A 142737-nucleotide genomic window follows, 5' to 3' on the forward strand; every position below is an offset into this window, starting at 1 on the left:
TTTAAACAAATCTCCCTGTTAATCCTTTTCAATTTTTGTGACTGGATGAACTTTGATCTTCTTTCTCATTCATTGGTATTTGACTTCTGAGACTGTAACTCAGAATTTGTAGACCATCATTTTGCAGAGTTTAAGAACCTCAATCTCCTTGATCATTTAAATTGCCCTTCCTGGGAACTTTCTAGCACTTTTAGACTGTTAGTTACTGTTCTTTTTAACTCTGTCAAAGCCAAGTGATTCCTGCCATTTGAGATCTAAGATTACTAGCATGCCAACATTTAAATATTTATACATTTTCTAGCAGATGCAGATACCAATAGAAAATCAAACCAGTGCTTGGAAAATGTAAATTCATAGCAACCCAAGGCTCATCCCAGGGTGTCAGAACACCTGTCTACCTAAAAAGCCTTTTCTGCTTGCCATATACTGGGTTGGAAATTTCCAGTGTTATAACCACTCCTGAGCCCTGAGAGATTGGTGTACCAGGGAGGTAGAATTTGATGGGATATGTGTATGAAGAAATGTCTAAGTTTAAAGAAACATATGCCCAGGTAGGATTTCTCAGGAAATAATATGTAATAAGGTGCAAGCACCCAGCAAAAAGGGCTTCAAAGATGGGTACCTAAAAAGTGGGGGAAAAGGTGGTAGTAGCAGACACAGATTTAAAATTAGTCCCAAATAAAAATCTGCAGTTATCTTAACTCAAATGGCATAGTTTTATGAGACAAATTACAATCTATAAGACATTAAGTACAAATAGCTGCATAAATATAAATGATAATTTTATTTAATATCGATATTAACTCTTACAAACTGATAACACATTAAAAATATTGACAAGTTATAACTTTATTAATTAAGGTATCATTGATACACAATCTTATTAAGGTTTCATATGAGCAACATTGTGGTTTCAATGTTCACCCATATTATGTAGTCCCCCCTACGCACACCCCACTGCAATCACTATCCATCAGCATAGCAAGATGCTACAGTCACTACTTGTCTTCTCAGTGCTATAGTGTCTTCCCCATGACCTACCTATATTATGTGTGCTAATTTGATGCCCCTTAATCCCCTTCTCCCTCCCTCCACACCCACCCTCGCACACCCCTGCCCTTTGGTAACTGCTAGTCACTTCTTGGAGTATGGCACTCCTCTGCAGTTTTGTTCCATCAGTTTTGCTTTGTTGTTATACTCCACAAATGAAATTTGGCACTTCTCTTTCTCTGCCTGGCTTATCTCCCTGAGCATAATACCCTCTAGCTCCATCCATGTTGTTGTAAATGGTAGGATTTGTTTTCTTCTTACGGCTGAATACTATTTCATTGTGTATATGTACCACATCTTCTTTATCCATTCATCTACTGATGGACACAGGTTGCTTCCATATCTTGACTATTGCAAATAGTGCTGTGATAAACATAGGGGTGCATATGTCTTTTTGAATGAGGGGTCTTGTTTTCTTTGGGTAAATTCCTAGGAGGAATTAGTGAGTCAAATGGTATTTCTATTTTTAGTTTCTTGAGGGACCTCCATACTGCTTTCCACAATGACTGAACAAATATACGTTCCCACCAACAATGTAGAAGGGTTCCCCTTTCTCCACATCCTCGCCAGTATTTGTTATTCCTTGACAAGGTAAAGCTTTAATTAAAAAGCATATAAATGGATTCATAAGAAAGAAAACTTGTGAAAAAATCAGACTTATTATTAAACAAAGAAATGCAAATTAAAATAAGAATAGATGACATTTTTACCTATCAAAATAGCAAAAATTTTAAAATGTTTTACTAAATGCAGGAGCAATATAGCTGGTGGGAATATAAATTGTCACAAACTTCCTGGGAAATACTTTGGTGATATTTGTCAAGGTCCTGAGTAACATCATACCTTCAGAGGAGATTCTGCTTTCAGAAATCTCTCCTTGGGAAATAAAAAGAGATGTGACCAGCATTATTTTTAGCAAGAAAAACTAGGAAATATATACATCCAGTTATATAGGTATATAGGTATATCTAAATGTCTAGATAGATTAAGTTTGATATATAAGAGAATATTATAAGGCCATTAGAAATCTTTTTTTAAATTTATTTTTTATTTTTTATTTTTTTTGAAAGGGCATCTCTCATATTTATTGATCAAATGGTTGTTAACAACAATAAAATTCTGTATAGGGGAGTCAATGCTCAATGCACAATCACTGATCCACCCCCAGCCTAATATTCATCAGTCTCCAATCTTATGAAGCATAACGAACAAGTTCTTACATGGTGAACAAACTCTTACATAGTGAATAAGTTCTTACATGTTGAACAGTACAAGGGCAGTCATCACAGAAACTTTCGGTTTTGATCACTCATTATGAACTATAAACAATCAGGTCAAATATGAATATTCGTTTGATTTTTATACTTGATTTATATGTGAATCCCACATTTCTCCCTTTATTATTATTGTTATTTTTTTAAAATAAAATGCTGAAGTGGTAGGTAGATGCAAGATAAAGGTAGAAAACATAGTTTAGTGTTGTAAGAGAGCAAATGTAGATGATCAGGTGTGTGCCTGTAGACTATGTGTTAATCTAAGCTAGACAAGGGCAATAATACATCCACGTATGCAGAAGATTTCTCTCAAAACAGGGGGGGTGAGGTTCTAAGCCTCACCTCTGTTGATCCCCAATTTCTCACCTGATGGCCCCCCTGCGACTGTGCCTGTCTTAGGTTGTTCCTCCCTTGAGGAATCTTACCCGTCTCTGGCTAACCAGTCATCTTCCGGGGCCATACAGGGAAATGTAAAGTTGGTAAGTGAGAGAGAAGCAATATTGTTTGAGAAGGTTAGCTTTTTACTTCTTTGCAGATTTATGCCCTGTGGCTTCTATGTCCAGCATTTGTCTTGAGGTATCTTTACCACTTGGAAGAATTACGATACTCGGTAATTTTTTATATCAGGCACTAATTCTACTAAAGGGTTGTAATTAGGAAGGAAGAAGAAAAGCTATAGAAGTAGCAGATGGAAGAAAACATGGGAAGACTGATTATTTCTTTGACATGTCTTCTTGTAGAGTAACATAAGCATGTATAGGTTTTAAACTACTAATTAAATTGTGCACATATATTAACATATTAGGAATACAGCTACATAACAAAAGCAGACCTACAATTACCAGCCACATCCAGTGAAACCAAGAAAACCAGTTAGGTACCCTAGGCATTTGTGAAAACTTATCAATGATATGATGGATATTGTCTAACTGAATTTGAATAGTTTGAGAAAAATCAGACAAATTAAAACAACCCATTCCTGGGAACTGTTCACATCCCATGTGTTCTTTTAACAGCAGATAGTCTATAGTCGCATGATTTTGGAGCACTGCAACTTGCACTTCTTCTAATTCTTGGTTGAGTTCTGACAGTATAGATCCAGTCAAACTTGTTGTTTTACTGTATGCACAGGCCAGCTTAGATATCTCCTTCTTCATTCCAATGGCAAGTCCAGAACCGGTGGGATGAATGCAGCTACAACTGCAGCAGCGCCAGGATCTTTGTTGAACTTTTTGATGTTCATATTCTGGAATGACTCTTCCAGAGGATGTTGATGCTGGAAGTTCTTCTTCATATCGTATCTTAATTCATTTTCTGTGTAGCCAAATTAGGCTTTGATCCTCTGTATAAACACAAACAAACCCTTAGCCCACAGTTTGATATGAACTTAATACCATTGTGAAGAACCTATTGGAGATCACCACAGAGGAACTGCTTTTTTTTTTTTAAGACAAAGGAATATTCTCAGAAAAATGTACTTCCATAGCTGATCATCTGACACCCTTTGAAAGATCAAAATTAATGATATGTAAAGCATGCATTAATCATTGATTTGAAGTTAGTTTTATCCTATCAGGAAGTAATCCCCCTTTTCTTTCTCTTTTTTTTGTTATCATTAATCTACAATTACATGAAGAATATTATGTTTACTAGACTCTCCCCTATACCAAGTAACCCCCACAAACTCCATTACAGTCACTGTCCATAAGCATAGGAAAATGTTGTACAATCACTACTTGTCCTCTCTGTGTTGCCCACCCCTCCCCTTTCTCCCACCCCCCACATTACGCATGCTAATCATAATACCCCCTTTCTTCTTCCCCCCCCTTATCCCTCCCTACCCACCCATCCTCCCAAGTCCCTTTCCCTTTGGTACCTGTTAGTCCATTCTTGGGTTCTGTGATTCTGCTGCTGTTTTGTTCCTTCAGTTTTTTCTTTGTTCTTATACTACACAGATGAGTGAAATCATTTGGTATTTCTCTTTCTCCACTTGGCTTATTTCACTGAGCATAATACCCTCTAGCTCCACCCATGTTGTTGCAAATGGTAGGATTTGTTTTCTTCTTATGGCTGAATAATATTCCATTGTGTATATGTACCACATCTTCTTTATCCATTCATCTACTAATGGACACTTAAGTTGCTTCCAATTCTTGGCTATTGTAAATAGTGCTATGATAAACATAGGGGTGCATCTGTCTTTTTCAAACTGGAGTGCTGCATTCTTAGGGTAAATTCGTAGGAGTGGAATTCCTGAGTCAAATGGTAAGTCTATTTTGAGCATTTTTGAGGAACCTCCATACTACTTTCCACAATGGTTGAACTAATTTACATTCCCACCAGCAGTGCAGGAGGGTTCCTCTTCCACCACAACCTCGCCAAGATTTGTTGTTGTTTGTCTTTTGGATGGTAGCCATCCTTACTGGTGTGATGTGATATCTCATTGTGGTTTTAATTTGCATTTCTGCGATATTTAGCGATGTGGAGCATCTTTTCATGTGTCTGTTGGCCATCTGAATTTCTTTTTTGGAGAACTGTCTGTTCAGTTCCTCTGCCCATTTTTTAATTGGATTGTTTGTTTTTTGTTGGTTGAGGTGGGTGAGCTCTTTATATATTTTGAGTGTCAACCTTTATTGGATTTGTCATTTTCAAATATATTCTCCCATACTGTAGGGTACCTTTTTGTTCTATTGATGGTGTCTTTTACTGTACAGAAGCTTTTCAGCTTAATATAGTCCCACTTGTTCATTTTTGCTTTTGTTTTCCTTGCACAGGGAGATATGTTCAAGAAGAGGTAACTCATGTTTATGTCTAAGAGAACTTTGCCTATGTTTTTTCCTTAAGAGTTTTATGGTTTCATAGCTTATATTCAGGACTTTGATCCATATCAAATTTACTTTTGTGTATGGGGTTAGACAATGGTCCAGTTTCATTCTCCTACATGTAGCTGTCCAGTTTTGCCAGCACCATCTGTTGAAGAGACTGTCATTTTGCCATTGTATGTCCATGGCTCCTTTATCAAATATTAATTGACCATATATGTCTGGGTTAATGACTGGAGTCTCTAGTCTGTTCCACTGATCTGTGGCTCTGTTCTTGTGCCAGTACCAAATTGTCTTGATTACTATGGCTTTATAGTAGAGCTTGAAGTTGGAGAGTGAGATCCCCCTACTTTATTCTTCTTTCTCAGGATTGCTTTGGCTATTCGGGGTCTTTGGGGGTTCCATATGAATTTTTCAACTATTTGTCCCAGTTCATTGAAGAATGTTGCTGGTAATTTGATAGGGATTGCATCAAATCTGTATATTGCTTTCAGCAGGATGGCCATTTTGATGATATTAATTCTTCCTAGCCACGAGGTTGGGATGAGTTTCCATTTGTTAGTGTCCCCTTTAATTTCTCTTAAAAGTGACTTGTAGTTTTCAGGGTATAGGTCTTTCACTTCTTTGATTAGGTTTATTCCTAGGTATTATATTCTTTTTGATGCAATTGTGAATGGAGCTGTTTTCCTGATTTCTCTTTCTATTGGTTCATTGTTAGTGTATAGGAAAGCTACAGATTTCTGTGTGTTAATTTTGTATCCTGCAACTTTGCTGTGTTCCGATATCAGTTCTAGTAGTTTTGGAGTGGTGTCTTTAGGGTTTTTATGTACAATATCATGTCTTCTGCAAATAGTGACAGTTTAACTTCTTCTTTACCAATCTGGATTCCTTGTATTTCTTTGTTTTGTCTGATTGCCATGGCTAAACCTCCAGTACTATATTAAATAACAGTGGTGAGAGTGGGCATCCCTGTCTTGTTCCCAATCTCAGAGGAAAAGCTTTCACCTTCTCACTGTTCAGTATGATGTTCGCTGTGGGTTTATGATATATGGCCTTTATTATATTGAGGTACTTGCCCTCTATTCCCATTTTGCTGAGAGTTTTTATCATGAATGGATGTTGAATTTTGTTGAATGCTTTTTCAGCATCTATGGAGATGATCATGTGGATTTTGTCCTTCTTTTTGTTGATGTGGTGGATGATACTGATGGATTTTCGACTGTTGTACCATCCATGCATCCCTGGAATGAATCCCACTTGGTCATGGTGTATGATCCTTTTGATATATTTTTTAATTCAGTTTGTTAATATTTTACTGAGTATTTTTGCATCTACATTCATCAGGGATATTGGTCTGTAATTTTCTTTTTTGGTGGGGTCTTTGCCTGGTTTTGGTATTTGGGTGATGTTGGCTTCACAGAATGAGTTTGGGAGTATTCCCTCCTCTTCTATTTTTTGGAACACTTTAAGGAGAATGGGTATTATGTCTTCTCTGTGTGTCTGATAAAATTCTCAGGTAAATCCGTCCGGCCCCGGGGTTTTGTTCTTAGGTAGTTTTTTGATTACTGATTCGATTTCTTTGCTCGTAATTGGTTTGTTTAACCTTTGTGTTTCTTCCTTGGTCAGTCTTGGAAGGTTGTATTTTTCTAGGAAGTTGTCCATTTCTTCTAGGTTTTCCAGTTTGTTAGCATATAGGTTTTCATAGTAGTCTTTAATAATTCTTTGAATTTCTGTGGAGTCTGTCGTGATTTTTCCATTCTCATTTCTGATTCTGTTGATGTGTGTTGATTCTCTTTCTCTTAATAAGTTTGGCTAGAGGCTTATCTATTTTATTTTCTCAAAGAACCAGCTCTTGGTTTCATTGATTTTTTTCTATTGTTTTATTCTTCTCAATTTTGTTTATTTCTTCTCTGATCTTTATTATGTCCCTCCTTCTGCTGACTTTAGGCCTCATTTGTTCTTCTTTTTCCAGTTACAATAATTGTGATTTTAGACTATTCATTTGGGGTTCTTCCTTCTTCAAGTGTGCCTGGATCGCTATATAGTTTCCTCTTAAGACTGCTTTTGCTGTGTCCCACAGAAGTTGGGGCTTTGTGTTGTTGTTGTCATTTGTTTCCATATATTCCTTGATCTCTATTTTAATTTGTTCATTGATCCATTGATTATTTAGGAGCATGTTATTAAGCCTCCATGTGTTTGTGAGCCTTTTTGTTTTCTTTGTAGAATTTATTTCTAGTTTTATACCTTTGTGGTCTGAAAAGTTGGTTGGTAGAATTTCAATCTTTTGGAATTTACTGAGGCGCTTTTTGTGGCCTAGTATGTGGTCTATTCTGGAGAATGTTCCATGTGCAGTTGAGAAGAATGTATATCCTGTTGCTTTTGGATGTAGAGTTCTATAGATGTCTATTAGGTCCATCTGTTCTACTGTGTTATTCAGTGCCTCCATGTCCTTGCTTATTTTCTGCCAGTGGATCTATCCTTTGGGGTTAGTGGCGTGTTGAAGTCTCCTAAAATGAATACGTTGCATTCTATTTCCTTTAGTTCTGTTAGTATTTGTTTCACATATGCTGGTGCTCCTGTGTTGGGTGCATATATATTTAGAATGATTATATCCTCTTGTTGGACTGAGCCCTTTATCATTATGTAATATCCTTCTTTATTTCTTGTTACTTTCTTTGTTTTGAAGTCTATTTTGTCTGATACTGCAACCCCTGCTTTCTTCTCACTGTTGTTTGCCTGATATATGTTTTTCCATCTCTTGACTTTTAGTCTGTGCATGTCTTTGGGTTTGAGGTGAGTTTCTTGTAAGCAGCATATACATGGGTCTTGCTTTTTTATCCATTCTATTACTCTGTGTCTTTTGATTGGTGCACTCAGTCCATTTACATTTAGGGTGACTATTGAAAGATATGTACTTATTGCCATTGCAGGCTTTAGATTCATGGTTACCAAAGGTTCAAGGTTAGCTTCTTTAGTATCTTACTGCCTAACTTAGCTCGCTTATTGAGCTATTATATACACTGTCTGGAGATTCTTTTCTTCTCTCTCTTCTTATTCCTCCTCCTCCATTCTTTATATGTTGGTTGTTTTATTCTGTGCTCTTTCATGTTTCCTTTAACTGCTTTTAGTGGGTAGCTGATTTTATTTTTTGCCTTTAGTTAGTATTTGGTTCGTCTGCTTTCTTTGCTGTGATTTTATTTTTTCTGGTGACATCTGTTTAGTCTTAGGAGTGCTCCCGTCTAGAACAGTCCTTCTAAACTACCCTGTAGAGGTGGTTTGTGGGAGGCAAATTTCCTCAACTTTTGCTTGTCCGGGAATTGTTTAATCCCTCCTTCATATTTAAATGATAGTCGTGCTGGATACAGTATTCTTGGTTCAAGGCCCTTCTGTTTCATTGCATTAAGTATATCATGCCATTCTCTTCTGGCCTGTAGGGTTTCTGTCGAGAAGTCTGATGTTAGCCTGATGGGTTTTCCTTTATAGGTGACCTTTTTCTCTCTAGCTGCCTTTAAAACTCTTTCCTTGTCCTTGATTCTTGCCATTTTAATTATTATGTGTCTTGGTGTTGTCCTCCTTGGGTCCTTTCTGTTGGGAGTTCTGTGTATTTCCGTGGTCTGTTCGATTATTTCCTCCCCCAGTTTGGGGAAGTTTTCAGCAATTATTTCTTCAAAGACAATTTCTATCCCTTTTTCTCTCTCTTCTTCTTCTGGTACCCCTATAATATGGATATTGTTCCTTTTGGATTGGTCACACAGTTCTCTTAATATTGTTTCATTCCTGGAGATCCTTTTATCTCTCTCTGTGTCATTTTCTATGCGTTCCTGTTCTCTGGTTTCTATTCCATCCATGGCCTCTTGCATCTTATCCATTCTGCTTATAAATCCTTCTAGAGTTTGTTTCATTTCTGTAATCTCCTTCTTGGCATCTGTAATCTTCCTCTGGACTTCATCCCTTAGCTCTTGTATATTTCTCTGCATCTCCGTCCGCATGTTTATGATGTTTATTTTGAATTCTTTTTCAGGAAGACTGGTTAGGTCTGTCTCCTTCTCTGGTGTTGTCTCTGTGATCTTGGTCTGCCTGTAATTTTGTCTTTTCATGGTGATAGAGATAGTTTGCAGAGCTGGCATGAGTGACAGCTGGAAGAACTTCCCTTCTTGTTGGTTTGTGGCCTTCCTCTCCTGGGAGAACAGCAACCTCTAGTGGCTTGTGCTGGGAAGCTGAATGCATAAAGGGCTTCTGATTCTTGCCCAGCTGCTATGTAGTTTATCTCCCCTGTTGCTGTGAGTGTGGCTTGCCTCTGGCCTCTGCTCTGATATGGTGGAGCCGCATTGGAGGGGGAACGACCGGGAGGCTATTTATCTCCATGAGGGGCCTCCGTGCTCCCTGCTGCCCAGAGGGTTAGAGTGCCCAGAGATCCCCAGATTCGCTGTTGCTGGACTAAGTGTCCCAGGACGCTTCCGTCTGGCTTTGGAGTCCCTGTCCCTTTAAGACTTCCAGAAAGCACTCGCTTTTCTTTGTCCCAGATGCAACATCTGCAGGGACCCACTCACAGGTTTTACTGTCCTGTTTCCCTAGTTTCCAGCACCTCACACATGCACTGTGTCTCCGCTCTGGTGCAGATGGCTGGGGCTGGGTATTTAGCAGTCCTGGGCTCCCTCTCCCTCCCTGCTCCGACTCCTCTCCTCCTGCCGGGAGTTGTGTGGGGTGCTCGGGTCCTCCCGGGCCGGGGCTTGTATCTTACCCACTTCGTGAGGTGCTGGGTTCTCGCAGGTGTAGATGTGCTCTGGCCGTTGTCCTGTGTCTTCTGGTCTCCCTTTTAGGAAAAGTTTTCTTTGTTGTATTTTCAAAAATATATGTGGTTTTGGGAGGAGATTTCCGCTGCTCTACTCATGCTGCCATCTTGGCTCCATCTCTAGAAATCTTTTTATAAACATATAATGATGTGGGGAAAATAGCTATGAATCTTAAGAAAACTATGGAAGTAACTAATAAATTTTATATGAGATTTTCTCTGGGTGATGGAATTATCCTTGATTTTTACTTTCCCTTTTATACTTTCTGTATTTTCTACAAAGTGATGTTTTCTTTATCTATTCTGATGCAAGTGGGAGACACATTTCTAAAATGAAACTCTAAAGGAAAACTTCTTAGGCCTTACAGGTCATTATACTATGTTTATAAAAAAGTAAAACCCAGATAGGAAACTGAAGTCTGGGCACAGGAGTGCCAGGGTTCAACTTTTCTCCATAGTGTCTAACTCACCAGAAACATAATTGCCTAAATTAATGTGTTATGATTTTTTATCTTGAAGCTATGGATTCTGAAAGACAGTGTTGTTCTTAAAAAAGAGAAGGACAAATAAAAAGGTAAAAGAGTATTAACCAGTATTAAATACTAACTGCATGAACTTCTTAATCTATCCTCACAACTCCATTTTTTGTAGATGAGGAAACTGAAAGTCCAAGAAACTAAATAGCACACAGTTGCCAATAAATAAAAAGTAACACAGTTGTCAAGTAATAGAGTTGAATTTGGAACCCAGTGAGTTAGACATCAGAGAATGTACTCCTAACCGTTAAACTATTCCATATCTCTGACAGCATCATGCCACTTAAAGTTTTAACTCATTAGTCCTTAATTTTGACTGAATCCATTAGTTGCAATGGGCAGTGACTTATTTTTGACCTACTTATTTCTCTGTGACCATATCATCAGAGCTACAGATTATCTGGTCCTTGGGACAATCATTTTAGCCCATATGATTTCCACCAGAAGTTTCCAAGTAATGGAGTAGAAAGAGATATTAGAAGAGGAACACACACACACGAAATGATATTTTATTTCATGAAATAGTTTTTGGTGACTGTAACAGTCAGTTCTTTCCATGAGTTTTGCAGAGAGATAGGCTTTTTCAGAGGTCTGTGTACAGAGCCAAGATAGAAGATTGCTTTCCCATAATCACCTGAGCTACAGGCAAGAGTCTAGAATTCAAGATGTAGCTAAAATTTTAATGAAACACGTATTCTCAGTGTAGTTTCAATGTTATGGATGGTTTAAAATTATTGATTTCTTAAACTGTCTGTTTTACTTTGTCTTCCAACTGGACAAAAGATCATCCTATAACCAAGAATCTGCTGTTTTATGGCTTTATAAAAATTCAGTTGTCAACAAATTCTCCATCAAAAGCTTTTTTCAACTACCCTACTGCATTTTTAAATAAATCAGAAAAGCATTCTACTTCAAATGAAAAGCAGATTGAATATGCAATAAATTCCTTCTTTTATGGCAGTCTTCCTGGAGCCATGTTTATCAATACCACTGAGATACTGCAAACTTTTGTTTTAAGATAAAAAAATAGAAGAGTAGATACAGTGACCATACACAGCTTTGTTCTCCTTTGTTTGAACTTAAAGGACAGAATGTTGTGATATTTAAAAAGTAAAATAAAAGAGATAGAACAACTGGATAGTCAATTATTTAAGAAAAAAATAATAAGCCAAGTCCTTTCCTCAGGCCTTCCAAAAAGGAAGATGAAAGGAAAAACAATCAAATAAAATTCTAGCTGGATTAAAGATATAAACTGAAAAAATAAAACTACAGATAACAGAAAAAAACATGGGCACATTATTTTATAATCTTGAGGTATGAAAGGCCTAAAATAGGATATCAATACAGAAACTATAAAGGAAAATATTGGTATGTTTTAATACAAACAAATAAAAATTTGAATATTACAACAAAGTGAAAAGACAAAGAACAAAGTCGGTAAAATATCTTCAACACCTTGTGAAATACTTAAAATTATGTCAATTTTTAAATAATTAAAATTATTTAAATGAAGAGAAGCAGGATAGAGGAAGTAGACCTTCACATTTTACTAAATATCCTTCTAAAATATGTAGAATTTTTAACACAAACATGTATTTTTTTTTTATAATTCAGAAAAAAGGAGAGAGAACAGTGGAAGGGGTAAAAGGAGTATAGAAAAAGAAACTTTGAGTAAACTGTAGTTTCTGTACACATTAAGACTGTCATCATCTAATATCCTCAGCCATCTAATAACTAAGAGGCCACAATGATTTCCAGGTGAAACCACCTATGAATTCAATCAATCTGCACTAAGATTTGGTACTTTTGATATTCAAAAGTCAGCAGAAGCATGTTGCATTTTAGAATCTTAAATGAGTATCAACCATTTTGAAGCCTCCTGCTGGTCAAAGTTTATGTTATAAATATGCACTGGGATAAATTACTACAAGTAGGAATTACATAGGGTAAATGAGCTACCTTCAGAATGTAAACTATACATTCTCCACTTTTTTTTTCACCTTGCTAGAAATTAATCTCAGCTCACATTTCTCAGAAAAACAACTGGATTCTAAATTTCAAAATTCACACTGAAGAGAGCAACAAATATCTGACAAGATCAAATGTCAAAAATGACCTACAGAATTTGTTATCTCAGATCAAAATCCAAGTTTTGTAAACAAAGCATATCAATTACAAAGTCTGTCATGAGGAAGTACAAACAGATCAACTAGCGTAGCAAGAATCAATTGTTTTTAAATTTGCTTTCCTTCTCTACCTACTTTTCCTACTTGTCTTACAAATACACAGTATCATGTTTTAAAACAAATAACAAAAGAGGAACACAGGACTTAAGAAATTTTTCTAGCTTGTGAATTTATATTAACTCTTATAAAAAGTATAAAAATCAATTGGCATATTGATGTATATGTAACACATTATATTTATTTTCAAAGTGTAACTATATGAAACCAATAGTGTTTCAGATAATCCAGGGTCAAATATGAAGCAACATTTATTTCTTCTAAGTATATACTCTACTTTTCAACTTTACCAAAGTACATTTCTTGAACAAAATAGACATAAGATGTTTTGAGGACTGGTTTAGCTATGACATGAGCCAGTCTTAAATGGCAAATTTTATATCACTGCTGCTGCATCATATTTCAGCTACATAGAAACAAAATTCCAAACTAACATGATTTTAATATTCTAAAATGTATCCTAATGATGAGTATCCAGGATCTGGAATTTTTTTCTCCAATGAATGTTAAAAATTGTCTTTCAGAAAGACGCCTTATCACATTTATTTAGAAACTTCTGGATTCAGTTTATATCTCAAAAGTAGATTTACATATTCAGTAGATCATATTATCAAAATAAATTTTCACCATTGAGCAATTTAGATCTATTATTTCCACTAATACCCAAATGGCAGCTAAAATTCTTTCAAACAAGTACATTTAGATCAAAAGCTAAAATAGACCATCCCTTGATGTGACAACTAAGCAAATATTTTTTTTCCAATCTGTTGGACAGTGCCTAACATTTTAACAGATATTTCTTTTGAATTCTTGCCCAGAATTGGATTGTTAAAAAAAAACTGATTTTGAAGCACCACTGATTTTGAATATTTTTATCCTGGAGACCATACATGTTGAGAGCTTTTTTTATAAGGGAATTTCCTTACTTATACCAGGATGTGTTGGTCATCTTACTTATAAAAGTGTTGACACCATGCCAAATCTACCAAATGATGCAAATTCTCAGACAGTGGTGAAAGCAATCAGCCAAATCACATGTTCCAACTGACTAGTTAAATTTGTCAAGGCTCTTTTGTCTGCTTATGCTGTGAGCTACAAATTTAGATGAACAAATAAATTACCCAAATTTCATCATTCATCAATGATTTATTAATTACAAATAACACCAGGAACTTTCCTAGGAAATGAATAGTCAATTCTTCTACTTTTGGACAGTCTGCCCACAGTTTCACTCTCCTTTGCTGTTTTGATGTGGATCCAAGAAAGGATAGGGAAAAAGCTACTTGCTCATATTTATGCCCAAACTTGATGTTTCTCTAGATTAACTCAGTTCAGTTTTCAAAGTTAATGTATTTCATTCTGATAATAGACATTCATCTCCCTTTCAAGTTGGCTCTATTAGCCCCTTCAACTGAATAAGGGTTCACTGTACATACAGGACACCCCCTTTGAAATATAAAACATTTGTATTTCATGTTGAGGTTAGTGTGCTACAGGTACACGCAGATTTGCTCTGAGAAGTTAATGGAAGTGGTTCTTCAAAATACAGTTCCAGCAATGTGATGGGAAAAAACATGTTTGTTGAGTGGTGGAGGAAACTCTCAAACTACATGTTCTTATATTTTAGGGGAGAAGAGAACCACAATTTATGTTGATTATCAGATATTTTATATGGATGATTTCACATAATCCTCAAAGTAGTATTACATGATAGAATTTTTATTCCAATTTTGCAGAAGAAAAGACAAAATTAAAGAGGTAAGCAGCTTGCCTGTGGAATTCAGAAATTCAAACTAAGATGTGCATTCCTAAAAAACCTTTCAAAAGCTGTTATACCACATGGCCTGAAAATTAAACAGCAGGTATAAATGTATGTATCTTGGAACCATTCCCCCATGAGATGACAAAGCTCAGATAATGAAGTCTTCCCTGATCTAGAATACAAACTCTGAGTTTATTTACTTGCTGGGTGAGGAAATACAGTAGTAAAGAAATTCTTTAAGTTGTTCATTAAGGAAAAAAATGTGATGGTGGGTGCATATGCCAAAGATAGAGGGATTCATGGGCTCAGTGTTAATTAAGGAACCTAAGTTTGCACCCTGGATAAGATGGAATGAGTCCATAAATCTGTGCACTGTTGGCTAAAAAAACTCCACTATACATGGGTCAGGAAAGAGTCTTCAGTAAGAATGAAAGTTTCTACAAGTGGGGAACTCAAAATTCATAGTCATTTAACAGCTTCAGGGGACTAGAACCTTACAGTGTCATGCAGTTTAGTTTTTTTGTTTGGTTGATTTTTAAGCACTTGTTAAAGATTTAACAGATCAATGAGGGGATTAGCAAGGTAACAAATTCTGCTCAAGGGAAAGACACATGTATTTTAAGCTATTATAAGAAAGAAGACTGGGGTAAAATTACTAAATTATATATGAAAATGATTAATGCCTGTAGAGCAATAATAAACTCTTTTCCATAAAATAAAAGCATTTGCATTTCAACCAGACAAAATTCATCTGTATTATTTATTATTTATTGGACAAATCATTTGCATCGTTATGTTTTCTATGAGGTAAGCTAACCATACAGAGGTGTAAAACACTTAATCAACAGAAAATCACCAAGCAAACCTACATAATCCTGAAGAATTAGAAAATTCTTAGGTGGACCTATTACATAATCCTCCAGTAGAACATTGACAATATATGCACATATCTTTTTGTCTATTTCCAAAATTAGGATTTTTTTCCTTACCAGTCCACCTTGGTGATTAAAAAAAATCACCAATGATTAGTTTTGATCACAAAAATGCTGGAATATTCTGTGAATATATTTGTATGTTGTTAATTTGTTTGTTTTGTTTTGTTTTGCTTTGTTAGATTCCACATATGAATGAAATCATACAGTATTTGTCTTTTTCTGCTTGGCTTATTTCTGATGACCAATAGATGAATGGATAAAAAAGAAGTACATATATATAATGGAATATTATTCAGCCATAAAAAAGAGAGATCTTACCATTTATAAAAACATGATGGACCTAGAGAGTATTATGCTAAGTGAAATAAGCCAAGGAGAAAAAGACAAATACTGTATGATTTCACATATATGTGGAATCTAAAACAACAAAACTAAATGAACAAATGAACAAAACAGAAATACATTCACAGACATAGATTCATAGAAGTGACTGGTGTTTACCATGGGGGAGGGTTGGGAAGGGTGAGTAAAGTAGGTGAAAGGGATAAAGAGGCACAAAATCTCAATAATATAAATTAGTCATAGGGATGAAAGTACAGCATAGAAAAAATAGTCAATACTTCTGTAACATCATTCCATGTTGACAGGTAGTAACTACAATAGTTGGGGTGAACATTTAATAATGTAGATAACTGCCAAATCACTGTATTGTATACTTTAAATCAATATAATATGGTATGTCAACTATACTTCAGTAAAAAAATTAAAAAAATAAATTTAGAAAAGAAGATATAGAAAAACTAGTATTTAAAATATTAATAAAATTGGTAAACTCCTAATTAAATTGCCAAGAAAAGATATTGAAAAAGGTAATATAAATTATTAGTACTAGGAATGAAAAAGAAGCTATCACTACAGATTTGATAGACATTAGAATAATATTAAGATAATGCTATGAACAACTTTACATCAATAAGCTTAACAAAATAAATAAATGGAAAAAATTCCTTTTCCCAGGAAGTAGCTGATCAGAATATTAACAGAATATGAAGTACAAAATATGAGTATTCTTAATTCTATTAACAAAAGTGAATACATAATTTAAAATATTGACACAAATGGACTAACTGAAGAATTCTCTTAAATATCTAGAATTAAATAACTCTAATCAAACAGAAAAATTCCAGAGGAGGAGAACACTATCCACTAAGTTTATGAAATCAGCATGACCCTGATTTTTTAAAAACCAGACAAGGACGTTACAAGGAAAGAAAACTGTAGATCAATATCCCTCATAAACATAGCTGCAAATATCCTTCACAAAATAAATGTACCTCAAACTAGCAATATATAAAAAAGATGAAGCATTATGAGCATTTAGGGTTTATTCCAGGAATGGAAGATTTTTTTTAACATATTATAATCAAGGAATATAATTTACAATATTAACAAATAAAGTAGAAAAAAACAGATGATCACCATATTGTATGCATAAAGAAATTTTATAATATTCAATAGTTATTCTAAAGTTTTAGGAACTATGAATAGATGGAAATATTCAAGCCTAATAAAAAAGACTATGAAAAACATACAGTTAACAATACTTAATGTAAAGCTTTCCCCCCAAGATTAGTAATGACAACATTTTCTACTCTTAACTACCTTTATTCTACTCTGTACTAAGGATCCTAGTAGTACAAGAAAGAGAGAGAGGGAAGGAGGGTAGAAGAGAGGGAGGAAAAGGAGAGAGGAAGGAAAGAAAGGAAGGAATGGAGTTCAGAATGAAAAACAAAAAGTAAAATTTTATATTCTTCAGTGAACATGATTTTGTTCATAAAATTCCTAAAGAATCTACAAACGAGCTACTAGAACTAATAATTTAACATAGCAAGGTCACAGGCTAAAAGGGCAATATTCAAAAAAATTAATGGTACTTTTACCTACAAGGAATAAATAATTAGAATTTTCAAAATAGTATTTATAATAGCATCAAAACCATCAGATACTGAAGGGGTAAACTGAATAACTATAGATTCTACAAAATAGTACCTAAGGAAATTCTGTAAGATAAATGGAGACGTACACTATACTCATCAACTAAAAGACTCAAAATTGGTAAGACGTTAATTATCCACAAAAGGAACTACAGATTTGAAGTAATCTCAATATCTAAAAAATTAACAAGCTAATTCTAAATTTCCTGGAACTGCAACAGAACTAAAATAGCCAAAACAATTTTGAAGAAAAATAAAAAAGACAAAGTTAAATGTATGCTACCTCATTTCAGGCGTTACTACAGGAATTAAGTCTGTGTTGTATTGGCACATGGGTGGGCATAAAGATCAGTGAAACAGAACCGAGTTCAGAAAGAGGCCCACATATACATAGTTCAGTTGGTTTTTGGCAATGAGTTCCGAGGAAATTCAATGGGAAAGCATTTGTTTTTCATTTTTATGCTTACCATTTTTGTTGTGACCATTTTTTCATGTTTTATAATAGTAGGAGCAGAGGTGGCAGAGAAGAAGGAAGGAAAGAGAAAGAAGGGTGGAGGGAGGGACAGAGGAAGAAAGGAAGAGAAAAAGAAAGAGGGAAGTATTTTAAACAAATGGCACTAAAACAAGTGGATATCCTTGTGGGGAAAACAAAAAACCGTATCTTGATCTCTACCACCCACCATACACAAAAATTCACTCAAAATGGCTCATAAACCTAGACATAAAAAACTATCAAACTCGTGGAAAAAAATCAAAGGAGAAAATATTAATGACCTTGGGATAGGCAAAGATTTTTTGGGACACATACACAAAAAAAACCTTAATAAAAATTATTGATAAATTGAAGGCAAAATTAGTATATTCTTTACTTTAAAAGATACTATGAAAATGAAAAGGCTATATATAATCATATATACAGAGAATGACAGAAAAGGTTAACATACATATATCTGACAAAAGACTATCTAGAATATATGAGAACTAATAAAGATTAGAGCAGAAAGAAATGATAGCAGTAAAACAATAGAAAATATTAACAACACTAAGATTTGGTTCTTTGAAAATACAGACAAAAGTGACAAACATTTAGTTAAGACTAACCACAAATTAGAGGACTCAAATAAAATTATAAATGAAAGTGAACACACAATGATAAGAAAGTGAAACAGCCTTATTGCTGGTATGGAGAAAGGTTTTAGTAGTCTGGATAGATGAAACCAGCCACAATATTCCCTTAGGCCAAAGCCTAATCCAGAAAAAGGCCCTAACCTGTGAATGCTAAGAGAGGTGAGGAAGCTACGGAAGAAAACTTTGAAGCTAACAGACATTAGATTGTGAGGTTTAAAGAAAAAAGCCATCTCCAAAACTTAAAAGCACAAGTAAAGCAGCAAGTGTTGATGTAGAAGCTACAGAAAATTATCCAGAAGATGTACCTACACTGCCTGTGCTCTATAAATGGAACAACAATGCCTGGATGACAGCACATCTGTGTATAGCATGGTTTACTAAATATTGTAAGCTCAATAAGTTGAGACCTATTGCTCAGAAAAAAAGATTCCTTTCAAAATATGATTGCTAAGAATATACCTGGTAACCCAAGAACTCTGATGAAGATCTACAATGAGATTAACACAATTTTCATGCCTGTTAACACAACCTCCATTCTGTAGCCCAAGGATCAAGGAGTTATTTCAACTTTCAAGTCTTATTTAAAAAATACATATCATAAAACTATATTAGCCATAGACAGTGATTCTTCTGATGGATCTGGGCAGAGTAAATGGAAAACCTTCTGGAAAAAAATTCACCATTCTAGATGCTATTAAGTACATTTGTGATTCATGATAAGAGGTCAAAATATCAACATTAACAGGAGTTTAGAAGAAGCTGATTCCAACTCTCATGGAAGACCTCAGTGAAGGAAGTAACTGCAGAAATGGTGGAAATAGCAAAAGAATGAGAATTTGAAGTGGAGTCTGAAGATGTGACTGAACCACTATAATCTTGTAATAAGACTTGAATAAAAATGAAGTTGTTTCTTATGGATGAGCAAAGAAAGTAGTTTCTTGGATGGAACGTACTCCAGAGGAAGATGCTGTGAAGTTTGTTGAAATGAGAACAAAGGATTTAGACTATAACATAAATTTAGTTGAGAAAGCAGTGGCAGGGTTTGAGAGGATTGACTTCAATTTTGAAAGAAGTTCTACTGTGGGTAAAATGCTATCAAACAGCATTGCATGCTACAGAGAAATAGTTCATGAAAGGAAAAGTCAATCAGTGCAGCAAACTTCAGTTATTTTATCTTAAGAAATTGCCACAGCCACTCCAACTTTCAGCATCTACCACCCAGATCAGTTTGCAGCCATCTGAGGCAACACTCACTATCAACAAAAAGTTTATGAGTTGTTGAAAGCTCAGATGATAGCATTTTTAGCAATAAAGTATTTTTATTAAGGTATGTTTGTACATATTTTTAGACATAATGCACATGTAATATACTACAGTATAGTGTAAACAGTACTTTTATATGCACTGGGAAATGAAAAAATTCATTTGACTCACTTTGTGGGGATATTCACTTTATTGAGGTGGTCTGCAACCAAACCCACAACATGTCTGAGGTATGTTTGTATATGCTAAGGGGTTAATTTATATAGAAAGCCCATATAATTCAATAGCAAAAATAAAGCCAATATGATTAAATAATGGGCAGAGGATCTGAAGAGACATTTTTCTGAAGACATAGAGATAGCCAACAGGTATATGAGAAGGTGCTCAACATCACTAATCACCAGGGAAATGCAAATCAAAACCACAAAAGACATTATTTTACACCTGGTAGAAATGGCTCTTAACAAAAAGGTAAGAGCTAACAAGTGCTGGTGAGGATAGAGAAAAGGGAACCTTCTGCGCTGTTGGTTGGAATGACTACATATTTGAAGGAAATGAAATCACTATTTCAAAGAGATATCTACAACCCCATGTTAATTGTGTTATTTACAATTGCTGTCATACAGAAACAACCTAACTGTCCATTAGTGGATGAATGGATAAAGAAAATGTGATATATATATACACACACATATACAATGTAATGTTATTTAGCCATAAAAAAAGGAAATCCTGCTATTTGCAACAACATGGATGTATAATTTGGGCATTATATTAAGTGAACTATGTCAGATGTGTAAGACAAATATTGTATGATTCATTTGTATGTAGAATCTAAAAAACAAAACAAAAACAAAAACATGGAACCCATAGAAACAGAGGATATTGGTGGTTGTCAGTGGGAGATGGGGGAAATGGATCTAGATAGTCAAAGGGTACAACCTTCCAGATATAAGATGAATAAGTTTTTGGAATCTAATGTACAGCGTGGTGACTGTAGTTAACAATACTGTATTGTATATTTGACAGTTACTAAGAGAAAAGATCTTAAAATTTCTCACCACAAAAAAAAAAAAGGTAAACATGTGAGGTGACAGATATGTTAACTAACCTTATTGTGGTGATTATTTCTTAACATATAAATATATCAAATCATCATATTGTACACCTTAAAGTTACACAATGTTATATGTCAATTATGTCTCAGTGAAGGTGGAGGAAAAATACCTCATAATTCAATAATAAGATAAACACCCAATATAAAAATCTGGAAAGGACTGGAGTATAAACTTTACCTAAGAAGATATATGAATGGTCAATAAACACATAAAGGAGGCTCACCAGCATTAGTTATCAGAGAATTGCAAATTAAAACTACAAAAACTCAGCCACTAACATGCATAAACTAAACAGACAAAAACAAGTGTTGGAAAAGATGGGGAACAACTGGAGTCATATATTGTTGGTGGGAGTATAAAATATTAAAACCACTTTGGAAAAGTGTTTAACAACTCCTAATAAAGACAAATATACACTTGCCATATGACCCAGCAATTTCACTTTTAGGTATTTACCTTAAGAAAATAATAGGTCCACAAAAGGATTTCTATACAAATGTTCATAGTAACTAATAACTGATACACATAATAACACAGAGGGATCTCAGATGCTGAAACAAAAGACTACATGATATACAATTGACTATTCTATCTTTTTCTATTTATATGAAATTCTAAAATTGTTAAATTTTTACAACTGTTCTAAGCGAAATCAATCATCGGTGGTATCTGTGGTGAGAGGTCAGTGTGGTGAGACTGACTACAAAGGAGTGCAAATTTCTTAAGGTAGAAAAGTCCCATTGTTTAGGGTAGTGGTTACACTGATATACACATCGGCTAAAACTCACAAATGTACTAAAAAGTATGCATTTCAATGTATGGAAATTACCCTTCTATAATGTTGATTTATTAAACAAAATCTAATCAAGGATGTCATTCATGATCCTAATTTTTATTACTATTCTTATAGGGGAAGACGAGGGCAAGAAACCAACATCTGAGCTTTCAGCAAGTAATAAGCACTGATGACAGATTATAATAAGAAATATAATAATAATGAACAACTTTGAAATACTGCAAAAATTACCAAAATATGACACAGAGAAACAAAGTGAGTAAATGCTGCTGAAAAAATGGCACTGATACACTTGCTGGATGCAGGACTGCCAAAATCCTTCAATTTGTGAAAAATGCAGTATCTGCAAAGTGCAATAAAGCAGAGAGCAATTAAATGAGATATGCCTGTAAATGTCTATTGCTCTATGCCACACAGGCTTTTTTGATGTTTGTTACACAACTTTATTATGACAATGGAGAGTGAATAAGGAAGATAAACAACACATATTGTGAGAATTTTCCAATATTGAAGAGAATACATCATGGGGAAAATCGTGGTGAATTCAAGAACTGTGAGTAGTTCAGTAGTCTGGGTTATGGACGGGATGCCCAAAATATCTCTAGAGGTGTGAACAAATTTTTTAAACCTGAATTAATATTACCTCACTATAATTAAAATATACTAATATAAGCTATGTAGCTTTCTGAGGTAGGAGAATAATACCATAAATTCAAATTGTCCCAGGTCTTATATAACAGATGATTGACTGGCACCAACACCTTCTCTACCTTTTAACCAGGTACTACTCTCATAGGCCTGCTGCAACCAAGTACACAGTACTAGATGGCTTAACACAACAGCAATTTATTGTCTTACAAATCTGGAGTCTAATGTCTCCATTTAAAGTCTAATGTCAAGCTGCCAGCAAGGCCCTGCTCCCTCTGCAGGCTGTAGAGGAGAACCTTCCCTTGCCTCTTCCATGTTCTGGTGGCTTCACAGGAATCCTTGGCTTGATGCTGCAGCACTTCAATCCCTGACTCTGTCATCACATGGTTTTCTCCCCTTGTGTCTCTTCTCCTCTTCTTAGAAGGGCACTAATCATATTGGTTCTGGGCCCACCTTAACTATGATCTCATCTTGACTAGACTACATTTACAAAGACTTATTTCCAAATAAGTTCACATTCACAGGTACTGAGAGTTAGGACCTCAAAACAGCTTTCTGGGGGGCACATTTCAACCCATAACAAACTATACGTCACCCTTGAACAACACATGGATTAAGGGCACCAAACCACTGTATGGTCAAATATCCATGTATAACTTCTGACTTCCCAAAACCTAACTACTGAAAGGCTGCTATTGACTGATTAATATAAACCATCACTTAACACATATTTTATATGTTATATGTATTATATACTGTATTCTTACAATAAAGTAAGCTACAGAAGAAATGTTTTTTCAAATTGTCACATTATCTCCAAAAAATTTTCCAATATATTTATTGAATAAAATCTGCATATAAATGCAGCTACACAGTTCAAACCCATGTTGTTCAAGGGTCAACTGTACATCTCTAAAACTCATAGTGTGCATCCATAGTTCATCATAGTTCTTATGTTCACATGCATTCTGGTGTGCCAAAAGATCATTTTAATATTCTGTGTCAATTACTTGTATCTGATAGTAGCATATGCAGATTACTTAGTATATTCCAATTCTATATTAAAATTAACATACCATTATTCCCAACTATTAACCAGCAAATACCAAATCATATTCTTCTGACTAAATTAGCTAATGAAAATACTATATGAGACATAGTATTTTTCAGAATATGATTGAATTCTTGGAGGTTTTTGAAGATAGACTAACTTTTTTTATTATTAGAGTTTAAAAGAGCATAATATTCTTTAAGTTCTTTTCAAAAGAAATTTTTTTAACTATAACTCAACTTTTATTTTGAGCACATTTTAATCAATTTGTGTTCATATTATCATGATTATATAAAAATTTTAATAAAATGTCCTGCAGAATTCCTGGCATATAGTAATCCCACAATATAGTTTAAATATTGCCTTTTCTGTTTCCTGCACTTAAATGTTTTTAAATCTTTTTTTGTTATAGAGACAGTGTTTAGTTGAATTCTGGTGGAATTCCTTTTAGTCTTGATCTCTGATGTAAATTTTGATAGCTACTTGTATTCAAAATACATGACTTTTTAAATGTTCTTTTTTCTTTGAAAAAATAAATATATACGAAGCTCAGAGATCATATTCTCACTAATGGCTGGACATCTGTAGTTAATTGAAAATAAAATCATTAAAATTTTGAGAGAAATGCACACAAGAACCCAATAACCTCAATGTTCCTACATCATAGACGATAGATATTTGCTATGGCAATGCAATAGACATTTGTTTGCAGACACTAACATCAACAATTTTAGACTATTTTCAACTAAAATGCTCTGTGATGCTAAAGCTCTCTTGCAATGTGATACTATTAAAATATAGAGGTTTGAGGAAAATAAACCTAAGCATTTCTCCAAAGCTAATTTCCATGAGACAGCTATTCTAGAAACACATTAGGCAATATCACTAAGAGCTCTTTTCTTGGGGGAAAAAAATGCAGATGAACAATACAAACAGATTTGAAAAAACTGGCAGTTCTTGCTACCAGTCAGAGATTTTGCTAGCTAAAGATTATTAATTGAGTCAAGAATTGTACTAGCAAACAATACCTTAAAGATCAATACCATAGAGAACACTGTCATTTCTTTTAAATTAGCTTATTATTGTTAGTAGTCTCTAGTGAATGACAAATAATTGGGAGAATTTAAAAGTGCTGATCTTCATGTGCCATATGATCAGATTATTTGTTAAAGTATTACAGCTTTCCAAGTAGGGAACAATAAAAATGAACAATGAACTTAAAGCTTTGTGGGTCAAGCCAGGCCAGAGTGCTCATTGTTAGTAATTTCCTAGAGCGCTAAAGAGTACTGCTGAATTTGCCACTCTTGAAAGGCAGTCAGCACGCTGTTTTCAAGCAGCACTGGTTTCCTATTAGGGGCATCAGATAAGAGTTGACATTATATTAAATAGTTTTATGGCTGCCTATTTTCCAAAATTCTAAGTAGTTCTAATTCACCTGAATCTTTATCATAGGTTTGTGGAAGGAACAGAGTAGCTTTAAATATGCCAAAGAGGAAAAAGATAACTATCTAAAAAATAGAAATTTTCTCAAGCTGAGATGCATGATATATTTTAATGTGTTTATCTAATGTTTAGCAGCCAGTCTTTTAATCAATGAGTATCTATTGAACATTTACCATGAGTCAGTTCATAGTGCTTGGTGATGCAGATAAAATTTATTGAGTAAAAACCATAGACCTTGGTTCTAGTAAACTTAAAGTCAAGTGGTGACATCACCAAATAATCTCAGAAAATGTAAAACTGCAACTCTGAGAAATTCTAAGAAAGAGAGGTGCATAGAACCAAAATCATGTTTACTAGGAGCTGACTTTATCAGAGAAGACAAGGGAAGTGTCCGTGAGGAAGTGACAATTACACAGAAATCTGAAGACTATTAACCAGGCAACATGAGAAAGAAAGAGCTCCTAGGCAGATAGCATAGCTCATAAAAACTTCAGGAGAAAGCAGGTGTGCCTGGATGAGCCAAAACCAGGAAGACCCTTCCGGGGAGGCCCTGGAGCAAGGTCAGATACATGGTGATCAGTCAGCTGATAATAATAAAAGAGTTTCAGTAGGGAAAGCTAAGAAATTTTATTTCATAGGTGACTCACAGACATGGCCAAAGTCTGCCTTCCCTGTGCCAAAACTAGAGACATTCTAAACCATCTCAGAGGAAAGATACCAGAAAGGAATTATATGTTGCTTAGAGATTATAAAATGTTGAGAAATGAATAAATAAAGTCACAGACCTTTGAAAATAAAACTAAAACAATTTTTAAGTCACAAAAAAGATCTAAACAAATGGAAATACCGATCATGTTCCAGCTGTGGAATTTGTCATGATCTCCACAAATGTGGCAAATCTTCCTACAACTGAGACTGAAAATATCTTTTATGAAACAGTGGCATAGGAATGAAGCACTGAATGAGTGGTACTGGAATACGAGTAAACAAATTGATCAGTGGAACAACAGAAAGTTCAGAAATAGATTCCAGTGTTTGTAGGACCATCATAAATGATAGCCAATATACATGTTCAAAAATTCCAGATATATTAAAGATTTAAATTCATGTATTCATCTATGCACTCAATATTTATTGCAGAGCTACTCTGGCTTTTCTAGGAACAGATTTAGGAATCTACTTTATATGATGATGATAAGATTGACTAGGTCTCTCACAGAACTTGAAAACAATATGGGAGACAGACAGTAATTTCAGGAACAAAGAATATATGATAAAACATCAGGTCAAAGTTACTGCAATCGATAACCACAGGAAGACATTCTGAGCAGATAACATCTGAGCTGAGGCCCTAATGAAGTGAATCTGAGAGCCTCCTGAATGTCTGCAGAAAGAGCATTTCAAACAGAAGACAAAGCAAACAAAGGTTGAGGAGGGATAGGCTGGACATGTTTACAGATCAGAAGATAGTGTGGTGACTGGAGTGAAGTTGGAGCAAGAGTTGGGAAAGAGGTTGAGAGGCCAGCAGGGATGAGGCACTCCTAAGCCACAGCAAGGGTTTGAATGTTATGCCAAATGAAAGGGGAAATCACTGGCAGGTTTTAAACCTCATCATATATTATTCACATTTATAGCAATCTGGATGCAATATGGATGACAGACTTCAGTGAGAAAGATGGAAAGGAGAAGCTTAGTTGGGGAGCTATTGAAGCAATGTGAGAGTTTAAGAGCCAAGTAAAAAAAAAATTGTTTCAAAAATGAGAACCACTCTATTGAATGATTCTGATAGTTGATGGAGATGAATATCTGATTGCAGTAGGTACAAGAAAGAAACTAAATGTAAACAAATTAAGCAGTATTTTTAGAAGAAATATAAGAAAATACATCCAGAGGCTCTGATGAAAGATGAACATATTTTACAACATAAAAATAAAAACCAAAAACTTTTCAAAAGTAAAAGACACTATACATGCAGCCTTAATAAAAACAAACTGCAAAAATATTTTCAACACTAATACTTGTAATATAAAGAATTTTCAAAAATCAATGAGAAAAGACAACCAATAGGAAAAAAAATGGATAAATGTTATGATTTGAAAATTTATACAAGGTAAAGATCCATTAAACATATGAAAAGGTTCTAAACCTTACCGGTGGTGAAAGAGCAATGAAAATAAAAAGGTATGCTTTGGTGGGAAATTACCACAATTTTTGAAAAACCTGACACTTTCTAATAAAATTTAAAATATACTTAACCTCTGTAACAGTTATTCCAGATTTAGGAATCTACCCTATAGGGAGAACACACACACCAAATTTGCTGTACAATTATTTTATTTTAAAAAATTAAGTGTGAATACTGATCAAGTGGGAAATAATTGAATAAACTGCAGTTCATATACCCACACAATAACCTACAAACTTTTTAAAAAATGTGTTAGATCTATACTGATTAAACTCAAAGGGACTTCCACAATGTATTGAATGGGGAAAGCAAGTTGCAAAGAAGTTGAAACATCATGATTTATATGTAGTATAAAAGACAGATTGTCACCAAAGTACTAATGATACTTTGCTTTCATGAGATTTCTAGTGATTTGTACTTTTTTTATCTGTGAGAGGAAAACTACTAAAAAAATTCCAAGTATAATAAATCACAAAAATTATAAACACTAGTAATAATAGACCTTAATTTTTATACTCAATCATTTACACAGATCAAACAACTACTGACTATCAAATAGATAACACTGCCATCTAACATTTATTTTTACTCCTTTATTATTTACAACAGTCTTTTATGTTACTTTATTGAATTCTCAAATTAGCTGACTTATATCATCTCAGATATAAGGAAAATTAGACTTGGGAAGGAGAAGGTGAACTGATTTGTTAAATAGGTGGCCTAGATCATTTCAGTCCTAAATTAATGCTTTCACATTAATTTCACAGGTCAAATAAAAGTTACTAGAGTAGATGGATTTGAAAGTAAAGGGTCATCATCTCAAGTTTTACCAAATACCTTTAGACTTGCACTGAATGGATGGAAATGCAAATAAAACAATCCTCTCCTAGCAGATGGTTATTGGAGAAAGAGCACAGTATAAACACCCTCTTGGTAAAATATAGTTTTGGCTCAAAATACTGATCTGTTTTGAGTTGGAACCCTAGTCCTCCTATTGCAATGTGGAGGGACTTCCCAAAAATAGTACACTTGGCCAATTGTATAATTGCTCTTAGTACAATTGCCTTCTACTCAATTGTCCCTGGAGAAGAAGAGATGACTTTCCATGACTGGAAAGTTCCAGAAAAGAAAATGAACATGCAGGTCTCAGCAACTTCTGGGCTCCTTCTGTCAGTGCATGCTTAAGGAGGAGGTACCCTAAAGTCTTCTCATTTTTGCAGGTAATGGCCTCTCCTTCCATGATGTCTAAGTTAATGGCAAAGTACTGGAAACCCAAAGAATTAAACTAGGTTCTCTAACCAACTCTTTGCAGGATAAAGTTGATGTTTTCCTTTCTCTAGGCCTTCTAACCATATTCAAATAAAGGAAGGAAAAATAAGAATTGTTATTGATTTGTCCCCTAAAACTTGAGTATCTGATTATTTGGGCCAGGAAGTTCGCTAACCAAATATAAGCACTGACATGTGCAGAATAAAGTAAGATCTGTGGAGACTTGTTGACATGGCCAGGATGCACGGCTTTAAGCTTTGGACTTAGCAAGCAAGACCATAGAAGTTTCAAGCCAAGTTGTTTGCACTCACTATATTGTGTTTCACAGCTAGTTTATACTTTAGTACTTGTGACATTTATCAGGTGTGCCTAGGAGAGCAATTTTAACCTTCGAATTTGTGAGTGTAAGCAATATAAGAATTTGATTTTGTTAGGCCAAATTTGTCCAAAGGTAAGTAGCTATTTTAAATAGGAAGGGCTCACATAATAGGACCTTAACAAACAGAAGTACAGGAGTACAGATCTCAATACGTAGCCTCACCTGTGGCAAAAAATTGTAAAAGAAATTCTTCCAGCAGCCAAGACTTTTAGGTATTAAGGCACAAGACCATTTTGCTAAGTCTGCAAAGCAGGTCAGATTTTAAACTTCATAGGTAAATGAGTTCTGCACATATTACAGTACACTAATGAGACCCTAAATTTAATTTTTTGTGGCACCCACAAAAGCCATGTTAGGAAGCCCACAGTGCTGGGTTTATACACTGAACCTCTAGTACTATCACTCTGTCTTTTCATGGGCCCATAGTGCAAGAAATGGGAAGAACAATGGCAGACAAATCATACTTTTTTTGGTTGTTGAGTGCCTCCACTGTAGTTCAGGTCTGTGGGGACATCTAAACACATTGTGCTAACTCTTAAAGATCAGTCTACACACCTTTTATGCACATTACTTTGTCTCTGATCTGATCTTATTCTTCTCAGGCCCTGACCAACAACCAAGCCTCCACCTCTGCCCAAGAGCACATGCATATCCTTACATCAGACAACTTCTGCCTCCATACAAAATTGACCAATTCTTTTTGCAGCTCTGACCCACTAGAAGGACTTCCCTTTACCACCGCTCTTTAGGACAATGAGCAGGATTTAATATAGCAGTCTATTTTTTCAGCTCATGTCAGAATACTGAGCAGACCCATTGAAGAACTAAGTCTGGGTTTCTTCTTGCTATTTGCTCATGACAGAACAGTCATGAATAAATAGTTCCTGGCTGAAAGAGAGGCACTGACAAACAGGTGACATGAAGGGCTCAGCCACTTGCTCATGCATCTGACATTATTCATGTATCTGAACCAAGTACTCTAGATCTAGTCAGACCGGGTTCCAAATGATAAAACACATGTAGATTGCAACTGTACCCAACCTCCCTCTGACCATGGTGGATCTGACAGACCCCAGATCATGATAGGCAGCTCTATTTTCACAGTAACTTCTGATGCACAGTGGTAAAGTTCTCAGCTTCCGCTGGATCCCAAGAGCATGGAAGAAGCTGCTTTTCAAGTAGATAGGTATTTCTCCTCTGCATAAGGCATAGTCTTACTCCATGACTTACTCCTGGACCCTCTCAACTTCTGGGCTCCCCTCAAAACTCTCAGCATTCAAAGTCATGTGATAAATGGGTCAAAGAGATATTCCTCAAAAACACAAAGAATACAATAAAAATAGTTCCCCTAGTTTTCAGTGGTGAAAAAAAACTTGTATTTTTCCTTACAGAGTTGCCCCAGATCATAGGACCCAAAAATCTTCACTAATCTGACCCATCTCTGAATCACTGCGGAGGATATTTCCCATTGCCTAGCATCCATGCATTTTAACAGGGTATCAAGGATAGGAAAATTAGTAGAGAATTTTGAATTATTTTTCACTATGGTAGCTAATTTCAACTTTTAAATAATTTCTTTACAGGATACCATAGGGATCTTCTGGATATCACAGCCCACACTGACATAGTAACTGGGTGGCCTGAGCATGCCATTCTCTTCCTTCACATTTTCTAGAATATTTAATAAAAGCTATCCAATTCCATAATCTATAAAGCAACTGCTGCTCCTACATTTTCCCATATGCTACATATTGCCCAGGCAGTGCTTCCCCTTCCACTTGTACATCATCCCAATCCACCAAGAAGTGAGGATTTTAGTAATTATTTGTTCTTGCAAGCTACCCGACTCACCAGCAGAGGGTTCCTTGCTACCAGCTAATGGACAATTGATCCATTTCCAAGATTCTATGTTGAGGGTGTACTCCCTAGAGCAACACTAAAACAAACTATCTTCATTTGGGATATCCCAAAAGCAAACCCGGAGACAAGGGGCTTGGTTACGGACAGTTCATTTGGAAATGATTTCAGGAAGCACAAGGGGAGGAGTAGAGAAATGAAAGAGAAAATGGATAAAAACCAAAAAATTGTACATTACTGAGTAGATAATCATAATATGCAACTGAGCCTCAATGCCTCTGGAGACTGAGAAATCATTTAAAATTTGCCTCAGAATTTTGTCTGAATGGATGGAGAAGCTGGAGTATTTATCCACCCAGTCGTGTTTCTTATTTGCTGAAGTTTGCCCCTGAGGGCATTATATCCCTTATTTCCAGACTGCTTTGGCAAGGACTGCCTGATTTTTATAGCTCTAGAGAAAGCTCTCAGGCTGGGAAACACAGAGATAGGGTCCTTAAAGTCAGCATATGTATAATATGGAATGGATATCAACAGTATTTTCTGTCATTAAAACCATTCTGCTTTCCTTCCAATTAAACAAACAAAAAAAAACCCAGAAAATTCTGTTCTTATATAATTTAGTCACAAGTTATACCCACATTGCACTGGGCTAAGAAGGCACCTGTTTGGAGCTCTGTTGTCCACATCTTTTCCTCAGGACTAATATCTCCCTTTTGGTCCCAAATTTCTTCACATAGCTCTTGAGGCACTTCATCATCTGGCTGTAAATTACCTTTCATTACTCCTGTCAGTTATAGTCTTCCACTCACTAGGAGGACATCATGCCCAACTACTCATAACCTTTCTGATATGCTCAGAGCCATGTGTTGTTTTTGTCATAGTGCACAGTGTTTCCTAAGACTGGAATAATACTGAAATCCTTACCTTCCAATACCCAATTCCATCATGAAGTCTTCCTTCACTATACCTGTAAGAATTAATCTTTGAGTGTATTCTTATTATGACATAATTCAATCTGCATGCCTATCTTTTTATTCTATTGAATATGTACGTCTGCCTCCTCACCCATTGGAAATTAGTTGCCTTTTATATCTCCCACTCTGCAATATATAGTATGGGGCATTACATATAAAAAGCACTCAATAAATCATAAATCATATATAAATGCATATTGAATGAATAAAAGGCAAATCATATTTTCAATGTGTAAGTGAATAAGAGTCAGTACCTATCTATTGCCATTTACACTGCTGCAGACACTCTCGGGCAGGAGAATAGCAGTGATATGAGGAAAAGAAATAATGGTGGTTGTCACAGGGGCTGCCACTTGTTTGGGACAGCTAGTTTGTCCTCAGTGCCAGGAGAAGCCAGTGGGATGTTGCAGGTCATGGTCTTTTCAACTGGCCAACAATACACTGTTGATCATGCAAGAAAGGTTGACATTCTTCAGTGATCAGAAAGAATTGGTTTGGTCACTGAAGGACCATATGTCTTAACAGGTGGTGATAATTTATTCAAATCTTTGTTCATCCAAAATGCCAAAAAGAAACAAATGTAAAGGTAGTAACAACCAAGTGGGGAAGCAGGAGACTACTTTGTAGCTGAAAACTGCAAATGGAAAGTAGGTTGGTAGTTTTCACCATATTTCCATATTCTCTTACTCAGAAAAACTTAACAGGGAATCTAGAACCTTTATATTATATTTGAGGAAAACAAAACATTATGAAACACAAAAACTCACTGATTAAAAGACAAATTGCTAATAAAATCTTAAATATAGGCTGCAAATTAACTAAGAGAAGGAAAATCCTTCCCAATACATTCCAAGAACATAGAGATGATTGAGTAAAAGCTAGGAAATGAAGGAGCTGCCAAAGACAAGAAAAATAACATAAAATTAGGTGACAAAATATAGCTCAAACATCTATCATATCAGTAAATGAAAATGCGGATTCTTATCTGTTATTAAAAGAAATTCTATGATTGGATGTAAAGGAATTCAACTATATGCTTTATACAAAGCTACATCTAATAAAGTGCCTCCAAACTCTTCAACAATGATTACTAATTCAACAATGATTACTAAATATCAGATACTCTGTTAATTATGAGGTGATGCAAAGGTTAAAAAAAAGATATTGTGGCAATCCTCATGGATTAATAGTTTTAATAAAACTGGAGCTCAACAGAGTAGAGTAGAGTGAAGTAAAGTGAAAAAAGTCAAATGAAGTAAAGGTTGAATGAATAGAAAGCCAAAAATAAACCATCATAGACAATACTAACATCAGACAAGGTTGACTTCAAGATAAAATATATTTAGCAAGGTAAAGAGGGGTCACAAGGTAGCTCTACGATGAATATTAATGTAATACAACATACCATTAAATTGATAAAGCAAAAGCTACAGGAAATTTGAAAGGAATACACCAAACTATATGACAAGTCAAAAAATACTTACAGAATGTAAATACAATAGTGAATAAAATAGCTTTAATAAATATACCACAATGTACATCCTGAACTGAAATAGTAAAGCTTCTTAAAAACTGCATTTGCAAAACCTGAACAAATATTAGAACTCAGAATAATTCCAATAGTATATAGTCAATAAATTCCAATAGTAAAAAACGATACAGACCATGATTGCACAGAATTAGAAATAAATATCAAATATTGGAATCTAAAACCTCTACCTAAAAGTTAAGAATAAAAACAAATATACAAATGAAAAACCTCTCCATTAAACAACTTGTCTGAACAGAGATTCAAAACAGAAATTCAGAAATATCTGGAAAATAAGGATAACAAAAACACTGGTTATTATAGTTTACAGTGTATGACTAAGTTTTTGCCCAGAGGAAAATGCAAGCTTTTAACATGCATATTACTAAAAGACAATGTAATTGTATGCAGTCATATAAAAGTTGACTAAACTCATTTATAAACCATAATAAAATTCAGAAACAAGGTCAAGTACAAAAATAATACATACAAAAATGAACAGTTTCCTTATTTACAAATAACCTACTAGGAAATAAAATGGAAGAAAATACACTGTTTAATCAAAGGCTGACCCAGAAAGAAACAGAAAATCTGAAAAGACCAATTACCAGCAACGAAATTGAACTGTTAATCAAAAAACTACCTAAGAACAAAACCTCTGGACGAGATGGCTTCACCACTGAATTTTATCAAACATTTAGTGAAGACCTAATACCCACTCTTCTTAAAATTTTCCAAAAAGTAGAAGAGGAGGGAGTACTTCCAAACTCATTCTATGAGGCGATCATCACTCTAGGATCAAAACCAGGCAAAGACACCACAAAAAAAGAAAACTACAGACCAATATCCCTGGTGAACACAGATGCAAAAATACTGAACAAAATATTAGCAAACCAAATTCAAGAATACATCAAAAAGATCATCCATCATGATGAAGTAGGATTTAATCCAGGGATGCAAGGATGGTTCAACATATGAAAATCCATCAAAATCACCCACTACATCAACAAAAAGACTGACAAAAACCACATGATCATCTCCATAGATGCTGAAAAAGCATTTGACAAAATTCAACATCCATTCATGATAAAAACTCTCAACAAAATATTTATCGAGGGCAAGTTCCTCAACATAAAGACAATATATGACAAACCCACAGTCAACATTATACTTAACAGCAAGAAGCTGAAAGCTTTCCCTTTAAGATCGGGAACAAGACAAGTATGTCCACTTTCTCCACTTCTATTCAACATTGGATGTCCTAGCCATGGCAATCAGACAAAACAAAGAAATAAAAGGCATCCAGATGGGGAAGGAAGAAGTTAAACTGTCCCTGTTTGCAGATGACATGATATTGTACATAAAAAATCCTAAAGAATCCACTCCAGAACTACTAGACCTAATATCTGAATTCAGCAAAGTTGCAGGACACAAAATTAATACACAGAAATCTGTAGCATTCCTATACACTAACAATGAACTAGCAGAAAGAAAAATCAGGAAAACAATTCCATTCACAACTGCATCAAAATGAATAAAATACCTAGGAATAAACCTAACCAAGGAAGTGAAAGACCTATACTCTGAAAACGACAAGACACTCATGAGAGAAATTAAAGAAGATACCAGTAAATGGAAACACATTCCATGTTCATGGATAGGAAGAATTAATATTGTCAAAATGGCCATCCTGCTTAAAGCAATCTATAGGTTCAATGCAATTCCTATCAAAATACGAACAGCATTCTTCAACAAACTAGAGAAAATCATCCAAAAATTCAGATGGAACCACAGAAGACCTCAAAAAGCCAAAGCAAGCCTCAGAAGGAAGAATAAAGCAGGGGGAATTACACTCCCCAACTTCAAGCTCTACTACAAAGCCACAACAATCAAGACAATTTGGTACTAGCACAAGAACAGACCCATAGGCCAATGGAACAGACTAGAGAGCCCTGATATAAACTCAATCAGATATGGTCAATTAATATATGATAAAGGAGCAATGGACATACAATGGGGAAATGACAGCCTCTTCAACAGCTGGTGTTGGCAAAACTGGACAGCTACATGCAAGAGAATGAAACTGGATTATTGTCTAACCCCATACACAAAAGTAAACCCGAAATGGATTAAAGACTTGAATGTAAGTCATGAAACCATAAAACTCTTAGAAGACAACACAGGCAAACATCTCCTGAATATAAACATGAGCAACTTCTTCCTGAATGCATCTCCTCGAGAAAGGGAAACAAAAGCAAAAATGAACTTACCGGACTACATCAAACTAAAAAGTTTCTGTACAGCAAAGGATACCATCAACAGAACAAAAAGGCATCCTACAGAGAATATATTTGTAAATGACATATCTGACAAGGGGTTAAACATCCAAAATAAATAAAGAACTTGCAAGCCTCAACACCCAAAAAGCAAATAACCTGATTAACAAATGGGCAGAGGATATGAAGAGACAGTTCTCCAAAGAAGAAATACAGATGGCCAACAGGCACATGAAAAGATGCTCCACATCACTAATCATCAGGGAAATGCAAATTAAAACCACAATGAGATACCACCTCACACCAGTAAGGACGGCCAGCATCAAAAAAACTAAGAACAACAAATGCTGGGGAGCATGTGGAGAAAGGGGAACCCTCCTACACTGCTGGTGGGAATGTAAGCTAGTTCAACCATCGTGGAAAGCAATGTGGAGGTTCCTCAAAAACTAAAAATAGAAATACCTTTTGACCCGGGTATCCCACTCCTTGGGATTTACCCATAGAATACTTGTCAGATTGAAAAAGACATATGCACCCCTATGTTTATCACAGCACTTTTTACAATAGCCAAGATATGGATGCAACCTATGTATCCATTAGTAGATGAATGGATAAAGAAGAGGTGGTACATATACACAATGGAATACTATTCAGCCATAAGAAAGAAACAAATCCTACCATTTGCAACAACATGGATGGAGCTAGAGGACATTATGCTCAGTGAAATAAGCCAGGCAGAGAAAGACAAATGCCAAATGATTTCCCTCATTTGTGGAGTATAACAATGAAGCAAAACTGAAGGAACAAAATAGCAGCAGACTCAGAGACTTCAAGAAGGAACTGGTAGTTACCAAAAGGAAGGGGTGTGGGAGGGCAGTGGGGAGGGAGGGAGAAGGGGATTGAGGGGCATTATGTTTAGTACACATGGTGTGGGGGATCACACGGAGAACAGTGTAGCACAGAGAAGGCACATAAGGAATCTGTGGCATCCTGCTGCATTGATGGACAGTAACTGCATTGGGGTATGGGTGGGGACCTGATAATATGGGTAAATGTAGTACCACATTGTTTTTTCATGTGAAACCTTCATAAGAGTGTCTATCAATCGTACCCTAATAAAAAATTTTTAAAAAAGAAAATGCACTGTTTAAATAAAAAGAATTACATTTAATAAGGAATGTGTAGAATGTCTACGAAAAAATTAATTTATAATTTTACTGAATCAAGGGATGGAATGTATGGAAAAAATTTTATTCTAAAAAAGAAGATTTACAGGTTGTGCAGTTGTCAATTATTTTTCTACTAACCTATGAATTCATTATTCTACGTGACAGGAGGGTACAGAGAAATTCTCATATTTTACTTTAGATGTTTCAGTTTTGCTTTGAATATTTATAAAGTGAGTGAATAACTACTGTAATTCCAAATAAAAAATAAAATGTAAAACAAATCTATGGAATCTTGAAGGACTTATTGGGTGTGAATAAATGTCATACATAATAGCTAACACTTATGAAGTGTTTACCAGTTTCCAAATTCTAAGTGCTTTAAGTGGATGAATTTATTTAACGCAAGGCATTACCAGTTTTTATGTTGTAAATCGCAAATTGTGAAAATGACTATTATACCAAATTTCATAGCTACTGTAAGCTTTATCATTTTTAAGATTGAGAAGTACTAGATAGAACCCTACACTCTACATCTAAATAGACTGTCGTTGTGTTAAAATTGCACCACTTCAAGTTGACTTACTTGAGTCATAATGGCTTTTGTTTGTTTTAGGATCTTGTACGAAATTTAAATAAAAAGCATTATTAGCTAACATCTACGGGCAGTATGGACAGTTAATGTCTAGAAGAGGGTAAGAGCCTACTTTTAAAAATATGCCTCTGGTGGTCATGAAGACAGAAGTTGTGGGTTGTGAGAAGGACTGATAGGGGAGGTGAGAAGGAAACAGGAAAATTTCACCACTTCAGTTTTGCTATTGCAGTTATTATTCCCATAAGTAATTAGAATAATTATTGAATTTGAAATCAAGGCATTTTAATAATATTTTAACCTCAACTTACTGATTTGTTAATATTTGAAAGCATTTTTTCTCCACCATGAAAGATACTGAAATTCACACATGGTATTTCTGTCCCCTCCTGATTTTCTTTTTGAGTTTTTTTTTTTGAGGGCATCTCTCATATTTATTGATCAAATAGTTAACAACAATAAAATTCTGTATAGAGGAGTCAATGCTCAATGCACAATCATTAATCCACCCCAAGCCTAATTCTCGTCAGTCTCCAATCTTCTGAAGATAACGAACAAGTTCTTACATGGTGAACAAACTCGTACATAGTGAATAAGTTCTTACATGTTGAACAGTACAAGAGCAGTCATCACAGAAACTTTCGGTTTTGATCACTCATTATGAACTATAAACAATCAGGTCAAATATGAATATTCGTTTGATTTTTATACTTGATTTATATGTGAATCCCACATTTCTCCCTTTATTATTATTGTTATTTTTTTAAATTAAAATGCTGAAGTGGTAGGTAGATGCAAGATAAAGGTAGAAAACATAGTTTAGTGTTGTAAGAGAGCAAATGTAGATGATCAGGTGTGTGCCTGTAGACTATGTGTTAATCCAAGCTAGACAAGGGCAATAATACATCCAAGGATGCAGAAGATTTCTCTCAAAACAGGGGGGGTGAGGTTCTAAGCCTCACCTCTGTTGATCCCCAATTTCTCACCTGATGGCCCCCCTGCGACTGTGCCTGTCTTAGGTTGTTCCTCCCTTGAGGAATCTTACCCGTCTCTGGCTAACCAGTCATCTTCCGGGGCCATACAGGGAAATGTAAAGTTGGTAAGTGAGAGAGAAGCAATATTCTTTGAAAAGGTTAGCTTTTTACTTCTTTGCAGATTTATGCCCTGTGGCTTCTATGCCCAGCATTTGTCTTGAGGTATCTTTACCACTTGGAGGAATTATGATACTCGGTGAATTCGATATGAGGCACGAATTCTATTTAAGGGTTGTAATTAGGAGGGAAAAAGAAAAGCTATAGAGGTAGCAGATGTAAGAAAACATGGGAAGATTGATTATTTCTTTGACATATCTTCTTGTAGAGTAACTGCAGCATGTACAGGTTTTAAACTACTAACTAAATTGCGCACACACATAAACATAATAGGAATACAGTTACATAACCAAAGCAGATCTATAACTATCAGCCATCTCCAGTGAAGCCAAGAAAACCAGTTAGGCACCCTAGGCATTTGTGAAAATTTGTCTATGATATAGTGGATATTGTCCAACTGTACTTGAACAGTCTGAGAGAAATCAGACAAATTAAAACAACCCATTCCTGGGAACTGTTCACAACCCATATGTTCTTTTAACAGTAGATAGTCTATAGTTGTAAGATTTTGGAGCACTACAACTTGCACTTCTCCTAATTCTTGGTTGAGTTCCAACAGTATAGATCCAGTCAAATTTGTTGTTTTACTGTATGCACAGGCCAGCTTAGATATCTCCTTCTTCATTCCAATGGCAAATCCAGGAACTGGTGGAATGAATGCAGCTAGAACTGCAGCATCACCTGGATCTTTGTGGACATTTTTTGATGATCATCCTCTGGTATGTCTCTTCTAGAGAGTGCTGATGTTGGAAGTTCTTCTTCATATCGTACCTTAGTTCATTTTCTGGGTAGCCAAATTAGGCTTTGATCCTCTGTATAAACACAAACAGACCCTTTGTCCACACTTTGATATGCCCTTTATACCATTGTGAAGAACTCATTGGAGGTCACCACACAGGAACTGCTTTTTTTTTTTTAAAAGAAAGGAATATTATCAGAAAAGTGTACATCCATAGCCGATCATCTGACACCCTTTAAGTGATCAAAATTAAGGATATTTAAAGCATGCATTAATCATTGATTTACAGTTAGTTTATCCTATCAGGGTGTAATCCCCCTTCTCTTTCTTTTTTTTTTTTGTTATCTTTAATCTACACTTACATGAAGAATATTATGTTTACTAGGCTCTCCCCTATATCAAGTCCCCCCTATAAACCCCTTTACAGTCACTGTCCACCAGCATAGCAAAATTTTGTAGAATCACTACTTGTCTTCTCTGTGTTGTACAGCACTCCACTTTCTCCCACCACCCCATGCATGCTAATCTTAATACCCCTCTTCTTCTTTCCCCCCCTTATCCCTCTCTACCCACCCATCCTCCCCAGTCCCTTTCCCTTTGGTACCTGTTAGTTAATTCTTGGGTTCTGTGATTCCACTGCTGTTTTGTACCTTCAGTTTTTCCTTTGTTCTTATACTCCACAGATCAGTGAAATCATTTGGAATTTCTCTTTCTACACTTGTATTATTTCACTGAGCATAATATCCTCCAGCTCCATCCATGTTGCTGCAAATGGTAGGATTTGCCCTTTTCTTATGGCTGAGTAGTATTCCATTGTGTATATGTACCACATCTTCTTTATCCATTCATCTACCGATGGACATTTAGGTTGCTTCCAACACCTGGCTATTGTAAATAGTGCTGCGATAAAAATAGGGGTGCATCTGTCTATCTCAAACTTGATTGCTACATTCTTAGGTTAAATTCCTAGAAGTGGAATTCCTGGGTCTAATTGTAAGTCTGTTTTGAGCATTTTGGTGAACCTCCATTCTGCTTTCCACAATGGTTGAACTAATTTACATTCTCACCAGCAGTGTAGGAGGGTTCCCCTTTCTCCACAGCCTCGCCAACATTTGTTCTTGTTTGTCTTTTGGATGGCAGCCATCCTTACTGGTGTGAGGTGATACATCATTGTAGTTTTAATTTGCATTTCTCTGATAATTAGTGATGTGGAGCATCTTTTCATGGTCTGTTGGCCATCTGTATTTCTTTTTTGGAGAACTGTCTGTTCAGTTCCTCTGCCCATTTTTTAATTGGATTATTTGATTTTTGTTTGTTGGGGCATATGAGCTCTTTACATATTTAGGACGTCAAGCCTTTATCAGATCTGTCATTTACAAATATATTCTCCCATACTGTAGGGTTCCCTTTTTTTCTATTGATGGTGTCTTTTGCTGTACAGAAGATTTTCAGCTTAATATAGTCCCACTTGTTCATTTTTGCTGTTGTTTTCCTTGCCCGGGGAGATATGTTCAAGTAGAGGTCACACATGTTTATGTCTAAGAGGTTTTTGCCTATGTTTTTTTCCAAGAGTTTAATGGTTTCATGACTTACATTCAGGTCTTTGATCCATTTTGAGTTTACCTTTGTATATAGAGTTAGACAATGGTCCAGTTTCATTCTCCTACATGTAGCTGTCCAGTTTTGCCAGCACCATCTGTTGAAGAGACTGTCATTTTGCCATTGTATGTCCCTGGCTCCTTTATCAAATATTAATTGACCATATATGTCTGGGTTAATGACTGGAGTCTCTAGTCTGTTCCATTGATCTGTGGCTCTGTTCTTGTGCCAGTACCAAATTGTCTTGATTACTATGGCTTTATAGTAGAGCTTGAAGTTGGAGAGTGAGATCCCCCCTACTTTATTCTTCTTTCTCAGGATTGCTTTGGCTATTCGGGGTCTTTGGTGGTTCCATATGAATTTTTCAACTATTTGTCCCAGTTCATTGAAGAATGTTGCTGGTAATTTGATAGGGATTGCATCAAATCTGTATATTGCTTTGGGGAGGATGGCCATTTTGATGATATTGATTCTTCCTAGCCATGAGCATGGGTTGAGTTTCCATCTGTTAGTGTCCCCTTTAATTTCTCTTAAGAGTGACTTGTAGTTTTCAGAGTATAGGTCATTCACTTCTTTGGTTAGATTTATTCCTAGGTATTTTATTCTTTTTGATGCAGTTGTGAATGGAATTTTTTTTTTTTCATTTCTCTTTCTATTGCTTCATTGTAAGTGTATAGCAAAGCTACAGATTTCTGTGCTGTATTCCGATATCAGTTCTAGTAGTTTTGGGGTGGAGTCTTTAGGGTTTTTTATGTACAATATCATGTCATCTGCAAATAGTGACAGTTTAACTTCTTCTTTACCAATCTGGATTCCTTGTATTTCTTTGTTTTGTCTGATTGCCGTGGCTAGGCCCTCCAGTACTATGTTAAATAGCAGTGGGGAGAGTGGGCATCCCTGTCTAGTTCCCGATCTCAGGGGAAAAGTTTTAACCTTCTCACTGTTCAGTATAATGTTGGCTGTGGGTTTATGATATATGGCCTTTATTATATTGAGGTACTTGCTCTCTATTCCCATTTTGCTGAGTGTTTTTATCATGAATGGATGTTGAATTTTGTTGAATGCTTTTTCAGCATCTATGGAGATGATCATGTCGTTTTTGTCTTTCTTTTTGTTGATGTGGTGGATGATGTTGATGGATTTTCGAATGTTGTACCATCCTTGCATCCCTGGGATGAACCCCACTTGGTCATGGTGTATGAACCTTTTGATATACTGTTGAATTCTGTTTGCTAATATTTTATTGAGTATTTTTGCGTCTACATTCATCAGGGATTTTGGTCTGTAATTTTCTTTTTTGGTGGTGTATTTGCCTGGTTTTGGTATTAGGGTGATGTTGGCTTCATAGAATGAGTTTGGCAGTATTCCCTCCTCTTCTATTTTTTGAAAAACTTTAAGGAGAATGGGTATTATGTCTTCTCTGTGTGTCTGATAAAATTCTGAGGTAAATCCGTCTGGCCCAGGTGCTTAGTTCTTGGTTAGTTTTTTGACTACCGTTTCAGTTTCTTTGCTGGTAATTGGTTTGTTTAACTTTTGTGTTTCTTCCTTGGTCAGTCTTGGAAGGTTGTATTTTTCTAAGAAGTTGTCCATTTCTTCTAGGTTTTACAGCTTGTTGGCATATAGGTTTTCATTGTAGTCTTTAATAATTATTTGTATTTCTGTGGAGTCTGTCATGATTTTTCCATTCTCATTTCTGATTCTGTTGATTTGTGTTGATTCTCTTTTTCTCTTAATAAGTTTGGCTAGAGGCTTATCTATTTTGTTTATTTTCTCAAAGAACCAGCTCTTGGTTTCATTGATTTTTGCTATTGTTTTATTCTTCTCAATTTTGTTTATTTCTTCTCTGATCTTTATTATGTCCCTCCTTCTGCTGACTTTAAGCCTCATTTGTTCTTCTTTTTCCAGTTTCGATAATTGTGATGTTAGACTGCATTTGGGGTTGTTCTTGTTTCTTCAAGTGTGCCTGGATCGCTATATACTTTCCTCTTAAGACTGCTTTCGCTGCGTCCCACAGAAGTCGGGGCTTTGTGTTACTGTTGTCATTTGTTTCTTTATATTCCTTGATCTCTATTTTAATTTGTTCATTGATCCATTGATTATTTAGGCGCATGTTGTTAAGCCACCATGTGTTTGTGAGCCTTTTTGTTTTCTTTGTAGAATTTATTTCTACTCTTACAGCTTTGTGGTCTGAAAAATTGGTTGGTAGAATTTCAATATTTTGGATTTTGCTGAGGCTCTTGTTGTGGGCTAGTATGTGGTCTATTCTGGAGAATGTTCCATGTGCACTTGAGAATAATGTATATCCTGTTGCTTTTGGATGTAGAGTTCTATAGATGTCTATTAAGTCCCTCTGCTCTACTGTGTTGTTCAGTGCTTCCGTGTCCTTACTTATTTTCTATCTTTTGGGGTGAGTGGTGTGTTGAAGTCTCCTAAAATGAATGCATTGCAGTCTATTTCCCCCTTTAGTTTTGTTAGTATTTGTTTCACATATGCTGGTGCGCCTGTGTTGGGTGCATATATATTTAGAATGGTTGTATCCTCTTGTTGGACTGAGACCTTTATCATTATGTAGTGTCCTTCTTTATCTCTTGTTACTTTCTTTGTTTTGAAGTCTATTTTGTCTGATACTAGTACTGCAACCCCTGCTTTCTTCTCGCTGTTTTTTGCCTGAAATATGTTTTTCCATCCCTTGACTTTTAGTCTGTACATGTCTTTGGGTTTGAGGTGAATTTCTTGTAAGCAGCATATAGATGGGTCTTGCTTTTTTATCCATTCTATTACTCTGTGTCTTCTGATTGGTGCATTAAGTCCATTTACATTTAGGGTGACTATTGAAAGATATGTACTTATTGCCATTGCAGGCTTTTAATTCATGGTTACCAAAGGTTCAAGGTTAGCCTGTTTAGTATCCTACTGCCTAACTTAGCTTACTTATTGAGCTGTTATATACACTGTCTGGAGATTCTTTTCTTCTCTCCCTTCTTATTCCTCCTCCACCATTCTTCATATGTTGGGTGTTTTGTTCTGTGCTCTTTCTAGGAGTGCTCCCATCTACAGCAGTCCCTGTAAGATGCCGTGTAGAGGTGGTTTATGGGAAGCAAATTCCGTCAGCTTTTGCTTGTCTGGGAATTGTTTAATCCCGCCATCATATTTAAATGATAGTTTTGCTGGATACAGTATCCTTGTTTCAAGGCCCTTCTGTTTCATTGCATTAAATATATCATGCCATTCTCTTCTGGCCTGTAGGGTTACTGTCGAGAAGTGTGATGTTAGCCTGATGGGTTTTCCTTTATAGGTGACCTTTTTCTCTCTAGCTGCCTTTAAAACTCTTTCCTTGTCCTTGATCTTTACCATTTTAATTATTATGTGTCTTGGTGCTGTCCTCCTTGGATCCTTTCTGTTGGGGGTTCTGTGTATTTCCATGGTCTGTTCGATTATTTCTCCCCCAGTTTGGGGAGGTTTTCAGCAATTATTTCTTCCTAGATACTTTGAGTCCCTTTTCGTCTCTCTTCTTCTTCTGGTAACCCTATAATATCGATATTGTTCCTTTTGGATTGGTCACACAGTTCTCTTAATATTGTTTCCTTCCTGGAGATCCTTTTGTCTCTCTCTATATCAGCGTCTATGCATTCCTGTTCTCTGGTTTCAATTCCATCAATGGCCTCTTGCATCTTATCTATTTTGCTTATAAATCCTTCCAGAGTTTGTTTCATTTCTGTGATCTCCTTTCTGGCATCTGTGAACTCCCTCTGGACTTCATCCCATTTCTCTTGCATATTTCTCTGCATCTCTGTCAGCATGTTTATCATTTTTATTTTGATTTCTTTGTCAGGAAGACTCATTAGGTCTGTCTCCTTCTCTGGTGTCTCTGTGATCTGGTTTGCCTGTAATTTTGTCTTTTCATGGTGATAGGAATAGTTTGCAGAGCTGGGACTAGTGACAGCTGGAAGAACTTCCCTTCTTGTTGGTTTGTGGCCTTCCTCTCCTGGGAGAATAGCGACCTCTAGTGGCTTGTGCTGGGCAGCTGTGCGCAGACAGGGCTTCTACTTCCTGCCCGGCTACTATGGAGTTTATCTCCGCTTTTGCAGTGAGTGTGGCCTGGCTCGAGCTGCTGCTCCAAAGTGGTGGAGTTGTGTTGTATGGGGAGCGGCCAGGAGGCTATTTATCTCCATAAGGGGCCTCCGTGCTCCCTGCAGCCCAGGGTATTAGAGTGCCCAGAGATCCCAGGATTCCCTACCTCTGGACTGTGTCCCGCCCTGCCCCTTTAAAGCTTCCAGAAAGCACCCGCCAAAACAAAATGACCACAAACACACACACACACACACAAAAAAAATGGCCACTTGTTTTCTTTATTCTCCGGCACCAGCCTCAGGCACCCGCTCACCAGACTTGCTGCCCTGTTTCCCTAGTATTGGGGTCCCTATTCCTTTAAGACTTCCAAAAAGCGCTTGCCAAAAAAAATAACAAAAAAAAAAGAGAAAAAGAAAAAGAGGTGGCCGCTTGTGTTTCTTTTGTTCTCTGGCGCCGGTCTCCGATACCCGTTCACCGGTCTTGCTGCCCTGTTTCCCTAGTATTGGGGTCCCTGTCCCTTTACGACTTCCAAGAAGCACTCACCACAACAAAACAACAACAAACAAAAAAAAAGAAAAAAAAAAGATGGCCGCTCGCTTTTCTTTTGTCCTCCGGCACCCGCTCACTGTTCTTGCTGCCCTGTTTTCCTAGTATCCAAGGCCCCGCGCATGCACTGTGTCTGTGCTCTGGTCCGGATGGCTGGGGCTGGGTGTTCAGCAGTCCTGGGCTCCCTCTCCCTCCCCGCTCAGATTCCTCCCCTTTAAACAATACTCAGTTTTACTAAACAAATTTTTTAACATATTATAAGATGTTTAACTTTAATCAGCTTCAAGGTTCATGTTGCTCCCAAATTTTGCACATAACTGAACTTTCAAATCTGGTAACACTGGCTCAACTGATTCTGCTTTGGATTCTAAGGCATCAGTTTCTTCTCACAAATTTATCTTTGCTTCTTCTAACATTTCTTGCATTTCTTCTTGAGAATGGCTAATGAAAACATCTCCCATTTGATAAGGTATCATTTAGCAGTTGTCTTTTATAAGCATTATGTCATCAGAAGCATCTTCTAAATTTTGTAGTTGCTTCTTTTTTACCCCTATTTCTTCCTTCAGCTCTGTGATTCTACCTTATTCTAGGCAAATTTATCTTTTGTTGATCTTCAAAAGTAACATTAACATCTTCTGCAGCCACCTTGTTCATGGTGGCCGCCATCTTGGGACTGTGTTTACTCCTGTATTTAAATGGATTCAGTATAAATTCAATACACAATTTAATATATAATAATGTATAGTGAGTTGTCCTTTTACATTACGACTTCTACTTTCTGGAGCTAATTATATTTCCCCAAAAAACTTTTATTTGGAAAATTTAGAAACCTATGGAAAAATTAAATACTAGACCAATAAATAGTCATATACTATTTACTTAGATTCACAAATATGATGTTGCCACATTGCTTTATCCATACATATTTCTTTTGCTCTATATTTATTTATAAATATAATGATACTGCATCCTAAATACTTTAGTGTATCTCCTACAGAATAAATAACTCTAGCATACCCATACTATTATTCATAATAATTAATATTCAGTACATATTCAAATTTCTTTGCTATAAAATATACTTAATAGTTTGTTGTTGTCCTAGTATTTAGTACAGGTTCATATATTGTTTACTACATCTCTTTTATTCTAAAACAAAAGTACAACTTTAGTAACACAGACTTTTTAAGGAACCAGACCAGTTTTCATGTAGAATGTTCCAGAATCTGGACTTATCCAATTATTTCTTTTGAATTCCATTCAAATTGCTCTTCTATCTCCTATATTCCAATAATTTATTTCTACAGTTTGATTCATTTTAAATATTTTTATAAGAAAATTTCATAAGTGATGTTATTTTGTTTGTGTTGCATTACGTGTTACATCACCCCATTCTTTATTTTGATCCATCATTTGATGAGATGGATTTAATAAATCAATCAGCTTTTTAACTTTTTTCTTTTTCTAAGAACTCATAGGGTATTGTACATTTGAAAATACGGTTCTGTTACCATTATATATGTATATATTTTAATTCTAGGATATAAATATTTAGGTTATTTTTTTAAATTCATATTTTCATGGACATTGTTCTAGTAATTTCAGGCTTTGTGATGTTTCTATGATGTAGGTAGATGTTAGCCTGATATTCTCTTCCCGAAGGTAATCTGCTTTTCTTTCTTAGAGGCCCAGTACATAAACAGAATTTAGCTTGGTTTTCAGCAATCATTATCAACTATTCCTATGATTACTAAAATTTTGGGTCTGCCTTTGAGTCAGCAATTTTTTTTAAGGAAAAGTTTCTTCTTTCATATCTCTTAATGCTATTTCTGTCTCATTTGTTATTCCTGTCCTGGAATACTATTAAGTATATTGTATAGCCTTCAACATGCATAGTAGTCATTTTCTTACTTCTGTGAGGCAATTTTGATAGATCTCTCATATTTCTGTATATGTTGTAAGCAGAGACATTAACTTCCCTTTTATTCCATATTATTTTCAAGGATATTCATATAGCAGAGAACCTTGGAACATAAAGATAGTTTCCCTACAGAAAAGAAGTCATATCTTCTTGTTGTCTAGTCCAATAAAGATAATGTTTCCCCCTGGAACAAAAGTAATGCAGATATGGTTACTTCCATTTTTAAGATAAGGATTAAATTCAGGATTCTTCACATGTGATACAAACTCAAAGCATTAGCAACATCCACCTGCACTACTCCAGGGACTTGTGAGTTAAGGTAACACAAATACCAACCTTGTAGTACTTGCAAGGCTGTAAGTAGTTAAGTCCTTTGTCTCTGACCCAGAAATCTGTCTTCTGCCAGCATCCACAAAAGTATGACAGGCCAATCAACCTGTTAACTTGTGAGCAGGGTGAAATCTCAGACCCTTCACAGTTTTTAACTCATTAGTCAATTTTATCTTTTTATTCTCTTCCACTTATTATTTTAATGATTTTTATGATAGTTTTCTATGACCCATAGTTTGTTTTTCTACTAGGTTACTTAATCTCTGGCTTTTTTTTTTCTCATCTGTATGGTGATAATAAGTTCTTAGATCATAACATTACTATGAAAATTAACTTAGATATGTGTGGCTGAGAACAGTCACTTTCACATTGTAAGTATTCAATTAATGATGCTTAATTATGTTTATTACATTTTATTTGTATTATTTCTATTTAAGTTTTCATATGTTTAATAGTTTTATTTTTCTTTTCCATTTATTTTTGTTCCAAACCAGTTTATTTTTCTTATTTGAACATGTCTTATCACTTGGTACTCTTATACCTGGTTTTGTAGTTTTGTTTTTATCAATTTTAGATTATGGAAATATTGTTAACTGAAATCCTTTTCTGATGTCCCAGGCTAGTTATTCTGATACATAGTCAGAAGTACAGGGCATTCAGAGCAGAGGAGAAAGGCTAAAGATTTTATGGGAAAAAAAGAATAAATCAAGATAACTGTAAAGCATTCTTGCAGAAAAAAAATGGAAAATAATGTTAGAAAATATATTTGAGTTGATTGTGATAAGCTTTGAATCTAAAATGACCAGTTTGAACTATGTCCTGTTAGCAATAGAGATTCAATGCAGGATTTCAAAATATATATAGCAGGAATGCAATTAATTAACTTGGTGTTAGTTTACAGTAGAGCTTTCCAATCAGTAACAGGAGCATACTGTTTAGCTTTCAAGTGTTATGTTTTAAAATATGTATTCTGTTCAAACCTCAGGATATATGGAGCCTCCAGAGCCCGTCAGCACCAAATGTAGCCTCTTCGGTTTATCTGAGTATATTTTATAAATTTATTATTTCCCACCTGAACCATGAAGTTAAAGTAATTTGGAAGCATAGGTTTGCAGAATGGTTGGAGACAGGATAGACTAGAGATGGAAGAAATAGTTAATAAATTAATATCTATGTGAATAATGAAGAAGGGAAAAACTGAGGCCCAGGCCTTGGGAATGAAGAGAAAAAGGTGAATTCAGGAGATGGATCAAAGTTTCTATCAACTGAATTTGGTGACTGACTAAATATGAGAAAAGAGGGAGAGTAGATTAAAATTGTACCTTGGACTTGCTGCTTAAGTAATTGGTTAGGTAATTATACCTACCAGAATTTCAAATCTAGAACCAAGAATCCAAACAGAATGACTAACTCAACAATGAGAAATTGAAATAAAATGTCCTGTAGATACGTTAGCGCAGGGACTTGGAATGAAAACAATCACATGGATGGGCACAAAGATCTCTCATTTGCATGTGTCCCTTATTTGAAAACAGAACTCTTTAAAGATAAGTAATTCTAACAGCTATGACCAGATGGCCCTGTTCAAATGAAAGTTGCCAATCTAAACCAAGTGAAGTACCAATGCAATTTGAAAGTGATTTATTCACAATGCAAATGTGAAGCTACCTCTGATTTTCCCAGAAGCAGGATAAACAAAATAAATGAGCCATTAGGCAGCACAGGTGAGACACTCAGCCTTCAAGAACCCTGCTTTGATTACTTTGAAAGGCAGCATAACAAGTTTCCACTTGAACAGAGTGTGTTTATTTAGCTTGCTGCTAGTCAGAGGAAATAGCCCTAATAGTTTTGAATTGCCATAAAAGGTTGCATGCACTTCTCAGATTTATGCGTTGAGGCCATAAAAGCAAAAGACTCTTACAGAGAGATTTTCTTAATTAAGCAATTTAGGTATAAATTCAGAGGTAGAGAACAAATGCAAGCTAAACATACATCACAGATGTGCCCCAAATGACCTCTCACTAAGATTTCCTCTCCAGCTTTCAAAAATTTCTGCCTCTAGAGAAGCATCTCTTGAACACCTCCACCTATCACTTCTACCAGCTTCCAGCAACTTTTACATACTTCTGTATGTAAAGGACACCTTTTTTCATAAGTATTTATTTACCTCTCTCTCCCTTTGTTCTGCAATGTTTTCACAAGCAAAAATCATACACTATTTAAGTTGCCAAACCTTTCATAGAGAGTCTAACCACGTCTACTCACAAACATTATCAAGAAAATAGAGGAGAGGATCTGTAATTCCTTAAAGTTTACTGAATTTTTATAGAATTCATGATTTTTTTTAACTTGACAGTATAATGTTAGATAAGTATGGTAAAGGATAATTGTCCAAAAGGGGTAAAATCATGCTACTCATAAAGATATAAAATGAATACCTATTAAATATTTTAACAAATTATTAATAATGGAATCAGGTAGATAATACAACTGATTAAAGGAAAAGTCAAACAAGCTAAAAGCTATAGTAGATACCCAAAGATAAAGAAAAAGGAATATAAGCATACAACTAAAGAAAGTCATCAAACTACAAAAGCAGAGAACAAGAGAAGAAGAAGAAAGGAATAGAGAGGAACTAAAAAAAATAGCCAGAGAACAATAAACAAATGTCAATATGTACATACCTATCAATAATTACTTTAAATATAAATGAACTAAATTCCCAAATCAAAAGACATAGAATAGCTTAAAAAAAATCAAGACCCATCCTTAGGCTGCCTACAAGAGACTCACTTCAGATGTAGGGACACACACAGACTAAAAGTGAAGGGATGGTAAAAGATATTCCATGAAAATGAAACCCAAAAGAAAGATGGGTAGCTATACTTATATCAGACAAAACAGACTTTAAAACAAAGATTGTAATAAGAGACAAAGAAGGGACTGTGTAATGATAAAGAGCTCAATCCAAGAAGAGGTTATAACATTTGTAAATATTTATGCACCTAACATAAGAACACCTAACTATACAAAACAAATATTAACAAACCTAAAGGAGAAATAAACAGCAATACAATAATAGTATGGGGACTATATATTCCACTTACATCAATAAATAAATCATCTAGACAGGAAATAAATAAGGAAACATCAGTCTTAAATGGCACATTAGACCAGATGGACTTAACAGATATATACAAAACATTTTATCCAAAAGTAATAGAATACACATTCTTCTCAAGTACATATGGAAAATTCTCCATGATAGATTATATATAAACATAGCACTGGAAGTCCTAGCCAGAGCTATTTCATAAGAAAAAATAAATAAAGGCATTCATACTGGAAAGGAAGAAGTAAAACTGTTACTATTTGCAGGTGAAATAATATGATATGTAGAAAACCCTGAAGCATCCACACATACCAAAAAAAAAATCAGGATACAAAATCAATACATGAAAATCTATATTTATATACACTAATAACAAATTATCAGAAATAAAAATAAGGAAAACAATCCCATTTACAATTGCATCAGAAAGAATAAAATACTTAGGAATACAGTCAACAAAGGACATGAGAGACCTGTACAATGAAAACCATAAGACATTAATGAAAGAAATTGAAGGAGACACAAATAATTGGAAAGGTAGTTCATGCTCATGTATTGAAAGAATATTGTTAAAAATGCCCATCCTATCCAAAGCAATCTATAGGTTCAATGCAATTCTTATAAAAATTCCAAAGGCCTTTTTCACAGAAATAGAACAAATAAGTCTAAATTTTATATTGAACCACAAAAGACCCTGAAAAGCTAAAGCAAGCTTGAGAAAGAAGAACAAAACGGGAGGCATCATGATCCTTGATTTCAAACTGTATCACAGAGCTATAGTAATCAAAATGATATGGCAATGGCATAAAAACAGACACATAAATTGAACAGCATAGAGAGTCCATAAATAAACCCATGCATGTATGGTCAATGAATTTACAATGAAGTGGCCAAGAATATACAATGAGAAAAAGAATCGTCTCTTTAATAAGTGCTGTTGGGGAAACCAGACAGCCACATGCAAAAGAATAGAACTGAAAGACTGTTACATCACAAACAAAAAGTAATTCAAACTGGATTACTGACTTGAATGTAAGAACTGAAAGTATAAAATTTCTAAAAGAAAACATAGGCAGTAAGTTACCTGACATTTTGACATTGGTCTCAGCAATGATTTTCACAAAAAGCCAAAGCAACAAAGGCAAAAAATAAACAAGTAAGACAATATCAAACTGAAAAGCTCTGCACGGTACAGGAAACTTTTAACAAAATGAAAAGGCAACCTACTGAAAGGGAGAAAATATTTGCAAATAATACATCTGAATCTGAGAAGGGATTACATACAAAATATATAGAAATAGTCATACAAGTCAATAGCAAAAAACAATCTGATTAAACATTCTCAAATATTCTGATTAAGAAATGCGAAGAAGATCTGAAGAAAAATTTTACCAAAGAAGACATACAGGAAAAGTGCTCAACATTACTAGTCATCAGGGAAATGCAAATTAAAACCACAATGATATACCACCTCGAACCTGTTAGAATGGCTAATATCAAAATGATAAGCGGTAATAAATACTGATAGAAAAAAGGGAATGCTTAAGCCTAGTTGGTGGGGATGTAAATATTTGTACTGCCAATATGGCAAACAGAATGGGAGTTCCTCAAAAAATTAAAGATAGAGCTACCATATGATCCATCAATTCTGTATATTTATGTATGTACATATTTATCCAAAGAAAACAAAAACACTAACTCAACAAAAGACATATGCACCCTATGTTCAATGCAAAATTATTTACAACAGCTAAGATATAGAACCTAAGTGTCCATAAATAGATGAACAGATAAAATATGTACATATATTTACAATGGAATATTATTTAGCCATAAAAAGAAGGAAATCTCCCCATAACATGGATGGGCATTAAACTAAGTGAAATAAGTCAGACAGAGAAAGACAAATACAGAATGTTCTCACTTACATGTAGAATTAAAAAAAAAAACATAAAGCTTCTAGATACAGAGAATAGATTGGCAGTTGCCAACAGAAGGAGATAGGATGGGGAAATGGTGGATGGTGTCAAATTTGATAAACTTACAGTTGTAAATAAGTAATTCATGATAATGTAATCTACAGCATGGTGACTATAATTGATAATTTTGTATTGCATACTGGAACATTGCTAAGACCTTAAACCTTAAAAGTTGTCATCATAAGAAAAAAAATTTATAACTATGTATGGTGATGGATATTAACTAGACTTACTATCTAGAATTATTGTGATCATTTTGCAATATATACAATTATCAAATCATTATATTGTACATCTGAAACTATATATGTCAATTATATCTTAGTAAAAAAGTTAATTTATAAACTTTTATCACACATATCTATTTATTTCACTTGCTCTTAGCAAGTATATGTGAAGACTCATGAAAACTAGTCATCATTGTTATTATTCAGGCAAATATCAAAATATCACAGAAGCAAAGGACCTAAAAAGTTAAAAGTAAGATTTTTCCTTTTTTTTTCCACTACTGTGCTGGATATACATTAACCAATTAATTTTATTTGTACAGTTTATTCTTGAGTTGGATTTATAGTTTTATTATCTTAAACATCTAGTAGAGATAATATATTACTCAACTAGCAAACCCACATAGAATAAATACATGCTGATATTACTTGTAATGTTGATAACTCAGAAGACATATCCATTTTTATTAAACCAACCATATTAAACTAATATTACTTGTGAGAGAATGACCCAAGTCAATTGTGAATTTGAAAAACATTTGGGTTGGTTTCTATATTTCTAGGAGTTTTAGGAATATTTAATTTATATAAGTGGTTATTTGTGTCTAAGCCAATTTGAATAGAACTCCATTAAGAGATTTTATAATTCATTTTGTAATTCTACATGGAACTAAAAAAATATTATGTATATATTATGTACATACATAAATATACAGATAGATGCAAACAGAGATCTTATAGTTCTCATTCTAAAAGTGTAGTCATGAGTCAGTAAACATAGTAATATAAAAGTCACTGACTTTATGTCCATTTTATATTTTCATCCAAACTATGTTTCTGACAAAAATGTGACAAGCTGAGTGTACCTACTCAATGGGAGGAAGTTTTCTACCAATATTTGTGGAGAAGTCTTTAAAGATTTTCTTTACCCCTGATATGTCATCTTGTGGAGGATGTAGACTACCTTTTAGGCTGAAGATACTTTCAGCAGCTGTGGAAGTTTCCAAAGTCATCTGGGTGAATAAAATATCCAGTCCATTTCCAATCAGCCTTTTCCTTTTCAGCCTCAGAGAGTTGCTTTAGGGAGTCCCTGAGTCACTTAAGAACCCCTGGCGAGTGTAGGGAGCAAGGTAAGGACCTGAAGTTCAAGTGAGTATTGCTGGAATAGGAAGGGGAAAGGTCTGGCAGGGTGCACAGAAGAATAGAGAGGGATTTGAAGGAGGAGGACGTATCAGAAGATTCAAGGGAATTGGAGGGAAGATCAAAAGCAAGAGTAAAAGAAGGAAGGAGGAGCAGGTGATGGAAGGGAAAGGTTTTAGAGGAGCCAGTTTGTAGAGATCTTCAGTTTCTGAAAGAGGTCTGTGAAGTTCCAAATTAACCTCAGTAAACCATGCCAACAAGAAAGGAAGCAAGTGAAGTTGGTGGAGCATATCATCAGCACAGACTAAAAGAGGAGATCCTCAGACAGGTATGAAGCTCCCAAGATCTTAACTAGTGGTACTTTTATATTTATTAACAGAGAAAATTGGGACTTAAACAAAGCTTCACTTCCTTACAGAGCCTCTTACAAACATAGACATCTAAAACTCTAATCTAGCCTCTGTTTGCCTGGCACTCTAACACAGCTCTTTCCAATAGAGAAACATGGAACTCTAACCCAGCTTCCGTTTATCTGGGACTCTAACCTAGCTTCTAAGTATACTCAGAATCTAATGGATCAAAATCTGTCTTACTAGCTTCAACAGATGTTTTTCCAGAGCAAAGGTTTAGGAGATAAACTAACCAAAGGATCCCCGATTAATCAATCAGGAGTAGGACAAGGGCTTCCAGGGCATGCATGGTGAGTGATCCAGGAGTCCAATGATGAATCTGATCCTATCTGAATCATAGCATCGTAACTGTCAAAGGAGGAAAAAAACAGAGCTGGGCAGTAGTCAAAGTGGTAAAAACAGATTTTATTCAGGAATAGTGCAATAGGGATAAAGAGACTTCATAACAGAACTGGGCTTACTTCTGAATACAGCATGGAATTGGGAATCTATGGCCAAAGAATGGGATGGGAAGTCAGTGGATGGAAAATCACCAAGAGGAAACATCAGAAGAAAGGAGGATTCTGGCTAACCTGAAGACCAGCTGGGGCAATCAGACATCATCCAGCAGACAGGGAAGCATGAGGAGCCTGACCAGAGATTGGGGGTGACCAGATAGATATTACTGAAGGGAGTTCTTGCAATACTAACTTAATAGAGTTTTTCCTAAAATTGGATTTTACGAGGAAATACAGAGATGGGTCTAGGAGAGTTTCAGGAACGTGACTTAAAGTTTGTTCAAACAAAGACTCTTTATCAATGATATGACTAAAAATATTTACTGTATTAAAATATCATTACCATACAATTCAGCAGAGAATTTTCTCTTATAGAATGTTTTAATAACTTTACCTCATACAAGAATAGACAGTCTTTCACTTACTCTTAAATATCAGTAGTTTTTATAACACCAAAGAGGTTTCTATGGGGCTTGAGGTATATTACAGCAAGGAATAAAGCATAGTCTGTACCTGCCATAAGGAGGCATGACTTCAAGTCCCAGCTCCGTATTGACTTTGACAAGTAAATACATGAGTGGTGATTTGCTCACCTATAAAAGAAAGACATTTAACTTGAGATCTTTCTTGCTGAAAGAGTTCATTAGCTCTATAATCATTCCAGACCCTCCCCTGTTATCTTATGTAGCATAACTTAGAACAGCTGTTCTCAAACTTGAGCATCATCAGAATTACCTGGAAGGTTTTTAAGACACCTTCAGAGTTTCTTATTTAGTAGGTCTGGGGCAGAGCCAAGAATCTGCATTTCTAGTAAGTCCCTGCGGATGCTGATGCAGCTGGTCCCAGGACCACACTTGGAGGACCACTTGTGGCAACATCACAGAGCCATTCACCCACGGAGGGACCATAGGGGCTAACTTCAGAGCATTGTGTAATTAAACCCAATTCAAGAGGTGAACTGAAAGTTTGGGATTTCTTAAACCTTTTTAATTCATAATTCTAATTTGTATGTTCCCATCCAGGAAGGAGAGAATTAAGACTAATAATGACATTAATGATTGCTTTCCCTGCTGGCATTTTGCCTTTCTTTTAAAGAATTATGCATTGTAAAGGAAAATGTCAGGTCAGGTTCTGAGATGTTTTATTGGTGTGGTTTTCCAGTGTAAAACTCTATTGTACTTTTAAATGGGTAGTGGGCAAATTCTTTACCTAGAATATTATGTAACAGACACAACCAAACCTATATCTCTATTGATGATCTGATGTAGAATATTTTATTTTCAAGGAAAGCTTCATGATAAAAGGAATGAATTTTGCTTTTTACTTGCTAGTTTACAATTGTATTTATTTTTATATTCTCACAAAGTCCACTTTGTGCCTTTTGGGGTAAATTCAGCTTGTTCTAATTACATTTATAAAATAAAAGCTTCCCCTGTTCCCCTAATGTTTCAACATTTTTATTGCTTCACATCTGGATATTCTTAGGGACTAATGTGCAACTTCATGGTTCTGTGAGAACACCATCTGACTGCAAATATGCATTAAAGCAGTGGGAATTTGGGCTACCTTGTCCAGACAATGCTGACAGAAGCATTGTCAGTATAAGATGGCAAATGTGACTTTTAAAATAATAGTAATGGCAAATATATTTACCTAGTTAGGAAAATAATATGGATTGTTTTCTTACTGCTCTCTGTTCCATTTTGTTTTACTAAGTTCACCTAGATATTAGGAAAAATGCTTTGGCTGAGAAATCATGGGTCCTCTGTGTTAATTTTTTTTTTCAAGAAAACTTCAGAACTTGAAATTATCTAATAAAAGCTGTGTATTCATATGTTAATTTCCTCTTAAGGATCCCAATTAACCCTCATGTTTATGATATATGAAGTTAGTAGGGGTTTTTTTCCAGATAAGTTATAAAATGATGGTAGATAGTCTTAAATCAAACTCACTTTTTGGAATTGTCAGGAAAATGACAAATTCAATTACCCAGATGGTATGATGTGGTCAAAGTGCCAAAGCAACAGTGGATTTTGTTTTCTTCCTATTATTTATCTGAAGTTTGGTTTATGTAGATATAATCTATTCCTCTGATATGATTAAAGGTACAGTCATTATAATACTTATTTTTAAGCTTCAGAGCTTTCATGATTTTTGTCGCCTATTCTCATCATTAATAATGGCCATCTGCACATCCATTAATGAGTGGAGTGATTTTACTTTATCATCAGTATGTTCTGGGTTTAGCACTGGTAATGCTATACTTAGACAAAAAAAGTGCCTGAAATAATTATGGAACCCATCTGAAATTTCAAAATTATTTTCCCCAAGTTTGTAATAATTATTTGGCACAAGCTCACCATTTTTAGCTAACAAATATCCAGTAAAGCACTTTTACCAAATGAGTGATTTTTTAATTTGAAATTAATAAAATCAGTGAAAAAAATTATACTTTTACTGTGTTATTCAACCAGTGCCCCAATTAGAGCTAAACTTCATTATCTCTTCAAGATGTCCTCTACTTTTTCTCTTTCTTAAAATTTAAAGTAAACCTGGAAGTAAGGAGAAAAATGAACCATATTTTGCTAGTCAATAAAATCTAGTACCAAGACTAATGTCTACAGATTTTGGCTATGTCTGCATAGTCTTCTAAAGGTTGTTTCTTAATCATTTGAATTCTCTAATGGCTAAATTTGTGTTCTATGGCACCAAATGATTTTGGCTCTGTTTTCTCCATTGTCTCAAGTGTTTTTATCCATATTTCTTAAGATCTGTTTCTACTTAGGGCACTTCTGATACCAACTGTGGAGATTTCCTCCTACATCAACCAGTTCTCCAATTCTGCAGACACCAACTGGGTGTCCTACAATTCAATTCAATTCTGACACTATACAGCATTAGAGCAGACCCCACATGATAAGGGTCCAGTCCCAGAGATTTCCCCACCCACCTTAAGATACCAGTTGAAATCCTGGACCTCTTGTACTTCTAACCAACCAACTATAAAACAGATTCCCATAACCCCTTCCTCAGACTCTTCAATTTGGTAGCAAGGATCATAGGACTCAGGAAAAGTTTACTTACTTGATCACCAGTTATTACAAAGGATACAACTCAAGAAAAGCCAAATGAAAGAGCTGCATAGGGCAAGGTGTAGCAAAAGAGGCCTAAAGCTTCTATGTCCTTTCTGGGCCTACCACTCTCCCAGCATCTCCCTGTGTTCACTGTCTTGCCACTGGGTTTCAGCCCCAGGCAAGTTCACTATGGATTCAATGTGACCAAAGAAATTGACAGTGAAATGTTCTTGGGATGAAAGGGTTATACCCAACTTTATTTCCAGGTGACAGGTCAGTCAGTAAAATCCCGTTCACTCAGAGCGAGTCTGCATGCGGCAAGCCAGTCTCTGCCTCTGGGCCCCTCTGTCCGCACAGCCGTCCTCTGGGCCTCTGTCCTCTGCTCTGCTCTCCTGCAGCCTTGCAGCCCTGCCACCATGTTGCCCAGAGCACTGGGCGGAGCTCTTTATATAGAGTCAACAGCCATGTATTACCCACGGTGTGCAGTGACCTAGTCAACCAGGGCCAGGTGAGAATCCTGGTCACAGGAACTCTCATTTTATCCACACTCACCAACCCAGAAGCTCCCCAAATCCTGTCATTTAGGTTTTTTATGGAGGTTTTCCATGCCTTCCATACATATGCATGACAGAGTAAATTACTGACCACTGATGATTAACTCACTCTTCAGATCTCTTCTCTCCCTGGAGGTCAGATGGGTAGGGCTGAAAGTTTTAACCCTCTACTCCATGGTTGACTCCTCTGGCAACCAGCCTCCATCCATCCTCAGCTATCTAGGGTCTCAAGAAGCCACATTATTAACAAAAATTCAGATATATTTGAAAAGGATTTACTATAAAAACTGTCTCACCTGTGGGGGATTGCCCCCAGGCAAGTTCACTATAGACTGGGAGACCAACAGAACATCAGGGGTAAAAGGGTTTATACCAAGCTTTATTCTCATGGTGCAGGTCAAGTGCTGGAATCATGTCTGCCTCCAGCGCAGTCCACATGCCCTAAACCCATCTCTGTCTCTGTCTTAGGGCAGAGCACTGGGTGGAGCTCTTTATATAGTAACACCAACAATAATGGCTCATTGCCAATGGGTGTGTAAGCATTAGCCTAGCAGTGGGCCAATTACATCATCAAGTGGTTTAGGGTCAAGTGCAGATCCTGGCCATAGGAATTTTCATTTTCTCTACAGTAACAAAGGATGCTCCTCTCACCCCATCAATAAGAAAAACCCAAATATTTTAGAAGCTTTATGCCAGGAACTGGGAATAGAGACCAAATATGCATTTCTTATTATGTCACAATATTATAGATCATTAAACAATACACTTAAGGTACAGTCTAAAAATTCCAAATTACTAGAAGCCACTCAAATCTCGAAATTACAACTTTGAGAATCAGCCTAAGGGAACCTTGAAAGTCAAGTCCAATTATTTATTCATTCTGTCTCATCATTCAAGGGTGTTTGTAATGTAACTAATTTGATATATCACACCCTATTAACCCAAAGATAGTGTGGATAAAGTGAAAGTTCTTACAGCCAGGATTCTCATCTGGCCCAAGTCGGTTTGCTCACTACACATGTGTGGGCAATACGTTGTTATTGACTCTCTAAAAAGAGTTCTGCCCAGTGCTCTGGGCCACAGGGTGGCATGGCCGCATGGCTGCTGCAAGGGCTGGAGTGGTGTCAGCATTTAGAACAGAGAGAGACTGAGACAGCTGCAGGAGCAGAGAGGCCCAGAGGCAGAGACCGGCTTGCTGCATTCAGACTCACTCTGAGTGGATGAATATGCTAGTGATTGACCCACCCGGTGGGAATAAAGTTGGGTATAAATCCTTTTACCCCAAGAATGCTCCATTGTCATTTTTCAGTCTCACTGAATCCATAGTGAACTTTCTCAGGGCTGAAACCCACTGGCAAGACAGATAGCCACACTGAACTGAGCAAATGTGTTTACTATTTTTCTTCTCATTATTATTGCTATGAATATCATAATAATCCTTAGTAAAGATATGTAAAGTGTGTGATTGTACCAAGTAGCAGCCTAGTTTCCATTTGAAGACGGGCACTACAGCTTTAAGTGAGAATCAGGAAAAAGAATTTGGAACAGTGCATCTAGATAATCTAGAAAGCTTTTAAAAATTGGCACTGCATAATTCTAATGTCTTAAAGACAAAATCTATGCCTCTGATTATGATTAGAAATGCAGCCTTTTCATTACTCATTTTAAATGTTCCTATCTTCCATGATTATTTTCTATGATCCTGATTTGATAGGTCTGGGATGGAGCCCAGGAATTTATTGCTTTGAAAGCTCATCAGGTGATTCTTCTGTGCAATCAATTTGCAAACCCTTTAATCATACAGGTGGAGAGATTAAACCCTAGAAGATGAAGAGACTTATACTGTTAAGGTGAAGTGACTTACCCTGTTAAGGTGCCTGAAATTTCACCATTACAATTTTCTTCCTCAGAACTTCAAGACTTCTCAGTCCTCAATATTTAAATAGAAATATTTCCAAGAAAGGTTGCATCAACTAAAAATAAGGACTGGAATCCAGGATTTGTAATTAGGGAGAGTTGAGATTCCTAGGGGAACAAGGATAATGAGATTAAGTTTATTATCACTTGCTTTATTGTACTAGAGAATGCCAATGACTCAGGAGGCAGGCAGAAGAGTCTTTGCCCATTATAAAGGCATAAAGATCAGTATAGGGATAATGTAACTGAAGTTCTGAAAGTTTCCCTGAGTTTTCCCAAATTATACAACTTTGTGCCAGAGCTGTTGCCTAAACCCCAAGTCAGTACACCAAACCTCATACTCTCTCTGCCATTTGTTCCTGAGTGATTACCAAATTTCCAGTTTAACTTCAGATTTACCCATGGGGTGGGGACTATATGCATAAGGCAAGTAATACTTGTCTTGCCAATGGGTTTCAGCCCCAGACAAGTTCACTGTGGATTCAATGAGACTGAAAAAATGACAGTGGAATGTTCTAAGGATGAAAGGGTTTATACCTAACTTTATTCCCACAATGGCAGGTCAAGAGCTAGAATCCCATCTGCCTCAGAGCAGGTCTGCATGCAGCAAGCTGGTCTCCGCCTCTGGGCCTCTCCGTCCCCATAGCCATCTCAGTCTCTATCCTCGGCGCTGCCACCACTCCAGCCTCTGCTTTCCTGCGGCCCTGTGGTTGTGCAGCAGCCCAGAACACTGGGTGAAGCTCTTAAGTCAGTAACAAACATTGCCCACACTTGTGCAGTGAGCAAGCCAACCAGGGCCAGGTAAGAATCCTGGCCATAGAAACCTTGACTTTCCCCACAATAATAAAAAAAACTAAGTAGTCTAATCAGTACCATACACAAATCATAACATATAATAAGTGATCAGAATATTTGATACTTACTGTTGTAAAAAATTTCCCATAAATGTCCTTTGTTCAGTTTCTTCCTTCTTATTTTTCCATCTTTCCTTCAACCAAGTTCACTTTAAAATTATAACCCTATTATTTCACAGCTTTATTTTCCATATTATGGATATTTTGTTTAAGAAAAATCTTTGTTCCACTGATATGTTATAATTTAGAAAACTCACAATAGGCTAAGCATAAGAATAAAGGAGTAAAATGTTCTTTCTTCTATTTTGTTTTAGTAGAATATGCCAAGTAACAGCAATAATAGGGTAGAATTTCTGAAAAAGTTCATAAAACTTTCGCCAGAATCCTTAACATCCTTAACTTAACATTCAAATTTTCCTCAGTCTGGCCTAATACCCCCCCTAACTCCACACTCACCTCCCCACCCCCCCACCTCCCACCACATTCCTTTCTCACTGTTCTTTTCACATCTACAGCAGTCCCTTTGTATTATGCATTGAATGTTTGTGAACACCCCCAACGAATTCATGCAGTGTAATCCTACCTCCAATGTGATGATATTAGGAGGTGGGACGTAATTAGGATTAGATGAGGCCATGAGAGTGCAGCCTGATGACCAGGGTCTGTGCCCTTATAAGAGTTGGAGACAGTGCTTCCTCTCTCTGCTCTCCAACAGGTGAGACTACAACCTGAAGTCTGTAGTCTGCAGGCCGAACAAGACTCTCACCAGAAACTGACTGCGCTGGCACCCTGATCTTGGATTTCCAGCCTCTAAAAGTGAGAAATAAATTTCAGTTGTTTATAAACTACCTAGTCTACGGTATTATGTTATACAAACCTGAACAAAGACATTTCATCTGAGCAATTTAGCATCCACATGTAGTTTTTGCTGTCTTGTAAAAATATTTTTGTACATTCTGTTTGCCATCCTAATTTCTGGGATATTCAAATGCTATCTGTCTGTCAAAGCATACTGTAAACACAGCTTCCCTATTCCTCTCAGTGAGAATTGTGTTCTTCCTCTTCTGTGTGACAATCAATTTTACCCTAAAATATTATTATTTCTGGACATTGTGTCTTCTACAGACAATGCTTTGCCCAGTTGTCAATTATTCTATGGATAAATGATTGAATTGATGAATGGATAACTGACCAGATTTTTTAAATTTAGGATTCAATTTTACCAGTTTTCATATTTCATTATTAAACAGCTTAGTACAAGCTTGATTTTCCATGCCCACCAAAAGAAAAAAGACTATTGCAAGAAAATAAATCTACATGATTTTTATATGTCATTTAAATCTTTTTTTTGATGTGTTTGCTATGAAGATCACTAGTTTACTGTTGATAAAGACTGCAAAGAAAAAAGTGAGCAATTCTGCTCCCATTGTGTATCTTGAGTTAATATTTTCGAATTCCTGTTTCCCATACTCACATTCCAAATTTATAAAAATGCAAAAAAGATTCCTGATCTAGGGCTTTAAGATAAGAAACAGCTATCTTAAAAATTACTGAAATGCAATAATCATTTCTTATTAATGGTTCCATCTTGTCTAAATATGATAAAAAAAAACGTAACCAACTTAATTAAAAAAGAAAAGTTGAAAAATAATTATTTTTAAAAACTTACAAAAAATTCCATGTTATTTTTGGACATTTTCTCATGATTTTTCTTATTTAATCTGCAAGGGAGATACATTTTTCTAAACTAAATGTTTTAACTAAATTTTCTTCTGATAATTATAAAAGAAGGTAAAATTATAAAGATGTTGGTGCTTTTTCCCTAAATATTCTGCATTAGCAGAGAAATAATCATTTTTTAAGAAATTTCATGATGAAAAGAATCTTAACTTTAAATAAATACTGAAAAATAAGGTAGTAAGGTCATTAAATAATATAGCATGTTTGATCAAGAAAATAACACGAATTCATTTTTTAGACAGAATGTTGTGATTTCACTCCTCTGAGTTGGTAGTGAAACTTTTCTGTATAGTTAGTATTCTTGTACTAGTTTTCAGTTAAATTTAAATTAACTGGTGGAGTGGTCTGAGTATCTAGGTGTACATTAGAACAAATCCAGTTAATTGCATTGGATGAAACTATAGTTATGTGACAGTTTCTTCAGTAATATTAATATATAATGAAGGAAATAACAAGCCTTAAACAAATCAAAATGCCATTTTGTTTCTATATATTTATTCTAAAGAAATAAACACAAACATGGACCATGATTCAGCAATTAAGCAATGTTTGTAAACTCAGCAACGTTTGCCACAGAGAAAAAATAGAAACAGCCTGTGTTTCTAACAAAAGTGAAATCAGTAAATCATAGCCTGTCTATATAATGGAATGTAATGTAAAATTATATGAAACAACATAATGGCATAGAAAACTGCTGACATTATATTAATTTTAAAATCAGATTCTAAAATAAAACTTCATGATCATATTTAAAATAAAATTATTCTCTGTTTTTAGGGTACAAAACAAACTTCTATAATAATAATAATAAAACAATGATTCAAACAAGAAAACAAGATAGAGGCTTGTTTTAAATTCATATGATATTCACATGGACCAAGACATGCAGTCAACTGGGCCTCACGAAATCTTTTAGGTACCCAGATATTTCATCTGTCTTGACACTCCCATGATTGTCTAGGGCACAGAATTTAATTTTAAGTTAATTTTAATTTTTTTTTGAAAATAGGGGTTCACAGATTTGTTTAGTTATAAACCTTCTTCTCGGAGAAATGCACATGTCACACACACACTCAAACTCCTACACTGTTGTAGGCTGTGTTTAGGAGTTCACAGATCCCTAACTAGGATCTGTGTGGCTGAGGCTAGCTCATCAGCTAAGTCACAAAACTCATACCAAAGGAAAGCTGCAAGAGGAGCTAGAAAGTTTAGTCTCTACCTGAGAAGCCATGTGCCCTTTTAAAACTTGGGAGGGGAGTGGTGGTCTATTATTAAAGGGAAATAAGGAAGAGGAGAATGGATTCTGGGAACATTTAACTGTCTCTGCCACAAAATGCATAAAAATACTGATATCTACATATCAGATATTAATAATACTGATGTCCAAATGATTAGATAATGAGTTATTTTTAAATTTACTTTTTCATTCATTTTCCAAATTTACTTTATGATATTGAACATTTCTAGATCAATTCTTATGAATTCCTTAAGACATCCTTTGTGGTCTAGCATGTAAAAAGTAACTCTAAGTGATTCATATGTGCTGTTGAAGAGTATAAATTTTCAACAAATTGGGTTCATATATATCTCTTATATTAAGTTTGATGATGAGTTTTTCAAGTCTTTGGTTCTTGTACTAACTTTTACCTAATGAGAAAAGTATATAAAAATCTTCTATAATTATAAATATAAAAAGTTTTCCTTGTGATGAAGTAAACATGCATTTGTTTTCTATATTTTAAGACTATGTTATTTTTGCACTTAAGTGTATTACTGTTTTTTGAACTTTTGGTGAAATATTTCTTTTGCTGACATTCCTATTAATGATTTTGCATTAAATTCTATTTTGTCTGATAGTAATATTGCTACACCAGCTTCTTTTGCTTAGTATTTGCCTAACAAATCATCCTTATTTCTATATTCTCAATATTTCTGAGTGATATTCCTTTATGTATCTATCTCATACATTATATAATTTTACTTTTTATATAATCTAATTTCTTAATAATTTTACTCTTTCTGTCCTTAACTTTTCTTTTATTTAGCATTTTTTGCTTTTATTTTCTCCTTTTCTGCAGTGCATTGGATTGAGTTCTCTGTTTTCCTTTTTAATTCTCCAAACCACCCACTTATTTAGAAATCATGTACTCTATTTCCATTCTTGAAATAGCTAAGTTTAAATTTTTAACATGGATACTTAACAAGATTTAGAGTTAATCAATATCTCTATTCTCTTCCTGAATAATTAAGGACCTTAGAATACTTTAATTTCCCATCCTATGCTACTTCTTTATTACTGCAGCCTAATGATCAAACTAATCTGTGTTTGAAGTAGAAAAGGGAATTTCTAAACTCAATCTGCCATACTGACAGGAAGTCTATGTAGAAATTTTCTCCCATAAACTTTTATATCCCCATAATAAAAAAATAGGTTATTTTATAGGACATTTCTAAAGAGAAGAGATTATTAAGTCAAATTAGGTTTTATAATTAAAATCAAGAGAATATAAGACAAATAACTAAATATCAGGAAAAATATGAAAGTTCAAGTAGTTTGTCATAATTTTAGACAACTGCTTAGGCAACCAAAAAAAAGTAAACAAGTTGAAGATAGAAAATGTTGGAAAAGAGAAGGATGTGCTTCTCCTTCCCAACTGGGGGATTTTTTATCTTACCTTATTTTTATTTTTTGCCAAAGGAACAATGTCAAAGGCTTTGCTTTCACCTGTGATCATCACTACATCTTTTTATCATTATTTTCTTATAAGAAGTAAAATGTTTGTGCATGTTTTGTGGATATCAAGGCCTGAAGCTGTGGAACATCAAAATATTGGGCTTCAAAATTAAAGACAGAACTAAGGACTGCACTTCATCTCACTTCTGCTGTTACTTCCATCTAACATTTCAGGCACAGTGAGGTGATTGATGATGACAGTGAGAGGTGCCAAGAGTTCTGCCTACTCCCAAATCTCCCTGTTCAGCCTCGAAGTCTCTAAAAAACAAAAACAAAAACAAAAACAGAAAACGCGTGCACACACACACACGCATACACACACACACACACGCATCAGAACAGTCACCCTTCAAGTTTTAGTAATTTTGTTTAAAAAAAATATGTAGAAGGCCAACCCATACATTCAGTTAATACACTGAATATAACTCACAAATCATGTAAATGTTTTCCACTTATTTCCATTTGGGTTGAATCAATGAATTGCTTTTGTTTTCTAAAGTTCCTTATTAAAAACAACTGACCATCTGGAATCCACTATAATAGTCAAAATCAAAAATCAATATACACTGACAGGTACATTTATTAAAAACAAGAACGTAAAAGAAAGTGTGTTTCTGGTAGTCTATATACTGAGGCTATATAAATGGCATTACCCTTCTTGAATCTAACATTCAAAATGAACTTCTAGATGTCTCGAAGATGATAAAAACGATGTGGATATTGAGACTCATTTCTGTGCAAGTACTTCACATAACTTCATTTATATTCGCATTCTTATGAGACAGGCAACTATTAGTAGGTCATTTCACAGGTGAAGAAACAGACTATAAGAAAATAAATAACTTGTACAAGTTCATACATTAAAATATGGTAGTCCTAGGATTTGGCCTGCTTGATTTCAAAGCTATGCATTAAAGTATTAAACTAAATTGCCTCTGTAGTCTGAGGGGTCACACAGCATCTATATCTTCCTTTGCTCTACTCCAAAAAGGCTCCCAAGAGCTATACCGTTCCTCTGCATTCTATATAGCAAATCTGTATAGTGCAGCAAGACTTACGGTGTTATTATTCTCACATACACTGAAACGGGTACAACTGAAGACCTACTTTAATTATTGCCAGCACTCTCTCAGGGATATTGTTCAATGTTAAATGCAATGTTCAAATCAAAATTGTTGCTAGGTGTGAAATAGCCAATTTGTAACAAGTATAATCATGAACAGCTGGTGGCTGTTCTTGGATCTTCTCCAGCATAGTGCCCTATGAGAGTGGCAATTCTTTGTCCCTTGCTTACTTTAGGTAGCAGTCAATGAGGATTTGGATGGTGACAGAGTGTTTAGTGTTTTCTTGGCATTTAATAAGTAGAAAAATTTCAGCACATTTTTGACAATATCAATTCTATCATCTTTTAATGGACTTTTAATGAGGACTGAGATAGCCCTCACTTACTGTTGAAACCATATTTGATAGGAATCTCCAGCACTCTCAGTTTGAAGAAAAAATATTTCTTTTTCTTCACATTATGTAAAGACATATTTAATGAAAGATGACTTTGTCATTTTTACAGTCTTTTGCCACTTTCCCAAGTGTGTTTGCAGAAATCAATCATAAACAATATTAAAAAGTAAAGCTCTTAATATTTTTAATGGAGTGGACAAAAACATTATCCAGAGAAGAGCTGATTCACCATAATGACCTGAAATTAGGATCCACTGGGTTCAGTACCTCTCTTCCCACCACTCTACTTACCTTGACTTGTATTACATTTTAAGCCCAGTGATTACATAGCATATTTCTGAATAGAATTGTCCATGTATAAGAGTAGTTGGATTTCTTGAACTTTTATAAACCTTATTTCACAGATGTTCAAAGCAAATTCTATCTCTCAACTTTCCTCTAGAAAATACATTTAAAAATTCAAAATAAAGGTAATGCCTCATTTGTAATCTTATATTAGCACTTGATGGCACTGTATTATCTTTTCTCTTACGGATAAAAGACAGAATTTTTTTTCCCTCTTAGCATTTACCAACAACAACAACAAAAGATGTCAAGTGGCAATGGAATGTTATAACTCTCATATAGCATTTTATTCTCAATCTATTTTTTAGATTGGTAAGAAAAAGAGAAAGGCTTATTTTTAAGAGGTAGAACTATCACATAAAATGTTTCAGTGAATAATGCCCTATAGTTCTATGACTGCCATAAAATTGCTGGAATGCTTGTTAAAAATTAGAGAGGAGCAGAAAGTGTTTGCTAAGGGGAGGAGATAACTGTTCAATTAAATAGACACTTTCATAGAAACAGAAACTTAAATTAGTCAGCTTGTCTCTTCTAATAAACTTCTTCCAATTTTAACGACAAGGATTTGTGTGGTCAGGCTTCCTTCCTGCCTTTAGAGAAATCAGAATACCATCTGAGATTATGCTGTAATAAATAGTGAAGAAAATAAGAGAAAAAGAAACATCTAACTTATAGCACATAGTCTTCTTCATGATGCATGCATAGCTCTCTACACACATAGCATACCTTCAACTGCCCCACAACTAAATATGGGCCTAAAACTCACCTAACAAATACATGCATATCTCTCTGGTCTTTAATAAATCAGGATAAAAAATATTTAAAAAGTAAATAAGATGTTAAATGTTAGAGATAATTTACAAATATAAAAAATAAAAAAATAAAATACCTGACACACTGGTGGCTATAAAAATTCACATATTTGGGAAATAGAGTTCAATGGCTAGGGAATAACAGTGACTCATGATGCTGTGTACCTAGACTGTACAAAGGTACAATGAACTTGAAATGATGCAAATTAATCAGCCTACAACCCTGTGATGTCTGTTCCCTTACAAGCATTTGTGAGAATTCAGAAAAATATATTGATGTGCATTTAGTTCAACAATGATGCAATCCAGATGACAAAATCCTCTTTACTAAAGAGTGAAATTATCTTCCCAACAGATTTTCAGATTATCTTATCTGCTTCTGCAGTCTGAGCTATCTAGTCTCAAAAGTACTATAGGTATATTCTGATTGAGAGAAATGTTTCCAGCCTTTAAGGTAAAATATGATGGAATAGTTCATGGAAAAAACATTTTTTTAGGACATTCCTTCACTTAACAAATAATAAATTGCATGTTTTCAAGAAATAGCTGTCAAAGGTGATGTGTTTGGGAATCTTTGGAAGCTATTGACTAGAAAAATAACATTCTGAACCTTTAAGAATGTGTCTGATTCTACAGAGTATGAAATGAACTGTCTATTTTGCCATTATCCATTAATTTGATCATGAGGCCATATTGTGATACCCCACAGATCAAACCTGGAACTCATATCTTTATTCTTGGCTGTGACTCAGACATTAGACTGGAGAACATCCTGACAAGGTATCTGGGTGATGTGAAACTGTATCTTTATATGACAGACATAGAATTAAACCTGTTCTTTTAAATCAGTCTTTTTAAATTTAACTTTATATTTAGAAAAAGTAAGAACGTCATCTGGTATATGTTCAATTACAGAAGAGAGAGAAGTAGTCAAAACTCTACTTTGACAGAGGAAAAGGGTGAATAGTGTTCGGAGTCAAAGTTATGTTCTAATCATGGCTCTGTCACTTCCTAAGCATGTGATATTAAACAAGTCCTCTTACTTCATTGAAGTTTTCTTATTAGAGAAAAAGCAATAATAACATACCTTACAGGGCTGTTGGGAGGGTTACATAGATTATATAAAGTGCATGGTACTTCTTGGATGCTTTTACAGACTAGAAAGAAATTCCAATTGTCTTCTCTTTATATATATAAAGTTATACTAAGGCTAGATCTAAAGTCCAACCAGATATAAAGGGGAAAGTTCAGTATCAGGACTGTTCCTCTAAGGTCTGCTTGGTGATAAAATATTTATTTGACTTTGTTCTTTTCATTGAACTTATTTTATTTTATTATTTTTTTCTTTTATCTTCTTTTTCTTTTTATCATTGAACCTATTTTGACTGACTTCAGGATATAAACCAGTTCCTGAGAGCTGGATCAGCAGATGCCTTGGTTCCACTTTGCTCTTTTATAGGCTCACCCCATATATGAAGGTAAATAGAGCCAAACCTAGATGTATATTGAATGCTAAGAGTTTCTATTAACTTTAGTATTCGTTCAATGAGTTGTCACAAACGAGGGTCACTCAGCAGGTGCCAAGAAGAGAATTAGCTCATCTTTTCCAAACTACAGTACTGTATTTTAGAGCCTCACTGTAACCACTTGGCCAATGCTAAAAATCCCAACCATGCTAGGAAATCAGAACAGGCTAGTTGAAAGGGTAGTTATTATATTTTCATTCTGAGAATAATACCCATTTGAAATTAAGCTCTAGTCTAAAAATTAAACTCTAAAATGCAACATAAAACATCACTATAATAGGCATATTTTGTGAGGCTGGAAGAATTTTTTTAACATATGCTTTAAAAGATTGATTATGGCCACATCAGTTTAAATTAGATTGGGCAATAGAAAATCTAGCTTTGTCTTACAGAGGAGGCAGTCAGGAATAAGAAATACATTTCAGTTAAATGTCATATTTAAAGAATATAATTAATGTATCTGAAAATTAATAGACATCTTCTTGGGTTTCAGAAGGATTGCACATAAAAATTTTTGTAAGATTTAACCACGTTGCCAACTAAGATATCAGATTTCAAGATAAACATATTAAAATAAAATGGTTCTTTCAAAACAGTGAGAATAAAAAACAATTTGTATACAATCAAGACAGGTAATGATGCAAAAAATTGCTCCATAAATCCATCAGCCCTCTATACTTATTTCATTAAAAGATAATATACTGGGATATCATTTCAACAGCATTACCAAAGCTTCCCAGATTTGATTTCAATCCAAAATTTTTAGCAGAACTCAGCACTTTAGAAACAAAGCAACAAAGGAAAAAGGAAAATCCACTGCAGATGTAAATTTCCATGATATTTAATGCATGCTACATATTAGTCATCATGGCAACAAGCCTACAAAAAATATTAAAGAAACCTGAAAGCAAGCTGAATTTTTCTGTTCAATCCTCCCATAACCCGGATTAGAAAGGCTTTAATATTTGTAAGTAATATATTAATTGTGTGTGCACTTTTAATGTTAGATAATCATTATGTATTAACATTCTTCCTTTCACAAGTTCTTGTAAATATGGCAGTAAATTGAAGAAATTATGTATTAATTAATCATCAAATGCTTCACAATACATCCAAAAAACCACTGGGCTATTGAGTGAAATAGTTATATACCTTTCTGTTGTTATTTCTAATCAAATATCAGTGTTCATTGACAAAATATATATACTTTGCTGTGTTACTTTTCCAAAGAGTCACATACACATATCACATAACATACAGAATGACATACAAACTTAGAGAGCTTGTGAATATATGTGGAAAAAATATAGTCTAAAGAGCAGAATATGAGTATAATGTAAACAACACTCTGGAATTAGACAAGACAATATTTAAAATCCTAGATCTACCACTTACTAGAAATAGATAAGTTTAATCTTTCTTTTCCTTGAATTTTCACCTAGAAAATAAGAGTCTTAACATTGGAATGGAATATCACTTTGCCATTATTTTCAGATGTGATTATCTCCTTACAAATTTCAAGATAATTAATGGAGATATTAAAAATAAGGAGAGTTTTTAAAAGCAACAACAAAAATAATTTTTCAGTATAGCAGAATGACCTTTTAGAAAAACTTAATGACAAAAAAAATACCATTCCTAAAATTTCAAACATCTGGGAATAAATTTATTAGAACTGTTATATAGGTGAAAAATATCACCATAAACTACTGAAAATATGAATATGAATGGATATTGAAAAAATGGAAGGCCCATACTCCTTGATGAAAAAAAGTTCCTCTTTCCCAAATTAAGGTTACAAATTCAAGAATCCTAATAAAAACTCTACCAGGGTATTTTTGCATATTGATAAGATGACTGTAATGTTCATGTGGGAAAAAAATGCAGAAGGAAATTGATGAAGGCCACCTTAATGTTCCCCTCACCTTAATGTTTCTGCCTGACTATTGACCTTTGACCTCTGTTCTCCTAGAGCATTTACTTTATAGAACTTGTGACTGTAAATTCTTACTCTTCCATTTTGAGACATAAATAATCTTCCCCCAGCCTCTTACCAATTTCACATCCCAGGAATGTCTTTCTCATAAAGCAGGAGCCATCCTGTTGATAAGTAATTGTCAAGGAAAATAGGACACCTTTATCACGGTCTCTGTGGAAAGTTGGGAACCTAACTTCCATACACACCAAGTTGCAAATGCAGATGGCCTAATCACCTTGACCAAGTCTCCAGTGCCCTCCAGTCCTTTTCTACTAACTCACCCCAGGTCTTAAAAAGCCTTGCATCTTTTATTTTAGTAAATTGAGTTCAATCTTTCTCAGACTCTTTTGCAATGGATGAGCCAATTTTCTAAGGAGGTCAAAACTTAGATTCCCCTGGAGTGCTTTCTAAACCACAGAATGCTGAACCCTACCTTCAGTTTCTGATCTGGTAGGTCTAGGAGTTGCCAAGAATTAACCTTTCTAACTTGTTCCTAGATGCCACTGATGCTGCCATTTTGAGGACCGCAGTCATCTATGGCATTTTCACACCATCACTGGGTTTATAGAGTGGATCCTGTTGTGTGTTTGATGAAATGTACTTTATAAATTATTGTAGTGAGAAGGAACAATGGGCTCTTTTCTGTTATTGGTACATAGCCAGACAGACTAGCAAATTAAGGATTGCATTTCAAAAAAAATCTCTGATATTGGATTATTTTATATTGTGTTCTGTATTGGTTTCCTAGGGATGCCATAACAAATTACCATAAACTGTGTGGCTTAAAACCACAGAAAATTTTTATTTCACAATTCTGGAATCCAGAAGTCCAAAATTAAGGTGTTGGCAGAGTTCCTTCTGGAGGCTCTGAGGGTGAATCTGTCCATGCCTATCTCCTAACTTCTGGTGGTTGATGGCAATTCTTGGTGTTTCCTGGCTTATAGATGCTCACTCCTGTCTCTAATGGCCTCTGCCACCACATAGACTTCTTCCTATGTGTCTTTGTATCTCTGTTTTTCCTGTAAGGACACCAGAGATTAGACTTAGAGTCCACCATAATCTAGTATGATCTCATTTTAACTAATTAAGTCTGCAAAGGCCTTGTTTTCAAATCTAAGGTTCTAGGTGGACATGAATTTGAGGGGACACTGTTCAACCCAATACATGCTCTAACCCAGAGCATTTTAACTGCTTTGTCATCACTGGTTACAGTGACAAAGTGTGGCTTACAGTTCTTTCTTAGCTCTCAGGATGGCTAGGAGGGGCACAGGGTATGCAGAGTCCATGGCATATGGCACAGTATAAGGTCTCACTCCAAGTACCCCATGTGCCACACAAACACTGTCATTTTCTATGCATGCCATGATATGAAAAAGATTGGAAAGTCCTATAACCAACTGAACTAAGTAAATACAAATGAAGTAATAATTTCATATTCCTCTTTCACCACAGTCGTCATATTATGCCAAGTTCTCCTAGGAAGTAAGAAATCCTTTAGAGAAGGAAATTAGTCCTCTTGTACTCGCTTTGTGGGGAAAATTAAATAGCCCTACTCTAAAATTGTTCCACTGGAGTTTTATAATCCTCAAAAACTTTGACTCTCTTAAGTTATATTTCAAGATGGGCAATCTTTTAGGAAACATCTATTTAATGGCTGCTATGTGTCAGCCAAGGATGTAAAGACACTAAATATGACAGCCTCTGTCCTTGAAAAGTTTAGAATTCAGTGGGGAACACTTCAAAAGGGGTCATTACAAAACAGTCTATTGAATACAGATATAGAGATATACAAAAAGAGCACCTCCTTGTAAAATGTGTCCACACACATCTTATTTATTTCCCCTTATACCCTATGAGGTAAGCAAAGGAATTACTAATCCCACCTTAAAGTTGAGGAAATTAATTCTCAGAGAGGTTAGGTAATATATCCATGGTCATACACCTGGTAGCAACTAAAGCAGGAATACAGGTTTTTAGCTCCCTTCCATTGTATATTCTGTAACACCACCTGCCTGCCTCCCACATGGTACTGAGGAAGTAACAGCAGGGTGCCTTTCTTCTTTGTATGGACAGAAGGCAGAGGAAGATAAACTCATCATTCAGAGAATCTTATGCACTGTTTCCAAGGCCAAGCTTAAAAGCCATAAATTTATGACAGACATAAATAAATAAATAGCCAAGTTTCTAAGAACAATAACTTGTCCACTTAGCAAGAATATAGCACTTTCTTTTGGATGACTTGAATGTCATCTGAAGAAACTCTGTCTCATGACTGAGTACTTTCTGTGGTTTTTTATTTGTCAGGTTCAAAAATGAACATCACCACCTCAGGAGCCAGCAAAGCAGCCTCCCGGGCCTGGGGAGCAACAGAACCCAAACCCAAGCTCCCAGTCCCAGTTCCTCTGGGAACCTACAGGTAAACAGTGACACTGTAAGTCTCATTGTTCCTCAAAATTGACTGCAGTTGTGCCAACTTCCCAACTTTTTAAATCCATTCTAGCACACTTGCTGACCCTACCATTCATACTGAGAAAACAAAACAAAATAAAATTCCTTTTAAACACATGCCCTATGCAAGCAGATGCTCCCTCCCTGCAAGTCTGATTGAAGAATACATCTCCAAGTAACTGCACTCAGTTGCCAATGAGCAAATGAAGATTTCCAGTAGAGCTATAATTTTTAGACATACAAAGGACTTTTATGTATGCATGTATATGTGTGTGTGTGTCTAAGTTTGTATCTGCCTTCCTAAACTAAAACCAGACATGGGAGATAATGAAACTATAAAACATAAAGAAGATGTTTTCCTTGCTGTTGATATTTTTCATTATCTAATGACAATAACACATCACTATATTCTTATATTTTTAAAAACTTAAACTAAAAACAGATATATTCAGAAATAAATCCAGAGGTCCCTTGCATATCATATCTACAACTACAAGTTCTCTCCCTCTCCACTGTTCATGACATTGTATTCAGCCCCTTGTTCTATTCCTAATCTACACATTTGCATACATATGTGAGTACTTGTGTGTATCTTTGGATTTTTTCATAAATAAATAACTTTTATAAATTGCTGTGCAAATTGTGGTTATTTTATTTTGAATGTTTTGAAAATTTTACTTTGTCAGGACATATAAAGCAACCTCATTCTTTTGTAGGACTACTTGTTATTCCAAAGTATAAATGACTCATAATGTGTTTACTTACTGTGGGAAAAATGGAAGTTTTTGACAAGAATTCCCACCTGGCCTTGATAGTGCCCATTGTGTGTGTGTGTGTGTGTATATATATATATATATAATAGTCTGTTTGCACATCAATGGGATGTTTACCAGCTGCAGAGCTGCTAGCCAGTCATGGAAGTTCTGGCCCTGTGAGGAAGGTGAAGAGGCTGTCTTCTCCAAAGTTCCTGTATGTAACTTGACAGGCACTGGACAGTCACCAGGGACCCATCCACAGAGTTCCTCCCTGGGGAAAGGGCAGGTACGGGGTGGAGCATGGCACAGCTGGAGAGAAAGAGCTTGGAAACCCAGTGAGAGGGGAAGAAGGCGTCCGGATAGAGAGAGCTGAGCAGCCAGGATTCGGAGTGGGAAGAAACTGAGCCGTGCGAATAAACCTTTAAGCCCTTTCATATCCAACCCCTCTCCCTTGTTTTCCTTCAGTCTCATCAAATTCATATACAGAACTTGCCCTAGTTGGGTAACCCCCTTCCTCCTGGAGCTACACTTACTTTCTGTGTTTACTTTGTAGTGCCACTGCAGTTTTTCCACAAAAAAACTTGCCATCTCTGGTGGACTTCATTGCAGCTGTCTCACAATTGGTTTTTAAATATATTAAACACCAGTGCTTGACATTAGAAAAGCATCCTAGTTAAACAGGATGGAAGTTCTATTTATTATTTTCATTTTAGTATAGAACCACACATTTATAAAGGCTGTGACGCCTGAAAAATAAAGCAAATACAAATTCATGTGTTTAATACAATTGATTCTTAAATTTCAATTAGTTGCACATATTGAGAAAAACCAGTATAATTATCTGTTCTCCTTGAAATAGCATTCATAAATGCCATTGATTGAAAGAGTTTCATTGCTAAAAAGATTACAGTGTCATTTTAAGCATTATAAAAAATGAATTTTCCTTATTGTTTAAATTTTCACATTTTATAAAGTTCTTAAACACTTTCTCATAACCCAAAACAGCCTTATTTTGGATTTCTTTGAGAAATTATTTCAGGACCATATTTGCTTTTAGGCATCTGCCCTCAGAGAGAGATGGTTCTCCGCCCTACAAGTTGTCATCATTTGAATTTAATTTATATTAAAATAACTTAATCACTTGAAGTTAAAACTCAACAAATAGGGATAAATTAATGATTAACAAGCAAACTCTATATTACTTTGTTTACAGTCCACAATTTACTCTCAACTTGCATCCAAACTAAAGAAAGGTAGTACAATTCTGCATTGAAGAAATTATCAGTATTTATAATCAGAGTCGCACATTGAAGGTGAGAAAGAGGGTTGATTGACCATGAACTTCTTACTTTCTAAAACCACACCTAAGGGTGAAAAAATCAGCCCACAAGATCAGATGAACTTATTGTTTTATTAGGCAATCACTGACAGGAATAAAGGCACCCAGGGTTATGACTCCACAGGGAGTAAAAACATTTTGAGATAGGCTTTGTCTCACTACTCCAACTCTAATTTTGCTAAGTATTATACTAAAATAATAAATCTGTACTTAAACTTTTGTTGTGTTATATTATGTGAATCATAATGCTGTTATGTTTCCAAGAAAGGCACAACCAGGACTAGAAAAGTGAATATATATTAATTTTTTTCCTTTTCCCTCCTGTCTCTCACTTTCCCTCCCTCCTTTCCTTCCTTGCATCTCTCCATCCCTCTTGTCATTCTTTCTTTTCTTCATTTCTGCTTCACAGGATTTCTCAATCTCAACACTATGACATTTGGGGCCAGATCAGGCTGTCCTGGGGGAGGCTGTCCTGTGCATCATAGGAAGTTTGACAGCATCTCTGGCCTCTACCCACTAGGTGCCATTCATTTTGACAAGAAATATATCCCCAGATATTGTCAAATAAACCTGGCAAATCACCTCCAGTTGGAAACCACTGCTGTGGCATTTGTAAATTATGACATTTACCACAGCAAATTCTTAATCCAAACTACCCTATCCACAACCCTTCCCGACCATGAACTGATGTTACCTCCTACCATGCCAGGTAGGGCCTCTCAGCCACTATTCTTAACATCCTGCTCAGTCCCAGGAATGGGAATATAACAGAACCATTAACTTTATCACGAACTCCTGTTCTAAGCACTTTAACACATTTTAAAATAATCTCTTTATGATTTAGTTTCCTCATCTGTAAAGAGGAGATAATAATAGCAACTATCTAAGGATCTGTGAGAGCTAAGTGAATTGACGTATCTAAAGCATTTAGTTGGATCTGGCACTTAGTAAATGCTGCCTTATGTGTTAATGATCCTTGCCTTTATTGTTATTGTTATCATCTTCTCATTCAATCCTCACAACTGTCCTAGCAAAAAAGCAGGAAGTCAAACACAGATCTAATACTGGAGCCCAAGCTCATAAACATTAATGTTCCTTTGAAAGGAAGGGCATTACAAATGATACATTAAGAGCTACATCTGTAATTTTAAATCTTCTGAGATTCAGATTTTAAGAAATAAAATGAAACAGGAGAAAGTAATTTTATATTTTATTCTAACCCAATATATAAAAATATAATTTCAACATGTAAATATCATGTTGTAAAACCCCTAGACCACATGTTGATATTACAAAAATATCTTCTTTTTTTTTTCTTTTTTTTTGAACTAAGTCCTCAAAATGTGGTGCTTATAGCTCATCTCAATCTGAACTAGCCACATTTCAAATGCTCAGTAAGCATATGTGGCTGGGCTATTATATTAGACAGTACAGGGCTAGACTAAGGACAGTTTAAGGATACAATATATGCGAAAAGCCCTCCTCCCCATAATGTACCTGTCATGTGGTCCAAAGTCTTGCTTTACTCCTCAGATCAGATCTTCTTTAATGAAGAGCCTATAACTTGCTAGTCGTTCTATAACACACACAAGTGGAAGTACTCCATATTTACTGAACAGAAGCATGAATGAAAATGTGAACAAATGCATGAATGAGTTAAATAAAATGAAAAACAAATAGCAGGCTACATATTTTTTTTAACCTTAGAAAAGCAGACAAGTTTGAAAATCCAAAACGTCTATAGTAAGATGCATTTGGCTATCAAGAGAAAAATGTCAGAATTATAACAGATTTACAATTCAAGTCTCCTGCTGTCAATCTGAAAAAAGCAAGTATATTTTCACATTAAAAGTGAGATGGGACCATGGATATAGTCAGAGTAGGGTAAGGGCCTCTAGAAAAAGCAAGGCAGGATATTTACAGTCAGAGCAATGTAACTACATGCAAGGAAACTCCCCCTACCAAAACTCTGTGTTAAATATTAAGCTCTAGAGTCACTCTTCTGTGAGATCAGTTAATATTCCCCAAACAAAGAAGAGTAGCACATGTTTTTATTATGCTAATCATTTTTAGTCATGTGTAAGATTCACTTTAGCATCAGATCTTTCCTCCTTCAGATCTGATGAAGTGATTTGCAAACAGGGCAACTAATTTAGCATGCAGACCCAGCTGTAAACAACACAGTAAAAGGCAAGAAGGATTCCACCAAAGATAAGATTGCATTTTAATACCCAGGAAGTTTAAGAAGTAAGATTCTTAATTTACTCTGTTTAGCAAACAGAAAATAGCTCAGCCCACCTTGGAGACTGGGCAGGTGGCCTTGTTTGATATGCTCCCTGACCAAGATACAGGTATCCCAGGGAGAAATCAAAGCAGGAAATTCCTTATGTTAAGTTAATTCTAAATATTCTGGGACCACTTAACAAGTCCACACCCCTAAGCCTTTTTTCATGTTCCCAAAAATCCTCAACTACCTGTAAAACCCCTAGACAATGAACCACCAGGGAATCTCTTGTCCCCTCCTGGTGTGAGCCAGGAGTTCTATTCTCTCACTGTTATCTCTAAATAGGAGCCTCTCCCTAGCTCTCCTACCTTGGGTATTTGCTGAGTTGATTCTCTGACTCTGGAAACAAGAACCCCGGCACCAAAAGTACACATTAATTTTTTCATGTATTCACATCCTGATGGTAGAATTACATGATTGTATAGGACTCTTTTTAAATTCTATTGAGAATAGAATTTAAGTAAACTCTTTTTAGAAAATTTTATAGAAATATCACAAAAGAATGGACAATTGATATGAATGCTAAATTCTGGATTGTGGGTAACATATCAGAAGTTTGAACCTCGGGTAACATTCCATTAAAATGTGACCACATGTTCCTCAAGGGAGGAACAACCTAAGACAGGCACAGTCGCAGGGGGGCCATCAGGTGAGAAATTGGGGATCAACAGAGGTGAGGCTCAGAACCTCACCCCCCCTGTTTTGAGAGAAATCTTATGCATCCGTGGATGTTTTGCTGCCCTTTCTAGCTTGGATTAATACTTAGTCCATAGGCACACACCTGATCATCTACATTTGCCCTTTTACAGCACTGAACTATGTTTTCTACCTTTATCTTGCATCTACCTACCACTTCAGCATTTTATTAGAAAATAAAAATAATAATAATAATAAAGGGAGAAATGTGGGATCCACATATAAATCAAGTATAAAAATCAAACGAATATTCATATTTGACCTGATTGTTTATAGTTCATAATGCGTGATCAAAACCGAAAGTTTCTGTGATGACTGCCCTTGTACTGTTCACCATGTAAGAATTTATTCACTATATAAGAATTCGTTCACCATGTAAGAACTTGTTCGTTATGCTTCAGAAGATTGGAGACTGATGAGAATTAGGCTTGACATGGATTAATGATTGTGCATTGAGCATTGACCCCCCTATACAGAATTTTATTGTTGTTAATAACCATTTGATCAATAAATATGAGAGATGCCCTCTCAAAAAAAAAAATGTGACCACATAGTCTCAGTTGTTTGAGCTATTTTGAGCACTTCTCCTTAAACAGTGGCTTTTCTTAAAATGTGGAGCCTAAAACATCATAATATTCCAGACAATCTTACAAGTGCAGATATAGTGAAATTATTAACTCTGTTAATTGACTTTGCAGTTATAAATCTATTTCTTATACCTAATTTTAGAAGCTCTGTTAACTCACTTTTATAGGCCATTTTCATATAAGGTCCATTAATCAATTGCCCAGCTCTGCATATACATATGTACACAGATTCACATACATAAAACTAAAGTTTAGCACTGTGTCTCTTATTAGCACATGACCTCTTATTAGTCCTTATCTTTTTAAATTTAGCCCATATTTCCAGATTTTTAGATCAAAATTCATTTTGATTTTGAAGTGTGCTATATTAGCTAACTTTCCTACCTTTGTGACAACCATACATCTGATCAGCACATCCATATCTTCATCCAAAAGCTTATAGAAATATATTAAACAAGGCAAAATTTAGGAGGAAGTTTTGTGGAGTGCCACTAGGTGCAATAGTTCTCAAATTTCAAATCAAAAAAATTATCCTTAGAAGAGTCTTTAAAATGCAGATATTTGGGCCTCTTTCAGTAATTCTAATTCACTGGGTCAGGAGTAGGAATATAAATTTTTAAAAAGCACCTGTGGAAATAAATTAAGAGCATCAAATGAGAAGCAAAGGCTATTTATTCAGAGCTTGCTATAACAAGGGAGTCAGTTCCAGTTCTTCTTGCATTTGGCAGAAACAGGCAGAGGAGCAAGAGGCTTTATAGCAGGGGAGAAGGGAAGACTTCATGGGTTATAGACTAAAAAGTTTGTATCCACCCCAAAATTCATATGTTGAAATCTCAACCCCCAACATCATGGTATCAGGAGGTGGGGTTTTTGAGAGGTGATGAAACTCTTGTGAAAGAGACCCCAGACAACCTCTTCCAGGGAGCAGGCTTTCACCAGACACTGAATCTGCCAGTGTTGATCCCAGCCTTCAGAACTGTGAGAAATAAATGTTCCTGGCTTTAGCTACCAAGCCTAAGATATCAGCTATCACTTGACTGGAGGCTATTGTCATGCGGAAGCTGCAGGCAGGCTAAGTAGAAGTAGGGTATCCTATGTGACTGGTTAGAGGTACATGTTTGGCTTTTGCACATTGATCCTCAATTGGAAGCAGAAGCAAAAATTAGGGATGCTGTCTATTATTAATCAAGTCCTAGCCATTTGGGACAAATTATTACAGGGGTTATTGTTTAGTTTCCTGGGATGTTTGATACTGATGTATGACATCCTGGACTAGTTACTCTGGGTAGTAGAGTGGCTTACGAGGCTGGTTGCTATATGTTATGGATCAGAGTTATATTTTCATATACAGACTAACCACTGTCCATTTGTATATTATCTTTCATGCTCCAGGAAATTCTGATACAGGAGGTTCTGAAATATACCATGCTAAATGTGGTATCCTTATCCTCCTGGTTGACTCTGAATGAACCAGGTTCTCTGTCAGTGTACATTTCCCCATATAGCCTCAGTCCATAAAAATTTTAAGATATAATGACTAATTGAGAGGTGATGACTAATTGAAATGACTAATTGAAAAATAATCACTTATTTGTGTAACCTTTCACAATTTAATGTTTTCACATTCCTTTTCACATTTAATCTGCATTTAGGAGCATCATCATTCTATGTTCTCCAGCTAGTGGATTCTATTTACCTGTGACTATTTGCCATAGGTTAGATAGGCATCATCAGAAAGATGACTCATACATTGGGGAATAATTTATCCTGATATTTGCCATAGGTTAGACAGGCATCATCAGAAAGATAATTCATATATTGGGGAGTAATTTATCCTGATCTGATCACAGAAAAAAAATAGATATAATTTAGTAAAGTCTTTGGCCACTACATACCTATTCAAATGGCAAATAACTAAAAACAACAACAACACAAGCCTGACAATACTAAGGGCTAGAGAGTATGTGTATTGCTAGTAGCAATGGAAAATTACACAGCTACTTCTGTTGGTTTCCACTTTGGAAAATAGAAGTTTTTTTATAAAGGATTCACCTACCATATGACCCAGTAACACCACTACTAAGTACTTACCCTAGAAAAATGAAAACTTATATTCTTATAAAATTACATATGTAAACACTTGTAATAGCTTTATTCATAAATGCCCCAAACCAAAACAGCTCAGATGTCCTTTAAAATGGCTGAATGGATAAATAAACTGTGGTACATCCATGCACTGGAATACTACTTGGCATTAAAAAGGAATAAACTATTGATTCAAGAAACATAGGTAATTTTAAATGCATTTTGCTAAGTGAAAGGCTACATAGTGAATATTTCCATTTATATGACATTCTGGGAAAATTAATACTATAAAGATGGAAAACATCAGGAGTCATCAGGGGTTTGGGGAATGGAAAGGAGAAGTAAACTACAAAGGGGCCGCATAAGGGAGTATGATGGTATAAGGAAGTATGAGGATGATGGAACTGCTCTTTAAGGAATTGTCATGGTGGATATATGACTCCATACATTTGTCAGTCTTCCTGGAACTGTATTCTACACAGAATATGTAGATTTAAACAAAAATAACCAAGATATAGAGGGAATCCAAGATAGAATGCAAACCATGACAAATGAATTTAATTGTGTTTATAAGTAAATAATATAAGAAGACAGGAAGGAATGAAGAAGACAGAAGTTAACCTAACTTTGTAAAACAGTGATTTGACTGGATGCTGTAAAACTAAAGACAAAAAGAGCTGTACGAAAACACAGTACTCTAATTGGTAAATTTGTTTCTCATGGGTATGTATGGTTTATCAAACCTGCAACTACTTCATATATACTAGGGTCAAACAAATATACAAATAAATGGTAAATAATGAAAAAAAATACTTGGAGGCCCTTCTCTTAAAAAAACAGAGGCAAGATTTGCCAAGTAGCTAATAAATAAATTTTGTCCAAGAAATGACAGAACAATGTCTGTAGCATGAAATTTGGGTCCTAGAGAATAATATGTTAATACAGGGAACTGAGCATGACACAGACAATATATTGTATATTTCTTTGTTTTTTTTTTAAGAGCTTATTTATAGCAAGACTGGCCAATGATAAGATAAAAAATGTAATATACTTTTACAGTATTTCAAAATAGTGGCAGTAAGTAAAATCATCAATCAAAAAATTATATAGCTTTAAACCACCATATAAAAAGATCCTATTACTATCTGTTATTAAAATCAGCATACTGGTCACAACAGAAGATAGTAAGGTATGTAAGTGCCAGATGATCAGTGGTGATAGCTCTCCTTGAGATTGCTCATTGTGAAAAGAAAATAACGAACTTCTAACTTATGACCGGAATAAGTTTGCTCTGTTCTTTCCAATGATATTGGAGTAGATAAAATGAAGACAGCTGTATATGAGTCAGTAGCAGCCTTGCATAGATGAGGAATATCCCTCCCTTCATTTAACTTCATGTTTCAGAGGTGCAATCTGCTTTGCAGAGTTGCCTTACCACTTTTCACATTGGTGATTTTCACTCTCAGGCATACTGACTACTTCCACTGAATTTTGTAAGCCATGTATCTTATGGCTGAGTCACTCTGGCTCTAATTCAATTATACAATTAATGAGTGTTTTGTAATTTCATGCAAATATTGACGTGTAAAACCCAATGGTTTTCATCAGAAATGCAAAAAGGTAAGTAAACCACAGCACCTTCCTTGAAGTCAGAATTTTGAGTATCAGTCTTGCTACTTTCTTGCTGAGGACAAAGGATTTGTACTCTGGTCCTATTTCTTTGACTACCAAATGCTGATAATAATCCCTTCCCTGCTCATTCCACAGGTCAACAGGAAGACTAAATGAGGTTGTAGAACCATTAATGCTTTATAATCTCATCACTTAAAACTCTGTAAATAAAAGTGGCGATGATGACTATTAACTATTAACAAGAAAATTCTTGACATGAATGAAAATCAAAAAAAAACTTTTTATATTGATAGAAACATCACATAATGACCAATTTGCTACACTGAGTCTGAAAATCATCGATAAGTATTAAAATGTTTTCTAATCATAAAATATTCAACGAGAAAGAGAAATGCAACTAAATTATAGTATAGTAACTCAATTAAAGTACCAAAAATTATAATTAAGAGAGAAAATGGAAGTCATGATACTGCCCTTTCCTAACTTTACTTAACTAAGCAAAAAATAAAGCATACATACTCATTCACAGAAAGACACTGGGAATTATTCTCCAAGGTATATCTCTGGGATGTTGGAAAGCTATTAAAGATGATATAAAAAAAGAATGAGTTATTCACAGTAGAATTCTGTCATGAGGGTAAGAATGACCTCTTCTCAATCACACTATATGAGCAATTATACATTCTTACCTAAAGCTAGATCTGCTTTTATCAAGTCAATGAAAGCAAATAAAACAAGAATTATTTTGTTACTCCTAGAGACCATATGAAATAAAGAGAAAACACTAGAAAGAGGATTCTTTCTGCTCTGTTATTAGCTACTTTGGACCTCAAATTTCTTGAGAAATAACACTGCCCAACCCAGTCCAAAGGATGTGGGTATGCAAAGAGGCAGAGAGGTATCTTTATAGTCAAATGAATAAATGTGGAAGTGCTTAAGTGGTTTCTCAAGAGTGAAATTATAGTTTTACATTCTGGAACTATTATCTCACACATTAAACCTAGTGATTGAAATAAAAATCTGCTCATAATCTTAAGATCAAGTCTTTAAGATTGTCATTTCTTGGAAGTGGTCAAGAATTTAACTTACATTGTTTCTTAAAAAGATCAGTTCCTTTCTCTGGAGGAATACTGTTCCTCAATAGAGAGGCATTATTTTCCAAGGGATATATCTCTGGTTTTCATCTCAGCACAACTGTGAGGTAGTTGAAGTAGTTTAGGAACTTTTTCTTTACTGCCAGCACCCTCTTCAGAATTTGGTGTCATTTCCACTGTTCTAGGGCACTGTGGCAACTGCCTGTCCACTGCTCTACAGGCCACCTGCCAAAACAGGACAGAGAGACTTAATAAATCATGATAACTCTCAATCTCAGTTTCCTCACCTAAAAAAATGAGATTACATTAGATTATGTCTTTGGTCTCTTTCTACCCCAAAATTCCATGCTCATGTTTAGAGCCAACAAGAAAGAAACATGCTTACTTGGCTGAAGGTAGGAAATGCTTTTGCAGCCCCTATAGAATATAGAGCCTCACTGGGCAGGGAGGCTTCAGAGTCTCCCAGGGATGGCCCCAGATCTTATGCGGCCTGAAAAGGTCACACCACTGGGGTGGGAGATACTTTAAGGAAAAGAATACAATATTTTGAATATTAAATTAAGTACAGAGGAAATGTTTATTTAGAATGAGAAAAGACATCACAACAAAATTACAAATTTTAAACTGTTGACAAATACAACATCATAAAATCAAAAAGCTTGATGTTTTTATTGATTAACTGCTGACACACCTCATTATAGTATTCTTCTACTTTTTGGTTGCATGCTTTTCTTTTTTAATTCAATTATCATTGATATACAATCTTACATTGGTATCAAGTATACAACACAGTGGTTCAACAGTTACCAATATTATTAAATCCACACCCCTACTAGTGCAGTTACTATCTATCAACATAGAAAGATGTTACAGAATCATTGACTATATTCTCCATGCTGTACTACCATCCCATGACCAACTTATGATGGAGCATTTTTGTGCCCATTTATACTCCTCACCCTCCCCATTCACCCACCCAACCCCTCCCCCTTGGCAACCGCCAGTCACTTTTCAGTGTCTCACAGTCTATTGCTCTTTTGTTGATTTTGTTTTGTTTTGTTTTTTGATTCCATAATAAGTGAAATCATAGGTATTTTTCTTTCTCTACCTGCCTAATCCCACTTAGCACAATATCCTCTAGGTCCACCCAAGTTGTTGCAAATAGCAGAATTTTTTTTCTTATGGCTGAAAAGCATTCCATTGTGTATATTACAACATCCTCTTTATCTATTCATTTTTTTATGGGCACTTAGATTACTTCCAAAACTTGGCTATTGTAAATAATGCAGTGATAAATATAGGGGTGCATATGTCTTTTGGAACCAGGGATTTTGTTTTCTTTGAGTAAATTCCTAGAAGCAGAATTACTGGAGATGGTATGGTATTTCTATTTTTAGTTTTTTGAGGAAACTCCATATGCTTTTCATAGTGGCTACACCAATTTATGTTCCCATCAATAGTGTAGGAGGGTTCCCTTTTCTCCACATCCTCACCAACACTTATTTCTTTTCTTTTGAATGGTAGCTCTTCTAACTGGTGTGAGGTGATATTTCATTGTGGTTTTGAATTGTATTTCCCTGATAATTAGCAATGTAGAGCATCTTTTCCTGTGCTTGTTGACCATCTGTATTTCTTATTTGGAGAAATATCTGTTCAGGTCCTTTGCCCAATTTTAAATTGGGCTATTTGGTTTTTTAGTGTTGAGGTGTACAAGTTCTTTATGTATTTTGAGTGTTAACCCCTTATCAGATAAGTCACTTATGAATATATTCTCCCATACTGTATGTAGTCTTTTTGTTCTGTTGATGATGCCCTTTGCTGCCCATATTTTTAGTTTGATGTAGTCCCATTTGTTCATTTTTCATTTTGTTTACCTTGCCTGGGGAATGTGTCCAGAAAAAAATTGCTCATGCTTAAATTCAAGAGATTTTTGCCTGTTTTCTAATATGAGTTTTATGGTTTCATGTCTTAAATTTAGGTCTTTGACCCATCTTATATTTACTTTTGTCTATGGGATTAGACAGCAATCCAGTTTCATTCTCTTGCATGTATCTGTCCAGTTTTACCAATACCAGTTATCAAAGAGGCTGTCTTTTCCCCATTGTATATTCATGGCCCCTTTATCATATATTACCTGACCATAATTCACAGCTGCGTGCTTTTTCCTTCTTCATGTGATAATGCTATTAAAAATTTACATGAAGAGAATAGAATGATAATTCAATCTTTTCTTTAAAATGGTTAATCAAAACTTATTTTTTATTATTGGTGCTTAGGATACATAAAACTTTTGTCTTCACATACATGCATACTGTGTAGAATTGCTACCAGTGTGTACCCTGAAAACACAAGAATTCTGAAGACTTCTACTGTATATCTTATTACTGTAACTACTACATTACTGTAAACATTTCTTTTGTGGTAAGGCACTGATAAGAACCAAATCCTCCACTTACAGCTTTGTCCACTTAATGAAATGAATAAGTTTCAGGAAGCTATTCTTGTAATAGCATAGCTGTAAATAACTTCACTATACATGAAAGTGGCTTTAAATCACATAAGTATATCCCATTGAGTTCAAATTATATGTATCCCAATTCAACTTTCCATTAATGAATTTCAATAATGCCTATGGTCACTCCAGTGCTACCTGGAGAAGGAGTGCTTTGTAGGGAAAGTAGAATTGGAAACATAGAGAGGACTTAACAAATCATATCCAGAATGTCTTAATTATGTAATTTTATGAAAAAAAAAAGGTCACACTCCTCTCAGGGCTTTGGAAGATACCAGACAAAAACTCTGAAGGTTACACTTCATTAGCTTCATGGCGCATCTTCCTCCATCTCTCCAGTTGGCCCCAGTCCGCCCATGTCACCAGCAGCCTGATGAGGAGAGAGACCTAGACCAACATCTGAAAGGTGACACATGAGAGTTGATGCTGAAAGGTCATAGTGAAGAGCACATTCTAGATTGTCTGGAACAGATCCTGAATGTAGTATGAATGTGGTTACTACCTCCTTCTTGTGTCAAGGAGAGTACAAAAATGAAGAGCTGCTTTCCTAGATAGAAGAAGAGGAAATGAAGGAGAGTACACTAAAACTGGGTTCTGCCAAAGGGGCCAGCACCCAATTTCGAAGTGGAGTGAAAGTGTTGGGAGCCATGATTGATTAACAATGTCTGTAAGGGCACAGAATTTTGAGATGGTTTCACATGATACAAATATTCACCTCCCCTGGTTTGATATGGCAATCCAAACCCTAGAACATAGGCAAAGTGAGTTAGAAATAGGGTATAGAAATTCAAACCACATTCTAAATAAAAATAGTGGTCAAGAGGCCCACACATACATACATAAAAGTTTAGGTATATAAGAACAAGTAGAGAACATAGCTCAGATGGAAAACATGTTTTCCCAAGTCAAATATATGCTGGGAAAATATAGAAAGGAACATAATCAAAGAAAGGAGGGACTTTCCTCCTTCACTTATCTTCTGATTTTCAGCGACTTAATGGTACAGGCAGGTAAGAGTAGTCAATTATGTTCTGCTCCTTAGGTCTAAGGAGGGTTTACCAAACTCTTCCAGTTCATAACCACAGCACCGCTGGAAGAATCTGGCAAATACCCTGGTTCTAATAGATAAAAACGACAAAACACAATCTCTGCCCTTGTGGAGTATGTATCTTTGTGGAAACCTTATTAGGTCACAGACCCTGACATGGAGATTCGCTGGTAATCCCATGGGGGTGCTCTCAGGAGCAGCAGTGGTAACAAAACAAAGGCAGCAGAGTTGGGCACAGAGAAATTGAACTGCAACGCAGTGGCAGCAGAGCCCTCAGCCAATTACACAGAGTACTCTGGAGCAGGGACAGTCTCCAGAGTTGTCTTTAGGTGAGGAGATGAGGTCTTTGTCCCTCCACAATGGACCAGTCATTGAATGGAAGTTGTCCCTGGGGAGCTTGCATCACCTTGGGAAGAAGCTCCCTTCAGACAAAGGGCAGTCCCCAGAGAGGGACTCAGTTGTGAGTCCTCTGCAGCCAGCACTCTCCATGGCCAGCATGAATATCGTCATCCTGAGGAGGCAATCTGGGCAGCACATTAAGTGCCCACTACAGACAAAGCATGAAAAAATAAAATAAAATCTAAAACAGTAGTTCATCTAGGATGTGTTAGCCCCAGCTGATGGTCAATTGCAAAACGAGTGGCATAGACAGCAGTAAGGGCACATCTTTCTGATCATCTCCCCTGTTTGAAACCCTTCCCTGAACTGAGATTACATGTGTCTTGGAACTTCTTATTAAAATGTAAATGGGTCCCTTGAAGATTGTGAGGCATGGATCTAAAGATACCAATGATCACTCTGAGACTAGAATGAAGATAGGTATGTTTAGATGGGCCATGCTGCAGTGTGAGTATTCTCACTGGAAAATCACAGTGGAGAACTGGGGCTCACCAAGGGGTCTCGTGCAGCTACCCTGGAAGGTGGCAGACCTAAGGGAGGGAGAGAGCATTGAAGTAAAATTTGCTATTCCTTTCTGTTTCACTAGGCCAGCCCGGCTGCTCATGTCCTGTTTTGAATATTCTATTTCTGTTTAACTACATTCTGTGATTCTGTCCCCCGATAGCAGCTGCTCCACACTTGGCAAACTCTGTGGGCAATTCAAGGATTTGTTTACCTTTGCTCCAAAGCTATGTGACACTTGTTCTTACATTCTGACAGAGGCAACAGAAGGAGAATAAATACATAACATAGAGAACCAAATACCGTTACCTCAAAAATAGACTGGCTTGATATGTGTTTTCCCTTAACTGCAATTAAATATTTTTTATAATAGTGAATGCCAAATAAGTGCAATGGTCCAAAAGAAAATAGAGGAAACAAATGCTAACAAGCCGCCATGTGGCAATCCCAGTAGTATTTAGATATAATCATTAACTTTGATTCTTGAGAATTTACAGAGATAATAGTGTTATTCTCTAACATTATTCAGGACCCTTGCAAACGAAGTCTGTGTCAAGTGATTCAAGATTAGCACTAGAAAACTGTGGATAAGGATTAGACAGTTAGCAGAGTGGAATTGAGGAGTAACCTCTGGTTTTCAAAATGCAGTCTTATCTTTTAAAGAAAACTGTGGCTAGAAGAGGGTAGAATTCTTTCAGTCAATAATGCATGGTTTTATAAAGATCATTTTTCCTTGGAGACCATGATTTGAACTACATTAACTGTGGTTAATTCTATTATAACACAATACATTCTATTTTATGTATGTTAAGTGAATTCTTGAACCAGTTCTCAATTCCAGATATAGAAAACCACTTATCAGAGTACTAAAACTTCTTTTTTTCTCTTCTTCCTATGATTGTAACTTTTTATTTTCAAAGACCAAACTACATCTGATAAAGTCCTAAATTCAAATATACCTGTGAGTGCTGGTCAAAATAATCCTAAAAAGATTTGTTTGACTTTATTTACATAAAATAAGGATTACTTTACATACTGTTTGCTTTTTTTTTATTGCTAATAAAAAAAAATCTGTCATGCAGTGCCTTAATTATTTATTTCAATTTACTTTAAGTATTCTGTTAATGATTTCCTTCCCAGAAAACCACACAGATATTTTTAAATGGTTGTCGTTTTATACACTGGACCCAGAATTAGGTGATTTTGTGCATCCTGTGGGATCTTGATTAAACTCCGGGTCATTTCATGTTTCACTTCAGGTGACTATTTTTTACCTTTTTCTCAGAGTAGATGAGAAAGTAGGACTTTAAGAGAATAGATACATAACAGTTACCCTGAGATTAAATAAGCACTTCTTAGAATATAATATAAAATTCCTCTGTCATTTATAACTTTCCCTTTGTGGTGTGTGAATTATTTTATATGTGTGAAGAACATCTCCACACCAAAGTCAGGCCTTAAAGCTCTTCCCACCTTCTCTTAAGTGTGGAAATTAATCATTTGGGACTATAATTTAAAAAAGAGTCTCAAGAAAAGAAATCTAGCACAGAGTTTCCTATAGAAATGTTAGGTAACACTTACTGAAGCATTTTATATCCTGGTAAGACTTTATGCAATGCAGTCTGTGTGTGAAATGGTTAGTGAAATGCTTTTAATATTTTTAAAATTATGTAATTCCTCATCTAAATAGCAAAGTTGGAACTGACACTATAAAACAGGCCACAGGCAACTAATGTATGATATGTGTTACTTGAAGTCATTACATTAATATTAATAATACCCATAGGGAATTAATCTATTAATTTTACATAAGACCTAAAAAGTCATATTATTGAAATAATTCAATCACAGAAAACACAAAAGATGGAGGAATCTAGATGAATATAAATAGAATTTAAATATGTATGTTTCAGTTCAGTTCAACCATACTGATAAATGCTCTAGATGTGACTTAGCTTTATTCTAGCTATACAAAATAATTCAACCAACTTTCTTCTCTGCAAACAACCAACTCTCTTCTTTGCAATATTATTTTCTGTTCATCTGAGCTGAAGAAACTCCTTCTCCATCTTTAATCCATCTTTTCAGCCATAATTTAGCCCAGCCTAGAGTGAATATCATTCCTATGGAACCAAGAGGTTTGCTAAATACAAGAAGACAACTTTCTTCTCCTTACTCTCATACAGTCTGGAGAATTTTTAATTACAGAGAGTTTCTAGCCTTACCAAACACAAACTAACCACACCCTCTTGTAGGGATTTTAACTCAGGTACAGTTATATTCTGCTCAGAAGCAAATATAACTTGAGTTATGATACCCCTAATTGTGAAAGGGAAGGTTGAAACATACAGCAACACCAGAAGTCAGTTGATTTCAAGGCAATACTCTCCACTTATCTCTCTTAACACTGGATAAATCTAGATATCTGTTAGTGATCAACTGTATAATTTAAAACTTCAGTTATTTATAAAATATTACTTATAATGTTTTAAATGCTTAGAGTTTTTAACTTATTTTTAAATTTTATTTAGATATATAAAGACTAATATTAATGCAGGAACAGGTGTTGCAATACATCTCTGAAATTTTTTCTCTTTCCTAGAGCTCTGGCTTTTCATCCTTGTATTGCTACTAGTAGAAACCAAAATGACTATTTATCTTTATTGGTAATTAGTTCACTAGTCATTAATTAATTATTAATGTCTATACTCTACATAGTCAAACTATAATTCAAGAAGTCCTCCTGCTCCTTTATCTCATCCTTCATGTACAAGCAATCATCAAATTCTATCAATTCTCTTACATATCCCTCACATCTGTTCATTTCCTGGCTTCTCCATTGTCACAGTATCTTATTTCACATTCCTGCCATCTCTCACCTGCATAACTGTGAAAATCTCATAACTGGTTTCCCTGAATTTCATACTGCACACCTCCAGACACTCTCTGCTCTTCATCTATAATTCTATAAATACAGTATGGGTGTGTTTGTGTATGTATGAATTCATATGCAGTTGTGTCATTGTTAACACCCGCTAGATTAAGTCAAACTCCTAGCTGAACAGAGTAAGGTGTAACACAGGCCTGTTGACCTCTCAGGCTTCATAAACCAACCCCACCCACTGCAGCTATTCAGATCTACTCATCCTTCCCAGGGTTACACTTTTCTCACTATTGAAGAGATCCACATGCATTTCCATATGCCTGAAATACTTTGACCTCATGGCTCCCACACCTGACTTATCTCTATTTATCCTTCAGGCCTTGGTTTAGCAGTTATCCCTAAACATGGGTGAGCTCCTCTTCCTTCAAAATTTCATACTTCATGCTTGCCTTGTCATAGCTCTTGTCCCACAAGATGGTAATATTTCCCTTGCTATGAGTTTGTCCAGCTATTTTAGTGTTGTCCAAATTAGGGCCCAAAGAATATCTTCCTCTGAATAATTTAAGGAGCTTTTTAAATTGTAGATCCTAAGATGTCATTCTAGATTTACTGAATCAAAATCCCTGGGAGTGAGGTCCAGGATTGCATCTTGAAACACACGCAGATGGTTCTGAGGCCTACTGAAGTTGGAGAACCATTACTGCAGGCTGTAGATCCTTTTGAAGACAGACTCAGCAATTTTCTCCACGTGCATTTCTTTAAGTCTAGCCCACTGCCTGGCATGGTTAGCCAGCAAGAGAAAATTATGAAAGTTTTATCTATTTGCATTTTATTGTTAAATGCAAAAATGATGGTCTTCATAAGTTAGCCAAGACTCAGTGTAGGTAACTAAACGGAAAGCATTACAACAACCTGAAGTTTCTAAACTATTTTGCCAAGTATGTTTAATTTACTCATTGTTTTCTTTTACTTATGTTTCTACTTATACTTTAATTATTACTTAACATGTAAAATTTTAAAACAAATTGATTTTTTTCTAGAATTATTGTGTATTTTCCTTACCATGAAAAGGTGACTTCTAAACATAGAATTTTCTTTAGAACTACAAAGTTTCACTATGTAGTTTTCATAGGTAACCTGTCTAGAGATATTCCAGATAGTCCAGCTTTTACTATATTTATAAGATTCATTTATTCATTCAGTGGACAAATATTTAGGCACCTCTTACTATGTGTCAAACACAATGTTAGGTATTGAATACACATTGGTAAACTAGAGACATAGTCCTGCCTTTACATATCTTGAATTATTTGTTAGTTCACAGGCATTAGACAAGCAAAAAATATATATGCATTAGTGACAAAAGTGTATATGTGTATGTGCAATACAAAATGTCAAGTTCTGGGAAAGAAAAAAGTAGTGATAATGTAGAAATAATGAGATAATGAGCATGGAGACTTATTTAATGTCCAGCCCAAGCTTCTCTGGGGAAACAGCACTTGCAATGAAACTGAAGAGTGACTGGAGTCATCAGTAAGAGACTCTGGAGGGAGAATGAGTCAACACAGAGAGAAGAAACGCAAAAGCTATAGGTCAGGACCTTGGGTGGTCAGGACCCTGGAGGAAACCTGGGATGTCTAAAGGATAGTGAACAAGGGCAATGGTTGCCCAAGATGAGGATGGAGCCACAGGTATAGGTCAGGTTCAAGGTACCATACCTTGCTAGCCATGGTAAAAGAGTCTAAATTTTCTTCTGATTGCAATGGTAAATTACAACAGAGTTAAGCAGGTGAGGCATGTGATCAGATTTATATTTGGTAAGAGATCATTCTATCTGAAGTGCAGAAAATGGAACTGAGAGAATGAAGAGGGGCACTGAAGAGAGGAACCAGACGGATACTGCAGCTGTTCAGATATCCAAGAATGGACTTGTGTTGGCCATGGAGAGGAGACATGTGAGCAGGCTGACATTTATTTTGGAGGTTAGATCCATGGTAATTGCTGATGGGTTACATGGAGAAAAATGGGACAAAGTGGAATTAGGGAGAAAAGAAGCCAGGTTCTGACTTTAAAACTGTATGGCATCATTTACTATAAATGGGAAGGCTGAAAGAGAAACCAAGTTAGGAAGTGGAGGCGTTCACAAGGGTTCAGTCTAGGACATACTAAGTTGGAGATGCCTCTGAAGCATTTAAGTGGAGATCTGAAGTAGGTATTGATTAATTCATATATTATTTAAACCACAGAGGAGGCTTTAAATATTCCCACCACCTCAGCTGTGTTCTAAGATTAATTTTGGGAGCATTTACATTTTCTATTACTATTTTCCTAGGTACCAGTGACCCCTATTTTTACAATTCATGTAGGGATAGGGAAAACCTCTGAATTTACCTTTTATTCTCCTGTGTCTTTCTGCTTTGAAAAAACAGAAGACAGAGCAAATTTATTCAGATTCTAAAGTAATTTCACATTTGAACTGGAGTCAAATTGTCATATATATTTTACCCCCAGACATATCTGTGAGCAAAGTATGAATAAAATAAATTGGTATTAGAATTCAACACAATATACGCATTTATGCTCATTTTACCTAATGTCTGTACTTGGTGCTTTACAGACTCTAAATTGGCTGCAAATTTGCAATGACAGCTGTTTTACACAGGAGAGGATGAATCAGTAACTGAGCTCAAAAAGTATTCATTGAGCATAATCTTGATGGTTAAAAATAATAGTAAATAATAGCAATAGATGGTTTTTATTAAAGGGTTATTAAAGTAGAGACACCAGTGCTGTTTCCTGTAATTTTAGTTTGTATCTCATAAGAAGTCTATAAGGTAAGTACTGTTACAGTCCCCATTTTGCAAGTGAAGAAATTTAGACTTTGGAGCAATTAAATAACTTCCCTTAAAGCACACAGGAAGTGGCAGAGAGAAGACTCAAGCAAGGTTCACCTGATATCAAAATTTCTGCTATTAGCCACTAAGTCATGTTACCTTAAAAATATGAAGGATATAAAAGGATGTAATACATTTAAGTTGTTTATAATCCAGTCAAAGGAGGAGAATGTGAGGGAAGTGATAAAAATTTGCTGAGTGCTTACATCTTTGTCATATCTCAGGCATGGAAGTCTTTCCTCCTTTGGAAACCACTCTCTTTCTCTCCTTTGTTCCACATCTAAGCATATGAACAGGGAGCAGGATTGGGTGGCCTCTAGACTATGATGAGACTAGAACCCCAAGAGAGTGGTTGGTTTTCAGTTTCAGGCTGGACAATGATGGAAGAACCAGAGCAGATATTCCAGACTGCTCAGATGTCAAGGAATTGATGCCTATGAAGCTTAGGAAAATGGAGCTCCCCATGTGCTCAAGCCTCACTCACTGGAAGACTTCTCTGGAATTTAGGACTTAATCCTACTTAATATGTGTTATTTTTGCCTGGCTCCATTCCTTTTTCAATGTATATTCTTTAGAGACTTTATTGGAAAAAGAAGTAGCTGGATTCAGGGATTCCTAGGCTTGGTCTAGTAATATTAGTAGCATCCTTAATAGAACCCCATCTCATTATCCCTAACACCCTTAAAGTGCTAGGACTTTGCTTTCACATTTGGTTTGGTAGTATTATTTTATCTGCTGTACTGAGAGGATCATAATTTGGGACTTTAGTAAGACAGAATTTAAATTTACCAACCCTATAAGATTCTTACATATTCAAAAACTACCTTCTCCAACATGAACACTATGTGTACTAGGGGTGGCTGTAGGATTACTGTACAGCAAGAAAAGAGCTTCTGGTTTGAATCCTGGTATTAGTGTACACTAAGAGAATGACCTTGAACAAGTCACTCAATTTTTCTGTGCCTCAGATATTAAAGCTATAAAATGGAAATGATTATAAGATAGGATCATGGTAAAGATTAGGTGAAGTATATACTGGAATGCTTACACCAGGGCCTGTCACAAAGAAAATACTCCACATGCCAGAGCATCTACCCTGTCTTACTCGTCACAAAGCCTTTTACATATAATTACTAACCTGCTAGAAATTATCTTAATTAATTCCTTATCTATATCTCCTCAATGTTTTTTATGTCCATGAAATATTCAACATATTCTATAAAAAGATCAGTTGTTTCTTTGTGTTGTCATTACAGCTCTAATTTTGATCTCCTGTTTACCCATTTTTGTATACATTCATATATATAAAGACAATCCACCTGTATTTCCCATGGTTTCTAGGTAACTCCAACTCTGCATGGCCAACAAATTTTTCGATATTCACTTTTTTCATTTTATCCTCACAAAAGCCCTTCAAGATATGTTTTATTATTTATCCCTATGATATAATGACATATGAATAAATAAATGAAAAACATTTATTTATTCATATGATCAAATATATATTTCCCAGGTGTATTTGGTCTTTATCCACAGTTCCTGAAAACATTGCACAGTCTTAAAGATGAAATGGGTGTTTTGTCATGTTAGTGAGAGACTTTTGGACCCCAACCAAGGGCAGGGCTGGAGACTGAATCAGCCAATGGCCAATAATTTAGTCAATCATGACCATGCAATGAAGCCCTCACAAAAACCCCCGAGAAGAGCCTTGCTCAGCCCTGCTCTGCTGCATCTGCTCTGCTCGGTTGGATCCTGCTTCTCTGTTTGGGGAGTGTATCTATACTTGGGGAACCGGAACACCTGCACATGCCAAGGAGCCAGGCCCCAAGCTCCAAGAGGATACAAGCTCCTTTATTTGGGACCTTGCCCTGTGTCTCCCTTCATCTGGCTGTTAACTTGTATCCTTCACAGTACCCTTTATTAAACTGGTAAACATAAGTGTTTTCCTGAGTTCTGTGAGCTTCTCTAGCAAATTAATATAATCAATCAGTAGTTTTTTCTCATGAAGCCCATAGATATATGATTCAACAGGAGGACTTAGAAAACAATTATTAAACTAAACTGTTCGCATCTTTTGGATTTTTTGGGGGTAGGCATACTCGAGAGCGATAATTATAATTCACCATGGAAAAGGCCATTGTATTTGAGATATACAAATAAAAAGTTGTTATAGCATTATAAGATTACAGTTTCCCATTCCATTCCTTTTATTCTCTCTTGCTTACCATATAATGAACCACAAGAATATATCATTCTTTGGAGAGGAAAAAGGAAAAATAATGAATTTCCATCATCTTATTTCTAACTGGCCTAAAGCAATGGGAGATTTTGAATGTGCACTTAAAATTCTCCATTGCACCAAATGAATTGGCCTAAGTGAAATTTTATCTGTCATACCTGGTGGAATCATTGCATCTCCCTTCCTGAAGAATGAGCCAGTTATTAAAATAGATTGAATGTGGATTCAAGTTAAATTATGCATTAATATTAAAATATATTTCCCTTTAAAATTTTGTACACTTATGAAGTCATCCATTTTTATACAGAAAAATAAGATAATTTAATTGATTTCCACCATTGCTCAATGAATACCACCAGCTGCAGGCAAAATCCATTAGAAGAACATCTCTACCAGAATGAAACACAAATCCAATGAACACTTATATGCAACATTTGGAAATTCAGGCTTCAGGCTGATGAAAGAGATTCAAATGACTGCCTCTCATTAAATGTTGAAAGCAAAACAGAGCTGATATGCCACTCTGAGTCAGCAACTCTTTGAACTGTTATAAAGAGTACTATAGTGAACATCTTACACATTTCTTTTATAAATAAACTAAGGTAATAGTCAAAGGCATAACTCAACATTATATAAGGCAATGAAGACAGGCTTAAGCAGTACATTAATATATATATAACATACTCTAAAATAGAATACAAATAAGGAGTAGCCACATTGCTAAAAATAGAGCTAATGAATTTCATAATGAGATATTTTTGTTCATAGTATTATTCCCAAATAAGTAAATCTAAATTTATTTTTGTTATTTTAAAATGGTATGATATTTAAGAAAAAGAGTGCTAGAACTGGTTTTTAAATGTGTGTTTATTGTATTGGTAAAAGTTATTCAACACATCTCAGAGAATAAAAATTTTAATTCATTTTCCATTTTGAATATTTAACCAAAAATCTTCTATCTTCTAGAACATTTCCCTAACACTGAACTTAGTCTGAAGAAGAAAGGATAAAATTGATAATTTCATATATGAAAAATGGCCAAAGTATGATTTAATGACAGGGCTAGCTCATTGCATGGGTTTTTAAAAATAATATATTTTCATGTCAGTCAATAAAGAGAATTAGGAAAGATAGTTCTTCCTAAAAGAACAAAGGGAAGTAAAGGAAGAGAATAGCATAGAAGTGACTTGACAGGTGTGACCACTAAAGGGAGTGGTAAGATGAGCAATGAGAATGAAGAAAGGAAAGAAGTAAAGATGTAAGTAAATATCCTTCAGCAAAGAAGGATCTAAGCAGAGTGCTTTGGAGGTTCACCTTCACCTCCTGGTAATCCACCAACCTGTATACAGGATACAACCTATATCCTATATTGGTCACTCTGGAAGGATGTAGCTGGAAATGATTCTCTATAAGTATCACCCCACCTTCCTCCACTGACCAGGATTCTTTTACCTGAGAAATCTGTCAGAAATGATTGCAGATACCCACAACTCCCATCTTCTGTGTCATGGACAAAGAAAAGGATATTGCTAATAAATTCAATGTGGTATCAGTGGATATTTAAAATAAGCATATACAAATACTACCCATAGTCTTCACCCTTCCCCAAAAAATGTTTAAGAAATATTTCATTAATGATCATTCTATGACAGTTCCCTGTTAATTTCTTTCTTGCAATATTACAAACTGTAGAAGTTTCCTTGTTTGTTTTTGTTTGTGTCTGTCTCCATTACTGCACAGAAGGTATGAGGGCTTATGTCTGCACTCTTTATTATGTACACCCAGTGTCAGAGCAGAGGGCCTGGCACAGAGTAGTAACTCAATAAATAATATTTATAAATGAATTATTGAAAACAGGTTTTCTTAGATACCTATTGCACACTAAGCACTATAATAAGAGCTCTCATGGAGTTCATAACCAAAGGGGAAAAAAACAAAAATTTTAAAACTGCAATAGGTGTGATAAATACTATGTACCAGGCAATAAATTAAGAATTTTACATTCATTATCCCATGTCATTGTCCCCACCCACCAACAAGTCATGTACCTCTATTATTGCCCCTTACAGATGAGGAAATATTTTTGGAGAAGATAAGCAACTTGCCTAATTTCACACAGCTAGTAAGTAGTAAAGTTAAAACTTGTGCCTATATTTGTCTTACACCTCCCTATTCTAGGTTTTATGGAAGTTCTGAATATTCATTCATTCATTGATTCAATTAATATTTATGTGAATGCTTACTTTATACCATATATTATTCTAGGTACTAGATGTATTGCAGTAAAAAAAACAGAAAATGAAGTCTCTTCTGTTAACTGAGTTGGCATTCAAAGTTGCAAAGACAAACAACAAAAACAAATCAATGACATATATGACAAAATATCTTAGTCATCTTTTTGAAGAAAATTAAAGCAGAGTAAGGGGATAGACACAGTGAATGGGTTATTATTTTAAATTGGGTTGTCAAGGAAGACCACTCTAAGAGCTGGGCAATTGCTAGCCCACTTAAGACCTTTTGGGCACATGAGAAAAAGGCACCTTCCTTCAGGTATATGCAGCCCTTCCTGGGCACCAACATGGCCTTCTGCTTCCATGGCAATCACCCCAGTCCTCATTTTCTCATATTTGGATTACTGCAAGAGTTTTCTGACTTGTCTGAAATCAAGAGATTTCTGATGTGACCTCTCTTGCTTCTGCTTAATCTTAATTAATCTCTCCTAGCAAATTAAGCAGAGGCTGTATTTTAGCCTCTATTTCAATCTCATCCAGGCAGCTTTGAAATTGAGTCAGCTCAATGGGGTGACCTATTTGAAGAGGGGATATATGATCAAAGGCTTGAATAAAATGAAGGATCAAGGTTTGAGGGCAGGTAATGGGAAGAGTAAGCTTTTTTCAAGATCCCTAAAACAAGACCATGTTTGATATGTTGCAGGTAGAGCAATACTAGTTTGGGAGTGAGCAAAAGAAAGTGGCAGGAAAAGGGCTTAGAGATGTAACCCTCGTAAGCCTGGCAAGCACTCTGCATTTTATCCTAACAGTATGGGAAAGTCATTAGAGTAGGAAGTGTTGTTGTTTTAATTGAAGTATGGTTGATACACAGTATTACATTGGTTTCAGGTACACAACATAGTAATTTGATGATTACATACATTATGAAATGCTCACTATGGTAAGTACAGTTAACATCTGCCACCATACAAAGATACTACAATATTATTGATTATATTCCATACACTGCTTTTCATCCCCATGACTTATAATTGCAAGTTTGTACCTCTTTATCTCTCAACTATTTCACCCATCTCCCCCACCCTCTCTACCCTACAACAACCAGTTTGTTCTCTGTATTTATATGTCTGTTTTGTTTGTTCATTTATTTTTCATTTTTACTAGAGTAGAAAGTTATTAATTCTCTCTTAACAGGAAAAAAATCATTCACCTAAGGAGGTAAGATTTGACCTAAAGCTGTGAGAATGACTTGGGGTCGTCCCATGGATAAAGGTTCCATGTAAAAGGAATCTGCAAGGTTGGAGGGCATGATCAGAACAAAAATAGTTAAGACTACCTAATCTTGCTATTGAAAATATCTAACACAGATAGTAGCCCCAGAGAGGTTATTCACAACACAGAATTGCTGGCTTTTCTCCAGATCTAATGAATCATAATCTGTGTTTTAAACAAGATTAGCAGGTGAACTGTAAGAATGACATGGGATGGTGGGTGAGGGAATAATCAGTGGTCTGGTGTTGCTAGAATCCAGGGCTTAGATGAGAATAGGTATAGAGGCTCAAAGGGGTGGACAGTTAGGTTAGACCCATTGGGAAGGGCTTTGCATACCATGATTAATAGCCTGGAACATTCTGATAAGAGAAAATATTCCAAGATAACCACAGCATAATAACTGCCTCATAGTGGCTGAGTACCACCATCTATGAAATTCAATATTAAAAAAGAATATGGGAAAATCTCTTTTATTATTTAAACAAAATCAAGTGAGTTAAAAATACTGATAGAAACGTGTGTTGTTTTTTCTTTAAAGGTCACATTATTGTCTATTTGAAATATAAACTGTTATCTGGGTATACATGGTTACTAACCCCATGTTAGTTTATATCCATTCCTCAGAAGCCCTGAAATGCTGAACAAAATGAGAAACAAAATAGCCCTTGTAGATGTACATCAGTGAGTTGTTTATTCTTTTCATTTCTCATGTTCCAGAGGCCAGGTTAAATTGCAAATGTGTTCTTTCTAGGAATGAAAATGTGATCAATTACAGGGCTTCTCCCCATCTTTGTTTTGGCACACAGGCTGTTCCACTTTCTGTTGCTTTTTATTCAGAATTCACCAGAAGAAAGGGTCAGAATAACAGGGAAATTGACAAATTCAAAAACTGACTTGAATATTAATTTTACTAGAATGTCTCATAATGTGATTTTTAGTTTCCCTTGTTTCTTTCATCTTTTTCTATTTCAGCAAGCTTGGGCCTTAAGAAGCATCAGGATGGACAGACAGGGATAGCAGGTCCCCAAGAGCTTATTAGATGCACAGAAAGAAGGTATGAAATGCAGGTACCAGTTGCAATAGAAGAAAACAAGAAGGTTCAGTCAGATCCTGTTGGCTATAAAGAGAGCTAACATTGAGAACTTGACTGAAAGTTGGCGTGCAGGGACGAAGTTCACTAGTGTTGAGTTGACCGGGAAAGGTAGGTAATCAGAAGCCAGACCAAGAAAAGTCTTATACACATGATGAGGAATCTGCTTTATCTTGACCTCTTCTACCAACTCCACCAAAGTCAGCATCGGTTCTCATCTACAGTCTCCTAAATGACTATATCATTCATCCTTGCCCTGTCCTAGAGCCCCAACTCTGATCCATTCCTCACAACATAGCTAAAGGGTAAATCTTGTCACTCTCCTGCTAAGAAGCCTTCAAAGACTTCATAGGGCACTACAAATTAAGCCCAAATTCCTTAGCACTTGGCCCAAAACCCTGCACATTGGGGCCACCACTCTCTGTCTTGCTAACACAGTGGCCAGCTTTCAATTCTCCAATGAGTCTATTTGTTTCCTACTTAAAGGTATTTGCATCAAATACTCTCCCTGCTGAAATGTCTTTATGCTCTCTATTATACCCCAAGATTGCTAGCTCTTACATCTTTGGGTTCTGCCAACATAACATCTCCTCAAGATAGACTTTCCTTATTGTCCCTTCTGAAGTAGCCACTTTCTCAACTTCCTGTAATTTCTCAACTTTCTGTAATTGTATTTTCTTCAGATATCTTAAACCCAATTCAAAACTGTTTATCTGTTTACTGACTGATTATATATCTCCTTGCAGTAGTTTTCTATTGCTGTAGAACAAAATCAGCAGCTTAAAACAACACACATTTGTTATTTCACAGTTTCTGCGGGTTAGGTGTCAGGCAGACTTAGCTCCATTCTCTGCTAGGCTGCAAATAAGGATGTCAACGAGGACTGGGGTCACAACTGGAGGACTGACTGGGTTTCATTTCTCAAGTCATGTTGGTAAAATTGAAATATTTCCAGAATCTCTCACCTTGCCTTAGAGCATTTCCATATCAGTAGGTGTTTCCAAGGGGTAGAGAGAAGTAGTCCATCTCCATATCAATAGGTAATTATAAGGGAGAGTGAGGGCATATCTGGACGAGAGATGTTGGGTGGGGTCCCTTCTTCTGTACCCGGGTCACAAGAGGCATAGGAGAGCAGAAGTAGACTACTACTCATACACAATAAGTGGGTTTCTCCCACTTTACGTCTCCCTTTGACTGATTTTGGTTTCAAAGGTATTTTGACCCAGGATTTTCCTGCCAGAGTTACATCTGGTGGGAGTCGGCAGGACCTCTGAACCCAAAATCTGTTTACATGAATGTGACCCTGGGGTGGGCTGCCTTTAGAACACCCCCTATAGATGGTGGGGAGGTCCCAGTGGCTGCAGCAGTAGAGGGTTCAGCTTTACCCTGTGGGGCTTCCAATTGAGAAGCACCTAGTGGGGAATTGGTCTAGTGTAAAGTAAAGCACCTTCTAGAGGGGTGGGGCCTTCCCCAGAACTAAGGAAGGGTGGAGACACCAGAAGCTGTGGAATTAGCCCTCCATGAGATAGAAGACGGTTTAGAGGTCCTGATTGGCCACGTAGCAGCCAGGATTGTACAATGTATTTTTCTTGAGATAGTGAAAAAGGTTATTGAGGAGAAAGAGAGACTTTTGCAGGGGAGAGACACGCTTCAGCATTGCTTGGAGGAGCTGGGTGATGACCTACAGGATACCATTAAGAAAGAGAGACCACGATTGAGAAGACAGATCACACTTCTGAAAGATACATTAGCACCATGGGAGGAGGCAGATGGAGAATCCACATTGCAGGAGGCCATGGGGGAAGGGGAGGAAAGAATGGTGCCCACACCTCCAGAGATGGCAGAGATGACAGGAGAGGATGAGGGGCTGGGGCTGAAAGCCAATCTGTTGCCAAGGCCACCACGCAAGGCACCAACCTCTCCCATATTAAAGGCCTACCCAGTTGTAATTAAGAAAATAAAAATGCAGCAACAACAGACTCCTCTGGGTGAGGAGACGCCCACTCCCCACGTTGTGGAGAACTAAATGGTCCACCCCTATACCCAGGATGAGCTGATGGACATGAGCATCCAGTTTCGAGAGAAGCCATCAGAACCTCTGTCTATGTAGCTTTTGTGTCTCTGGGATATAGGGATGGAAAAGATTGTTATCTCGGGTATTGAAATGGGTAGACTGGCTTCCCTGACAGATCACCCTTCCCTATGTCAGTGGTTGCAAAGTGGTGGTCACACATCAGAGAATCAGGCAATTCTGGATTGGCTGACATCAGTTAACAGGGCAGTTTGGCCTAATCAGGGTGATTTACGATCCTTACCCTCTAGCTGGAGCTCCAGCAGGTGTTATGAAGCTGGGCATGAAAAATTCATCTATAATATGGACCCGCAGGGCCCTGATGAGGAGTGGTTCACCAAAGGATTGAGAAATATGCTGCTCCATACAGCTCCCCCATCTCTTTGGGTTCCTAGTGACTATTCTTGCCCCCCACATAGGGCAATACATAAGTGAGGCTACTAGTACTTTAGCAGATCTGGGGGAGGTTGCAACAATAAGCACAGAGGGAAGTATGGGCTATGACTAAAAGGAGAGATGCAAAGGGCCCTGTGAAGGTCTTGAAGACCCAAATATGGGTTGATTTAATAAAGGCAGGGGTAATGAAAGAAAAACTCAATGGGCAGCCCAATAGGATCTTGTTAGAACTATGGCCTCCATTAAAGCCAGAGCAGCATTTCCAGCCACTAAGGTCCAGGACACGGAAGCTGGAGTCAAAGCCCCATGTCCGGACTATGTCCCTGCATGACTTCCTGGGAGAGAGTACTCAGACTCTGTCTGGACCTCACCTTCATAGGACAACAACTGGGCATCACAGTTCAATTGATGGGCTTGGGGGACATGGAGGAGATCAGAGGCCACATGTAAAATTAACAAGTCATTGGTCCCCTGTGAATGTACAATGTGTCCTGGCACTGAATGGACACAGGAGGTGAATATTCTCTGATTTATGGCAACATTAAGCATTTTCCTGGGACCCCTGCTGTGATAGATGGCTATGGGTATAAGGCAATTAGACTGAACAAAGCCCAAATTCCATTGAGGATAGGGTATTTACCCTCAAAGAAGTATACTGTGCACATTTCTCCCACCCTTGAATATATTTTGAGGGTAGAAGTCCTTCAGAGCCTGTGGTTACAGACCACTGCATTTGAGTTCAGACTAAAGGTACATGTGATAAAAAGCAGTTCTGAGGGGACATGCTCAGCACCCACACAAGTAGCTCTTCCTTTACTTCAGTGGAGGACAAATACTAAGCAGTATGAATTGCCAGGGGCACAAGGAAATTGGAGAAACTACAGGAGTAGGAGAAGGTGGGCATCATAAAGTTCACCCATAGTCCTTTTAATTCCCCAGTGTGACTAGTGAAAAAGCCAGACAGCTCCTGGCATATGACCATGGATTACAGGGAACTGCATAAAGTCACACCCCCTTTGCATGCTACTGTCCCCTCTATAGTAGCTCTTATAGACACCCTCAGTCATAAACTAGAGACATATCATTACATTTTGGACCTTATACATGCTTTCTTATCTATTGACATAGCACAGCAAAGTCAGAAGTAGTTTGCCTTCATGGGAAGGCTGGCAGTGGATATTCTTTGTCCTTCCTCAGGGATGCCTCCACAGTCCCACCATTTGTCACAGACTTGTAGCCCAGGACTTGGCCACATGGAAGAAACCACAAATGGTGCAGCTATATCACTACATTTTATGATATTATGCTCATGCTGATTCTCTTGAAGATTTAGAAGGGGCAGTTCCTAGACTGCTGCAGCATCTACAGGAGAAAGCATGGGCTGTGAACAGCACCAAGGTTCAGAGACCTGGTTTGTCAATAAAGTTCTTGGGGATTATCTGGTTAGGTAAAAATAAACATCCAAGAAGGAATACAAGGTCCAGGCTTTCTCTACCCCTACCACTATGGCAGTATTATAATAGTTTTTGGGTATTTAGGGCTACTAGAGAGTACTTATCCCACACTTGTCACAAATTCTGAACCACCTGGTATAAAAGGGTAACAGGTGGGGCTGGGATGAAACATGTGCAGCTGCTTTTACTGCTGCTAAGTGAGCAGTCAAGGCTGACCAGGTCTTGAGTGTTATGGGCTCAACAAGGCCCTGTGAGCTAGATGTTCATGTAACTGAAGATGTTATGGATGGGGCCTTTGGCAGAGACTTGAACAGACATGTCAACCTATTAGATTCTAGTCACAACTATGGAAAGGAGCAGAAGTTCAGTACACCTTGATAGAGAAGCAACTGGCTGCTGTGTATGTACCATACATGCCTTGCTGGCTATGAAGCCCATCACCAAACAGCTCTGACCAAGGTAAAAACTACCTATCCCAAAGTGGGGTAGGTGCAAGACTGGCCCAAAGGTTACAGAGTGGCGTGGCACAGATGCCAATGATGGCCAATGGGGTGCATATATACAGCAGTGTAGTGCCCTCTCTATGAGCCCCTTAAGTGGAGAACTCCAACGCTTATTGGGGCCAGTGATGTATACCAGTGGAAAGAAGGAAGAACTTGCTTTTGGGCCATGGGTAGCAAGAGCCCTCATCAAGAGGGGAAAGCCCCTATACCTGAAGATGCTTGGTATATAGATGGCTCTAGTTGTGGGCAGCTCCCAAAGTGGTGGGATGTAGCTCTCCATCCTAAGACTGAGACAATATGGATAGAGGATGGAGAGGGGAAGAGCAGCCAATAGGCTGAGTTGCAGGCAGTATAGCTCATGATCACACAGGAGCCCTCCCCTATAGTTGTCTGCACTGACAGATGGACCATCTATCTGGACTTGACTGTGTGGCTGCCTTCATGGTACCATGCCAACTGGATTGTAGGTCACCAGTCCCTTTGGGGGCAAGAGTTGTGGGAATACCTATGGGCCTCTGGTCAGACTAAGACACTCATCATATATCGTGTAACTGGCCATTTGTCTTTAGCATCCTCAGAGAATGATGAAGAAGACACATTGGCCCAGGTGTGTTGGCTAGAAGGAAAGCCTGCCTCTAATGTAACCCAATAGTTACATCAGCATTTGTTGCACGTGGGGCAAAAGACAATGTGGGCTGTAGCCCGTCAGTGGACCTTGCCGTTGACCTTTGAAGAAGTCAGCAGAGCCCGGAAGGAGTGCCTTGTGTGCTCTAAGAGGGACTTACACTGACTCCCACAGAAATATAGGAAAATAATTAATGGGCCAATACCCCTTTATCAGGTGGCAGATAGACTATATTGGGCCTCTGCCCATATCAGAAGGATATCGTTATGCCATGACTTGTGTGGATACAGCTACTGGAATGTTGGTTGCTTTACCTGCATGTCATGCAGATCAGCAAACAACCAAAAGGGGCCTAGAGCATCTCTTTGCAGCCTATGGCTAGTCGCAGGTGATTGAGAGCAATCAAGGAACCCACTTTACTGGACATGCATTACAAGAATGGATGCAGCAATTAGGAATAAAGTGGAAGTTTTATGTACCATATAACCCTACTGGCGCAGGCATGATAGAGAGGTACAGTTTGTTAAAATCTGGCCTGAAGTCGGACAGCAGTAGTATACAGGGCTGATCAGTTCATTTATGGACAGTGCTGCAGCATTTGAATGAGAAGCCCAAAAAGGAGCCTTGAGCCCTGTGGATATGCTAATGCGCATTGCTGCCTCTCCTATACAACTGTATTTGCAAACCAAAGAGGAGTTATTGAAACCAGGATATGGCCAGCAGAGTAACATCCTGCTGCCAGCCCCTACTGCATTAAACCCCGGAGACACTGTTGAGTGGACATGGTCCTGGACATTTTGACACATGGACCAGCAATAGCTGGCACTTCTGGCACCTTGGGGAAAAGGCCTGGAAGCTGGCCTCCTGTCTGTTCCTGGAGTAACAGCAGAGCAGCCCCCAAAGATCATGGTAGTGTACCCAAAAATCCAATAGGTAAGAGCATCTTACGGAGAAGTTTTGTTTTATCTTTATGACTAGTGCATGTATATCCCATAGCCCTATATATTGACCCATCTGTAATGTTAGTGTTGTTAAAACACGTATCTTATCACCCTTAAGGTTATTGTCTTCTGCAGTCCCTGTGGCCTGGATGTGCCCCCTGGCTGCAGTTGCTGCAAGGTGATTACTCTAAACTCCCTCCCTTTTGACTACTGACTGCCTGTGGAATGAGCAAGCTATGGACTTACTCTGCATAGGACTTTGAACCTAGCTGAATCCTCCAGCTTGAGGATTATCATGATTTTATTGTTGTTGCTATAGTATGTTATTAGTCTGGTTACAATGATCCAGTTTTCTCACATAGGGACAGACCATTGCTGAAGATGGAGAATGAGTAGACTGTGAGGTGAGATTTCTAGAGGGGTGGGCTTTGAGTAAAATTGCAATATTCCCAGAATCTCTCACCTGGCCTTAGTGTATCTCCATATCAATAGCTCTTTCAAAGAGGTGAAGAGAAGCAGTATCTCCATATCAATAGGTAATTATAAGAGCAAGCGATGGCATATCTGGACCAGAGAGGTTGGGTGGGGTCCCTTCTTCTGCAGCTGAGTTGCACGAGACATGGGAGTGCAAAAGTGGATGACTGCTTATAAGCAATAAACAGGTTTCTCCCACTTTATTTCTTCCTCTGACTGATTTAAGTTTCAAAGTATTTTGAACTGGGATTTTCCCTGCAGAGTTACAGGTCACTTTGGCTGATTTGGCAGAATGATTTCCTTGTGACTGTAGGACTGCAGGCCTCAGCTTCTTTCTCTCAGCTAGAGATTATTCCCTGCCACATGAGTCCGAACACAGCCCCTTACTTCTTCAAAGCCAGCAAGGGAGAAAGTCTACAGGGTAAGCCTGCTAGCAAGATGGAGTTTTACATACAACTTGATCACAGAAGTACTATCCTCTCACATTTGCCATATACCCTTGGCTAGGAACTAGTCACAACTCCTACTCACACAGAAGTACAAGGGATTATGCAAGGATGTGAACACCAGGAGTTGGAAAAATGGGGATCATCTTTAAGTCTGTACTCCAAAATCTGCCCTTTGGCCCCCAGTGACTTATATCCCTTTCACATGCAAAATACATTCATCCCCTTCCTAAAGTTCCTATTATAGCATTCTTTTATGGCCTAACAACATAATTGCAAAAGCTAAACTTTCCTCATCTAAATCAGGCCCAAATGAAGATAATAGCCCTGCATATAATTCATTGTAGATAGGTCCTGATATACATTCCTTTCCATCTGTGGACCTGTGAAACTAAAAACTAAGTTATCTGCCACCTATATGCTCCAACTAAAATCTCTTTTCTGTGACGTAGAGATTAAGCCAATCCTGTTCACTGATTTATCTTCAAATGAGCATTATACCTAACTCAGTAGATGCTTAATAAATATTGCTGAACAATGAATATACAATTGAAATCTCAGCAAGCACACAGACTTAATCCTGAAGAACCCAGACCAAGAAAGTGAGGTTTGAATCTGAGAGCAAACAATTAGAACTAGAAAACAGTAGGTTGAACATGAAACAAAGGAAGGAAGGGAGAAAGCAGGGAAAAGTGAGAGGGAGGAAGAAAGACAAAGAAATAGAGACAGATAGAAGGACAAGCATATATGATCAGAAGAAGACCAATGTAAAAGAGGATTCCACTGCATCAGACACTTAAGTCATTTCATTAATCCACTCAATAAGCATTTATATGGACCTATTATAATGCTAAAAATTGTGATACCAGAGATGCAATCAATAGTGAATATGCTAGAGTTCCTGCCTTCAAAGAACTTACAGTCTAGTGGGAGAGACACAATACAAGATAAGAAATTGTAAAATGAATAAACGTAGGGTCAATGAAAACACATGAGAAAAATAACTACTCTTCATTTGGAGATATCTGAGGAATTGTGCCAGGGGATATGATGTCTATGCATAAACTTAAAGATCACATAATAGTAATTTAACACGGCTCCATGGATTACGCTGGAAAAGAGAAAATGAGGTTCCAGGAAGTGAAGAAAAATCCATACTAAAACCCCAGTAGTAGAACAAAGCATAGCACATTCAGGAAATTTAAAGAAGAGCTGGAGTGTAAAGTTAATTGAAGAAAAGTCCCAAGAGTGAGGCTGGATATTTGATAAAAGGGGACTAGATCATGACATGAAATTCAGACTTTGTTTTGAGAACAGTGGAGAGCCATTAAAGAATTTCAAATAAGAAAATAAATCAAATCTATGCTTTAGAAAGATCACTCTAACTTCAGTGTGCAAAATCAGCTAGAGTGGGAAAGATCTAAAGATGGACAGATTAGCTAGGAAGAAGCTATTTCTGGAGAGTAAGACATGGAGGAGGCTAGAAAGGTAGAGTCAAAGAGCACAGAGGAAAGATTTGAGCAGTGCTGGGGGAGTAGAGTAAATGGATAGCAGGAGTCAGGGATTGGTTACATGTTGGGGAGGAGGATGAGAGAGGAGATACATATGGGTCCCAGTTTCTGTTTTTTAAAAGTGGGTGGATAGTGGTACCATTTCCTGAGCTAGCAAATAAAGCAAGAGAAGAGGTTGTGGGCTGGATTAGATGGAGGTATATAAAAGAGTACAAGTCCTGAGAATAAAGGAAAAATGAATTGTGAATGAGAGTAAGTGAAAAACGTTAACAAACGTTAACATGTGTCTAAAGCAATCTGCAGATTCAAAGCAATCCCTATCTAAATACCAACAGCATTCTTCAATGAACTAGAGCAAATAGTTCTAAAATTTATATGGAACCACAAAAGACCCTGAATAGCCAAAGCAAACCTGAGAAGGAAGAATAAAGCGGGGGGGATCTTGCTTCCCAACTACAAGCTCTACTACAGAGCCACAGTAATCAAGACAATTTGGTACTGGCACAAAAACAGAACCATAGACTAATGGAACAGACTAGAGGGCCCAGATATAAACCCAAGCACAAATTGTCAATTAATATATGATAAAGGAGCAATGGACATACAATGAGGAAATGACAGCCTCTTCAACAGCTGGTATAGGCAAACTGGACAGCTACATGTAAGAGAATGAAACTGGATTATTGTCTAACTCCATACACAAAAGTAAACTCAAAATGAATCAAAGACCTGAATGTAAGTCATGAAACCATAAAACTATTAGAAGACAACATAGGCAAAAATATCCAGAATATAAACATGAGCAACTTTTTCCTGAATGCATCTCCTCAGGCAAGGGAAACAAAAGCAAAAATGAACTACATCAGCAAAATGGGACTACATCAAACTAAAAAGCTTCTGTACAGCAAAGGACACCATTAGCAAAACAAAAAGGCATTCTACAGTACGGGAGACTATATCTGTAAATGACATATCTGACAAGGGGTTAACATTCAAAATATATAAAGAACTCACACACCTCAACAACCAAAAAGCAAATAACCTGAATAAAAAATGGGTCAAGAATATGAAAAGACAATTCTCCAAAGAAGAAATTCAGATGGCCAACAGACACATGAAAAGATGCTCCACATCACTAATCATCAGGGAAATGCAAACTAAAACCACGATGAGATATCACCTCACACCAGTTAGAATGGCCAGCATTGAAAAGACTAAGAACAACAAATTCTGGCATGGATGCAGAGAAAGGGGAACCCTCCTACAGTGCTAATGGGAATATAAATTTGTTCAACCATTGTGGAAAGCAATATGGAAGTTCCTCCAAAAACTAAAAATAGAAATACGGTATGACCCAGGATTTCCTCTTCTAGGAATTTACCCAAAGAATATAATTTCTCAGATTCAAAAAAGACATATGCCCCCCTATGTTTATTGCAGCACTATTTACAATAGCCAAGATATGGAAGCGACATAAGTGTCCATCAGTACATGAATGGATAAATAAGATATGGTACATAAACACAATGGAATACTATTCAGACACAAGAAAGAAACAAATCCCACCATCTGAAACAACATGGATGGAGCTGGAGGACATTATGCTCAGTGAAATAAGCCAGGCAGAGAAAGACAAGTACCAAATGATTTCCCTCATCTGTGGAGTATAACAACAAAGCAAAACTGAAGGAACAAATCAGCAGCATACTCACAAACTCCAAGAAGGGACTAGTGGGTACCAAAGGGGAAGGTGGGGGAGGGCAGGTTGAGTGGGAGGGAGAAGAGGATTGAGGGATAGTATGTTTAGTATACATGGTGCTGGGGGGGCGATCATGGGTAAGACAGTGTAGCACAGAGAAGACAAGTAGTGACTCTGTGGCATCTTATTACACTGATGGACAGTGACTGTAGGGGTGGTACTTGATAATATGGGTGAATGTAGTAACTACATTGTTTTTCATGTGAGACCTTCCTAACAGTGTATATCAATAATACCTTAATAAAAAATTGTATAAAAATGTTAACATGTGGAAAGCAAACAGTGGGGTGGCAACTAACTTAGTAGGTAGAAGGAAGTTGAAATCCAGGCTCTTACATTGGAAACAATATTGAGAAGCAAGCTTTTCTCTGTAGATCACTGGGGACTTGGAACTTGAGACAGTAGGCATATTGATTGGCCATAGTGAGGTATGGAGCTGTGAATTAGCTGAAAAATCTGTATATATAGTAATCAGATGTCCTTCTTCCTTCCTTCTCATCCTGGTCAGCCTTCCCCAGAATACCAGATGTTTAGTCTCTGGGAAACTAATCCTTAGGAACTCTGGACTGGAGATACCTCAAACAATGGAGTATCATGATGCTGAAGTAAAAAGAGAAGGATTAGGGGCAAACACATTTCTGAATAGTAATTTGTTACAAACTTTCCAACAGTATTTTAAGTAATACAGAATAACAATTAGATAGAAATCTAAATTTGCCTAATAAAAGACTGTTGTATCATTCAGGAAATCACTCTCATATAATATTTGTCTGTTATTTATAAGAAGGAAGAAAAATATAAAACTATAAAGGTTTTGCAACACTGACATACCTTGGGGCAATGTTCTTCACTTTGCTAGTGATGTGACGGAAAGAAAATAAGGCATTAATGTTGGAAACAGCATCTCTACAACAAGACCTCCTAACAAATTGTTTTAGGATCATCAACAGTAAAAAAAAAAAGATCAGCAGGGACATGAGTCTTCAGAAAATGTGGATCTCCTTGAATTCCTTCTCTCTCCAGTGGAAGATTCTCCAAATGAAAGGACCTGGGCAGTTCTTGAATCTGAAGGCATTGGCTGGGAAGATGGGTGCCAAACTGGAGTCTCATCCTGCTCTTCTGTAAGAGCTGCGCTGTCCTCTCCGTGTTAGAGTCCTTGCCGCATGACATCTCCCGGACACTCCAAGGCAAGATGGGGAGATCCCAAAGCCTGCCACACCCCCATTTTCCCAACACTACCTCAGAAGTATGTAAAATGCCTCTTTGCGTTTCCTACTACGTGGAATCTAGATGGCCCAAATAACCTGTCCAATCTGATTGCTTCACCCTTTGCTTCTCCACTCCTGACCCAAATCAGCAACACAATGAAATTCTTTTCTAATATCACCGGACAGACTTGAACCTCTGCTGTTAGCTCTGTGCTCTTGAGTGATTCAGTCATAATTCTTGTACCTTGCTGCTTTACCTCACAGACTGGAAATAGAAGCCTCATTTTTCATAATGGAATTCCAACTCCTATCCTTGGATGAAGTACTCTTTTCTTTTAGTTTAAATACTTGTTTTCTTGGCTACCTCCCAGTTTTTTCTTCATCATTCCTCTTAGATTTTTCCTCTGTTCCACTGTTTTCCTTTACCTCAATTGATCCTATAGGCAGCTCTTTGTAGTTTTTTCTTATTCCTAATCATATGCTTCTGAAATTATATGCTCATGAAAAGCCATACATACAAAAGCACTCATTCTCGGATGTCAGTTGCACTGTTACCATAGAGACATATCAGTTTCCTATCAAGTGAGGGAGATGAATAGTGGCTTATGAATATTTATTTGATTTTATATTTGATTATTCCATTTTTAACATCTGCAGTGAAAAAATGGATGTTTTGTTTTCAATATCTTTTCAGTTGAAATTTTTCCTTTCAAAGATAGCCGCTCATTCCCATTCAAAAAAAAAAATGCAATGAAATTGTCTAGTGTTATTTGGAACATTGTCTTAATGAGTTAGTTTCTAAATACATTGATAAAGAGTTAATACATATGAAATTTTGGGGTACCACTGAGTATTGTTCTACATTGTATATTTTTTAAACAGTATGAGAATTATACATTATTATAAAGGTCTCCTCTAATTAATCACAAGCTGTATGTGCCTGTTACTTACTTAACATAATTCCTGTGATTCATGTGGATGAAAAAATATCACTAAATTACAGTACTTGAGTAATATTCACCAATTCTTGAGGAGATCTTATTCCTTCACATTTCTGGATCACTTTTCAGTTTTGTAGCAATTTCACATATGTGACAGGGTAGGATCATTCAACATGCTTTATTACAGAAACAAATGTTTTGCTCATCTTTCTTTTCTGTACTGCATTAGAAAGACAGAATGTATTCATTTCCCCAAAGTTCCTAAAAGTGTTTGAAATTTGAGCTTTTCTTGAATTCAAAGAAATGAAACCAGTTTTTTGTTTTATACTAATTCTAACTCTGAGTTTAATGGAGCATCAAAGCCTTCATGAAAGCAAATGAAAATAGAGTGTTTTGGTGGGGAAGAGAGCTCATGTGATAAATGGAGAGTACAGTGAGGCAATCAGAGAAAAGCAAGTTTTTTAATGATTAGATGGGGTCCTGGCAATCTGAGGATGAAATGCCTTGACTCATTAAAAAGCAGATGAATAGACTCAGCTAAGAACCACAGTAAATGTATTCTTTAGGTATGGGAATGGATTTGCCTATTGACTGACCAGCAGAAGGGATGACTTTAGATGGTCCCTAGAACATTTTCAGACTCAATATCCCAGAACACTCATAAACCCATAGAGGAGTGCCTAGCACCAGTAGGAGAATGGGAGTGAGGAAATCCCTTACCAGTATTTAAAGGTCAAACTGAATAAGCTTTGGGCCTTTGTGCTGGGATAGAAACCCTAGGTCTGGAACACTGTGTTGACAATTTATTATCTCACTGAGCCTCAGAAGAGCACAGCTCACTGTGATCTCCTTTAACCAAATTCTGTGAGTTTTTTGTAACTCAACTCAATTCTACTGCTCCAAGGACTTGTACTTACTATGTTTTATATATGATCTTTTACACTTGAATTTTCTTCTAGAGGATATATAACAGCTGTGATAACTAAAAAATCTAGGACATATAATTTCTTTAGGCACAGGCTGATCAAGAGGTCCCAAAGATGTTGCCAGGACTTGGTCACTTTGTTTCTTGGTTTAGCACTACTCTGAGTTGACATCATTCTTGGGCTTTACATGTTTACCAATTAATTAAAATTTTATCAAAAATAGAATATATGTGAAAGATGGTGGTGTGAGAGGTGAGACAGAGGCTTCCTCCTAAAACCACATACAATACGAAAATATAATTACTACAACTAATCCTGAAAAAGCAATAGGAAAGAGGGCTGCGCCAGACTGCATACACCTAGAGAAAAGAATAAACCTCACAGAACAGGGTAAGGTACCAAAGCCATGGCCCACTGGCACCCAAGCCCTTCCCCCAAACTAGCCCACTGAGGGGAGGAAGAGAAACGGAGCGGGGAGGGAGTGGAGGCATGGGAGTGCTGAACACCTAACTCTGGTGATCTGCTCTGGGAGTACAGACCTATATTTCATGGTGTTTTCATAGTGCTCTCATGATTAGGGGTTTGAAAAACTAAGAGAGGCAGAATACCTGGAGAGACTGAGAATTTTGCTCCTTGTGGAAAGCAGGGATCCATATCCAGCTGCTCTGGGACAAAAGAAAGGCAGGCAGTCTGAGAGACTTTCCTAACAGCAAGAGGGCTACTAAAGGGGCAAGGATTACACAGAGCTTACTGCTCAGGAGAAAGGACAAGTAAAGAAAATTGTCTAGGTGCACTTTGCCCAGCAGGTTGGGAACTTTCACGATCTTCAGGTTCTCCAGCAGCCTGGCTGGCTACACAGCTTCAAGGCTCCCCTCCATGATATGCAGCCTACTGGGCCTTTCTCCTGGCCAGCCCCACCTGGCTCACAAACCAGCAAATCCTACCCTGCTGTTAGGCCAGCCAGAGGGAAGCCCCATCTACAGCAGCTACAAATGCAAAACATACAGGCTTATACTTGTGCGCTGCCTACTGGTTCTAGCAGTGGAGACAGGCATAGCAGCTGGGAAGCAGGAAACAGCTCTTTCCTCCCCACAGGCACCAACACCACTCCCCTGCAAACCCTGACATTGCTTCAGGGGCTGAGCAGCTCCAGACAGTAGACCTCTGGGCACTAGAGGGTGCCACATACAAATATGAAATGTCAAAGGAAGCTGGTTCAAAGCAAAATTATGAATAAAACACCAGAGAAAGATTCAAATGAAATAGACCTCATGAATCTCCCCGAAAGAGATTTCAAAATAAAAATAATTAACATGCTCATGGAGGTTCAGAAAAATATTCAAGAACTCAGGAAATAATTCTGGTCCAAGATCCACTCATTATGGAACACGGTATGAGAAATGAAACATACATTGGAAGGTTTTAAAGGCAGATTAGATGTGGTGGAAGAGATGATAAATGAAATGTAAAATAGAGAAGAGGATACAAAGAAGCTGAGGCAGAGAGAGAGAAAAAAGACCTCAAAGAATGAAAGAATATTGAAAGAACTGTGTAACCAATCCAAATGGAACAATATTTGCATTATAGGGGTTCCTTCTCTTCTACCAGCAGTAGAAGAGAGAGAAAAAAGGATAGAAAGTGTCTTTGGGGACGTAATTGCTGAAAACTTCCCAAATCTGAGGAAGAAGACAGTATCTCAGGCCATGGAGATGCACAGATCTCCCAACACAAGGAAACCAAGGAAGACAACAAGAAGACATACAGTAATTATAATGGCAAAGATAAAAGATAAGGACAGACTATAAAAAGCATCCAGAGAGAGAAATAAGATCATATACAAAGGAAAGCCCATCAGGGTATCATCAGACTTCTCAGCAGAAACCTTACAGGCCAGAAGGGAGTGGCATGATGTATTTAATGCAATGAAGCAGAGGACCTGGAACCAAGGTTAATTTATCCAGCAAGATTATCATTTAAATTTGAAGGAGGGATTAAATAAATTCCAGATCAGCAAAAGCTGAGAGAATTTACCTCTCACAAATCATCTCTACAGTGTATTTTGGAGGGACTGCTATAGATGGACTTGTTCCTAAGGTTTAATAGCTGTCACCACAGGAAATAAAACCAGAGTAAAGAAAGTAGAACAGTTAATTACTAAGCAAATATAAAATTAAATCAACTATCCCCAAAGTCAATCAAGGGATAGACAAAGAGTATAGAATATGATATCTAATATATAAACAATGGAAAAGGAAGAAAAAGGAGGAGAAAAAAAGAACCTTTAAATGGTGTTTGTAATAGCATACTAACTGAGTTAAGATAGACTCTTAGACAGTAAGGAAGTCAACCTTGAACCTTTGGTAACCACGATCTAAAGCCTGCAATGGCAATAAGTATATACCTATCAATAATCACCCTAAATATAAATGGTCTCAAGGCACCGATCAAAAGACATAGAGTTACTGAATGGACAAGACCCATTTATATGCTGCCTACAAGAGACTCACTTTAAACCGAAAGACAAAAACAGAAGAAAAGTGAAGGGATGGAAAAATATATTTCATGCAACTAATAGGGAGAAAAAAGCAGGAGTTGCAGTACCTGTCCCAGACAAAATAGATTTCAAAACAAAGTCTCAGGAGACAAAGAAGGACATTACAAAAGGAAAAATCTGTAAATCCAACAAGAAGATGTAACCGTTATATGTACCTATGCATCCAACACAAGAGTACCTATGTATGTGAAACAAATACTAACAGAATTATAAGGGGAAATAGAATGCAATGCATTCATTCTAGGAGACTTCAACACTTCACTCACTCCAAAGGACAGATGAGCCAGACAGAAAATAAGTAAGGAAACAGAGGCACTGAACAACACATTAGCACAGATGGACCTAACAGACATCTACAGAACTGTACACCCAAAAGGAATAGAATACACATTCTTCTCAAGTGCACATGGAACATTTTCAAGAATAGATCATATACTAGGCCAGAAAAAGAGCCTCAGTAAATTCAAAAATATTGAAATTGTACCAAGCAGTTTCTCAGACCACAAAGGTATGAAACTAGAAATAAATTATGTGAAGAAAATGAAAAATCCCACAAACACATGGAGGCTTCACAACATGCTCCTAAATAACCAATGGATCAATGATCAAATAAAAAGAGGGATCAAACAATATATGGAGACAAATGACAACAATAATTCAACATCACAAAGCCTGTGGGATGCAGCAAAGGCCGTTCTAAGAGAAAAGTATATTGCAATACAGGCCTACATCAGGAAAGAAGAACAATCCTATATGAACAGTCTAAACTCACAGTTAATGAAACTAGAAAAAGAAGAACAAATGAGGCCCAAAGTCAGTAGAAAGAGGGACATAATAAAGATTAGAGCAGAAATAAAAAAAATTGAGAAGAATAAAAAAATAGAAAGAATCATTGAAAGCAAGAGTTGGGTCTTCAAAGAAACAGACAAAATAGATAAACCCCTAGCCAGACGTATCAAGAAAAAAAAGAGAGTCTACACACATAAATAGAATCAGAAATGAGAAAGGAAAAATCACTATGGACATGACAGAAATACAAAGAATTATGAGAGAATACTATGAAAAATTATACGGGGACAAACTGGATAACCTAGAAGAAATGGACAACTTTCCATAAAAATACAACCTTCCAAGACTCAGAAAGAAACAGAAAATCTGAACAGACCAATTACCAGCAATGAAATTGAATTGGTAATCAAAAAACTACCTAAGAACAAAATCCCGGGACCATATAGCTTCACCACTGAATTTGAGCAAACATCTAGTGAAGATCTAATAGCCATCCTCCTTAAGTTTTCCAAAAAAGTAGAAGAGGGAAAAACTCCCAAACTCATTCTATGAGGCCAGCATCACTCTAATACCAAAACCAGGCAAAGACAACACAAGAAAGAAAATTACAGACCAGTATCCCTGATGAACATAGATGCAAAATATTAGCAAACTGAATTCAAAAATACATCAAAAAGATCATCCATCATAATCAAGTAGGACTTATTCCAGGGATGTAAGCATGGTACAACATTCGAAAATCCATCAACATCATCCATCACATCAACAAAAAGGACAAAAACCACATGATCATCTCCATAGATGCTGAAAAAGCATTTGACAAAATTCAACATACATTCATGATAAAATCTCTCAACAAAACAGGTATAGAGGCCAAGTACCTCAACATAATAAAGGTCATATATGACAAACCCACAGCCAACATCATAATTAACTGCAAGAAGCTGAAAGCTTTTCCTTTAAGATCTGGAACAAGACAAAGATGCCCACTCTCCCCACTTCTATTTAACATAGTAATAGAGGTCCTAGCCACAGCCATCAGACAACACAAAGAAATAAAAGGCATCCAGATTGGCAAGGAAGAAGTCAAACTGTCCCTGTTTGCAGATGACATGATATTGTACATAAAAACCATAAAGAATCCACCCAAAACTACTAGATCTAATATCTGAATTCAGCAAAGTTAGAGGATACAAAATTAATACACAGAAATCTGCTGCATACCTATACACTAATGATGAACTAGCAGAAAGTGAGATCAGGAAAACAATTTAATTCACAATTGCATCAAAAAGAATAAAATACCCAGGAATAAACCTAACTAAGGAAGTGAAAGACCTATACTCTGAAAATGACAAGACACTCATGAGAGAAACTAAAGAAGATAACAATAAATGGAAACACATCTCATGCCCATGGATAGGAAGAATTAATACTGTCAAAATGACAATCCTGCCTAAAGCAATCTACAGATTCAATGCAATCCCTATCAAAATACCTACAGCATTCTTCATTGAACTATAGCAAATCGTTCTAAAATTCATATGGAACCAAAAAAGCACCTGAATAGCCAAAGCAATCTTGAGAAGGAAGAATAAAGTTGTGGAGATTATATTCCCCAACTTCAAGCACTACTACAAAGCCACAGTAATCAAGACAATTTGGTACTGACACAAGAACAGAACGATAGACCAATGGAACAGACTAGAGGGCCCAGATATAAACCCAAGCATATATGGTCCGATAAAGGAGCCATGACATGCAACAGGGAAATGACAGCCTCTTCAACAGCTGGTGCTGGCAAAACTGGACAGCTACATGCAAGAGAATGAAACTGGATTATTGTTTAACCCAATACAGAAAAGTAAACTAGAAATGGATCAAAGACCTGAATGTAAGTAATGAAACCATAAAACTCTTAGAAGACAACATATGAAAAAATCTCCTGAATATAAACATGAGCAACTTCTTCCTGAACTCATCTCCTTGAGAAAGGGAAACAAAAGCAAAAATGAACAAACGGGACTATGTCAAACTAAAACTTTCTGTACAGCAAAGAACACCATTGACAGAACAGAAAGGCATCCTACAGTATGGGAGAATATATTTGTAAATGACATATCTGACAAGGGGTTAACATCCAAAATGTATAGAGAACTTGCATGCTCGATACCCAAAAAGCAAATAACCTGATTAAAAAACGGGCAGAGGATATGAAGAGACAATTCTCCAAAGAAGAAATTCAGACGGCCAACAGACACATGAAAAGATGCTCCACATCACTAATCATCAGGGAATGCAAATTAAAACCATCACTTCACACCAGTAAGGATGGCTAGCATTGAAAAGACTAAGAACAACAAGTGCTGTCAAGGATGTGGAGAAAGGGGAACCCTCCTACACTGCTGGTGGGAATGCAAGCTAGTTCAACCATTGTGGAAAGCAATATGGAAGTTCCTCCAAAAACAAAAAATAGAAATACCATTTGACATGGGTATCCCATTCCTTGGAATTTACCCTAAGAATACAACTTCTCAGATTCAAAAAGACATATACATCCCTATGTTTATTGCAGCACTATTTACAATAGCCAAGAAATGGAAGCAACCTAAGTGTCCATCAATAGATGAATGGATAAAAAGATGTGGTACATATACACAATGGAATACTATGCAGCCTTAAGAAAGAAACAAATCCTACCATTTGCAACAACATGGATGGAGCTGGAAGACATTATGCTCAGTGAAATAAGCCAGGTGGAGAAGGACAAGTACCAAATGATTTCCCTCATTTGTGGTGTATAGCAATGAAGCAAAACTGAAGGAACCAACAGCAGCAGACTCAAAGACTCCAAGAAGGGACTAGTGGTTCTCAAAGGGGAGGGGTGTGGGAGGGTGGGTGGAGAGGGAGGGAGAAGGGGATTGAGGGATTTTATGTTTAGCACACACGGTGTGAGTGTTCACAGGGAAGACAGTGTAGCACAGAGAAGGCAAACAGTGGATCTGTGGCATCCTACTACACTAATGGACAGTGACTGCAATGGGGTATGGGTGAGGACTTGATAATTTGGGTAAATGTAGTAATCACATTGTTTTTTCATGTAAAACCTTCATAATAGTGTACCTCAATAATACCTTAATAAAAAATATAGAATATACATTATTTTCAATAGTTCAAAAGTCCCAGGCCTTTTGGGATCACCTGCTTTTCACTGAATGGATCACTATTATGTGATTTTTATTTTTTTATTGGCCAGGCTTGACATACATAGTTAGCCCTGGAGCATGGGGATGGAGGCAGCACCTTCAGAAGCACATGGACTGAGAGCAAGGAAGAGTCTGGTCCCCTGCAATAGTAATGAGGTACTTATATCAAAAGATAAGCCAGTAGAGAATTCTGGACTGCTGGTAACCATGGAAGCATCATAATGTGGGGATCTTCTGGGATTCTCAAGCCACTAGATAGCAAAACCACAAACTTCTGGACAATTGTTACAAGAAAACTAAGTGACAAGGTATCCCTTGTCAAAATACAAGTAGATGGGGATAATCATCAATAGCCATAAGACCTGCGTGATATTGGTCTTACAGAAGGAAGTAGAAGAAGCAAAAGGATGTCTGATGGATATGAGAACAAGAAAACTCCAAAATGTCCAAAAGTTCTGGAAAGCAACACAGGATAATTTGAGAACACAAACTGGAATAGGTTTGCCCACTCCAATAATGGCTCAATGCAAGTCAAGTCTGAAGAAGCTGCAGTAGTACAGCATGTGTGAACTTTCAAAACGGACTTTTCAGGGCTTTCTCTCAGGGCAGGACTAGTCGGGAAACTACTAGGTTTAAAATCAAAATTAAGAGAGGACCTCCCTGGGGTTCAGGATAGTATCACGTGGCTCAAAGCTTCAACCCTTCAATCACACGGTTGGTCTTTCTGGTCTGACAGGCTCCCATCATGAGGCATCTCATTAGGTTAAAATATCTAGGGTCCCACAGTAAGTCATTCTGTTAGCATGAACTCTCAGGGCCTACCATGAATATCACAGGAAATACCACAGATTACAAGGATACCTCCCAGGAACCAGGGATATCAAATTCAATATTATACAGGAGTAATTTTCATGTATTATCTAATATAATTTCTCTAATTCATATATCCATCTGTTGAAGTGAGTTGTGTTATTTTAGACATAAATAAATACAAATTTGGGAAGTTTAAATAGCTTTTTCAAAGCCATATAGCTAATGAGTGGCAAAACTAGGATTTGAAGCTGTATTTTCTTTTTTCCATTTCTTTTCCCCAAATTGGACTAATCTTCCTCCTGATTCTGCCTCAAGCTCAATATTTATTAATAGCATTAAAATAATTTTTCATCTTCTATATTATAGTGACATGATCATGGTTTCAATGAAAGAAAGAGCATTTTATATGAAAGATATATAACATGCTCAGAAATTATCAAAGTCAGAGGAGACAATAAAATGTTCAAGACAGAAATAGACTTGAGTTCTAATTCCTGCCAGTTCATAATTAGACCCTAAATTTGTGACTTCAGTCAAAGCATTTTTAATCTCTGAGCATCAGTTTATGTCTATGAATGCTCTCCTACATTCCAGGATTATTATAGAATTCAAATAACAGTTGAATTTTAACTTATTCAAACCAATCATCCAACTGGGGAAAACTAGAAATACTGGAGAAAAAATTTTAATATGTGCACTGCTATAGGGAAGACGACAAAGTACTGCAAAATTACTAGATCAAGAGCCAAGGGAGAATGGAGGTCCAAGAGGCCCTGTATTTTAGGTTCTTTACCCTTGAGGGCATTTGCTGATTATAGAAGGTACTGTTGAGTAGAAGAGAGGCTGAACACTATTTTTTAAAGTTCTGCTGTGCTGGTAGAATAATAATTAGAGTCCAAGAACCTCTGGCAGGCAGCAGGGAGAGGGATGATGATCTCCCTAACTCTGGACTGGAACTTCTAAGGATACCCTTAGAGCATGGGTAAACTGTAGACAAGTCCTTGCAACAGCCGCAGTTCTATTTGAATCATGTCAGTTCTGGAGTTTTTTAAGTTGACTCACAATTACTAGTGTCCCCAATATACCTAATAGATACAAACATAAATCCTCTGAATGAAGATATCACAATTTTGCAAATACAATACCTATTATATAATGAAATATAAGCAAATAACCAAGGAAATAATACTGCATGGATTAAAACCAGCAAAAATAGGTGGTAGAAATAGACCATCAAAGACTATGGCTATTGGAGTTATCAGGCACAAAAAAAAAGAAAAGAAAACAAAGAATAGAAAGTAAAAGACAGAAACACAGTGATATAGCCTATCATACATGTAACTGGAGTTCCATAAAGGGGAAAAAAGCATAAGTAATACTTGAAATAGAATATTCCAAAACTGAAAAATACATTAATCTAGAAATCAAAAAAGCCCTACAAATCCCAAGCAGGACAAATGAAAAAAAACTGTACTTAATCACATAAAAGTGTAAGTGCTGACAATGCTGCTCATGTGAAACCTTTATAAGATTATGTATCAATGGTACCTGAATTTAAAAAAAAATATTTATGAAAAAAGAGTGTAAATACTGAAAAATACAAGCAGAAAATCTTAAAAGGAGCCAGGCTTGGGGAAGGAGGATGAAAAGGATATTACCCCAAAGAAGTAAGAGCTAACTTTTCAATAAAAACAACAGAATCCAGAAGGCATCTGAATGATATTTTCAAGTGAAAGTAACTGAAAATAACCTGCCAACCTAGAAATATATTTCCAACCTAGTGAAAATATTCATCCAAATAAAATAAAGACATGTGAAGAAAAAAATTGAGAAAATGTTTTTCTGTTAAACCATAACAATAGAAATATATTATACTTAAGAGTGAAATGTTACAAACTTCTTTGAGGTTAGGAATATACAAAGATGTCTGATATTGTTGGGGGAGCATTGTGTATTTTCCTCAGTTCTTGTCCCTGTTGTAATAAAGAATTGAAGGGCGGAGACACAGTAGTGAAGCAGAGTAAAAGTTTTATTTAAAGTTACGTACTTAAAGAGGGAGACAATGCCAGCAACCTCAGGGAGATGTTATGGGGGAGTTGGCTAAGAGATGCAGGGAAGTCAGAGTACAAGGTGAGGAAGGAATTTATTAAAGCAAGAGTGTCAGAGAATGACAGATCAGAATAATAAAGGAAGTTCATTGAACTGCTATTCAGCATGGGTCACATCCCCTGCTAACTCCTTAAGCCAGTCTCACCTGGCATCCAGTGTCCACTTGGATCTGCACAGCATGAGAACTGAGTCCCTACCACCCCAGGCTTTTGGGAAGCTGCAGAGCACTGGATGGAGTGAGATTATGTTCTGCAAGCCTTCCATAGGCAAAGAAAGAAGACTTTCAGGCAGACTACTAAAGAGCATGATCATAAGCGGCAGTTCCACCCCGGCATCCAGGTAACAGTAATTTGCAAGCCCAGATCTGAGCTCTCAGCAGCTTCTCCTTACTTATCTGAAATAGGACAGAGGGAGTGAAGGTTTGAGCTTAAATTTGGAGAATGACAATGACAAGGAAGAGTAACAAAGACACTTACCACTGGAAAAGCACAGAGACAAAACTTTATAAGTTGAGCAGTGAGAAGTTTATTTAAAGCAAAGGTGCATACTTGGAAAAAGGGAAGTGTGTGCTACCTCATAGAAGAGGCGCTGAAAGATTGGGAAAGTTTTATTAAATTTACACACTTAGAAAGTGTGGGTGACCTCAGAGAGAGGAGTGCCTAAGGTTTAGGGTCTGGAGTTTAAAAGGCAGTTGAAGATTTTCAGGAATGCAACAAAGTGCCAGGTGTGGACTGGCCAAATTGTCCCAGAATATTCATCTTTGTTAAGACATTAAGTTTCTCCCTTTTTTTTTAACTTAACACTAGAAATATACTGCTTTGATTCCTTTTCAGGATATCAGCTTCTGTCTGGAAGCATATCAATCAAGACTGTCTGCCCTGCCCCCAAGGTAGGCTGAGCCACTGTCCATTTGATTAAAATGCTATTTTAGCTTTAAGATAGAATTCTTCCTTAATAAACTGGGCCTTTGAGCAAGCTAAAGTAAAGTGAATCTTACAAGGTTATGTGCTAATTGACACAATGAAAGCATAGGCTATGCTGAGATACTTTTCTTTATCTAGGAAGTATTCAAACTTCTAAGCCAAGTTGCTCCTAGCCTTCTGAGCTTTAACAGACTAACTGGTTAACTCTTTGAGTCCCTTCTAGTGGGCTCTACTGGCCTTATTCTCTTTCCACCCAACTCGCATCTATTTTCGATATGACCACCTTCAGTCAAAGATTAAAAATAAAGAAAATACGTCAATATTATTTGCAATAATAAGATTAAATACAAAGAAAATCCAAAAGTTTCTATTAAAGTTATTAGAATTAATAAGCAAAAGTGCCAAGATTTCTAGATACAAGATCAACATCAGTTGTATTCCTACCTACAACAACAAAGAGATGAACTATTTCTGTAAAAAAATCACTTTCAGTTACATCAAAATTATCAAATACCTAGAAATAGACCTAACAAAAGATGCAAAAGACTTCTATGTGGAAAACCCTAAAATAACAGTGAGATATTTAGGTACCCTTTAACTTCAAAGAAGACCTATGTAAAACAAAGAATATACTTTGTTAGTGAACTTAAAATCTCATTATTGTAAATATGTCAAATACCCCAGATATGTCTATAGCTTTTGAGCAATCCCAATCAAAATCCCAGTGTGTGTGTGTGTGTGTGTGTGTGTGTGTGTGTGTGTGTGTGTGTGTAAACTAGTAACTATCATGACAATCTTAGAAAAGTAGAAAAAGAAGAGAGGATCTGCCTTACCAAATGTAAAAACTTACTATAAACCTATAAAAAGGTGTGATGTCAGCATAAGAATAGACAAATAGACCAATGGGACAGAATAAAAAGCATACAAATTGACACATCTTTCAGGACTTGATTTACAATAAAAGTGACACTGCAGAGCAATGGAAAAAAAAGTCCTTTTACTATATGATGCTAGAGGACAATGGGCTACCAATACAGAAAAAAAATGAAACTTTACATATACCTCAAACTGATCACAAAAAAAATCAATTCTAGGTGGGTTGCAAATTTATATGTGAAAGGTAGAACAAAAGAAATTATATAAGATAATATGAGAAAATAGCTTTACAGTTTTGGTTAAGAAAATTTCCTAGACAGAACATAAAAGCAGAACATAAAAGTAAAGGGAATGATTAATAATCTGGACTAAATCAAGAGACATCATTAAGAAAGCAAAAAGACAAACTTTTCAGGAAAAGAAAATAGTTTCAATACATATTTAACCTATAAAAGATTTGTGTCTAGAATATGTGAAGAATCTTACATATCAATAAGAAAAAAAAGACAACCTAATTTAAAAATAGGGTGAAAAATCTGGTTACTTCATAAAAGAGGATAACCAGATGGTCAATAAGCATATGATAATGCATTTACTGTCATTGGTCACAAGAGACTATGTACCCACCAGAATGGTTAAAATGGGAAGAACTGAAATACAAAGTGTGGGTGAAGACACTGAACAATGGAAAGACACTGCTAGTGTAAGTTAGTACAAACACTGAAAAACAGTTTAGAATTTTCTACTAAAGTTCAAGATGCATGTATCCTATAAGCCAACAATTCCACTCCTAGGTAAACATCCAAAAAATAGGACAATACATATGCACCAGTAGATATGTACAAGAGTGTTTATAGCAGCACTCTAGGTGACTGTCAAATAGCTGAAAAAAAAATCAAATGTCCATCAACATTAGAATGGTAAGTGATGTAATATGCATTAAAAAATTATTTACAACAATGAAAATAAACTGCAATGGTATGTAACATGAATGAACCTCATATAAATATGTTGAGGGGAGAGAAGTCAGACACAAACTCTACATATATTATTCCACTTACATAAAATTGTTTAAAACCAGGCAAAGGGGAACTATGGATGAGAAGATTATAAAGAGCAGCTTAGAAGCAATTGTTATGAAAGTCAGGGCAGCATGTACTATAGGAGGAAAGAGAGAATAATGATCAGCATGGTACAGTAGGTACTTCTTGGTATTGTTCTTTCCTTGCTTGGGTGACAGTTAAATGATGTTTCGTGATAAATTGTTGATCCATATATTATTGGACTTTGCTCTTTTCTCTGTATCTGCATTTTGCCGTAAGGAAAGGTTTATAAAAATATTAAGGCATGAGTACATACCAACTTCTCAGTGATAATTACTTCTTAGAAGGGAAGGGAATAGTACAAGCAAGTGTATACAAAGAAGGTCAAGTATATCTGTAGTACTTCCTTCCTAAAGGAATCTTAAGAAATAATGTCAAAATGTGAGCAGGTTAAGTCTCTTAAATCTGGTGGACATTAATTATATTATCATTCTCTGCCCATTTCTATTAGTTTAAAATACTGGAAAATAAAGATTTTAAAAAGAATTTTGCTATTGTCTATTTTGTAAACCCTAAAAGACATTTTTAAACCTCGCTACCTCCCTAGGCATCAGTCCAATGCAGAGTGAGTTTAAAATAAACAAGTACTCATTCATTGAGTAACTGGTTTGTGATTTGTTGCAACTGCATTTCAGTTGGAAAGACAAAACATTCTTAATTAGCTCTGTGCCTACCCAACACTACTGGCCTTATTTCTCTTCTCAGATAGGATCCAGCCAAACTGGCATTGAAACTTTGTTTTTTTCTGCCCAGATTGTTTCTCTTCAAGTTTTGCAGGGCTTGCTGTATTTTATCAGTTGGGTTTCACCTTAAAGCCTCTTCTTTAGAGAAAGGTTTACTGTGTGTAGTGTCCACTATTCTCTGCTCAAATAGTCAATCATTATTACATCTTTTATAATTTATTACGTCCTTTACACTTCCTTTGGACATTAGTCACTATCTGAAATTACATTTCTGTTTTTTTCACCTGTTTATGGTCTCATTCTGTTCACTAATACACAAAATGTTAAGAGGGCAGAATATCTGCTATATTGTTTACAACAAATAGCATTTAGAACAAAGCCTGACAAATAGTAGATGTTTAATAAATAGCTATTGTTAAAAACAGTCAGTCAGGGAGGCGAAGCCAACATGGTGGCCTGAGTATGACAGTGGGAATCCTCCCAAAAACATATATATTTTTGAAAATACAACAAATACAACTAATCCTAAAAGAGAGACCAGAAGACACAGGACAACAGCCTGACTACATCGACATGTGCGAGAGCCCAGCACCTGGTGAAAGGGGTAAGATACAAGCCACGGCCGGTGGGACCCCAACACACCTCCCCCCAGCTCCCAGAGGGAGGGAGAGGGAGCCCAGGACTGCTAAACACCCAGCCCCAGCCACCCGCACCAGAGCGCAGACACAGTGCATGCGTGGAGGGCTGGAAACTAGGGAAATAGGGCAGTAAGACCTCTGAGCGGGTGCCAAAGCTGATGCCCCTGTGACAAAGAAAAGCCAGTGCTCTTTTAAAGTCTTGAAGGGACAGGGATTTAACAGCTAGACGGAAACAACGCAGGTCACAGTCCGGTGGCTGGAAATTACAGGGAAAACTGGGTGCACTAACCCCCTGGGCAACAGCTCTGAAACCCCTCACGGAGGTAAAGAGCCAAACAGCTCCCCCCTCAGTCCATTACCCCTCCCGGCGCTGCGAAAGCAGAGAAAAAGCCTAAGGCAAAACAGCCCACAGAAAGGCAGAAAGGAAAATTCCTACACTTAGGCTGGGCAAGACACAAAGACCCACCCTACACACAATTACCCAACACAAGCCACTAGGGGTCGCAGTTGTCCCAGTAAAGAAAGGCCAGTAACAAGTGAAAAGTTTGGCCCTCCCAGCTGACAGTCAATAGCACCTGTCAACATGAAAAGGCAAAAAAATATGATCTAGACAAGACTAACCAAGACAGCTTTGGCATCTGCTACATCTTCCCCTGAGAAGGAACCTGGGGAGATAGATTTAGCCACTCTTCCTGAAAAAGAATTCAAAACAAAAGTCATAACCATGCTGATGGACTTGCAGAGAAATATGCAAGAACTAAGGAAGGAGAATACAGAAATAAAACAAGCTCTGGAAGGACTTCAAAACAGAATGGGTGAAATGCAAGAGACCATTAATGGTCTAGAAAACAGAGAACAGGAACGCAGAGAAGCTGATGCAGAGAGAGACAAAAGGATCTCCAGGAATGAAAGAATTCTAAGAGAGCTGAGAGACCAAACAAAAAGGAACAATATACGCATTATAGGAATACCAGAAGAAGAAGAGAGAGAAAAAGGGATAGAAAGTGTCTTTGAAGAAATAATTGCTGAAAACTTCCCCAAACTAGGGGAAGAAATGGCCTTTCAGACCACAGAGGTACACAGAACTCCCATGACAAGGGATCCAAGGAGGGCAACACCAAGACACATAATAATTAAAATGGCAAAGATCAAAGACAAGGACAAAGTATTAAAGGCAGTCAGAGAGAAAAAAAAAAGGTTACCTACAAAGGAAAACCCATCAGGCTATCATCAGACTTCTCAACAGAAACCCTCCAGGCCAAAAGAGAATGGCATGATATACTTAATGCAATGAAACAGAAGGGCCTCGAACCAAGACTACTGTATCCAGCACGAATATCATTTAAATATGAAGGAGGGATTAAACAATTCCCAGACAAGCAAAAGTTGAGGGAATTTGCCTCCCACAAACCAACTCTTCAGGGCATCTCACAGGGACTGCTCTAGATGGGAGCACTCCTAAAAAGAGCACAGAACAAAACACCCAACATATGAAGAAGGGAAGAGGAGGAATAAGAAGGGAGAGAAATAAAGAATCATCAGACCGCGTGTATAATAGCTCAACAAGCGAGTTAAGTTAGACAGTAAGATAGTAAAGAAGCGAACCCTGAACCTTTGGTAACCACAAACTTAAAGCCTGCAATGGCAATAAGTTCATACCTTTCAATAATCACCCTAAATGTAAATGGAATGAATGCACCAATCAAAAGACACGGAGTAATAGAATGGATAAAAAAGCAAGATCCATCCATATGCTGCTTACAAGAGACTCACCTCAAATCCAAAGGCATGCACAGACTTAAAGTCAAGGGATGGAAAAAGATATTTCAGGCAAACAACAAAGAGAAGAAAGCAGGTGTTGCAATTCTGGTATTAGACAAGACAGACTTCAAAAAAAAGAAAGTAACAAAAGACAAAGAAGGACATTACATAATGATAAAGGGCTCAGTCCAACAAGAGGATATAACCATTATAAATATATATGCACCCAATACAGGAGCACCAACATACCTGAAACAAATATTAACAGAACTTAAGGAGGAAATAGAATGCAATGCATTCATTCTAGGAGACGTCAACACACCACTCACTCCAAAGGACAGATGCACCAGACAGAAAATAAGTAAGGACACAGAGGCACTAAACAACACACTCGAACAGATGGACCTAATAGACATCTACAGAACTCTACATCCAAAAGCAACAGGATACATATGATTATCAAGTGCACATGGAACATTCTCCAGAATAGACCACATACTAGGCCACAAAAAGAGCCTCAGTAAATTCCGAAAGATTGAAATCCTACCAACCAACTTTTCAGACCACAAAGGAGTAAAACTAGAAATAAACTGTACAAAGAAATCAAAAAGGCTCACAAACACATGGAGGCTTAACAACACGCTCTTAAATAATCAATGGATCAATGACCAAATCAAAATGGAGATCCAGCAATATATGGAAACAAACGACAACAACAACACTAAGCCCAAACTTCTGTGGGACAGAGCAAAAGCAGTCTTAAAAGGAAAGTATATAGGAATCCAATCATATTTAAAAAAGGAAGAACAATCCCAATGAAAGGTCTAATGTCACAATTATTGAAATTGGAAAAAGAAGAACAAATGAGGCCTAAGGTCAGCAGAAGGAGGGACATAATAAAGATCAGAGAAGAAATAAATAAAATTGAGAAGAATAAAACAATAGCAAAAATCAATGAAACCAAGAGCTGGTTCTTCAAGAAAATAAACAAAATAGACAAGCCTCTAGCCAGACTTATTAAGAGGAAAAGAGAGTCAACACCAATCAACAGTATCAGAAACAAGAAAGGAAAAATCACGACGGACCCCACAGAAATACAAAGAATTATTAGAGAATACTATGAAAACCTATATGCTAACAAGCTGGGAAACCTAGGAGAAATGGACAACTTCCTAGAAAAATACAACCTTCCAAGACTGACCCAGAAAGAAACAGAAAATCTAAACAGACCAATTACCAACAACGAAATTGAAGCAGTAATCAAAAAACTACCAAAGAACAAAACCCCCGGGCCAGATGGATTCCACTCAGAATTTTATCAGACATACAGGGAAGACATAATACCCATTTTCCTTAAAGTTTTCCAAAAAATGGAAGAGGAGGGGATACTCCCAAACTCATTTTATGAAGCTAACATCACCTTAATATCAAAACCAGACAAAGACCCCACCAAAAAAGAAAACTACAGAGCAATATCCCTGATGAACGTAGATGCAAAAATACTCAACAAAATATTAGCAAACCGAATTCAAAAATACATCAAGGGGATTGTACACCATGACCAAGTGGGATTCATCCCAGGGATGCAAGGATGGTACAACATTCGAAAGTCCATTCACATCATCCACCACATCAACAAAAAGAAAGACAAAACCACATGATCATCTCCATAGATGCTGAAAAATCATTTAACAAAGTTCAACATCCATTCATGATAAAAACTCTCAGCAAAACGGGAATAGAGGACAAGTACTTCAACATAATAAAAGCCATTTATGATAAATCCAGAGCCGACATTACATTGAACAGCGAGAAGCTGAAAGCTTTTCCTCTGAGATTGGGAACTAGACAGGGATGCCCACTCTCCCCACTGTTATTTAACATAGTACTGGAGGTCCTAGCCTTGGCAATCAGACAAAAACAAAAAATACAATGAATCCACATTGGTAAAGAAGAAGTTAAACTGTCACTATTTGCAGATGACATGATACTGTACATAAAAAACCCTAAAGACTCCACCCCAAAACTACTAGAACTGATATTGGAATACACCAAAGTTGCAGGATACAAAATCAACACACAGAAATCTGTGGCTTTCCTATACACTAACAATGAACCAACAGAAAGAGAAATCAGGAAAACAACTTCATTCACAATTGCATCAAAAAAAATAAAATACCTAGGAATAAACCTAACCAAAGAAGTGAAAGACTTATACTCTGAAAACTACAAGTTACTCTTAAGAGAAATTAAAGGGGACACTAACAGATGGAAACACATCCCATGCTCGTGGCTAGGAAGAATTAATATCGTCAAAATGGCCATCCTGCCCAAAGCAATATACAGATTTGATGCAATCCCTATGAAACTACCAGCAACGTTCTTCAATGAACTGAAACAAATAATTCAAAAATTCATATAGAACCACCAAAGACCCCGAATAGCCAAAGCAATCCTGAGAAAGAAGAATAAAGTAGGGGGGATCTCACTCTCCAACTTCAAGCTCTATTATAAAGCCATAGTAATCAAGACAATTTGGTACTGGCACAAGAACAGAGCCACAGACCAATGGAACAGACTAGAGAATCCAGACATTAACCCAGACATGTAGGAGAATGAAACTGGACCATTGTCTAACCCCATATACAAAAGTAAACTCAAAATGGATCAAAGACCTGAATGTAAGTCATGAACCCATTAAACTCTTGGAAAAAAACATACACAAAAACCTCTTAGACATAAACATGAGTGACCTCCTCTTGAACATATCTCCCCAGGCAAGGAAAACAACAGCAAAAATGAACAAGTGGAACTATATTAAGCTGAAAAGCTTCTGTACAGCAAAAGACACCATCAATAGAACAAAAAGGAACCCTACAGTATGGGAGAATATATTTGTAAATGACAAACCTGATAAAGGCTTGACATCCAGAATATATAAAGAGCTCACACGCCTCAACAAACAAAAAACAAATAACCCAATTAAAAAATGGGCAGAGGAACTGAACAGACGGTTCTCCAAAAAAGAAATACAGATGGCCAACAGACACATGAAAAGATGCTCTACATCACTAATTATCAGAGAAATGCAAATTAAAACTACAATGAGGTATCACCTCACACCAGTAAGGATGGCTGCCATCCAAAAGACAAACAAGAACAAATGTTGGCGAGGCTGTGGAGAAAGGGGAACCCTCCTACACTGCTGGTGGGAATGTAAATTAGTTCAACCATTGTGGAAAGAAGTATGGAGGTACATCAAAATGCTCAAAATAGACTTACCATTTGACCCAGGAATTGCACTCCAAGGAATTTAGCCTAAGAATGCAGCAATCAAGTTTGAGAGAGACAGATGCACCCGTATGTTTATCACAGCACTATTTACAATAGCCAAGAATTGGAAGCAACCTAAATGTCCATCGATAGATGAATGGATAAAGAAGATGTGGTACATATACACAATGGAATACTACTCAGCCATAAGAAAAGGGCAAATCCTACCATTTGCAGCAACATGGATGGAGCTGTAGGGTATTATGCTCAGTGAAATAAGCCAAGCGGAGAAAGAGAAATACCAAATGATTTCACTCATCTGTGGAGTATAAGAACAAAGGAAAAACTGAAGGAACAAAATAGCAGCAGAATCACAGAACTCAAGAATGGACTAACAGGTACCAAAGGGAAAGGGACTGGGGAGCATAGGTGGGTAGGGAGGGATAAGGGAGGGGGAGAAAAAGGGGGGTATTAAGATTAGCATGCATGGGGGGTTGGGAGAAAGGGGAGGGCTGTACAACACAGAGAAGACAAGTAGTGATTCTACAACATTTTGCTACGCTGATGGACAGTGACTGTAAAGGGGTATATAGGGGGGACCTGGTATAGGGGAGAGCCTAGTAAACAAAATATTCATCATGTAAGTGTAGATTAATGATAAAAAAAAAAAAAGCAGTTCCTGTGTGGTGACCTCCAATGAGTTCTACACAATGATATAAAGGGCATATAAAAGTGTAGGCATAGGGTCTGTTTGTGTTTATACAGAGGATCAAAGCCTAATTTGGCTACCCCGAAAATGAACCAAGATACGATATGAAAAAGAACATCCAACATCAGCACTCTCGGGAAGACTCATGCCAGAAGACAACCATCAAAAAACCCCAACAAAGATCCATGCACTGCTACAGGTGTAGATGCACTCATCCCACCAGTTCCTGGACTTGCCATGGGAATGAAGAAGGAGATATCTAAGCCGGCCTGTACATACAGCAAAACAACAAATTTGATTGGATCTAAACTGTTGGAACTCAACCAAGAATTAGGAGAAGTGCAAATTGTAGTGCTCCAAAATCTTACAACTACAGACTATCTACTGTTAAAAGAACATATGTGATGTGAACAGTCCCCAGGAATGGGTTGTTTTAATTTGTCTGATTTCTCTCAGACTGTTCAAGTTCAGTTGGACAATATTCACCATATTATAGATAAGTTTTCACAAATGCCTAAGGTGCCTAACTGGTTTTCTTGGTTTCACTGGAGATGGCTGGTAATTATAGGTCTGCTTTGGTTATGTAACTGTACTCCTATTATGTTAATGTGTGTGTGCAATTTAATTAGTAGTTTAAAACCTATACATGCTGAAGTTACTCTACAAGAAGGTATGTCAAAGAAATAATCAATCTTCCCAGGTTTTCTTCCACCTGCTACTTCTATAGCTTTTCTTCTTCCTTCCTAATTATAACCCTTAAGTAGAATTTGTGCCTCATATCGAATTTACCGAGTATCATAATTCTTCCAAGTGGTAAAGACACCTCAAGACAAATGCTGGGCATAGAAGTCACAGGGCATAAAATATGCAAAGAAGTAAAAAGCTAACCTTTTCAAACAATAAGGCTTCTCTCTCACTTATCAACTTAACATTTCCCTGTATGGCCCCGGAAGATGACTAGTTAGCCAGACACGGGTAAGATTCCTCAAGAGAGGAACAACCTAAGACAGGCACAGTCGCAGCGGGGCCATCACGTGAGAAAATAGGGATCAACAGAGGTGAGGCTTAGAACCTCCCCCCACCCCTGTTCTGAGAGAAATCTTCTGCATACATGGATGTTTTATTGCCCTTGTCTAGCTTGGATTAACACATAGTCTACAGGCACACACCTGATCATCTACATTTGCTCTCTCACAACACTAAACTATGTTTTCTACCTTTATCTTGTATCTACCTACCACATCAGCATTTTATTAAAAATAATAATAATAAAGAGAGAAATGTGGTATCCACATATAAATCAAGTATAAAATCAAATGAATATTCATATTTGAACTGACTGTTTATAGTTCATAATGCATGATCAAAACCAAAAGCCTCTGTGATGACTGCCCTTGTAATGTTCACCATGTAACTTATTCACTATGTAAGAATTTGTTCTCCATGTAAGAAATTGTTCGTTATGCTTCAGAAGATTGGAGACTGACGAAAATTAGGCTTGGGGTGGATTAATGATTGTGCATTGAGCATTGACCCCCCTATACAGAATTTTATTGTGGTTAACAACCATTTGATCAATAAATATGAGAGATGCCCTCACAAAAAAAAAAAAAAAGTACACACTTCCAATTGTAAAATAAATAAGTAACCGGGATGTAATGTATAGCATAAGGAATATTGTCAAAATATTGTAACAACTTGGTATGGTGATAACTGGTACCTAGAATTATCATGTATATAAATGTTAAATCACTGTGTTGTACACCTGAAACTAATGTAATACTGTGTGTCAACTACCCTTCAATAAAAGAAAAAAAAAAAAAGACCCAGAAAAAAAAAAGTCAGTCAGTATCTAGCTAATACATACTTTTACCTCACAAGGTAATGCCATCCATTAAAAAACAGACTCCAGAACATTACAGAGGAAAATAGAATCTTAAATGGTCAAAGAAAAATAAAAACACATTTCCTGTTGAAATATAGTACTCACAAGGTACAAAAAATAAATCTGACTTTAATTTCTTACAACATTGTCCTGGGTAATGAAGACTTCATTTGTAAGAATCAGAAAGTTTGTAGGAAGGGAAATATCATTCACATCTATATAAAGATATAATATATCTTTGTATATTACAAAGACTGTATTTCATTCTAAGAAGACACAGAAATGGCTTTTTAAATAAGGAAGCTGCCAGGCCATTACAGCATTTAACTGAAACAATCATAGTGATAAAATTTTTAAATTAATTGTAAGTTGATGGGATAAATTAAATTCAAAAATAGCAACCAGGAGTAACCAGAAAACAATTGTCTCACTTAAATCACATAATAACCTTTAAATACAGTGAGGCAGCCACTAAATGAAAAAATACTATGAAATTATAAAAGGGGTATGTAATATCTTAGAATATTGACAAAAAATGCAAAAACTATGGTTAAAGAGAGAGAAAAACATAATGAGGAAGATAAGTAACTGAAATAAACCACAAGGATACTCTGAAAGAAAGAAATAGACATTTTATAAAATGACTCTGATAATTACCTTTCTTAAACTTTGTTGATGGACATTTTTAAAGAAGCCCTTTCTAGAGGCAGAGATACATCCTTTCCTTTTTTCTCTATTCTTTGTTTTAATTCTTGCTTGCTTTTTTATTATTTTTTTCCTCCCAACTAATAGTTCCTATTGTTAGATTATTTTAAAAGTTATTTGTTTTCAAGGAGAGAAAGGAGGGACTCCGTTGGTGCTATTCAATGAAATCTTTTCATATTTGGAGGAAACTAGTGCCTTATGAAAAACATTCTTTGTTTTAAGCTAACAACCTGACATAGTTAATTTAATGTAATAATAATCAACATGCCCACTTATTTGCATTCAAATTAGAAACTTGTTGCCAAAGTGATTAGCTGATCACTAACTGGATTTGGTTAGGAGTCAATCCTCATTTTATTCATTATTATTTATTGACTGCATATATAGTGGGCCTGCTGAGCAATAAGAATCATAAAATAGTAAGACACAGGCTCTCCTTTCATGGGAACCAAAATCTACAGGCAGAATGACATGTAAGTAGATAATTACCATACAATGCAGAATAGCAGAAACATCTTCAGAACAAAACAAAATAAAAATTTCCTCAGATTTCACATAACCTTCTAATTACTGTCATATGTCTTTAGACCTTTCCTTATCCAAATATCTCAGAAATGTTGTCTAAACTTGCTGCCATCAAGTCTTCACCTCCCACTTAGTCCTGAAACTCAGAATCCACCCATGTGACTCACATGCCTCAGATCCAATGGGCTTGGTTTCGGCCCTCATCCGACTTCCCTTCAGCAAAATTAGATACTCCTGCCTGTACTCACAGACCTGAAGCAGTGCTTCCCCAGTTTTATCTGGTGATGCATTTTTTCCAACTCCTCTGTCTTCTCATTCTCTGTCTGTTCTGTGGATGCCTTCTCTACCAACCATTAAATGTGGGTGTTCCTCAGGACTCCACCCTAGCCTCTTCCTGGGTAGTCTCATCCACCACCATGGCAACAATAGCATCAATATTCTAACCACTTTCAAATTTGTATCAGTAGCCCAAACCTCAGTTCTAAAAACTGGAACTATATTATGTAACTTATTTCTAAACATCTCTGATGATTATATACCAAAATTCCTTCAATATAAGATATCCATAACTACGTCAAAGTCTTTCACCCAAGAGAAGAAAATAATTTTTCCATCCTTATTGTCTCTTCAGAAAATTGCACAACCACCATCCAATTACTGATGACACAAACCTGAGACCCATGCTTCTACCCTACAGCTCTCCCTACCCTCCCAACTGCTCATATCAAGTCCATTGCCAAGGTCTATTACAGCACCAAAATATCTATGAAAGTAACTCAGTTCCCTTTATCCTCACTGCCCATATCTTAGTCCAAGCTTCCAAAATCTTATACCTCAACAATAATGCTCAATTTGTCTCCATATTAGCAGTTCTTCCAAAATTCCTCCCACTGCATTCAGAGTAATCATTTTTAAAGCAGTTCTACATATATTACTTTGGTGCTTACACCCCTTCAGTATCTTTCTGTTGCTGTAGAGATACAAAGAGGAGCTTAGTTTAGAGATACATCTAAAGTACAATAAATAGGATTTGACACACAGAATGGGTAAGATAGAGGAATCTAAAATGTTTCCCAAATTAGCTAGAGATACTGAGGTAATAGTAACATTTTAAAAGATCAATTTTATAGGACAAAGAAGAAGGGAAGATGATTTTAATATCATATTTGCTTAGCTTAGAGAACCTATGGCAAAGTCAGGTAGGAATCAATACCCCTGGGAAAGCCATAGACATGAATCAAATTCTCAGCAAGTGTTTGCAGAGCAAGAAATAAGGGCTAAGAATGAAACCCTGAGGAATACTAACACTAGAGAGGAAAGAATGAAAGAAGATGGAAAGAAAAGTGAGAACAAGGAGGAAGAGGCAAACCAGTAGTTATTTGAACACTGGACTAAGGAAACAATGAATGTTGCTTATTATACACTGAGCTCAGTTCTAAATTTTATCTTTTGAAAAAAAGACGATGGCAGAAAAACACCTACTAATTCGGTGTGATCATTTATTTACCAATTGAACTTTTCTGTTTTTAGACGTTGAGTGAACAGGGTTAATCTTGTTTCTTATTTTATTATACATTACCATTGATCAATATAAGGCCCTTTGTTATTGTATTTACTTGTTTATTTTATTCTCCTTTAGCACTTCATACCCACCACTCTAATGGGTGACCATCCTATTGTGTTTAATGCACATTCTCTTTTTGTATGTGTTCTTGTAAGGTGTGCTCTAATTAGTGAGCAAATATTTTTAATTAAGTGGTATTGTGTGATATATTTCATTCTGATCCCTATTTTTTCACAAGCATAATTTTAATATCCATTAATTGCCATGTGTACTTCTAATTCATTCCTTCTAATTGCTGCATGATAACCCATGATGTACAACTACCATATTTTTCCATGATAGACACCCAGGTTGCTTCCAATTCCCAATAACAACAATAATGTTGCAATAACATTCCCATTTACATATGTCTTCTTATGGGTTTATGAAAGAACGTGTTTGGGTTATATATCCAAGAGCAGAGTTGATAGGTCAAAATGCATACATATACCTAATTTGGGTAACTATTGCTATATTGCTCTCTGAATGGCTACCCCAGTTCAAAGTCCTCCCAGCAGGGCATAAGGGCTCTTGTATCTTCACAAATGTGATCATGAGTTGGCACATTTATCTTTGCTAATTATTACCAGGCTAATAGGTGAAAAGATGTATCTTATTTGAATTTGCATTTCTGACTGTTAATGATTTGGAGTATCCCTTCAGGTATTAGATTCTGTAAATTGCTTGTTCATATCTTGTATCCACTTTTCCTATTGTTTTTTTTTTTTCTTGCTGATTTGATGGACATCCCTGGGCATCCTGGATATTAGTGCTTGTCAGTTGTATGCTTCCAGGACACCACCTGTCTGATATAACTGTGCATGTGGTCTGTACTAGTTTCCAAGAGCTGCCATAACAAAGCACCACAAATTGGATAACTTAAAACAACAGAAATATATTCTTTCATAATTTTTAAGTTTAGAAGTTTGAAATCAAAGTGTTGTCTCCCTTTGAAGACTGTAGGGAAGATTCTTCCTTGCCTCTTCCGGGTTCTGGTAGCTCCTGATATTCCTTGGCTTGCACAACATGACTCCAACCTCTACCTCAATCTGCACATGGCTTTCTTCCCTCTGAGTATCTCTGTGATCTGTGTATTCACATGGCGTCTACTCCATTCAGGCTACAGTAAGAAAATACCACAGACTGGATGTCTTATAAACAATAGGCATTTATTTCTAACAGTTCTGGAAGCTGGAAGGCCAAGATCAGGCATCATAGTCGGGTGAGGGCCATCTTCCAGTTTTCAAACTTCTCATTGTAGCCTCACATGGTAAAAAGGGCCAACTAGCTTTCTGGAACATCTTTTATAAGGACACTAATTCCTCTCATGAGGGCTCCACCCACATGACCTAAGCACCTTCTAAATGTCTCACCTCCTAATACCATAACATTGGGCTTTAGGATTTCAACATACAAATTTTGCAAGAACACAAACATTCAGACCATAGCACAGGGTAGCAGATACTGGATTAAGGGCCCACTGTAACTCAGTATAACCTTATGCTAACTTAACAAATTATGTCTGCCAAGACTGTATATCCACATAAGGTCACATTCTGTGGTTACAGGTGGTCATGAATTTTGGAGGGACATTATCCAATCCCACATAATGTCCTATAAATAAATGAAATTTTTATCTTATGTGCAGCATAGTGATTATGGTTAACAATAATGTATTACGTACTTGAACATAGCTAAAAGAGTAGATTTTGAATGGTCTCACCACAAAAAGAAATGGTAAGTATTGAGGTGATGGAGACATTAACTAAGGCTACTGAAGTAATCATATCACAATATATGAGTGTATCAAATCAACATATACACCTTAAATTTACACATTATGTGTCAGTTATATCCTCATAAAGCTGGGGAAAAAATAGAATATATTGGTGTTTAAAGGTTTAAATTTACCTAATTTTTAATTAGGTAAATTCCTAGAATCACATTGTTCTACTGAGGGGGGGGGTCTTCAGTCTAAATATTCATTAAATAAAATAGTTAAAGCAAGATTTTGTATCTTTAAGCGTGTTGTAAATAATTATTGATTATATACCAGCCTTTATCTGGGATTCATGCAGCTTGAGAGAAGCTAACTGTACCCCTCCAGCTTCATCTTGATTGAGTTTATCCCCATGCTCACAGCAATGGATTCAGACCTGGACTCATGATTCAGCTGGACACAAAGAAACATTTACCGACGATTTCTGGCATAGAAACTTTGTTATTATTCTGAAAGAACTCCCAGAAGAGATTCTCTCTTCTGTAATCAGAAGTGACCGAGACATGCTGCCCTGTGAAGCTGCGGACAACCACTTTACCACCATGATGGAAGCTAGCCTGAGGATGAAACTCACCACAGACTTGGGAAAAGCCATGACAAACTAGGTAAACTAAAGTTGAGTCCTAACCTTTGGGCTTTTAGTTACCGTGATATAATTTTTTCGTTATTCAATAAGCAGATTCAGAATTTCACCACTCTCTAGCAATATAGCACTATGCAAGTTTAAGCTTCCCTTTCCTCTTCTGTAAAATGGGATATCCATAATACCTAACTCATAGAGTTTTGTGAGAATTAAATAAGACAATGTATGTAGGCACTGAGTCCAGAATTAGATACGAAGTAATTGTGAGATACTACTAACATTATTATTACCATCATTATTAGTTGTGTAACTGACATTATTATGATTAGACTAAGAAGTAAACCCAGGATGAACCCTGAAATCTTCTATCTTCTGGTTTTGTGCTTCTCCTTAAGTTATCTGATGGCCCTCCAGACCCTGAATTAAAGTCTCCAGTACATTTGTTAACATTATGATTATTTATTTATTTTGTAAATAGAGAATCCTATTGTGTGCAGGGCACTAAGCCAAGCACCAAGAACACAGCTATGAACAAGACAGAGATGATTCCTAATTGTCAAAGACTTTATGGGGAGCTGGGGAGGCAGCCTGGGATACCACATGCTGCTGATGAGTCAGCTACCCATGAACAAAGCATTATTGACTAGATGATCAGTAAATCAGGATTCCCGTGTTTGGAAACCATTGTTATAAAGCAATTAGTTTGGTAACTATAAGAACAAAAGAAATCTAGAAATTCTAGCCACCCAAAGCTATTGTGCATTGAGAAGACAACAAAAGATACCTAACAGAGAAGTATGGACCAGGGTCAAAAAATGCCCTTCCCATCTGAATTCATTCCAATTCTCCTGAAGTAATAAGTCTCTTTATGATTATTACTAAACTGCTGTTGCCTAAGGCCTCTGTAACCTTAACTTGTTAATATTCCTCACATAAAGCAAAGCATTGCATCGAAAATTTGAAATAAAAAAAAAAACCATTTACTTACCAACCTGGGTAAATGAGGTGTGTCCCAGCAGAATTCTAAAATAGGTTAATTATCCTCATGACTTTAAAATGAACACTGTTTACTTCACACGTATGTATTTTCCCACGCAGGCAAGTGTAAGCATTTTATCATGGAGGCAAAACATATCAGAGGTATAATGCTGAGGGAAAAGTTGCTCAAAAATGTTTGGA

General features: G+C 36.4%; 1 pseudogene; it reads right to left on the reverse strand.

The window, feature by feature from the left end:
* Nucleotides 1-43820: 43820 nt before the first annotated feature.
* On the reverse strand, nucleotides 43821-120112 carry LOC140847953 (prefoldin subunit 4 pseudogene; annotated as a pseudogene).
* Between the last annotated feature and the right edge of the window lie 22625 nt (nucleotides 120113-142737).

The sequence above is a fragment of the Manis javanica genome, chromosome 2 (assembly GCF_040802235.1).
Source record: "Manis javanica isolate MJ-LG chromosome 2, MJ_LKY, whole genome shotgun sequence".
NCBI classification, from domain to species: Eukaryota; Metazoa; Chordata; class Mammalia; order Pholidota; family Manidae; genus Manis; species Manis javanica.